Source organism: Phacochoerus africanus, chromosome 6, assembly GCF_016906955.1.
Source record: "Phacochoerus africanus isolate WHEZ1 chromosome 6, ROS_Pafr_v1, whole genome shotgun sequence".
NCBI lineage: Eukaryota > Metazoa > Chordata > Mammalia > Artiodactyla > Suidae > Phacochoerus > Phacochoerus africanus.
In genome coordinates this window covers 29146121-29273104 of record NC_062549.1, presented here as the reverse complement: position 1 = coordinate 29273104, position 126984 = coordinate 29146121, and the positions used below count along the sequence as shown (strand labels likewise).

Genomic DNA, 126984 nt, shown 5'->3' with positions numbered 1-126984 from the left:
AATGCTACAGGAAAGCCAGGGAGCCCCAGGGCAATGCTGCCTTGGCAGCTGGCTCTTTGATTTGGCAAAGACAGGCAAGAGTACCAAAGAACACAAATATTCCCATATTTCTTTTGGGAAGAATTAATGGATAAGTGCTTTAACAAAGACAGTAATACGATGAAAAGAGGCTGAGAAGAAAGAGGTAAGGCAAAGAGACTTTTGACTCCATGAGAAGCCGGCACTGGAGCTCATCTCCTCGGCTGGGAAGATGACTTGTCTACTTTACACTCACTCAGACAAGAGTCTTATCGCCTATGTTCTTATCTGTTGCTGCTGCACTGTCAGAGCTCCACACATTTTGGTTTTCTGGGGTGGGAACAAAAACCATTTTTTTCCCCAAAGCTAACTATGACAATAGTGAGGATGATCATGATGGTGATGATAGCTATCATGCACATAAGACACCATGCTAACCATTTTAGAGGATAGTGATGATTAATGACAATTTCATAGTTTATTATTACCAGGCAAATGTTCTAGCTGATATACATATATTTATAAGCTCATCTCATAGGCTGGGTGAATGAATATATACGTTACATATATATAACATATATATTCAAATAATAATACATTAGTTAATGGATGTATTAATATTAATGTTTACAGCAAAAGTATGAGGTAGGTACTATTATTATCCCACTTTACAGATGAAGAAACTGAAGAACAAAGAGTTTAACTGACTTGCTCAAGGTCATGACTCTGAAAGGTAGGTAATTTATCCCCCAGGAAACTAAGGTTCAGAGGGAGTTAGTAACCTGTTCAAGGTCACACACAGTGAGAAAGTGGTGAAACTGAGTTTCAAACCAAATCTAGGCTCCAAAGCATATGCTATTAGCCACCGTGCTTAACTCTCTAATTCTCTCTATAGATATAGATATATGCACAGACACATACATATACATACACACATAGGTATGCAAACAAACATACACATCCTTACAACCTAGAAAACCAGAGGTTTGATGGAGTCAAATGGCCATCCTGCGTTTTTCTCCAAGCAATTGGGACTTTTAGGTTCTAAGATAGCATTTCTTAGTGCCTCTGAAAATGTCATATCTCACTATATACAATGAAAAGGACTATATTTGAAAGTCACCTGAGATACATGGAAAAGGAAACTTGAGGCCCTTCTAGGCCTTGTCCTTCCACCTGTGAGTTGAAAGGATCAATATTTTGGAACCTGAAATCCACCTTATTTAAGAAGTTCTGCCTGAGAGAAATGTTCCAGGCATGTAAGTAAGAAGTAAACTGAGAACCTACCCCATCTTCTCTCCTCCTTATCTCTTCTGTTTCTCTATTCCTGTACTTGCTCTGAATTTCAGTGTCTCCAGGAATAAAAATATATATGCTAAAAACTTAGGTTTACCACTGCAAACAAATAAATAGGCCCTATCATCTGAAAGATCCCAGTTACAGCTTTCCTTTCTTTCTTCTTCCTCCAGGATAAGAGAACAATAGTAATTAAAATGGAAGCATTAGGAAACCCACAGCATACTGTGAACACCACTTGCCTAGGAGATTGCCCAGCTGCAGATTCCACTTTTTCTCCCAAATGAACAGCAACTCCTGTCTTGCAATGCCAAGGCCATAATCAAAACCTACCTGCTGGATGAGCAGCACAGGACTGTGAGGGTGCTGGGTCCCCTCTGAGCCAAAGCTGTGGGAGCTGCACCACTTGGGGCTTTGCCAGAACAGAATAAACACTGGCACCCATAGCATTAGGGGCAGGCTTGCCCTAGCAGAAGGGCACAATTGTGACTGGAAGCCAGGCCCCTGTGGCTTTTAGTTTTATGTATCTCAAATTCTAATTGATTTGCAACCACATCAGGAAGGGTTCTGCTGCATGTCTGCTACATCAGGCTAGACGGCCCTACAGCACTAGAGCTGTGGAGTTCTCCGGAGCTTGGGCTTGGAATGACTGAGTCCATTCCCAAAGGTGACTCCATGCATGAGTCAGAGAGAAAAGAAGACGGTAACTGTGAGCCTTCATTTCTTTTCTGCATTTTCCCCTTGGAAGCCACACAGCGATAGATGCTGGGTAAACCCTGTTGCTATCAATGCCAGATGCAAAGTACATGTGTTGTCAAACTAGGATTAATTTGTTATTTTGCCTTTAAGTAGGTTAAGCTTTTTTAAGCAGGGTAATTAAGATTATGACTAGACAACAAATGAAAGAAATCACAGTGCTTAATGAGGGTATGGTAGTTACCCTTGCATAGAAAGGATAACAAGTTTGCTTTTATTGGTAGGATAAAAGATTTTTTTTTTAAAAAAAGGAAAGACTACAATAAAAGATACATAGGTACACAGCTCCATCCTCAATCTTCTGGTAGAAATGGGAGCACGTCTGACCACTAAAGTAACTGGACTGTCCCTTTTGGAACTCCTTTTAAAGAAAGGTTTCCCCCTTCTCCCACTGCTTGTTGGTTCCTTAAATTATCTGTGGTTACTGACTTCAAAATACTAAAATCATAGTCCTTTACCTTAAAAAATAAAGGAGGTGATGTTGGCACAAATACTTTCTGATCCAGGTACCAGATAAAAACTGAAAAGAACTTGGTGAGAAATAGAAAGGCCTAAAGGAAGCCATCAGAAAGGGGGTGGAAACTCTCTCTCTGTCAATAAATTGTTTCTCAGTCTGTCCTCCACTCCCAGGACTCCTTGCCAGTGGCTGTCCATAGCTCCCACTGTCTCTCCCAAATAAATGCACGAGACTGTTGACCAAGTATCTTGGTTCTAATTGCCCCTCCCACCACTCCATCCTCCACACCACGGACAGATTGATGGCTCTAAGAGGCTAGCTTGTTCATACCACATCCCCGTTTAAATTTTGTCCTAGGACATAGAAATTCCACCTTGAGGAGTGTCTCCTATAAGTAATACTTGCATGTCTTTAAAGATAAGAATATTCAAATCAGCATTGTGTATCAACTGGAAACCTATTTAATGTCTATCATTAGTGGATTGCTTAAATAAACCATGGTTCAACCACATAATGGGAAATCACAGAGCTGTGGAAAAGAATGAAATAGATCTAAATTTTCCAGATGTGTTGATATAAAACAATCTCAAGATTCACAGCAAGGTTGGAGTTCCCGTCGTGGTGCAGTGGTTGACGAATTCGACTAGGGGCCATGAGGTTGCAGGTTCGATCCCTGCCCTTGCTTAGTGGGTTGACAGTCTGGCATTGCAGTGAGCTGTGGTGTGGGTTGCAGACGTGGCTCGGATTCCACGTTGCTGTGGCTCTGGCGTATGCTGGCAGCTGCAGCTCCGATTGGACCCCTAGCCTGGGAACCTCCATGTACCGCAGGAGCGGCCTAAGAAATGGCAAAAAGACAAAAAAAAAAAAAAGAGAGAGAGATTCACAGCAAGGTCTGTATGGTATGCTCCTGTGTATGCAAACAAGGGTGAAGAAAAGAGATGTTTATACATAAACTATTCCTACAAAAAATACACAAGAAGTTAGTGATCATTATTGCTTCCCAAGAGGGAGGCTGTGGAACTGAGAATCTAGGGTGCCAAAGATTCTTTTCATTGTATTTGCTCTTTGTAGATTTTAAAATAACATGTAGATATCACATTTGTAATTAGAAACACTAATTTAAAAAGCAAAAACAAAACCCTCCATATAATGAAAGCACTTCATCAGCATCTAACAAAGGCACTTCATTACCAGGCCCCAGCCTACCTTTGAGTCCTCTTCTATTGGCTCAGGTCACACCATGCCATTTGCCAGTACCTGACCTGTTCCTCCTAGCCAAGGCTGGGTCTCCTCATCTACATATGGAAGATAATAATAGTGCCCATTATACAGAGTTTTTTGAGAATTAAATGAGATAAAACATAAGTACTCAGAACAGGGTCCAGCAAATAATAAGTTCTCCATAAATGTTAGTTGCTATTATTTTGTTTTATTCCAAGGCCATCCTCTTCTGAGGGAAGGCCCTTGCTCCATTCTCTGCCTGATGAAAGGCTGCTTGCACTCCATGCTCTAGCTCAAAGGTCATCCTCTCCATGTTCTTTATAACCTCTGAGCTCTGAGCACTTTGTTAATACCCTTGGTACAGTGCTCTTCATATTCTATCATTATTAATAATGTATAGGTCTTCTTCTCTCCTTATCTTATGGGTATATAGAACAAAAAACAGTGATGTAGATAATTTTATAGAATCTAATTTAAGTTTTCCATAATTATTTAGAGAAATTAATATAATGAAAGCAGTACAAATCCCCAGAAGATGCAGCATGTATGAATCATGGCAATCAAAATCCTCTCACAGTGTGTCTGCTAATGGTTTCCCCACTGTGTGACACTAGAGGAACCTTCTGGGAAATAGAGATTAGCATTAGTGCCAAGATTCCCCCCAAGGTGATCCAAGCACTTCACACCATTTTTGTTGTCAGGTCTCACTGTTCACAGTTCATCTTTCTTGCCAGAACACGGGGCCAGCTTTTAGTACTTAGTAATATAGATTGTGAGCTAACGCTTGGCTGATGTCTAATTTAAAAGATTGCATTAAAAGCCTTACAAGACCAAAAAAAAAAAAAAATGACTTGAATAAATCATTACAAGAGCATTCTTTTGGCTGATTATCATTTTGGATTTGAGTCTCTAATATTAACACAATAGCATATTCATTTGTCCTCCATGCTCATGTGAAAAATAATATATTATTCAGAGACACAAAGAACAATTCCAGACTTTAAATATCTGAGAGAAGGAAAGGTTTTTCTAGAGTGATATATCTCTGTGGATAATGTGTTATCAGAATCATCTGGAGGTACTTGTTTAAGACTCAGGTTCTCAAGCTCACCCAAGGCCAACTAAATTAGAATCTCAGGCAATAAGGACCCCGGAATCTGCTTTTTCACAAGGATGCTTTGGTGATCCTTGTACATGAAAACTTGAGAGCCACTGATTTATGATAACATTCAGGAAATTCAGCTTGAATAAGAAAGTAAAGCAAATGTAAAGACCTCATGAAACATCAAGTTCACCAAATCACCAAATAACTAATGTGTGTCACTCTCCTCTTTTGTGTTCTTTGGGCACAGGCTTTTGGTTTTGCTAAGCACCTCGCTCAATGTCATGTTTGCAGAAATGCCAAGGATATAGCAAACTTTGGACAAATGTGGAGAACTGAAACATGGTCAGCTAGTGACTGATTCTCTTTCTCTTAGGCTGTGCAGTAAGTTCCCCAGTTCTAATTAGAACTATTTTCCTGTGTATCTCAGGCCTGATCAGGAATAATGGTCACAGGAAGGAAAAGGGAAAGCAACATAGTTTGTCTTGAAGCTCAAGTAATAAGGAACCCAAATAATAGACTGGATCAAAACTGTCCTTTATCCTTCACGCCCATTTGTTTTGCATTTTAAATGCTTTTCTTTTGAGTAGGTCCAGTTGCCTTTCCAGTATTTCTTTATACAACTCTGTAAGCACATGGCATAAAGGTAATAATCAAGAGCAACACACTCGACTCTTCTTCCTCACCCACAGGAGACAAGTCAGGTCAGTATGATTTGGGAGTCATTGTGCCTTATGAATGAATCTATATATCAACAGAGATTTACTGAAAAGCCATGGTCTCTAGTGAAAAGAGCATTTGTTTTCAAGTCAATATCTATGTTTAAGACCCACCTAACTTTTCTTAGGTAGAAAATCTTAATGAAGCATTTCACATCTCCTTTCTGAACCACAGTTTCATCTGCAAGATAATAAGAATTCCCACTTTCAGATTGTTATCATAAGGATAAAAGAAATAATATTGGAAAAGCACTACAATATTGTCTTGGAGGGATTTAATAACATGCCATCAATTCAATCATCAAATCCAAAGCATCTATGATTTCCTACTATGTTGTAGCAATAGCTGTGTTGCTCTGAGAAATACAAATAGTAGTACAATTATCCTTAAGCTACTGCGGTGCTTATCAAGAGGAAAACTGAAACAGCTTTTCTCTAACAGTATTGTGTAGACATTATTTAAATAATAGTATAAAATGTGTCATAAGGCAGTAGATGAAAAAGTGCTAGAGTAAGGGTTTAACTAAAAAATGAAATAGGGAGTTCCCATTGTGGCTCAGTGGTAACAAACAGGACTAGTATCCATGAGGATTTAGGTTCGATCCCTGGCCTTGTTCAATGAGTTAAAGACCTGTCATTGCCATGAGCTGCAGTGTAGGTCACAGATGTGGCTCAGATCTGGCACTGCTGTGGCTGTGGCATAGGTCAGCAGCTGCAACTCTGATTAGACCCCCTAGCCAGAGAACTTCCATGTGGTGGAGGTGCGGCCCTAAAAAGACAAAAAAGACAGAAAGACAGAGAAAGAAAGAAAGAAAGAAAGAAAGCAAGCAAGGAAGGAAGGAAGGAAGGAAGGAGGAAAAGAAAGAAAGAAAGAGGAAAAGAAAAGAAAAGAAGAAAGAAAGAAAGAAAGAAAGAAAGAAAGAAAGAAAGAAAGAAAGAAAGAAAGAAAGAAAGAAAGAAAAGAAAGAAAGAAAGAAAGAAAGAAAGAAAGAAAGAAAGAAAGAAAGAAAGAAAGAAAGAGAAAGAAAGAAAGAAAGAAAGAAAGGACAAAGGAGCTTAAGCTGTAGGAGATGGGAAATAAACTAAAAATACAGTCTTAAAAGAGGACTTTAAAGAGATTATCAAAAGGAGAAATAATGAAAAAATGTAACAAGCTGGTAGACAAAATAGGAAAAGATGATAAAGAAGAAATGAATTAGAGTCAGGGTGAGAAATAGGGAATTCAGAAAGAGATTATTATTTGGAGAATAAAGTATAAAGATCTAGAACCTGGAGCCCACACACTTGAATTTGAATCCCCCATCTACCACTTACTATCCACGAGTTTTTAGAAATGAGAATACATATATGTATGTGTGACTGGGTCACCTTGCTGTGTAGTAGAAAATGGACAGAACACTGTAAACCAGCTATAATGGAAAAAAATAAAAATCATTTTTAAAAAAGAAATGTTACTTAACATCACTAGCCAGTTTTCTCATTTGCAAAATATTAATAATAATATGTATATCACAGGATTGAAAAAGTCAAATGAGAAAATACATAAATTTTCCAACACATAGTAGGTCCTCTAAAAGATGTTTTTTATGTTACATCCCCCACTGAATTTAAACTTTATTGATCCCCTTTTAATAATGAGAAACCTCTAAATACCATTATTTAGAAACAAGGTTTCTCTATGAAAACTATTGTAGTGAATCAACAACTACAGTTTACTTTTGTTAATTACTATATTCTTCAATAATTCAAGGAGAATTCTCAAAACTGGCCTAGCTTTATGGCAATTCAAGAGGAGATTTCTAGGCAAACTCTGTGGCATGGTCAGATCATTTTAAGGGGAGTCTCTGTGCCAAGCCCTATTTACCAGATGGTTCAGTCTTGGGTCCACTGAAATTGTGAATGTTAGCAGGCACATTGTGGGGTGATTTTGATTGTCTGGGACACTGTATAAGGGGAGGCGTGCTTTAAGGTAATCAAAGCATAAACTCTATAGGGCTTTATGGATTAAGGTCACAGCTCCTCGATGAATACATAATGCCCTAACGATGATTCCCATTTGCTCATCCAAAGGAGAAATGGAACAACAGAAGGGAGGTGGCTTTTATTGCCATTATGCTGTACTAAATGACTCCAGGAAGCATGGCAATTTCCCATCAGGGCCTCTCCCTTTTACTACAGTTTCCTATTCACGCAGTATGTAGGAAAATTGAACAGTTTTATAAAAATTAAGATGAACTTCATTAAAGAGTTAAAGATGAAATGTTGAGTCAGAGTCCCCAAGAATAAGATAAAGCTCAAGGCTTGGTCTTTCACATTGTTAGAAGTATTATTTTATTAAATTCTGGACACAAGGCCAAATCAAATACAATTGATACAATATTGGTGTGACATGCAAAAGAGAATTTGGGTTGGGCATGGTGGAGAAGGCGAGAGAAAAGTACATATGAAGATTAAATCTCACAAGTTAGGAATGAAACAGGAAAGTACTTCCAAGTCAATCAAGTGTTTTTTTCATCTTCTTCCAAAGACACCAATGCTCATTTGAAAATATTGGCCATTGAATTATCTTAGATACACCACATAAAAACATGTTATCTATCACTTGCTTAGTTGCTTTATGATGTTGGGTAAAGCTGTATCTTCTGATTCAGAAGTCCCAACTAAAAGGTCCTGTGGCCCAAACAAAAGGGAGAATTTTGATAACAGATGTGCTGGCCTCTCAGAGCTGATTATGTCAGATCTTACAAATGACCATACTTTCTGTAGTATAAGTGATAAATTGAATCATGGCAAGAAAAAGAAAAAGGCTCCCTCTGGCTCTTAGGTATTTTGATTTGAAAAATGGAGTTTCAATCATCCTTTTCATTTCTATGAAAATTTTAATCAAACTACAGAAAATACAAAAGATTGTTGATATCTTGTTAAAATGGAAGTAGACTTTGCTCATCTATCTGCTTATTCAGAAGACGTACAATACAAATGTAAATTTTGGAAACTTCCGATCTAGAAACTTCTTGTCAAAGTAAATAAAAAGATCTTACATGCCATATTCTACACACCTGTATGCAATGTTACTGACAAAAAAAAAAGGAGTATGATTTGCTTGCCTATAATACTAAGGTTTTCATAATAAAAACATAGGTCACTTTTTAATTTCTTTAAAATGTGCAGAAACAATAACATTATTAACTTTATAGAAGTGGAAGGATGTTGCCTCCTTAGACATGCACTCACAAGATGTATCATTGTTGCTGGCCACAGAAAAGATGTTAAATCATATTTTCAAAGTGTGGGACAATAAGAATGTCCTTCTCTAATATGAAAATATATTGAGAGTGAGGGTGGAAAAAAGATTACAGTAAAACAGAAACGCACACACTGTTTTTCTGAAACTGTTCAATGATAAGGAACCTAGAAAAGGATGGACTGGCTGCATGTGAATTGTTCAATGTTATTTGTAGGTTTCAACAAAACTCATACAGTGGGAAAAAATGACTCTTTTTTTGGAGAAGTAAGTCTGTTTTAAAACACAAAATAGCGGCCAAGTTAAATAGGACTTTCTCATTTCTTTACTAAAACTGTACCTTACTTGGAATTCAACTTCAATTTCACAAGTTCAGATTACCTCTATGCTTTAAAACCATTTTCTCTGAGAAAGAGTGTTTAATTTACGATGACATCCAATGTACTTAAGATGTTTAAAAATGATGAACAGATTAGGTATGGATAACCTACATGACTGACTTCTACGTGCAAAGGATCTGAATGTTAAGCAGCTGGTCTACCAAAACAAGCGTGTAGATACAAAATGAATGGACATTTTGGGAGACCTAGAGACTAATACCTGCAAGTCTAAAAAGCTGCTGTTATTACTCATTAAAATCCCAAGTATTCAATGCCCAGATTGTTGAGAAGATATTTGAATCAATGAAAGAACCAATCTCATTGTTATTTTTTTGTCCTTAGATACAGGTACTATCTGTTTAATTAGTATGGATTTTAAAAATACTATAGCCTGAAATTATTCAATATCCAATCAAGAGATATTATCTTATTGAAAATAACAATCAAGACATGAGTTAAATCATTGCATTAGAGGAAAGAAATATTATCAAAATACTATTATATCTTCCTCACACATGTAATTAATTTGTCCTACTATTAATTACTACTAATTGCCACTATTAACTAGTTTTATTGCTTTGGTTTAAACAATAGCATTTATATAACAGAAAAGTGAATAATATAGAACTTACTATAATTTTAAATAAAACATCCATTTTTCATCTTTATGTTAAAGTATTAATAACACAGAAAGTATTTTTTATATACTATAGATAGGTATCTCCCAGGTGGGAGCGTTGTTAATAAGGTTTTCACTCTAATTCTCTCCCAGACCAATCCTGCTCCCTCACCCACCTGATGCTCCCCAAAGCACTCTTCAGTAATCTTCACATAACTCTCAGTCAGTGAGTCTGATTCTGGGGAACCCAGTAACAATGAACAGCACAGAAATGGCTCCTTCCTTCATGAACTTATAATCTAGCAGGAAAGAAAAACATCAAACATGTAACCCTCCCCTCCTCAAAAAAAAGTATGTGGCAAGGAAGGCTAGGGAATCTACAGGGGATGAGAGAAGGTCAAACTGGAAGAGCTAACCTGGCCAGGGAAGGCTGCCCCAAGGAAGAGATAGCTAGTTAATTTTCTGGAGGCTAGAAACGACACCATCTGCAAGCCCAGGTTTGCACTGGCCTACGTCACAGCCATAGCAACTCAAGATCCCAGCCATATCTGCGACCTACACCCCAGCTCATGGCATCACCAGATCCTTAACCCAATGAGTGAGGCCAGGGATCGAACCTGCGTCCTCATGGTTACTAGTCATATTCATTTCCACTGAGCCACAACAGGAATTACTCCGCCATCTTTTTTACTGCCTTTCATTACAGGATGTGATGGGAAATAAAACCTATCAAGATCAACCTTCCAATGTGCAATGGTGTTGAGGGTAGAGAGGTCATCACTGGTTGGAGTAATAGTACTAGACACTCCAAAAACCTTTTTTACCAATGCTATTCCATGTTTGTACCATAAAGGATTGGGTATACTACAGGAAGGAAAAGTGATCCAGGGTGACCATCAACTGCTCACCTGGTTAACTCTAGTGACTAATATTGCTAAGACTAATATCAAAGATTATACTGCCATTTTTTTTCTGGGAGTTTTATGGTTTCAAGTCGTAACAATTAAGTCTTTAATCCATTCCGAGTTTATTTTTGCATATGCTATGCGGAATTCATCCAGTTTGATTCTTTTGAATGTAGCTTCTCAGTGTTCCCAATTGTATATTCTTACCTAATTTGTCATAGATTAATTGACCAAATAAGTGTGGGTTTATTTCTGAACAATCCACTCTGTTCCATTGATCTATGTGTGTCTGTTTTTGTGCCAGTAGCATATAATTTTAATTACTGTAGCTTTGTATTATAGTTTGAAATCTGGGAGTGCGATACCTCCAGCTCTGTTCTCCTTTCTCAAGATTGTTTTGGCTACTCAGGGTCTTTTGTTTTTCCATAAAGTTTAGAAATATTTGTTCTAGTTTTGTAAAAAATTCCATTGGTAATTCAATAGGGATTGCATTGAATCTGTAGATTGTTGTGGTACTATGGTCATTTTAACAATATTAATTCTTTTTTTTTTTTTTTTCACTTTAGGGCCATACCCATGGCATATGGAGGTTCCCAGCCTAGGGGTCTAATTGGAGCTACAGTTGCCAGCATATGCCACAGCCACAGCAATACAGGATCCAGGCTTCATCTTCAACCTACACCACAGCTCATGGCAAGATCCTTAACCCAGGGATTGAACCTGCAACCTCATGGTTCCTAGTTGGATTGGTTTCTGCTGCACCACAATGAGAACTCCCCTAACAACATTAATTATTGCAATTCATTAACACAATGTATCTTTTCACTTGTTTGTGTCACCTGCCATTTCTTTCATCAGTGCCTTACCGTTTTTGAGTATAAGTCTTTTCCCTCTTTGGTTAGATATATTTCTAAATATGTTATCCTTTTGGATGCAATTACAAATATGATTTTCTAACTTCTCTTCTTGATAGTTCATTGTTAGTATATAAAAATGAACAGATTTCTGTATCCTACAATTTTATCAAATTTCTTTATTAGTCTAATAGGTTTTTTGGTGGCATCTTCAGGATTTTCTATATATAGCATCATGCCATCTACCAACAGTAATGGTTTTACTCTTCCTTTCCAATTTGGATTCCTTTTATTTTTTTTTCTTGTATGATTATTATGGATAGGATTTCTAATACCATGTTGAATAAAAATGGTAAGAGTGGGCATTCTTGTCTTGTGCCTAATCTTAGATTAAATGCTTTCAGTTTTTCACCACTAAATATGATTTTTAAAAATTTTTTATTATGGTTGATTTACAATGTTGTCAATTTCTGCTGAACAGAAATATGATATTGATTGCAAGTCTCTCATACATAACCTTTGTTATGTGAGTTATGTTCCCTCCATACCTCTTTTGTTGAGAGTTTTTAATCACAAATGGATGTTGAATTTTGTCAAAAGGTTTTTCTGCATCTATTGAGATGATATATGATTTTTATTATTCAGTATTTAATGTGGTATTTGAGATTTTTCTTGTTTTCTGTGGTCGGCTTTTATCACTATAAACTTCTCTCTTAGAAATGCTTTTACTGAGTCCCATAGATTTTGGACCATCGTGTCCATTTTCATTTGTCTCTAGATATTTTTTATTTCCTTTTTGACTTTTTCAGTGACCCGTTGATTGTTTAGCAGCATATTGTTTAGTATCCATATGTTTGTGGTTTTTGCAGTATTTTTTCTTGTAGTTGATTTCAACTCTCATAATGTTGTGCTCAGAAAATATGCCTGATATGATTACAATCTTAAATTTACTGAGATTTTTGGGGGCCTAGGACATGCTCTATGCTGGAGAATATTCTATCTACACTTGAAAATAATATGTATTCTGCTGCTTTTGGATGGAATGTTCTATATACATCCATTAAGTTCATCTGGTTTAATAAGTCATTTAAGGCCAGTTTTTCCTTACCAATTCTCTGTCCGTTGATGTAAGTAGGGTGTTAAAATTCCCTACTATTATTGTGTTACTGTTCATTTCTCCCTTTATGTCTGTTAATATTTGCTTTATGTACTTAAGTGATCCAACGTTGGGTAAATATTTTTTTAAAATTGTTATATCTCGTTGGATCAATCCCTTTACCATTATGTAACATCCTTGTTTCTTGCTACAGTCATTGTTTTAAAGTTTATTTTGTCTGATACAAGTACTGCTACTTGAGTTCTTTGTTTTTTTTTTTTTTTGACTTCCATTTGCATGACATATTTTTTTCCATCCCCTCACTTTTAGTCTGTCTTGAAATCTGAAGTGAGTTTCTTGTAGGTGGCATATACACGGGTCTTATTTTTCAACCCAGTTGGCCACTCTTAATCTTTTGATTGGAGCATTTACATTTAAAATAATTAATGATAGGTATGTACTTGTTGACATTCTGTTCATTGTTTTCTGGTTGTTTTTGTAGTTCTTTTTTAGTCTCTTTTTTCCCTTTTGCTCTGTTCCCTTGAGTTGATGACCATCTTTAGTGTTATTTCTGGATTCCTTTCTCTTTTGTGTATGTATCTCTTATAGGTTTTTGGCTTGTGGTTACCATGAGGTTTATATGTAGCTGTCTGACTTTATCTATCTATCTATCTATCTATCTATCTATCTATCTATCTATCTATCTATCTATCTATCTATCTATCTATCATCTGATTATTTTAAGTTGCTGAATTTTTTTTTGTCTTTTTGCCATTTCTTGGGCCACTCCAGCGGCATATGGAGCTTCCCAGGCTAGGGGTCAAATCGGAGCTGTAGCCACCAGCCTACGCCAGAGCCACAGCAACGCGGGATCCCAGCCGCGTCTGCAACCTACACCACAGCTCAGGGCAACGCCGGATCGTTAACCCACTGAGCAAGGGCAGGGACCGAACCCGCAACCTCATGGTTCCTAGTCGGATTCGTTAACCACTGTGCCACGACGGGAACTCCATGTTGCTGAATTCTTAATGTCAAATGCATTTGAGCAACACTGCACTTTTATTACCCTCCCCCCATGATTACTATCTTTAACATATTTTACATTTTTTGTTTGGTGTATTCTTTAACTACTTATTGTGGTTACAGATGACTTTACTACTTTTGTCTTTTAACTATCCTACTACCTTTATAAGTGATTGATTTTATAAATTTTGCTGTATGCTTGCCTTTACCAATGAGATTTTTTTCTTTCATAATTTTCATACTTCTAGTTGTGGTCTTTTCTTTGAATATATCATGCCACTCCCTTCTGGCCTGAAAATTTCTGCTGAAAAATCAGCTGACAGCCTTATTGGGATTCCCTTTTTTCTCTTGCTGCCTTTATTATTTTGTCTTTTAGGGCCATACCCACAGCATATGTAGGTTCCCAGGCTAGGGGTCCAATCAGAACTGCAGCTGCTGGCCTATGCCAGAGCCATAGCAACTTGGGATCCAAGCTACGTCTGTAACTTACACCACAGCTCATGGCAATGCCAGATCCTTAACCCACTGAGCAAGGCCAGGGATCAAACCCACATCCTCATGGATCCTAGTCAGGTTCGCTAACTGCTGAGTCATGTCGGGAACTCCTCTTGCTGCCTTTAAAATTCTTTGTTTTTGACTTTTGCCATTTTAATTATGGTGCGCCTCAGTGTGGATCTTTTTGAATTCATTTTCTTTGGGACTCTCTGTGATTCCTGGACCTGGCTCTTGTTTCTTTTTCTACATTTGGGAAGTTTTTGACTATTATTTATTCAAATAATTTCTCTTCCACTTTCTCTCTCTCTTTTCTCCTACTGGGACCCCTATAAGGACAATGTCAGTATGCTTGATGTTGTCCTAGAGGTCACTTAAACCAAACTCATTACTTAAATTTTTCTTTTTTTTGTTCAGCTTGGTAATTTCCACTACTCTTTCAGCTCACTGATCCAGTCCTCTGTGTCATCTAATTGACCAGATTCCTTCTAGTGTATTTTGAATTCCAGTTATTGTATGCTCCAGCTCTATTTGGTTCTCCATTTTATCTTCTCTTTGTTAAACTTCTCATTGTGTTCATCAATTATTTTCCTAAGTTCATCGAGCATCTTTATAATCTTTACATTGAACTCTTTATCAGGATATTGCTTAGCTCTACTTCATTTTGCTCTTCTAGGGTTTTGTTTTGTTCTTTTGTTAGGAACATATTCCTCTGTCTCCTCATTTTGCTTAATTCTCTGTGTTTATTTCCATGTACAAGGAAGGTCAGTTATGTTTCCCAATCCTGGAGAAGTGGCCTTATATAGGAGATATCCTATGGATCCCAGAAGCACACTCACTCTGGTCACCTGTGTTAATACTCTAAAGTGCCCTCTTTGTGAGCTACATGGGCCCTTCTGTTCTGGTGGGACTAACTACTGTGGGTATGTTAGAAGGCAGGGCTGGTTTCTGGCCTAGTTGGCTGCCAGGTCCTAATTTGTGTAGTAGCTGCTGATGGGGGCGTTGAGTCCCAGCACAGCTAGCTACATGGCCTCAGGTGACTCAGGGCTAGTGCCAGCTTGCTGGTGGTTGGGGACATGTACCAGGGCAGCCCATGGCTTGTGCCACTCTATGGCTGGTGCCATCAGCTAGTGGTAGTGGCTGGATTTCAGGGTGGCTATCTAGATAGTCCATGAAGGCTGGTGCTGGTCCACTCATGAAAGGGGTCAGATTCTGCAGTGGCTAGCTGCAGGGCTAGAGATGCCCAGGGTTAATCGGTTAGAGGGAGGGCTCCAAAATGGTGCTTCCCAACACTAGTGTCCTTGCGGTAGAAAGAGTTCCCCAAAATGACTACTGATGGCAACTATGGCCCAGGAGGATCCCAGATGTCTCCTTTCTATGAGGCGCTACAAGATCAGTAAGTAAGCAAAATAAGCCTCTTTTCAAATCATTTCCTCTATGCTGGGACTTGAAGCATGAGGTTTTGCACATGTTCTTTTAGGGAAAAATCTTTGTTCCCTACAGCTCTCTAGCTCTCCCATGTCATATTTGGAGGGGGGCAGGTGCTCATCTTTACAGTACAGGACCCCTGAACTGGGGAGTCTGATGTGGCATGCAGAACCCTTGCTCCTTGGGGAGAACCTCTGCAATTGTGATTATCCTCTTGTTGGTGGATCACCTACCTAGGAGTGTAGGCCTTGACTATATGTCTCCTTCCTCCTACCCATTTGCTGTGGTTCCTTCTTTACACCTTTAGTGTGGAAAATATTTTCTGCTAGTTCACATCATTTTCATCAATAGTTTCTCTGTAAATAGTTGTGCTTTTGCTCCGCCCATGGGAAGAGGTGAGTTTCCTATTTTATCATCTTAGCCACACCTTCTGGCATATAGTCATTTGAATCTAGCTTCTTCCACTCAGCATAATGCACTTGAGATTAATCCATGTTGTCGCATGTATCAATAGTTTCTTCCTTTTTATTGATGAGTAATATTCCATTGTATGTTTGAGGGACATTTGGATTATTTATAGGTTTTGGCAATTAGAAATAAAGTTGTTATAACATTCACATACAAGTTTTTTTGTTTTATTTTGCTTTGTTTTTGTCTTTTGTCCTTTTAGGGCCTCACCCGTGGCACATGGAGGTTCCCAAGCTGGGGGTCTAATCAGAGCTGTAGCCACCGGCCTATGCCAGAGCCACCACAACACCAGATCCGAACTGCATCTGCGATCTACATCACAGCTCACAGCAACACCTGATTCTTAACCCACTGAGTGAGTCCAGGGATCAAACCTGCAACCTCATGGTTCCTAGTTGGATTCGTTTCCACTGCACCACGACGTAAACTCCCACATGTAGGTTTTAATGTAAAAGGTTTTATTTCATTTAGTAAATGTCTGTGAGTGGAATTGCAGGGTTGTATTTTAACTCTATACGTATGTGTTGAACTGACCTTATATTTATGGGATAAACTCCACTTTATTGTGATATATTAATCTTTCATATGTTGCTGATTTGATATCACACTCTTGAGGATTTTGTCATTGTGTTTATGAGGTTTAGTGGTCTGTCGTGTTCTTTTCTTGTAATGTCTTTGTTTAGTTTGGGGATTGGAATAATGCTGACCTGTTATAAAGAGTAGGGGAATGTTTCTTCCTCTTCTATCTTCTGAAACAGTTTATGTAGAATTCATATTACTTCTTTCTTAAGTGTTTTGTATAAGTTTCCAGTGGGACCAGTTTTCTTTGTGGGAAGGCATGTAACATATAAGTTCAATTTCTTTAATAGATATAGAACAATTCAGGTTATCCGTTTCTGACTGAATTTTGGTAATTTGTGTGTCCTTTGAGGAATTTGCCAATTTAATTTGTTATGGAATTTATAAGCATAGAGATGGTCATAGTATTTTTATCCTCTTAATTTCTTTAGGGTCTGTAGAAATATCCCCTTTCTCATACCTGATACTATTAAATTGAGTTTTGTCTCCATTTTTCCTTAGTCAGGCTTCCTAAAGATTGCTCAATCAGAATGATGCTTTCTAACTGTGTGCATTTTTAAACAAGAATCCTCAAAGCTTCTGATACTAATGGTTCTAGATGGGTCTTTAGGAGATCCCAATCTATGACATACGAAGTACTCACTATTAGTAAGAAGAAGCAAATCCAAAATAAGATTTATGTTCAAATAGATCTTTTATGATTTAGCTAACTCTAACCTGTCTCATCACCTATGGCATCATTTTACTATGTTAATTTAAAAGTCGCTTAATTATTAGAACCAACTTTATCTAGGAAACTCACCAGCCACTTCAAATGAGTAAATGATGGGTTTTCATCTTCCTAAAACACATATTCCTAAATCTCTATTTATATTTCAGAGAGTTACTGCCATTTTTCAGAGTAATATATTAAATATCTTAATGACTATTTTTTCTTAGTCAAAAGAAGTTACAATGGTTTGTGTAACCCTGAATTAAAAATAAAATTATGGGAATTGTAGAAGGTGATATCAAATGCTTTTCAGATGTCCTTTAAAATAGATGATTGCTTCATATATTCTTGCTGACTTGAGAAAAACAAAACAGCTCAAGAAATGATTCAAGCATCTAAGCTATTAAAATTCGGATGTTTTTTGACCCTACATGCTAAATGCCAAGAGAAATGAGTTGGAAAATGCCCAATGCCCATCTTATTTCTGAAGGTTCCAAAATTTATGACTAAGTTTTTTTCTAGAACCAATCACTGCTGTTTCCATAATGGTTAAAGCAATTCGGTACTGGATTCAAAAGGATTAATCATATTTTAAGCTATGGTTGTAATTTTCAAAATATGTCTTAATAAAATTTAAATGTTGGAATAAAAGAGGGCCTAAAAAATATTTATCAAATTTCTGCTTCTTATTTTAATGAAGTTTTTTTTCACAGAAGAAATTTACCTTTAAATCCTCTGAAATCAGATTCATTTTTCTATCCTCTTAGCACATTTGGAAACTCCTCCAAGCATCTGTCTGCCACCCTGTAAAACCTCTTCTCTAATATACTACATAAAGTTAGGGGAATTATTATTATTATTATTATTATTTTGCTTTTTGGGGCTATACCCACGGCAGATGGAGGTTCCCAGACTAAGGATTGAATTGGAACTGCAGCTGCCAGCCTATGCCACAGCCACAGCAAGGCCAGATCCGAACCATGTCTGCGACCTACACCACAACTCATGGGAACACCAGATCCTTAACCCACCAAACGAGGCCAGGGATCAAACCCGCAACCTCATGGTTCCTAGTCGGATTCATTTCTGCTGTGCCATGATGGGAACTCCCAAGTTAGGCGAATTATATACTACACTTAGATGATAAATTATAATGTCACTCTACCTAAAATGAGTTTTAGTCAAACCTATCAATATACAATCAGACATTCATTAGAGTAAATACTAACTGACCAATACTAAATGTATAGCAATTGAGAGAAAAAGAATTAATGCCTCTGCTTTTAAAGAAATAACATTATCAAAGCTGGTGTATACAAACACTACTTATCAATTAACAAAACAGAGTTTTTAAAATGCTTAAAAAGAGTATAACATTTATATGCTTAAAAGAGTATGACTGAAAGAAGAAAGCTGAGTATAAAGTAAATTGGTAGCAGCATAAGAGCAAAAGTGTGTCTGTTACAGTCCCTACCCTACTTTTGGCACCTAGCACAGTACCTAGAATAATATGAGTACTCAATAAATATTTGTCTGCTGACTGGAATTCTTGTTAAGTACATGGGCTTAGAAGTCAAATAGACTTGGTTTAAAATCCTGCCTTATACAGGTATCTATATATTAAGACTCTCTATGAAGGATTTATTCTTCCTTCTAATTCATAAGAATTTGAAAGACTTCCATTTCAAAAAAATAAAATTTATCCTCAAAAATTAAGATTATCACAGGAAAATCATGAAAAAAACTTGTGTGATAAGCTTTGAGGGCAAGCCATAAAGAGGACTTTCAGTATTTGTAGCACATTATATAAGAACTTATCTAGGCAGAATGTCCATTTTAAGAGGAATGATACTTTGAGATATATAAGCTCTAGTATATTTGCTTTAGTTCAGTCTCAGTTATTGATAGGAAAAGAATAAATTTATTTTAATAAGGAACTAGATATTAAAACCCTTATTATAAGGGTTTGTGCATTTTGACTCATTCAACTTCTGAGAATCTATCCTAAATCAAAATATAGAGTTCATTAAAACAGTACTTGAAACAATTACAAAAACAAAAGGAACAACCAAACACACAATAATAGAAAAATTATGGAAAAATTACTGTACCCTAACATCATTCACTATAATTAGGAGAAGATTCTTGACGAGGAAAACTATTTTATCACATTGTAAAATCAGAAATATAAAATAAAAATTACATATACAATATGCATTCAACTACATAAAAACATACATAGAACTACTAGCACTGGAACTGCCTCAACTTAAAGACTATCAGAGTAGATAAAAATAAAAGGCAAATTCTTTAGTCAAAAGACTCCACTAAAAAATAACAGACCAATTTAAAATTAACAGATACCTTAAAATATATTAGGCAAACACAAATAAAATAGGTGTCAAAAGATTACTTTCATAAAAAGGAGAATTCAACGAAGAAAATATTAAGTGGGAAAAAAAGCAAACATATATGTATAATAATACATTATAAAAATCAGTAACAATTATATAAAAGTCTGTATATCAAGTTATACAACACTAAAATGTAAAAAGAATCACTAAAATATGTGAAATATTTAGAAATATACTTTGAATACAAAATTTCAACATGCCACTATAAATTCTGTCATATCAGAAAAAAAAAAGAACACAGATTTGAAAAATTAATTAAAAATCAAATTAATGATTCACTCTAAAAACACTTTACATAATATTTATTTATTTATTTATTTTCGTCTTTCTTCTGCCATTTCTAGGGCCTCTCCTGTGGCACATGGAGGTTCCCAGGGTAGGGGTCAAATCGAGCTGCAGCCGCTGACATACGCCAGAGCCGCAGCAACACAGGATCTGAGCTGCGTCTGCAACCTACACCACAGCTCACAGCAACACCGGATCCCCAAACCACTGAGCAAGGCCAGGGATTGAACCCTCAACCTTATGGTTCCCAGTCGGACCCATCAACCACAGAGCCACGACAGGAACTCCCACTTTACATAATATTTAAAGCATCTAAGTAAAATTAACATAGTAATCTCCACTAGACCAAAAAGAAAATATAAATAAGCTCTGCAAAATTAAATTATAGCAGCTCATAAATTGCAAAGTAATAAAATTATAAATAATGGAAGTTTCAACAAAAAAAAACAAACTCCCTCAAAATTAGACGTGTTCCTCCTACTTGATCACATGTTATGGAATATAGTCAAAGTTGTCCAAAGGTAAAAAATTATAATCACTGTTTTTTTAAAAAATAACAAATGAAAGTAAATAAATTAACATTTAATAATTTATAAAAATGGTATGCTTTTTTCCTCTACCTTTTAAATGTTGGAGTTTCCCAGGGCTAGATTCTCTTCTCCTTCTGTTGTGAGGCAATTTCAATTTCATCCATTCCACAGTCCCACAGTTTCAGCTGTCATTTATATGGCAAGTGAAATAAAGTTAAAAAACAAAACAAAACACAGAAGACTGGAAATTACCTCCCCCCAAAAGAGACAAAACAAAGAGAAGTAGAAATTTTTAAAAGAAAAAAAAAGTTATAAAGAACTTGTTCAGATGGAAAGATAAGAAAATTACGGTAGTTATGAAACTACAGTATGCTAGAAAATATGATAAAGATTTTATAATAGAAAACAGCATAGAATAAAAATTTCAAATGGAAGTTCAAAAGACAAAATCAGCACTTCCAGTTCCTGCTGACATAAAAAGAGTTTGCAAGTCATCTCTCCTATCTTCATAATGAGAAAAAACCTGAACAAATATGACTGTCATAACATGAGGACTCGCCAGCAGCCTTGTGGAGTAATCCAGGCAGAGAAAAAATAAGACCCCTATTTGCCACCTTGGAAATTCTCCACCAGGAACACTTAAGCCTTCAGACAACTTCAGTCTCAGCCAACATAGGGGTGTAATTGTATGAGTGACGCCAATAAGAACTAATTGACTGAGCATACCCTGAATGTAACCACCTGAAACTGTGAGATAATAAATTATTATTGTTGTTTTAGGCTAACTTATTATAAAGCATAGGTTACTAATGCACTATTTTGATAGGCATGTGAAAGAGATGTAGGAACACTTAGGAAAAAATCACATTATCATTATCAACAATGATATTGACAGAGAACTTTTCCAGAACTGATGAAAGCCATCTTTGATCACCTTCTACTGACACAAAGAGTTCCATGAATTCTAAGTAAAATTTAAAAAACAAAAACAAAAAAGCCCTTGGACTTCCCTGGGATTGTCACTTCTGGAATCTGGGATTCTCAGGTCCCGGATCTAGGATTGTCATTTCTGTGGCTCAGGCTGCAGCTGTGGTGCCAGTTTGATCCCTGGCCTGGGAACTTCTGCATGCCACAGGCACAACCAAAAAAAAAAACCAAAACAAAGCAAAACAAAAATACCTAGATATCATACTGAAACTATATAACTTCAAAGTCAGAGAGAACTTCAAGGAAACCCAAAAGGAAAAGGTAAATGATTTTCAAAGAATCAAAATTTAGACTGACAGCAGATTTTCAATAGCAGCAATGGAACCCAGAGGTCTATTGAAATGAAGTGCTTGAATTTTGCTAAAAGAAAGAATTGTACACCCAGAAAGACTGTAACCAGAAAGTCATTAAAGTAAAGGTGAAATGAAAATGTCTTCAGAAAAAGATAGTGAGTTTACTATCAATAAAATGTTACTAAAGGAAATTCCAAAGTATGTGTTTCAGACACATAGGATCTGTAATGAAAAGTTTAAAGTTCTAGAAGGAAAGGATTATGTGGATAAATTCAGTCAAATACTAATGGTATATAGCAACAATACCAATGTCTTTCTGGATTGAAACAAAAACAAGAATAAGTTAGAATTAAAATACATGACAACGATAGGACTCTCAAATCTGGAAGTTTCATGGCCCTGCTCTTATCAGCATTGGAACTGATTACTGGAACACCTGCTTCTTTGTGATAGTAATTTCAAAATGAAACTACTCACAAGAGAAAAAAATGGGAATAGTATTTTCAAGTCAGAATAGTGATTAGCTTTGTAGGAATTTTGACTAGGGTGTTGGAAATTATATATCTGAATTTAGGTGGTGGTTGTGGAGATGTGTATCTGTGTGTGTGTGTGTGTGTGTCTAAAATTTCTTTAGGCTGTATGCACTTTACCATATGTATGTTTTACCTCAAATAAAAAGCTTATTTTTAAAAACTACCACGAAAACGTTTGGCACCAGTTTTACTGTCCAGGTCTTTCATATCTTCAAAGACTACATATTCTCAGGCTATACAAACTGCCACAGAGTTTATAAGTAAAGCTTCAGAATTTTAGGAAATTAAGATAACTCTGAAACTGAGTGGTTCAGAATGCTGAACTGAGCCACTTTCACTTAGAAATGCAGATTAAAAAAATAAATTATTAGCAACACATTTCAATAGTACATTAAAAAATAAATCTTTCACCGGGACAATGCAGGATTTATTCTAGGAATGCAGATAGTCCACTTAAGAAGTTTATTAATGTATCCTACCACATATATCAGTAGATGTCAAATAGCATTCCACACAGATTCCTGATTTTAGTAATGAACAAACAAGTAAAAATAGAAGTAGCTCTTCAAAGTTTGTAAAATATCTGGTAAAATCAGGAAACTGAATGGATACCAACAATCATCATTATTGGCTAACACTGCACCAATTAGAAATTTCAGGACAATGAGACACAATAAAAAGTTAGCATTAAATGTTATTGCTTGTAGATAATACAATTACATGCTTAGAAAACTAGTGAAAATCAACTTTACAAAGCTCTAAAATAGGTTTTCAGCAAAGTAGCAAAATAGAAGTATGCTAAAAACAATATCCTTCTTTTCAATTAACTTTAAAAAAATTAGAATGATTCTATTTGTTTCAGAAAAAGAAATATAAAATGATTCTAATAGAAATTATGTAGTGTTCACATGACATTTACAGCACTTTCCTTAAGTAAAATTAGATTTAAATGTAGAAACGTGCCTAGTCCTGAATTGACAGGCTAATTTTGCAAAGATGTTTCTTCCCAAGTTAATAAAACTAGGAAAGATGTAGGTGTGGTGTGACTTTGTAATGTGTCAAATCTCCTTTCTATTACTCTCTTTCTCATAAGAGTGAACAAGAGATATTTTTATGGGAAAGTTGGACAGTGGGAGTGACAGAGCAGCCGTTTTGTAGCTTGTACACAAAGATCGTGGTTTCATTTCTTAGTGTGATGTAGCAGGCAGGCCTGCAATCCTCTGCCTTCTCCTAGATCCTCTTTCAGTGCTCTGACTCCTGGGCCAGGTGTGTGTTCAGACTCATGATCAAAGACAGACATCTACACCATAACACCATGGGCAGATGCAACAACAGACACTGGTGTCACTCTGTTCCTATGGGGCCCAGCTCATGCTTGTGGTTCTACCTTGCCCATGCTCTTCCCACTCTACCTCCATCTTTCCTTCCTAACCTCTTGCCTTTTGAACTTCAAGCTACAGCATCAGATGCAAAGACACACAGTCTTGCAGACACAGGTTAACCAGCTCCTATAATTGCATAAGCTCAAACCTGTGTGTATACATATGTGCGTGTGTGTGTCTGTCTGTCTCCTGGTGGTTCTGTTTCTGATTTAACTGTGAATGATACAAGGTGTCTAATTAAGGAAAGACTGAGGTAAAGGACTTTTTAAAGAATAATAGTAATGGAAGAAATCACAAAAACTGAGAAGTATGATTACATACAACTTAAAACTTCTGAGTGTTAAAAATATATAAATACATTTAAGGAAAAACAAAAACCATGATAGATAAAGGTTTAGGTTTGTGATATATATAAAGCATTCCTATGAATAAATTCTATTTTTTTTTTTTTTGGCCGTACTTGTAACATATGGATGTTCCTGGGCCAAGGATCAAACCTGCACCATAGCAGCAACCCAAGCCACTGCAGTGACAATGTTGGATCTTTAACCGACTGAACCACAAGGAAACTCCCAAATAAATTCTTAAAATACTAATAATACAGCTAAAAAATGGGGGGAAATATAAATAGGTATTTTATTATTATATTTTTCTTTTAGGGCTGCACCCACAGCATATGGAGGTTCCAGGCTAGGGGTTGAATCAGAGCTGTAGCTGGCCTACACCATAGCAATGCCAGATTCTGCTGTCCTTCCTTTTTCTTAAAGTGTGAGCTAAAAAATGAATAGAAGTAGTTAAACTGTGATTGGTAAAGGTCTTACCACTATATTTCCGAATGGGGTTTTCAATGGTGCAAAAGCTAATTGTTAGAAAGCTCTCATCTAATTGCACCCAACAAATAGTTATAATTCTATTCTCTTGGGCCACAGAGAGTATATCTAATCCTTCCTTCACATGCAAACTCTTCAAATATTTGAAGTTTTCATTCCCCCCTGGGTCTTCTTGAGGCTAAATATCTACAGAGTCTTCAACTATTTCTCATAGGTCATGATTTTGTCTCTTCAAACTCAGATGCCATCCTTCAGACAAATTCCCTTTTTCAGACAATTACTGTTAAATGAGAAAACCTATTGACTAGCCATGAAAGATAAAAGGTTTATTTTCAGATTTATTTTTCAGCACTATTTATTAGAAAAAAATTTTTTTCCTTTTTAAAGTTAATTTCCAGGAAGCGTTGTTCATTATAACTCATGGACTTAGAAAATACTTGCTTAAGGATGTACTTTATTACTTAATTGCATCTGGAAGCAGGGGGGCAGTATAGACTAGTACTTTGGAGCACAGGCTCAAATTAGAGCATCTGGGTTCAAATCCTCTCTACTATTTACAGCTGTATGAACTTTAGCATGACTCTTGTTTATTTCCTTCTCTATAAAATGGATGGCAATAATATGAAACATCTCATGGGTTACTGAGAATTAAATAGGTTACTGTACGTAAAGCACTTACTTAAGTCACAGTGGTTGGCACATGGTAAAGTCCTTTTAAGTAAAAGTTTATATACATTCTCAAAGTCATTTAAAAATCTTCAGAATAAGTCTACATGAAGACACCAGTTATATGCAGCATCTACATGAAGATATGATCAGAAAGCAAGAACATGACAGTTGTTAACAGTGGTTTCTGCAACATTTCATTTTGTAATCCTAAATGTATAATTTTATTTAAAAACTGAGTGTGAGAAACTCAAGTCAATGGATACAAAATTTTATTGTGAAGGACACAGATAAATAGGGCATATGAGCCAATTAACTAAATTCAGTGTTCCAGGAGGGAAATGATGAGAGCTTGATTCCTAGAGAGGGGGCAGTTTCATAACAGTGAAAACTACCATTTTATTGAGTGGTTACCTTGTACCAAACACTCACTCAGAGCGGAGGAGGAGAAAGATCAGGGAGAGGAAGAGAAAGGCAAATGGGCAGAGCAGGCGAGGGAGGCAAGGAGGAAACGACAGAGAGGGAAATAGTGCTAACACGTATTATTGAGAGTAGACACTGTGTTAATTGCTGCACAAGAACTTCTTCATTTAATCCCATAAACTGACAAAATAGGTATTGGAAAAAGTCTTTAGAGAGGTTAAGTAACTTGCCCAGGCCAAGTTATAACAATTTATAATTGGCAAAGAAGAATTCAAACCTAGTTCTCAACCACTAAGTTATAACAAGGGGAAAAGCTGTTAGATAGGGAAAGCAAAAGGACCTGGAAGAAAGGATGAAAATTTGATGTCTAAACGACAGGATCAGTAGTGATAAGAAGTGTGGATCTGAGTAGAGTGGGAGGTGGAATAAAAAGAATAATTCTTTGGTTCTTGCATTTCTGAAGGCATAGTCCAAGACACTAAAAGTAAAAAATAATTGGGATATTTAGATTACACTAAATCAATTTTGCATTACAAAGAAATTGAATACTGAAAGTCAACAACATTTAAAAGACTAGTAACATTTCTCAATCCTTTCTTTTACCTAAATCTAATTTCTGGAAAAGTAAATGAAATATGGAAGACAACAAAACACTTTCCTTTTTTTTTTCCCCCAGTCAAGGTGATTTTTAAATTTGGTAACTTTAGAAAGATCCAATGTTTCCCTCAGTTTGATAAACAAAAGCTCAACAATGGGAAATAGCTTTAACCACTATTTTCTTAAGTTCATTCACCAAAGGAAATCTTTCAGGACCCAGCAGCCTGTTTCAGTCATTCTATGTTCACTTTCAGAGAGATGCAGAGTCTGATGGGTTGATATTGCTATGCCAATGCTTTCTTCTCGATATACACCTGATTAAAGGCTACAGATCAAAGAGCAAACCACTTACAGCAAAGTGCTGCCGACCCAAAAGCTCATCTGTGAATGGAATCACTTAAAGTTACTTTAAAGGGTCATCACAAAGAGGGTGCTTATTTTTAGAAATGAGTTTTCCTTTGATACAAAGAAAAATGTTGGCCATTTCCCTTATGTTTATAACAACATTCCAATTTAATCTTCAGTTTAAAAATTCTTTAATTATTGCACAACAGTGTTTTGTCGATTGCACAACACCCACATCTCTGTTTTACAAGTGTGTGTGTGTGTGTTGCGTGTGTACAGATTCCTTTTCTTTATGGTAGTAACATATGTCCAACTAAGATTTACAATTTTAATTCTGCTCTCTGGGGAAAGCTTTAAACATGAATGATAAGGAGAAAAAGTCTGAGAGAAAAAAAGCCTGTTATGAAAACATTATATTTTTACTACTTTATTACTTACCCAAATCTTTTCCTGTAACAGCAGTGTAGCTGGAAAGGAGCATGGTATTGTGCATGTGTCTGTTCCAAAAAGTTATCCACATCCCTATCTTCACCACTTAAAGTCATTGACTTTATGTCATGTATATATACTGAAGGCCTTCAAGTAAAATTAACCAGTAGGTGTTAGAATTATTCTTAGGGTGATGATTAGAATCTTGTACACAAAGAGGCCTTCCAATCTAAATTTCCTCTGTTGGTTATCATGACTATCACTGAAAAATCTGGAAGAGCATTTGCCAAAACACACATCCGCATGTTTTTTTGTTCAGTTGTACATAAGAACCCAATATAATTATTCTTGAATTAAAATCAAGTTTATAAGAGTTATGTTCTTTTAAATACTAAGATTCCATCTAGTAGTATTCAACTGATAAATTCAGTGAACTATATTTACTTCACTTTTGTTTACAGTGAAATTAAAAGTTGAAAGACAAAAAGATGTCTTACCAATATAAATAAATTTTGTGGAAAAAAACACTGCACCACTTTATACATTTAATGTCTGGCATTTCTATTTTCGGCAAATATATTATTCTAACATAGTACAACTTTTTTACTTTCCTTTCTTTTATATTGTTTTATAAAATTTGAGTGAACTTTTAAAAACAAGCAAACAAAAAACAAAAGAAGTTTGTCTGCTCCTAGAAGACAGAACCAAAAAAACATTGGGTAAATTTAAAAACACACACACACATTAGTTTTGCTTCTCTACAATTTAGTCATTATAGTAGAATATAAGTTTCAAACACACAAAACCTCGAGTCTCCTGGTGCATCTTGTGTTACCATCTCTTATTCCACTGGCATTCCTATGTTGGAGCAGAGTGTTCTTAGGATAATTTAGCTGAAAAAAAAAAAAAAGAGCTACAATTCTTCCTTGTCTATTATAAATATCCAGAGATGCCAAAGGGAATTCTCTCACTTTTTTCTTAGATGCTCTAGAAGGGAGCACAAGATTTCAGTATTTTTCAAAACTTTGATAGAGATGAATCTAAATATTTATCCTGTTTACTAGTAAGAGAATGTAGTATCTTATAAAAGAAATAATTTTGTCAGTATGGGGCTTTTTTTTTTCTTTTAAAGTATGTAGTCAATTACTCTTCCCAGAGTTCCTTAGGTCATTAATGCTCAGATAAGGAAATGTGGCCAGATGATCAAATGGTAAACCTGAAGAATAATGTCCAACTTACAAGGCTGTTACATCTTTTAAAATGACGGAATGTTAACTAAAAGTGAAAATGAATCAAATAAGAGGCACTACTATTAAATGTCAGTGAAACCTCATTTGAGTCTTAAAAATCTTCCAAAAAACAAGGCCTCGAGTCCCTAGACAAGGGAGTTACAAGGCTAGACAACTAAGAATATTCTCTAATTATGTCATCTATTAAACATCTATTAAAACATAGAACTCGGGATGATTTCTGAATCAATGAGACTATTCACATTCTGCCTAGTATTTCTTAGGATTGGTTATACTAACTCACTAGCATAAATTTAAATTTTTAAGTAAAAATGATAATAAAAGTCCCAATGCTTGTTTGTCACACTTAAGTTTTGTCCCTGTCAGAGTAGTGTTTACACTGACAGCTGCACATATGGCACCAAAGTACTGACCTTTGAATATACAAAGATAAAGCTTCCAACCTGCCATTATGGGATGCATATTTTAGGTTTTGTTTTTAAAAGTTATAATGATTTTAAGTGGATCTACATGCACTCTTTCCAGGTCTCCCTCGCATCCAATGGTATGCACTTAGGAAACAGCTGGCAAAGGTTCAGGGTGCAAATCTGTGGCTAGAGTGAAGAAACATTAACTGGCTTATGCACAGATGGACCAACAGCACCATCCTAATTAGCCAAGTGAACAAAGACACAACTAATCAGTGCTTCTTCTCTATGCAGACCATTTGTCTTTAAAATAAAAAGAAAAGCTGTATGCTCCCTAAATTGAGGAAACCAGAGGGAATCACAGAAATGAGCTCTTTGCTAGACTGCTATTTTAATATCTACCAATCAACTGCGTACCTACATAAATAAATAGGCAGTGGAGTAACTATCTACCAGTTACCTATTATTAGGATGGGGAGTGTAAAAGATGAAAAAAATCATGGTTACCGTACTTATTAAAGAGCATGTAGAAGTCAAAAAAAAAAAAAAATGTCCACAAATAAATGCAATCCAATACTATTTTATTCCTTTAGGAAAGTGCCAGATTTCAAGTCCTGATTAAATAAGAGTGTCTGTGATCCAATTGTTTTTTTCCATGCCATTAGCATACAAGCTGTGCCTCCTGTCCTCAAACCACCGCTGTCTAGGACTGTTCCATATGGAATCTTAAGATGCCTACTATTTAAGCCATCAGACTTATATACATGTTAAGTATACTTTGTTTATTTACCTGGAATTGTGCCTAAGTATCCAAGCTGTTTTCCAGTTCAAAATGTGAACCTCTTAACTGTCTTCACAATACTTAAAAACAGAATTAATCAATCTGGCATTATTCTTCCCACCTCATTAGACTAAATGGAAGTCAGCACAAGAGTCACAGTTTTAGAACCAAAATAGGAGATGCCTTAGATTAATGTTATTTCTTGCAGATTCTAACAGTCAAACAGTTTATTAAAGACATGAGACGAAAAATTAACAAAACTTAAAGTGTTTGTGCTACCTCTCCAGTAAGTTAACACTTTTCCAGAGGAGTGGCTTGATCTCTGAGTGAACGCATGGGAGTAAATTATGCATGGAAAACACATAAAACAATTTAACAGCAGACTATTTTCTAAGGATCTAATTAAAGACTCATTGGATGTTTTAAACATTTCACTCTAGCAGATAGTTTGGCTCTGACCTTGGTTATTTCTTACTGATGATCTTTACTGCTCAGTATTTTACTAGTGACTTTTACTGCCAAGGCAAATCTGATTTAGGGTCTCAACTGCTCATGTGTTAGCAGTGGCACTAGACCCAAATGACTTCTGCAGGATGCTTGAGCATATATGAGGATACCCATACCTCTTCCCTGTCCACACATCCAACAGCTGGAAAACAAAACAGTGGCCAGATGTGGGTATCAACAGAGGTCTGACAAATAGAATTCTGAGTTCACAATGTTGTAATTTTGGAAGTCAATAGTTTAATGCTGTTCGACTGTTTTCCTTACCACTGGGAAGTACAGAGGATGGAAAACATCCGAAGTCATTAGAATATATGCCTCTATTTTTACTTTTACCATTAGCAAGAAAGAGCTAATACCAAGGGAAAAAAAATGTTTTGAAATCTTTCATAAATTGTGCATTGTGTTGATTTTAACAAGTTTTCAACTAGCCCTAACCATAAAAAAAGTATCCTATAACAACACTTCATAAGTCTAAGTGTCTTCACATACACTAATACTTAACAAATTATATTGTTGTGTTTGTGTCTTAGACATCAACTATGAACTTATGGAGAAGGGCTATGGAAGACTTAATTTTGAAACAGGTTCTTTTATTAAACTTTCTCCTTCCAAGTGCACAATTTTTTATATTGTACCATTCTGAAAAAGATTCATTCATTTGTTCACTAATTTATCAAGGGCCTAATATAAGCCAGGCATCACATTCAGCAATGAACAAGATAGATACATCCATTAAAAAAAAAAATGAAAATGGCAGTCTAGAGTGGATATTAACCAACTAATTATGAAATTAGTGTAACTAGAAGTGGGATAAATAATACAAGAGACTAAGAGAAGAATCTAGCCTAGTCTGAGACTCATGGAAACTTTCCTTGAAAAAGAAAATGTACTTTGATATATGAGTTGAGTTCTGGAGGAAAAATAAACACTGAAGTACATGTGTGCTTCTGGCACATAATGATAGAAAAGACTGCTTCTCTTTAGAGGAGTATTTTTCAAATATGAATTGATACCAACTAGATGTATGAAACAAAAAAAAGAATAGAAAAAAATAGGGATTACATATTGAAAGGGTATATAGTTTTATAAAATATTTGCATCATATATTTACTCTTTATAGTATTAGGTCATGATGTAAAATGTTTTTCTTAGTCTGCAGCAGTCAAAATAGCTTGCAGCTACTTTTTAAAGGACTGAGAGGCCAGTGGGGCTTGAGGCTGGGATATAATGGGGCTGATGCAGCAAGCAGATAATGAGGGCCAGGTAAAGGATTCTGTCTCTAGGCTAAGAACAATGGGGAGCCACTGTATAATTATAATCAGGGACGGAAAACAATCGGATTTAAATTGAAAATGGTTACTCTAAAATATAGAAAACAGGTGAGACTGAAAGGGGGGTCTACATCAGTTACAGGGAAAGTGATTCAGAAGCTACTGTTTTGATTTAAGTGATGGATATTGGACAAGAATAGTGGCAGAGAAGTAGGTAGATTCAAAACACAAAATATGAAATAAATTTAAAGAATACAAGTGGGCATTGAGAGTATAAGAAGTCAGTCACTACCAAAGATGAAGAAAATCATTGAAAAAAGAAACTGAATGTATTTAACAGCAAATTAGACACAGTTGGAGAGATCATTAATGAATTATAAGACAGAGCTGAAGAAATTATCCAAACCCCAATGCAGCACAGATGATAGAGATAAAAAATATGAAAGGGAAGGAGGTTTTTCTGGAGTGAGAACTCAAAACCTCAAGGAATCAAGAAAAAAATATCCACAGAGATAATTTTCACACAAGACAAAAGGCATTTTCAGAATCAGGAGGTCCAATGAGTAACTACCAGTAAATAAAATTCACACTGAGACACATCACTGCAAAACTATAGTACACCAATGAAAAGGAGATCCTAAAAGCAACTTACAAAAAAAGTCTAATTACAAAGAGAATAAACAAGAGAAAGGGTATTATTGTCTAAAATAATATCTAATTTATAAAAGTAAAAGATATATATTAGGAAAGATGATGAACACAACTGAGAAAGATAACTACAGTAAAAGCTTTCTTCATATTGTTGGCAGGGGCCAAAGATACTAATTTTAAGGCATTAAGTTCCAAAATACATGTTTTTTTGTTTTGCTTTTTAGGGCCACACGTGCAGCATATGGAAGTTCCCAGGCTAGGGGGTTGAACTGGAGTTACAGCAGCCGGCCACAGCCATGCAGGATCCAAGCCAGGTCTGCAAACTACACCAGATCCTCACCCCACTGAGCCAGGCCAGGGATTGAACCCCACGTCCTTATGGATACTAGTTGGGTTCGTTACCGCTCAGTCGTAACTGGAACGCCCTAAAATACACAGGGCTAAAGTTTCCAGGGTGACCACTATAAAAAGAGAACGTTCAGTTGCTCAACTAGCAGAAGAAAGAAAAAAAAAAAAAACCAAAAAACAGAAGGCAAAAAATAGGGTGGAAAAGAGCCAAAGCGGTACATACAGAAAGCTCATACGATGTAGAAATAAGTCCATATACATTCGTAATCACAATAAAAGGAAATGAATTTAACCTTCCAGTTAGGCAACACATGATCGTCAGGCTGGTTCCAAAAACACCAGATAACAAGCTGGAAAACACCTTGTGTTTATCAATGCTTGAATGAATTACGTACGTTCAGAAAATGGGGTACTAGAAAGCAGTTAAAAACAAATAGACTAGAACTGAATATACCAATAAGAATAAATCAATATGGGTAAATTTCAGTGTTGACAAAGTAAGCCACAGAATACAAAGTATTATCAATTAACTACACATGTTGAAATACATAAAACCAGACATTTTTGCTAGGAATGTGTTAATATCCTTACTTTTCTTAATGGTGTGTGTTCCTTACCAAGAAATTTAAGGAAATACATATATATATATGTACTATATATATATATACTATATCATATACTATAAAAATCATGGTAATGGTAATGGTTACTTCTCAGGGGCAAAGAGGAAAATACAATCAGAGAGGGCCCCACGAACTCTTCAGAGTTACTTGGAACATTCAATTTCTTAAGCTGAGGAGATTTTGGTAAGTAGGTATGTTTAAAATCTTTATACAGGAGTTTTATATATATATATACATACATACATATATATATACACACACACACACACACACACACACACACACACACACACACACACACACACATATATGAAAACACCCTTTCCTCTCATTTGAAGATAATGGTGCCAAGGGACTTGAACAGTTTTCTGGATCAAGATCCTCATTTATAATCTACTAAACATATATTCTTTAAACCCTTTGTAAATTTAGTCTGGACTGATTTATAAGGCAATAATGATCTAAGGAGACATGGTGTAACTGAAAAGGTCTGTTTTCAATTCCTTGCTTTAACATTTACTAGGTATGACCCTGAGTAATCACCTGTGCGTTTCCTAATCAATATACAAATATCAGCACAAAAATTACAGTGGCACTCAAATGTTGCATTCCTTTTCTTTTCCTTAGGGTTGTTCAGATATATAGATGTATTTGGAGTGGATAAGCTATGACATCCTGCTGTAAGGCACAGGGAACTATATCTAGTCACTTGTGATGGAACATGATGGAGGATAATGTGAGAAAAAGAATGTCTATATCTATGCATGACTGGGTTACCTTGCTGTACAGCAGAAATTGACAGAACATTGCAAATCAACTATAAAAGAAAAAATAAAAATAATAAAAAAATTAAAAAGTGATGTAAAAATGCCTGACACATAGTAAATGCTTAGAATTAGCATCCTATCTTTTTTCCCTGCAGATTTTACTCATCCTCTAAGACACATTTAGTAACTGCCAGACTTGCTTTTAACTGCTGGTGATATAATCACCTAGAAATCTTTGCTATTAACATGGCTTGGTTGAGCAAAAGTCTTAAGATAAAAAGTGACTATTAATGATGCCTTTAAGAACATTTTCCCCTTGGGTCATTGGTAGACAGAAACACTGGCATTTTAACATTCTTCCCACTTTAACACAGCCTGAGTAATATATACAATTTTATACAGTTTTATGTAACTATTGCTCCATTTCTTATAGATCTGTACTTTTGACCCAGGGAATTAGCTCCTACAATGAGCCAAAGCGTCTGTTTTATGCTCGCTTCGGCAGCACATATACTAAAATTGGAATGATACAGAGAAGATTAGCATGGCCCCTGAGCAAGAATGACACGCAAATTCATGAAATTTTCCTTATTTAAAAAAAAAAAAAAAAAGAAGGGTATGTTTCTATCTATGCCACATTTTGGTACATTTTCTCTATGAATCTTGATCATTTTGTAATACAAGTCATCCTCTAGATTTGACATTTTCACAACACTAGCTATAGATGAATCAAAAATTAGCATTTGGCATACCTTGATCAGCAGTCTCCCCCCTAGCTTCAGCATCTTTGTCTTATAGTTTGGAAGAACCAATGCTACAGACTAGAGGTCTGAAACCTCAGCACAAAGCCCAAATCTGGCCTGCCTTCTTCAAACTTAACTGTATATTGAGGGTGGCCTAATCAGGTACAATACGCAAATATCTTTTTATCTTTGTACCATTCCTTGAGAGCAGAAACAGAAAATTCTCTTATGTGACTGAGTTTTAGTTTAACAATTGAAGTGAAAATCAAATCACTTATAAGTAAAGCAGAGCCAACCAGGGCTTTATGTACTTCTTAAATATCTTAGGTGGCCAGTTAACTGTGTGTGTGTGTGTGTGTGTGTGTGTGTGTATGTGTGTGTGTGTGTGTATGATATTCAAGGAGAGGTATTTCTAAAATTCAACTTATAATCCTATTTAAGTCTCTGTAGCTGTCTAGAGAGTGACTGCAGAAGCCACTTCAACTAACAGCACTTTATCAGCAGGCTTATTTGTTATTAGCTCCAAACTGCAAACAACCAAAATATCCCAAAATAGGTACATGGATTTAAACAATGTGTTACATCAATACCATGGAATACAACTTAGCAATAAAAAGGAACAAACTATTGATACATATACAACTTGAATAGTTATATAACTTGATATATATATAACTTGAATAGTTTTATATATATATAAATAACTTGAATACATATATATCTAACTTGAACAGATCTCAAGAGTATCATGAGCAGAAAAAGCTAATCTCAAAGAAGTTACATTTTGTATGGTTCCATTGCTATTAACATCTACATAATGACAAAATTATTGAGACAGAAAACAGACTGATGGTTGCCAGAGGTTAGAGCTGGAGGGAGTGGATGTGACTCCAAAGGGGTAGTAGCATAAGGGAGACCTTTATGAGGATGATACCTCTATATCTTGACTGCAGTGATGGTTACACAAAAAGTGCTCAAATGGCACAGAGCTATTCACACCACTGTACCAATGTCAATATCCTAGTTTTGACATTAAAAATGAGGAACTAGGTTTAGGTTGCATAGGACCTCTCTGTACTATTTTTGTAACTTCCTGTGAATCTATAATTATTCCAAAATGAAAAGGTAAAAAAAGCACACACTGAGGAGTTCCCTAGTGGGCTAGTGGTCAGGATTCTGTACTTTCACCACTGTGGCTGGGGTTTAATCCATATCAAACTGCTGCATGCAGGACCAAAAAAATTAAAAAAATTAAAAATAAAAAGCAAACACTTACATACACAAGGAAATAAAATGAAACACAGCCAATTTTATTTAAAGTCTCCAAAATTTATAATCATTATGTTGTTTCTAAAATGTTTCACCTTTATATAATGGCTTTATTATTTCATCTTTCTTTTACAGTTTTTTTCTTCATTTTTCTTTACAGATCTTCAATAAAAGCCAGAGTCCTGAGTTGCCCAGTTAGGAGCCTAAAATACAAAGAGAAACAGACAGAGTGAAAAATATTTTCTGAAAAGCTATCTTAGAAAAAAGTGACACTAGCATTTTTTCAGCATTACTTCTACAACATTCTTTAAGATTTTAACAAACCCTGGAATTACTAAATGTGAGGTGTCTCAGAGCAAAACAAACACATCAAAATACCATCTGATTAGGTATATAACAGAATATTATTCACCCATAAAAAAGAATGAAATAATGCTATTTGAAGCAACATGGGTGGACCTACAGATAATCATACCAAGTAAGTCAGAAAGAGAAAGACAAATACCACATGATATCTCTTATTGTGGAATCTAAAATATGACACAAACGAACTTATCTACGAAACAAAAAGAGACTCACAGACATAGAGAACAGACTTGTGGTTGCCAAGGGCAGAGGAGTGGGGAGGAATAGATTAGGAGTTTGGAATTAGCAGATGCAAATTATTACATAAGAATAAACAATAAGGTCCTACTGTATAGCAAAGGGGACTATATTCAATATACTGTAACAAACCATAATGGAAAAGAATATGGAAAAGAGTATGTATGTACATATACACATACATACACATGTATATCCATAAAGAACTGAATTACTTTGTTGTACATCAGAAACTAACACAAGATTGTAAATCAACTATATTTCAATAAAATAAATTAAAAAAAACCCTGGAACAGTTTTTGACCAATTATAAAGTATAACAATGACAATATCATCAATACCATAACGAAAATCAATATAGACTGATCCATAAGCATGTAGGAAAAAAACCCATCGTATAAAAGTTATTTTTCAGGTTCAATCATTCTAGACTTGGTTGTAATAGGCAAGGACAATTTCTTAATTCTTCCGTCTTTTTAACAAGGCCATTCAAATTCCTTTAATATCTAATATGCAAAATTTCTATCAAAAAGGGGGATATATTTTTCTGACAGTTAAATATGAATATCAGATAAAAATCAAATTCTATAAGATCAATGTTAACAGATATAATAAGGTCAACACTTCCAAAGAAGTTCTTTAGATTTAAAAGGACCACAAATTTCAAGTACTTGAGAGAGATCAACACATGTAAATTACCATTTGCCAGTATCAAAACAATGTGCTGAAAACACCGAGGAAATGAGTTAATGAAGGCACACAGAGTAAAGGAAAAAACTATAATAAACTACGAACACTTTTTTTACTTTCCTTGATTAATGCATAATATATCTAAGAGAAATTCTTTTCAGTTTAGTAATTTCTTAAACAAAATGTTCATACCCCCAATAAACAAATACAAAATCAGATACAACCAATATTAATTTGTTTTCAAGTGAAGCCCCTTTGACAATTATGTTACATTATTGCTAAATCCCAGAGAGAATAGGTGTGGTTCTTACCTCTGACCTACTATTTTGATTCAGTTTCTTCTCAATATTCATGGCCAACATCTGGCTTCTAAATGAAAGGCTTTTGGTCTTTTCAATCACTTGCTGATAGGGTGAGACTGCATTGTTACCCATAACCACATGACCCTAAAATGAGACAGAGGGAAATTGATCCTGTAATGTTAACAACTGAGTTTCCCACATAAGTCATGAGTATGACACCATAACACTACCTGCCTGCTGCACATATTTTTATGAACGGTAGAGAGATGACAATATTCAACTAACAACACAAAACAGGAGGTAGCTGTTGCCTTCAAGGAACTACTACACATGAATAAATTCTTAATAGCAAAGAATAGATGTCCTAATGAAAGCCCCCCTCCAAAATATAAAATAATCTCTCTAGTATGTAGCAAAGCTATCATAATACTCACTAATTTAGAATCAATCTTGGCATCCAGTCTTGCGTTTCTAATCAAATTTACAATCCACCTTTCAGCTTCTTCTGGAGTCATATTCAGTTTATCTGCCAACATGCTAATTAAAAAACAAACAAAAAAGACATTAACTGAGTCTAAAAGCTTTATTTTATATACATAGTCTTTGATCTATACTCTGTATAGAAACTTTTAGGTATTTAAGAGCCACTTTATCTTAAATATTATGACTTTTAAAACTACTGTTCATATGTTTGTGCTATTACTATCTTGTACTGTTCACAGTCCATCTCATTTCACCAGATTGTAAGATCTTTTAGGGAAGTGTCCCATATTCTGCATTTACAGAAATTCTTTTAGCTTCCAGAAAAGTATCTTACACTTACCAGGTGCTTAACTAGTAATGATCTAAAGAAGAAAAATATCTTCTGATGTAGAGTATCAGTTTAATATTTAATATTAAATATTTGAGTATACAAATTAAACCAATTACAGGGAGCATCAGTAACAATTATAATAAAATGAAAAGCATAACTAAAACTCAGGGCCCGCTATGTATGTTTGTGTTATAAATTTTGAAGACACTCCCTAGAATTGTATAGTATATAACCTAACAGCCACTGAATTTAAGGGAAAAGAGACAGACAAACGTACAAAGAAAAACGTGAGAAAAGGAAAGGGGAGGAAAAAATATGAGACACACCAAGACCCAAATCTATGAACTAATGTCTTTGATGTCATCTGCATTTTCTAATTTATGATCAGGCAGAAAAAGAGGCTGCTGCAGGGCTTAATTTATCAGGACTAACACAGGCACAAGCCTAGTAGGTCAGTCAGTCAGCTAATTAAAGAGTATCTATGTAAGCATGTATAGTATTTAAGAAGCTAATATATATATGTATATGCATATACAAATGTTTAAACAGAAACATTAACTGTCCCCTTTTGCTTGTCTTCGTTAGGTTTACAAACTTGCCAGGCTTTCTAATGCTAATACTAGTTTAATGAAAAGAGCCAGAATACCAATAACAAAATAATTCCTTAGAATATTACGAGCTAAAATTTCCTAATCTGATAGCATTCCCAATTTTAAAATATAAATATTCAAGACACTGCAATCATATAATTATGTAATTCCAGAGCAACGAACACAAAAATAACCAATTAAGTTAATAAAAATACCTTTATGGGAATAATATAGACCTTTGCCATCCTTATTTTATGTATTTATTGACAAAGAGGTAGGAGAATTTCATTCAAAATGTAAAAAATTAGTTAATGCTAACAATAAAATTATTACAAACTAAATCTATGAAGACATAATCATTTCAATTTTATCTCTAAAATATGCCTGAAGTTAAAAACATGATGATGAGTATGAGCCAACTCAACCATAAGACTCCCTGGATTTACATATCAAATTTTGTTCTTTGGATTTTTATGATCAATTTTGCTGTAAGTACACAGTCTTAGCAAACATAAAGAAAAATGAATCCCTGACTATGCAATTTCTGAACTGATTTCACTTTATTCTCTTTATCACTGTTCTCTAACCAAATCTCACTTCACTTTAACAACTAAAAGTAGGGAAATGTTAAGTCATTTTACTTAAACAATCAGGCATTTTTTTGATTAGTAAAAAATTCTTGCAGCTGGTGTTTCCTGTGACTTCTCAATAAACTCCTTATGTTTCTTGCTGGTGCATGACTTATTTTAGAGATGTGTATGTTTCCTTCTCTTCTGTGATGCTAACCCTCCAAGAGCAGCAGAACAGGAAGATAATTTTGATCTCAGAACATTAAAACAAATGTTAATGCTGAAGTGCATGACCTTCTTAAGGGAGAAAAGGATCTCAAAGGAGCTGGCATCAGGTTTTCAAGAGCCTGAAACCTGCTCCATAATTATCTCTGCTCACATACCCTTCCAACATGGGCTTGATGCAGCCCCCATATCCTCCCCAATTCCCTCAACACCAGAAGATTTGGGAAAATATGATGCTGCAGAATGACACTGCCGAACAATTTCAATAAGGCAGAAGTGGTGGAGGGATAAAAAGTGTGGACAGAAGGTGGAATTCTCCTGGCCAGAGCTGTTCAACCAGAAAAGCGTGTTCCTCAGATTTCCTGAACCCTAGCACCAGCCTACATTAGGACCTGCAAAGCCCTTAGAACGATTCTCCATCCCGAGCTTCCCTGTGGGCTTGAGAGACCATAAGAAAAAGTGTGGAAGACAAAAGCGAACCTAGACGTTGGAAGAAACAACATTTAAGCCACTGCAGCAACCTTGGTTTTAGGAAAAGCCTAAAGGACTGAGGTGAAATTAAAATAAGAAGGGAAAGGAGAAGGAAAAGAAAAAAACAAAGTTGGCACCACTGGACAAGGAGCAGGACTAAAGCATACAGCCACTGTAAGTTCTCAGGATTTGAGGACAGCATTCCAAGTTGTAGGATGTGCCCTTCAAGTAGCAGATAAGTGACAATGAGGAACTTTATTACCACTAAAAAAAATTTTTAACAAAATAAAGTGGGGCCAAGACCATTTTACTCTGAAAAGATAAATGAAATAATTTGTACTAAATATATTAAAACTTCAACCTTCAATATCTCTATATACTTTTAAAAAACAGAAACATTATTCCTAGTGGCTACTGTATATAGCTGGTTTTATGAAGATTTAAAAAAATTACAACATAAAACTTACTTATGGAGGTTGTTTACATAATTAAAATTATAATGAAATACTTAGTCTTAAGCCTAAGTTATCAGACTCCTCTTCTTGATAACTATATCCAACTATTAAGTCCTATAATTATCTCTTTAACTAGATCTGAGATCCAAGCTACTCTCCTCTTGAAAGACTCTCCTCTGGCCAGACTGAACCTCTACATTCACTAAACATGCCAGGTTTTGAAGCACCTCAGGGCTTTTGCACATGCTGTGCCTTCTGCTTAAAAGGTTCATCCACCTTTCTCTTCACTTAGCTATGTGTTACATGGGTCTCATATAAAACAGCACCCTCATCAGTCTTCCAAGATACCTCTCTCAACCATGACACATCTGATGCTTTCACAGCCTGCTATTTTTTCAGAGCATTCATAAAGCTGTAGTTGTTTTGTTAAATATCTGCTTTCATGATGGACTGTATATGTGACCCAACAGCACGCACCATAGCTTCCTTGTTCACAGCTAAATATCCAGAATTAGCACAATGCCCAGGACACAGGAAGTAATTAATAAATACTGTCTGATTCCTACCCTAGTCACTACCCTAGTTCAGGTTCCATTACTGTCTCCTAGTTTTCTAATTAACCTGCCTCTTGAGTCTCTTCTTAAATCAATTTTACATAGCTGCCAGCTTAATCCTAAAACCCAACTATCAGTTTATTCCTAAATTTCATTCAAAACTATAATAGAGGAGGAGCTCCCATCATGGCTCAGTGGAAAAGAAATCTGACTAGCATCCATGAGGATGCAATTTCAACCCCTGGCCTTCTCAGTGGGTTAAGGATCCAGCATTGCCATGAGCTGTGGTGTAGGTCAGCAGCTACAGCTCAGATTCAACTCCTAGCCTGGGAACCTCCATATGCCATGGGTGTGGCCCTAAAAAGACAAAAAACCCCACAGAAATTTTTAAAAAATTTTAATAGAGCCGTTCTACCAAAATAATAAATTCAAATTGTGAAGTTTATCTTTCATAGTTCTCTACAATTGAGCTACAATCTAACTTTCTAGCCTTCTCCTAGTCCTCCTCATGACCACACACTAACCAAACCAAATCAATTCTCTTTCTTCCTTGTCATTCATTCAACAAAATACGAACTGTGTTAGATGCCAGTGAAAACATATAATCTATTTCCCACTTTACAGACTTTAGAGCTGGGGGTTGAGGAGTAGGGGACAATTACCTAATCCCCCCAATACATAAGCTATGTTAAGTGTAATGATGAAAAAAATGGAAGGAGCTATGTGAATGCAAAAGGGTTTAACCAGCTCTAATCTGGAGGTTTGGAGACAGTTTATCTTAGGAAATATTTAAAATCAAATTTTAAGATTAAAAAAGAAAAGAAAAGAAAAGAAAATTGTATATAATTCCAACTAGAATTCTCCATCCCTCTTCTTTCTTTACATCCATATTCTAAGTCTCATATTCCAACATGGCTGGAATAATGTGGTAACAATGCATCAAGAACCATAAATAAATGTCTGCATGCTGACCCATAACCCCACTTTGGGGATTTATTGTTTTGCACTATGATTGTTGATCCTTTACTTACTAAATCATGTCAAAGAAAAACTTGAAATAGGGTCCAAGAAATATTAGTAAATTACTGATGGCATCTCAGGTTACCTAGGCTACCAATCACTCCAAGAATAATTTAGAGAATATGGCAATAATCCAGTTTCTTTTAAGTAACAGGAAAATATACACAGCAAAAGAAATTAAATGATTAACAGAAACCCTCAAACTCCACAATTATCTTACATTTTGCTGATTTTATAAAAAATTAGATTTCAAAATAAAATTTAATATCCTTAATATTAAAGCTTAAATAAATAAGACACTGGCTTAAGCTATCCTACATCATGCTTATTTTATTTAAAATAATTCAGTCTATCAATAAACTAACGAAAACATAAAAATGTATCAAAATGCAGAATTTCTGAGAAAAAAACCTTAATCTAGACTTTAAACTCAAAAATAATTTCTAGATAATTTAGATTACAATAACAATCTCAATCCTATCAGTAGGCCACTTAAAGACATTTTAAATATTCTGTGTAAATCCCTTATACACATCGTTTAGTTAATGAGTGCTCCTGATAAGTGATATTGAATTATCTTCAATAAGAAATATATAAACCCCCAAATAATCAAAACAAAGCTAGAGGCATCACATTCCTTATTTCAAACTATATCACAAGGCTACAGTAACAAAAACAGTATGCTGTCGGCATAAAAATAGACATATAGAGACATAGAGAACAGAGTCCACAAATAAACCCAATCATATATGGTCAATTAATTTATGACAAAGGAGCCAAGCATACACAACAGGGAAAGAAAAGTCTCAACAAACAGTGGTGGGAAAACTGGACAGCTAAATGCAAAAAAAATGAAACTGGACTATTATCTTATACCATATATACAATTTAACTCAAAGTGAATTAAAGACTTGATCATTAAGACCCGAAGCCATAAAACTCCCTAAAAAAACAAAAAACAAAAAAAAACAAAAACAGGTGGTAAATTCCTTAATATTAGTCTTTGTGATTTTTTTTGGATCAAAAATAAAAGCAACAAAAGCAGAAATAAACGAGCGGGACTACATCAAACTAAAAAAGCTCCTGCACAGCAAAGGAAACCATCAACAAGATGAAAGGCAACCTATCAAATGGGAGAGATTGCAAACCATATCTTAAGGGGTTAGTGACTAAAATACAGAAGTAACGTATATCTCAATATCAAAAAACCACATAATTTGATTAAAAATGGGCAGAAGATCTGAGTAAGCATTTTTCCAAAGATGCCATACAGATGGCCAAGAGGTACATGAAAAGGTGCTCAACATCGCTACTCATCAAAGAAATGCAAATCAAAAATACAATGAGTGAAGTTAAGCTTATGGTTCAATGGGTTAAGAACCCGACAAAGCGTCCATGAGGATGTGGGTTTGATCCCCGGCCTTGCTCAGTGGGAGCGAATCCAAATGTCACCACAAGCTGCAGAGTGGGTCACAGATGCAGCTCAGTTTCCATGTTGCTGTGGCTGTGGCACTGGCCGGCAGCCATAGCTCTGATTTGACCCCTAGCCCAGGAATTTCCTTATGTCACAGGTGTGGCCATTAAAAAAAATAAATAAATACAATAAAATAGCACCTGTTAGAATGGCTGTTATCAAAAAGACAAAAAAAAAAATCAGCATTAGCAAGAATGTGGAGAAAAGTGAACCCCTGCCTTATCGATGATAAGGTAAACTGGTATAGTTACTATGGAAAACAGTATGGAGGTTCCTCAAACAATTAAAAATAGAACTACTGGGAGTTCCCTTCGTGGCTCAGTGGTTAACGAACCTGACTAAGATCCACTAGGATGCAGGCTCGATCCCCGGCCTTGCTCATTAAGAATCCGGCGTTGCTGTGAGCTGTGGTATATAGGTCACAAACATGGCTCAGATCCCATGTTGCTGTGGCATAGGCCGGCAGCTGTAGTTCCAATTGGACTCCTAGCCTGGGAACTTCCACATGCAGCAAGTGCAGCCCTAAAAAGCAAAAAACAAAAAACAAAAAAAAAACTATCACATGACTCAGCAATTCCACTTATCCAAAAGAAATGAAAATACTAACTTGAAAAGATATATGAAAACCCATGTTTACTGCAGCATTATTTACAATAGCCAAGACACAGAAACAACCTAAGTGTTCACCAATGAATGAATGAAGAAATGAGACAGAGAGATGAACACATGAATATTATTCAACCATTAAAAGAATGAAATCATGCCATTTGCAGCAACATGGAAAGACCCTGAAGGCATTAAGCCAAGTGAATTAAGTCAGACAGAAAAAGACAAAATACCATATGTCCCTTATAATGTGGAATCTAAAACAAATAAAAAGAGCACTAAGCTCAGCAGATACAGAGAACAGACGGTGTTTGAGGGGCGAGTGTGTGTTGGGAGAAGGGGCAAAATATCCAAAGTTCCAGTTACAAAATAAATTAAGTCTCAGGAGTTCCCCTGTGGCTTAATGGGTTAAGGATCCCACAGTGTCACTACAGCAGCTCAGGCAGATGCTGAGGCTCAAGTTATCCCTGGCCTGGGAACTTCTGCATTGCTACAGGTAAGGCCCCCCAGAAAAAGAAAGAAAGAAAATAAATAAGTCTAGGGATATAATGTATAGCATGATGACTACAGTTAGTAATACTATACTGTATATTTGAGAGTTGCCAAAAGATTAAATCTTATCACAAGAAAAAAAAATACAACTATGTGCGGTGATGAATGTTAAATAACTACTTATTATGACAATCATTCCACCTTATAAACAAATATCAAATTATGTTATGCACTTGAAACTAATGTTTTGCTATGTTAATTATGTCATTAAAAAAAAGAAACCTAAAACAAAAACTATCATTAATATCCTTAGTAAAATTAAAAACTATTGTGGTATTCTTTCACAAAATAAGAACAGAATGCTATAAAGAAAAAACATTCAAAGAAAAAAGAGTGATAGAGGGCTCATGGAAATTAAATAATAGAGATTTGTTTTTCCTCTACAAAAGATCTGAAAGATACTGAGAAAATCAGAGTATTGAAAACAAAGACAAAGAGACGGAAAATTTGAGGAAATGATAAGAAAATTGGAAGCCTGGTCCATGAAGTCTAATATCTAAACAATGGAAGTTTCAGAAGGGACAAACAGTGAACATAAGAAATTGCTGAACTCCTTTTTTATTTTTTATTGAGGCAAAAATATGGAACACTTCACAAATTCGCATGTCATCCTTGTGTAGGGGACATGCTAATCTCTGTATCGTTCTAATTTTAGTATATTTGCTGCCTAAGACAGCATCAAATAGACAATTTTAGATGTGAAAAAATTTACCTCCAAAGTCCCCTTCCTTATAAAACTATTGAAGAATATGCTTTACCAAATATGACAGTAAGCCAAGAAAAAGAAAAGCATCCTGTCCAAGGAACTGGAGCTCTATCATAGGCTAAGGGAACCACTAGGACAAGTGACAGAAAGAGACATATATGCACCTGGCACAAAGAGCAACCAGTCTAGATTTTTTGAGAAAGATAAAACTGATAAAATAATCAATTTTGACAAGAGATTTCTAAACTGGCATTGAGTCTGAAGTAGAACTAATGAAAAAGACATTAAGTAGAAGCAGCAAGTAAATGGGGGGAAAATGGCAATTAGTTCCTGGGAAAATAAATACTGAATACTAAAACATACTACAAATTTAACTTTTTTGAAAGAAATCAGTGCTAGTTTGAAAATCAACACTCAATTATATATATTTATATATATATAAAAGAGTTCAGAAAGAGTCCCACATACAAATGAGAATTTAAAATGTGGTGTAGGAGTTCCCGTCATGGCTCAATGGTAAAGAACACAACTAGTATCCATGAGGATGGGAGTTTAATCCCTGGCCTCACTCAGTGGGTTAAAGATCCAGGGTTGCTGTGAGCTGTGGTTAAGGTCACAAATGCGGCTAGGATCCCACGTTGCTGTGGCTCTGGCGTAGGATGGCAGCTATAGCTTCCATCCTTAGCCTGAGAACTTCCACCTGCCGTGGGTAGAGCCCTAAAAAGACAAAAAAAAAAAAAAAAAGTGGTGTGGGGGCCTTTAAATCAGTAGGGGCATATTGTTTTGCTAGCTACTTTCTATTCCCCAGCAAATCCTAGATGGATTCAAGAAGAAATAAAGCCATAAAAATCCTAGAAAAAAACAGATAAATCATATATAAACCTATTATGAGAAAGAACTTTTAAATAAAATATAAAATCCAGTACCATAAAGGAAAAGCTTATTAACTTTGACTAAATAAAAATGTAAATCACTCCTTCGGAAGGGAAAAATACAAAGTCCTGTTATTTCAAGGAAGAGTAAAAGTATTTCATCCTCTATTCAATTTCATTAATTAAACATGCTCATGACAGCACAAAATCAGATACTTTTCTTGTTTCTGTAATTAGGATCAGTGGTCCCACTTAAGAACATAAGATATATAAATCTAAATCTGGAGAACCAATTCTGCTTTCATCAACTACAGGCTGACTGTCTATCAGGTTTTCAATGACTAATCTGTAGATAGTCTCTCCTTTCCAAATCCTTCTATGGCCCTTGCCCTAATGTATCTTATATCTTAACAAATAAGGATTTGGGGTCCAGCATTTCACAGGCTTATTAATTACCTGTTTAAATAACCTGGCTTTCCAAATTTAATTTGATAAGCACAATATACTTCAAATGGTATTGACTTAAGCACTAAGCTATGGAAACCTTTAGCTTGCTTTTCACTGAAGACCGTGGCTAACTTTTCAGCATACCCAAAGAACTCCAGTCTTTTACAGGGATATGCTATGGCAACTAATTAAATAAGCGTTAAGTATAAACTGTATTAACTGTCAGGAGGAAATAGGAGAAACAGAAAAAAGAAAACAGAAGAAAATTGAGAAATGCTAAACGCTGTGTGTGACAAGTGAAAATTCTCATTGAATTTTCCATCTCATTAGTATATTACTTGATGGTTAACAGAGAAATACAAAGATAATGGCTGCTGAAACTATTTTATCTCCATCTGGAAATGCACTTCTTTTATTTCTCTCTAATATCAGGAAGTATAATTAAGAATATAAATTGCTATGTGGTAATAAAAACTTAAAAATATTAAGATCTAAAATGTTACTTAATAGAATAAGCAAAACAGAATGACTTTGTAACTTAAATGCAGGAGCAGTTGGCAAATACATACTTTTGTTAAAAGCCAAAACTAACCCCCATAGGGAAATTATATTAATGTATGCTCCAATATGTTTATCACACACAGTCAAAATATTACTTCCATACTTTGTTTCTTTCTACAATTGAAAGCTGGTCCAAAAGTTATCCTAGAACAGCTTTTAAGTTTCAGACACACACACCATATCTGATAAACTATTCAGTTATACTAAATTAAATCCCACCACAGTAATCTTTTTTGACAGATGTTACAAACTTTATGGTAAGCAAATTTGTAACTTATCCTACAAATCTATAGCGCTGTATATAAACTGATAAAACATTCTTAATACGCATTTTTAGAAAGATAAGACTATCACATGCGCTTACAGCCATTTAATGAAGAATCCTATCAATGGATGATGTTCCAAATCACAAATGCAAAGAGTTATTTAATAAACAACCATGGTTTTGTAATATCGAATAGCATTTAAAATGTGCCCACTAGGCAAAGAGACATATCCTTTCCCTCCACCCTCCAAAAAAGATCAACTATCAAATAACTTTAAATAAACTGGAAGCAGAGATGGGCCAGCATAAACTAGTGAATGGGGGTAATTTGTCATAATTAGTATACAGTGGGAAAGAGTCTATTAAAGATATTTCATTTAGAGTTATCAGGGTTCATTGAACCTTCAATCCAAATTAGTTTCTGGTTTCTTAATACACAAATTATCTCCATGACATTCTACCTTCTCTGTATTTTTCTTCAAAATGCTTATAATAATTTGTAATTTTCTCTTCACTTAATGTTTGTTTCTTCCTTTGGATTTTAAGTTCTGAGGCTGTGCTCCCTACTTTGTACCAAATGCCTGGCCAGAAGAGACACTCATTCCCATTTGTAGTATTTTCTTTAGACAACTGTATTAGTTATACTGTTCATAACTATATCATAATGTATATCATATGTATTTATTCTCTTTAGAAAATTAAACACTACCTTTTATAAGTTTTGCACATTCTTGAAATGACAAAATTATAGAAATGGAGAACAGATGAGTGGCTTCCAGGGGTTAATGCAAGGTGGGAGGGAAATGAATATGGCTATAAAAGCAGTTTGAGGAATCTTTGTGGTGAGAAAAATGTTCTATATCTGAATATATCAACATCAATATGATGGTTGTGATATTCTACTATGGTTTGTTAAGATGTTACCATTGAGGGAAACAAATATTTTATTATTTCTTACAAATGAAGGCTAATCTATTATCATCTCAGTAAGTGTAAGTTTAAAAAAGAGGCTGTGCATCATTAATTACTTACAGGAGCTTTCCTAAGATCCCCCCAACCCTGAGAATGTTTTAGCTTTTTAGGAGTTGGGCTCAGTCATCCATTATTTTTCTTTCTTTTGAACGCTTCCCACTTGATTCTAATGTAGAGTTAGGACTACAAATCACTAATTTAGAGCAATAATTCCCTACGGCTGACTGCAAAAGAAACACCTGGGAAGTTTTAAGCCAGATTCTCAAGCCTTGATCCCAAAGATTTTATTCAGCAAGTCTGGGGTAAAGCCAGAAAATTCTATTCTTCTTAAGTTTAAGTTGGTTTTTTAAGTTCTCCAGATGATTGTGATGTAAAACTATGTTTTAAAACCTCTAGATTAGAGTACAATAATTTTTTCTATGTATTGTCTGAAGGTAAATATTAGCTATTGTTGATCATTACTGTGGATTCCAAGTCCTTGGGATCTGAATTAAGACATCTGCTGTATCTATAAAAGCCCAACTTGGATGCTTAATATTGTTTTCAGCCATATTCCTAAACCATTAAAGCAGCTTTAAATACATGAAGAAGCCTACCCCCATGGACTGGGTCCTACAGACACTCCCCACTATCACCCCCCTAAACTTTACAACCTGAGAGCTCACTGCTGCTCTCAGAATCATTTTTTTACTTCATGCCCTACCTTAATTCATTTTATACTAAAACTATTAAAGCACTGATTTTTCACTCCATTACTCTAGCAAGCTATAATTATGTGCCTAAAAAAACTGGCAACCTGATACATTGGTTCTCAATCCTGGATATGTTTTGGAATTATCATCCTAAATGGAATAGCATAGTAGCCCTATTTATTATAAAGCACAGCACAGAATAGCATAGCATAGCATAGCATAGAGAGAAAACCTGATTCAGAAAGTTTAGGGTGGTTTCAGGGAATCTGTATTTGTAAAATAAAAAACAAAACTGTACAAATTTTGGACACAGAATTAAACACTGACATAGTTTCCATCTTGATCCTCTGGCTCAAGTGATAACACCAACAACACATCAGTTTAAATCTGCTATTTCTAAAAATATCAATTATTCACAATGAAAAAGAATGACTTTTAATGAGGGACAATACATGAATGTCAGAGACCTATTAGCTCAGGTTCTTTCACTAAATAGGACCTAAGCAGCCTAATGTCTCTAAGCCTTCAGTTTCTCAGTTATAGATGGGCAACTACAAAACAAAGGAGTTGTACTGAGTCAATGTCTTGTAAAACTGGGTTTCCAGAAGTCGGAGTCATGTGGTTCAAAGAGTTAAGAGAGAAACTAAAGAGAGGTACAGGCTAAACAAGATGAAGGGGCTCTGACTTGATGTGTTTATATGCACACACATTCATCTTCATAATACTGTAAGTCCTACACACAAAATTTAAAAACCATGGTTCTAGAACCTGAAACCTGAGCCACATTTAAAGTGCTCAAAAAACCTATGGTTATTGGATACTATACTGAGAAATGTACACACTTCCATCACTGCAGAAAGTTCTACTGAGAAGTCCTATTGTCAATGATTCCATAGCTGTGTCTTGTTGGATTAAAAACACACTAAAATTTCTTCCAGCTCTAAAATTCTTCCCCAGCATCTGAAGGAAATTCATTAATTAATGTATTCAAAAATCACCTAATTAAGTAAAACATTCCACAGGTAGCCAAAAACATTTAAACAACCTAAGTGATAAGGCAACACTATCAACAGAAGAGAGAAAAGATATCTGGACTTTAAAAAAGTCTAAATGCTTTAGACTTTATCTAAAACCGCACACACAAACTCACAAATACAGTAATCAAAGAACTACAGCAATCAAAAAAAAAAAAAAGTCATACACTACACTGAGATGTCTAAGAAATTCCTTAGAGAATGATAATGTCACATGAAAATTTACAGACGCAGTCCCACTCTATTACCTTCCTTGAGCTGTACGTCACTCTTGAGTGTACATCTTATTAGAGAAACATTTTATATATTTTACTGTTAAAAATATTAAGCTGGATCTCCAAAGGCAAAATAATGAATACAAGGTCCCAGAGTTAATAAAGGATAACTGGAACAAACCTTCCTATTCATGGTAGCTCTGAAGCAAACATCAAAGTAAAAAAAAACATTGTCATAAAAACCAACAAAAACCATACAAACAAAAAAAGCATTATCACAGACAAAAATAATGGGCAGATGCCTTAATACAAAGGAAAAACATTTATTTAACAAGTATTTATTGAGCATCTATACAAAGTTAGTAAGCCAGGTGCTAAAGATGTTTTTAAAATCTGCCCTCAAAAGGCTCACAGCAAGGATAGTTAAATGAGTTATGAACAAAAAGGCCACTCAAGTGATCAGTTTCTCATGAGAAATGGGGAAAAGTCTAAAAGGGAAACCAAAATATTAACATCCTTCCTCCTTAAGCCTGAAAAATAAATCTTAAAAAAAAAAAAGCAATGTAAAAATTCAGTTACCTATTGTCCCAACCAATGGCGTATTAGGACTATTTCCATGTATTCTTTAAGAGAATCGAATTTTTTAAAATTATATGTCTGTTAGCTACAGTAAAGTACTAATAAAATAGAAGTCATGGCTTCAACTCCCATAGGAAAAGCCCCACAATTACAATATTTCTAACTCTGAATAACCACTTCAATGACAACCCACTACAATGAGGCAAGCAAGTATGGATGCCTTAGCAAAAACAAATGGCACTCAAGTAAAACTTTGGTCTACATATAATTCCTAAGGGGTAAGCATTTAAGTAGTAAGTCCTTAAACATTTATGGATCATTTACTGTTTGACTTCATCCGTGGCCAAAAGCCACTGTTATTTTTCAAATTCTAATATGTAAAACTAGTTTCTCATAAGTTTCACAATTTTTTCACAGTAATTTTCTCAAACAACAAAGAAACTTTCAACTGAAATTCGCCATAATTTTTCCATGTTTCAACACTTTAGGATGTTACAGTTTACTATAAGAGAATTCAAATATATAATTAAATAACAAATTAACTAAAATGATTACCAAATGTGGTCTTTTCAACAGTATTTCTGATTTACTAGAGGACTAACTCCTTACTTGAACTCCTGTCGAAGACCATTCTAAAACTGGTTGCTGTCCTTTTCTCCCTAAGTAATGGTATAATAGTATTCTTTTTAAAGGGTAACATTTTTTTTTTTTTTTGTGCCACCTGTGGCATATGGCCTTCCTGAGCCAAGGATCAGATCTTAGCCTCAGTTGTGACCTACAGCGCAGCAGCTACAGCAATGCTACATCCTTAACCTTCTGTGTCAGGCCAGGGATTCAATTCAGTGTTCCAGGGCTCCAGAGACACTGTTGATTCTTTGGCACCACAATAGGAACTCCTAAAGGGTACCCCTTTAAAATGGTCACTGACTATTATAATACTACCTTGAAGTTATCACATTCAAAAATCATGCTGTCCCCTTTAACACATGGAAACTAAAGAAGTAGGATCTGTACCATTCCAGAATTCAAACAGAAGTTAAGATTTTAATAAATCACTATAAGATTGTTTCTTTTTTCTTCTAAAGCAAAGAGAGATAAAATAAAAATCCAATTAACTGGAATCCTATTAAGTCTAACTTTATAATAAATGAAAGTTTCCAGAAATCTGAAAGTAGAAAATACAAATCAAATCAGGGTGTTCTTACTTAATGCTGATACACTGATGGATGCGACAAAAAGTCTCAAATATGAAAAGACGAGCATTTTCAATGAAATCCTCAAGACAAGCCACCAAAAAGAAATCATTCACTAGCACCTATGTGTATAAAATATAAAAGAAAAAAATTAATGGTGTTGACAAGCAATTTTTAAAAATTAGTCTCAAATATTTTATGCTTTACTCATTACTCCATTCACTACAATTCTCTCATCTAATAACACAAGTTGTACACTATAGCACTATCTAGAACATTATGTTCAAGTCTCCAGTAATTTAAACAAGTAAATGAAAGCTACAAGAACAAGAACTAAGAACTGCAATGTTCTCCTTGTTTCACTGACAACTTAAGCAATCTTGTAACAAAGCTTTGTCCTGTCATTATCCTACATAAATGCTCTTAGATAACATACCTTTTCCATCTATTTAAAATAGTTATGAGTGGACTCAATATAAGCATATTTCTGTGATAGTAAGCAGACTTAAAAATCTAAAAGAGAAAAGGGGTGGCACCTATTCCACAGATAGTATCATAATTAAAAGAATATTTCAACTTTGAAAATAGCAACCAAGTGCCCCACTGCCTTGGCAAGACCTAGATACTCAGCATTACAAATATATATCAATATTTAATAACATGACATTTGACTTCATATACATAAATGGATTCTAATTTTGTCCAGTGTTTGAAAACCACCTCTAAAGGTATACTTACATAATTTCCTTTTCTTAGACAAATTAAGATCTTAGTCCTTCAAAAAATTCTTCCCATTTCTGTGTGCTAACATTTGGGTTCAGAAATGAAACTGACAGCTAGTAATTTGTTTGGTAAATGCATTCAACAGGTAAAAATTCTTAGTTTCTCAAAAGTTGCAAACCAACTTATTCAAAAAGAAACCATAAATCTAACTCTTTCAGTTGTTCTCAAAGTATTTTAGTTTCTACCAACCAACATAACACACTGTAGTTAAATTCAGTCTCAGCTTGACTGATTTATATCGAATGTTAAATATAATCACGTGAAAAATTGTAAAGAAAGGCCTGGTTCTGTAACAAAGTGGAAACACAGTTGTGATCTAAAAGTCCATATGACCTTTCCTATATATATAAAATATATCACATACTTACTCATTCAGGATAAGATATGAAATTATATGTGAATTTCATAATGCCCCTGATATTTTAACAACTGTGCTAACAAAAGGGATACACGTGTAGCAATAACATTAAAAATTTCTTCACCCCAGCACATTTTAAAACAATCTGCCTGCCTTTTTTTTTTTTTTGCGTTTCTAGGGCCGCATGCGCAGCACATGGAGACTCCCAGGCTAGGGGTCTAATAGGAGCTGTAGCTGCCAGGCTACACCACAGCCACAGCAACACAGGATCGGAATTGCATCTGCAACCTACACCACAGCTCACGGCAATGCCGGATCCTTAACCCACTGAGCAAGGCCAAGGATCAAACCTGCGTCTTCATGGATGCTAGTCAGACTCCTTAACTGCTGAGCCACAAGAGGAACTCCAAAACAATCTGCCATTTTAAGATTATGAACATTTCCAATATAATTACTTTAATAGAACTGCAAAGTTAATTCTTACATCTCCGCATTTAAGAATGTTATAAGTAAAAATTTATACTTACTGATTCACATTCCCTCAGCTTTTTCTGAGCCCCATCAAAGTCAAAATTAACATACAAGCATTCAACAAACTCTGTAATTGGGTCTTTATATGTGTAAGACTCCTGTAAAATTAAATCAAAGGTCATGTTGGATCTGATTCAACATTATTTAGTACATTGACCCAAGAATAGCTCCATTTTATTTTCTCCTGCCTTACCATTAATTTCTAACAAATTTATAACAAAGTACTTTCTTCTAAAAGCAATTGCTCATATACTAATTCCATACCACACCTTGGCCTTCCAGACTAAGTTCTCGAAATTCTCATCCTAGAACCATTCCAAAAGCTTTCAAATTCCTCTACTGCCAAAAGTTTCCCTTAGCCAATAAACAGTGATGAACTTGTCCAAGTAAAAGGGTACCCATATCTTGCAGAATAAAATTGTCTTTTTGTACTTAAATTATTCTTAGATCAAATAAATATTTAAGTGTGTGTGTGTGTTTTTAAGTTATTGCTGAGAAATTTACTAAAAAATCAGCCAGTAGGGCTATAGCTTTTGTACAACTTGGGAACTAGCATAATTACACTCCATGTAAAAGTCACTACTCTGGAATTACGTAGGTGGTGGCCTTCCAAAAGACTTCCAGGCTCCAGATCTTTCTGACTCTTTGCAGTAAGACCAACACTAGTAACAATGTGTATTAGGTATCCAACTAGCAGAGGGCAGTATTCATTCATACCACATCTACCCTAAGTATATCTTGAACTTAAAGATCTCTTCATGTATACTTTAGGTAGCCTTTCCTTAAGAACAAATACTTTAGAAAAAGAGGTTAGACTGAAAAGTATAGGTATATTTTAATTATCAGTGAAGACTTTAGTTTTTACCTGTTGAATAACTTTGACCAGATCTTTTAGTACCTGCCGGCGTTTTCGAACATCTTTGTTTGTTATGACTGCTGTGGTCAAATAGCGGAGTATGTGTGGACACATCGTCTGAATTGCATTCAGATACCTGTGGTAAAAATAAAAAAGTTACTTAAGTTACCCAGTTTTTCTAGATCTATAATCTCTGTGATTTAAAGAAAACACTAGAGCAGCCCACTAAACTGCACTGTTCTAGGATGTAAAAACTTAAGAATAAATGTTATAAGGGACATCTCCAAGAAAAATCTACATGATGAGAACACTAGCTGGTATTTTCCAATTTGGAGTGAGATGAGAGACTCACTTAAGAGGTAAATAATCCTATTACCATTGGTGAGTAAAAGGATTTTAGAAGGCCCTTACACATGCTGTTAGTCTGTTTCAAAAGATTGCATTTACCTGCAAATCAAAACTACCATGAGATACCACCTCACACCAGTCAGAATGGCCACCATTACTAAGTCCAAAAATAACAAGTGCTGGAGGGGCTGTGGAGAAAAGGGAACCCTCCTGCACTGCTGGTGGGAATGTAAACTGGTACAACCTCTATGGAGAACAATTTGGAGATACCTTAGAAGTCTATCCATAGAATTTTCACAAGACCCTGCAATCCCACTCTTGGACATATATCCGGACAAAACTCTACTTAAAAGAGACACATGCACCCGCATGTTCATTGCAGCACTATTCACAATAGCCAAGACATGGAAACAACTGATATGTCCATCAACAGATGATTGGATCAGGAAGATGTGGTATACATACAACAATGGAATACTACTCAGCCATAAAAAAGAACTACCTTTACAGCAACATGGATGAAACTAGAGACTCTCATACTGAGTGAAATAAGTCAGAAAGACAAAGACAAATACCATGTATCACTTATAACTGGAATCTAATACACTGCACAAATGAACATTTCCACAAAAAAAGAAAATCCTGGACTTGGTGAATAGACTTGTGGCTGCCTGGGGGGAAAGGGAGGGAGTGGGAGAGATCAGGAGCTTGGGGTTATCGGATACAACTTAGAATGGATTTACAATGAGATCCTGCTGAGTAGCATTGAGAACTATGTCTAGATACTTACATTTCAACAGAACAAAAGGTGGAAAAAAAATGTATACATGTAAGTGTAACTTGGCCCCCATGCTGTACATGGGGAGGGGGGGGGGGGGAAAGATTGCATTTACCTATCAGAACAATGTATAAAAGACTATGTGCAAAACACTTCGTATTTAGAAAATAAGGCACTTAAAGCATTCAATTCAGGGTATGAAAGACTGCAAATTATTCTGATGATCCGCATCTGGCTATCCTCTGTCATTCTGTGTTTATCTTGTATTTCTCCTGCTCAAAGTTCTTATATAGGGCCCCAATTTTTATCTCTGAGCACCAAACACTATATGCCAAGTTTGGAAATACCTGTCAATAAAGTCCATTTCTCTTAATCAAATCTCCAAGCCTCAAAGTACTCATCTACCTCCATCTCCCACCACACCACCACTGACTGCCTCCTGTTTTCCTCTTTTTTTTTTTTTTTGGTAACACCCGCAGCAAGCAGAAGTTCCCAGACCAGGGATCAAACCCCAGCCATAGCAATGTGAACGCAGATCTTTAACCTGGTGGGCCAGATACTTTATCTTCCAAGTTCTCCCAGACTATGTTGTTAATAAAATAAATCTTTATACCGTGTCACACTGTAGATTCCCCATAAGTCTTCTCTGAACTCTTTAGAGGACCCTAGAATCTGATAATAATCTAACACTTAATAAAATCTAGTCCCACTTAGCCCTCCTTAAATTCCCTCTAAACAAGGCAGAGTATAAAAAGAATCAATATTCACTCAAGAAAAAAACAATTTCTAGGAAAAGATAACTAAACAAATCATCTTAAAGTTTCAAAGTTTCATCATCTGAAAAACTAAACCTGAGTTTCGGGCAGTTTTTTTTTTTTTTTTAAGGCCACACCCATGGCATGTGGAAGTTTCCAGTCCAGGGGTTGAATTGGATCTAAGGCTGCCAGCCTACACCACAGCCATAGCAACACAAGATCAGAGTCACATCCTCAACCAACACCACAGCTCACGGCAATGCCAGATCCCCGATCCACTGAGCAACGCCAGGGATTGAACCAGCATCTTCATGGATACCAGTCAGATTTGTTTCTGCTGCGCCATGACAGGAACTCCCCAGGCAAAAAATTTTAAATGAAATATTTGCTAGGCAAAAGTGATTGCCTTGGTACTCTCTTATCAGAAATATATACAAGCACTGGAGAGCATGATTGTTTCTTAATCACGTTTGAAGTAGGTAATTTTAGCAGGCATTTTATGAACCTCATTCATGAATTTATCATAAAAGATAAATAACTATAAGCTTATTTTGTATGATGTTAAACATATTTATTTTTACTTATCCTTTCTTTATATCATTGCACCATGAACAATTTCATTGCTTTTACTGAAGAATAACTTCCTCAGGCAATTATCTCTTGTGTGAGTACATGGCAAGTATTAGCAAAATTTTTGTAGAGGGCCAGATAATGAATATTTTAGGTTTTGTAGGTTGTGAGGTGAGACTGAGACTATTAATCAGGGACTTAAATAAAAAGAAATTCTGAAAACATTTTATTGACAGGACTCAAAATGTAATAGTTGAGTACAATTTTTTATCATTTGAATCCACTAATGAGAAGTCTAGAATTCCTTTAATAGGGTAACTTTGCTTAAGTGGGTTCAAAGTTTGAGATCACTGTCACTAAAATTTACTGCAAATATTTATCTGTTAATGCTGACCAATGATGAGATTTTACAGACTTAACCTATGAAAATGATTTTCTACATGTACAGGTACTACCAAATACTGATATCAATCAACAGGCATAAGATTTTAATTCAGCATATTTTCACTTAGAGGTCTTTCATAAAATTCTATTAAATTCTTTTTTTTCATTTAGGGCCTCATCTGTGGCATATAGAAGCTCCCAGGCTAGGGATCAAATTAGAGCTGCCACTGCCAGCTTACATCACAGCCACAGCAACACCAGATTCGAGCCACATCTACAACCTAGCATCTGTAACCTATACCACAGCTTGTGGCAATGCCAGATCCTTTAACCCACCAAGTGATGCCAGGGACGAACCGCACCCTCACAGACACTATGCTGTGTTCCTAACCCACTGAGCCACAACAGGAACTCCAAAATTCTTCTTTTGACATCACATTTTAGCATATCATCACACTGCAGATAAATCACTTTCATTTCAATTGCGGTGAAATTTATTTTTAAATATAAGAATTTCCTTTGTACTTGTATTGAGGTCTAAAACTTTCTGAAGTTACAATTTGAATTAAAAAATGTATCTGCTGGAGTTCCCGTCGTGGCGCAGTGGTAAACGAATCTGACTAGGAATCATGAGGTTGCGGGTTCAGTCCCTGCCCTTGCTCAGTGAGTTAACGATCCGGTGTTGCCCTGAGCTGTGGTGTAGGTTGCAGACGCAGCTCGGATCCCGCGTTGCTGTGGCTCTGGCGTAGGCCGGTGGCTACAGCTCTGATTCAACCCCTAGCCTGGGAACCTCCATATGCTGCAAGAGCGGCCCAAGAAATAGCAAAAAGACAACAACAACAACAACAAAAAAGTATCTGCTAAAAATCTGTATTGAAATGAAGCTGTAATTCACCCCCCCCCCCTTTTTTTTTTGCTTTTCAGGACCGCACCTGCAGCATATGGAAGTTCTGAGGCTAGAGGCTGAATCGCAGCTGTAGCTGCTAGCCTACACTACAGCCACAGCAACACAGGATCTGAGCCATGTCTGAAACTACATCACAGCTCATGGCAATGCCAGATCTTTAACCCACTGAGCGAGGCCAGGGATTGAACCCATATCCTCAGATAACTAGTTGAGTTTGTAACCCACTGAGCCAGAAAGGTAACTCCTCATTTCTTCCTTTAACTTTCAAAAGAATGTAAAATGTATAAAGCAGCTGCATATTTCATTATATGTTAACTGTCATCAAAATGATTATTGGAATATAAGTTTTGCATATAAGTCCTGTTTTGATTTGTAATTTTAAGTCAAATTAATTAAGAAACATTATCGAGTCTAGAGCCATTCAGGGCTTTGTGACAGTGGTTAAGGGCAAATTTTTTTGTTGAAAATTTCAATCTTGCCTAAGCTCAAAAAAGTCACAGTAAAACTTTTGTCACTGCTAAGCCATCTCACCAGTGTACCAGTAGGTAAAGTCAAGATACTCTATTTGTCTGACAAAAATGCATGGATTGACAACAATTAAGTCCACGATAGCAAATGAGGTTCACTGCTGACAATAACGGTTCAATAATACACCACACATTCAAGTATTTTCCACAAAGTATCTGGAAATGAGTAATGCCATCAATAATTATAAGGCCTTGAATATCTCACATTTTCACAAGCCTTGTAAATTTGTCCAAATGAGCATTTTTCTCCTCCACAATATATTTGCCACCAGAAGTTTTAAAACATCTCAGCAGATTCTACTTCAGGTTATATTAAATTAGTGTCTTCTCAACTTTAGAGACTTTTTCACCTGTAGTTGTTCCACATAAACTTTTCATAAAGCAGGTTCTTCAGTCATTTCAAAGCTAGCACCAACCAACAACTAGCCATACTGGTAAACATCTGTCGACTCATCAAGAGTCAAGGAAAACCACTAAAAATCATATGCTTTACTCCATATGCCATGAGTGTGGCCCTAAAAAGCAAAAAAAAAAAAAAAAAAGCTTTTTTTTTTAATTGATTACTAATGTTGCTCTCAATATCTTCAATTCTGAGTAACTATTCTCACCAAAAGGCAAATAGTTTTAAACAAATTCATTTTTTGGGGCGTATTTCTTTGGCTGCTGCAACTGAACATAATTTAACAGAATCGCCACTGATAAATGGCTTTCCTTACTTGGCTAACAAAAGAGCTGCTCAGGAACTTACTTTGTTTGAAGCCCCATTTCATTATTTTTGCAAGGAAAATTCTGCTGTGGTGTGATGTTCTGTTTTAAATTTCCTAATTTTTCTGATAGTTGCTTTGCAATCTGTTGGAGCTACTGTAATGAGTGATTACACTCTGATAATGTGGATGTGCACTATATTCTTTCAACATATCTACAGTTCAGTACTTTGCTTTCTAATTTGAAACAAAATTAATTTCTACTCCACACTCCACTGTGCCTTAAAATTTAAGCACACCTGAAGTCCACTTTTCTCTTCTTGTTTTGAAATAATAAGTATACATTGGTAATAAAGGTTGCAGTACAGTGACACCCATGGCACTTAAAACTTCATCTAGTTACCACCTGCAGCATCACTGGGATTCATCCACTAAGTAGCACAGTGAGGCAAGAAGAGTTCATAACATACAATCTCTGCCACAACAATTCAACTCTTGCCATTATAGTTCAAAAGCAGCCAAAGACAATCAATAGATCAATGACTGTGTGTTTCAGTGAAAATTTATGGACACTAAAATTGCAACTTCATGTAATTTTTATATCACAAAATATTATTCTTTTCATTTTTTTTTTAACCACTTAAAATGTAAAAGCCATTCTTAGATTACAGGCCATATAAAAAAAAGGCAGTGGGCCACAAGGTTAGCCCATTTTTTTTTAATAATTTTTTTTTTCTTTTTTGGCCACCACTGCAGCATGTCTGAAGCCAGGGACTGAGCCTGAGCCACAAAAGTGAAACTCCAGATCCTTAACCACGAGGCCACCATGGAACTCCTATTAGCTCATAATTTTAGTCCCTAGTTTGCAGATCCTGGTATACAGCATTATTGTAGCTGACTTCTAAACGTAGCAGGGAATCGCTACCTGCTAGGGTGGAAGTGATCTTTTCTACGTAATATGTATGTAAGTATGTATGTCCGTATGTATGTATATATGCATGGATGTTATACTGATCCATACATAAAGGAAGAAAGTGGGGATTAAGGGTGATTCTGGAGAAGTTATCTTAGTTCACATGCTTGTAGGATCAGTAATTATATATTTAGTTCAAATATAAACAAAACCATAGATTTGGTTAACAGCCTATATCCACAACTATTGTGCTCTTTTGTTCTACTACTTTTTTATATCATCTTTCTTTTCTAAATCAAAATTTAAAGGTCAAATCAATTTTCATCTTCACTGGACTGTTCTAACTTTTAAGGTCTCAATGATAGCTGTTATATATTTACACTGTGTTTAGCATGCACAATGTATCTGCATATAATTATGTTCTTAAGCCACTTCTTTTGAATTATACACTACGTAAGAAAGGCTATACCTCCTTAAATTATTTTTAAGTTATTATTAAAATTATTTTTCCTTTAAATAAGAGCTTCGGTATTTACTGAGCTCTGAAGTATAATTTTATTTTGTGATTTTTATTTTTTCCATTATAGTTGATTTACAGTGTTCTGTCAACTTCTAATATACAGCAAAGTGACCCTGTCATACACATATATAAATTTTTCTTTTTTCTCACATTATTCTCCATCATTTTCCATCACAAGTGACTAGATATAGTTACCACTGCTACAGAGCAGGATCTCGCTGCTTATCTGAAGTAATTTTATTTTATTTTTTTGTCTTTTTGCCATTTCTTGGGCCACTCCCGTGGCACATGGAGGTTCCCAGGCCAGGGGTTGAATGGGAGCTGCAGCCATGGGCCTACGTCAGAGCCATAGCAACGCGGGATCCAAGCCACATCTGCAACCTACACCACAGCTCACAGCAATGCCAGATCCTTAAATGAGTAAGGTCAGGGATCGAACCCGTAACCTCATGGTTCCTAGTTAGATTCGCTAACCACTGAGCCATGATGGGAACTCCTGAAGTAATTTTATGATGGTTAAGTAAAAATGTTTATTTTCTCCCTAATACAACACTGCTCCAATTGCACTTTCATGAAAGTTTTTTTACAGTATTTTCTAATTATAAGCCAGAACATTTAGCAATCAAAGGATAAGGTAGAATATGCCACTAAATTTAAAAAATATTTAAATATCTATTACATGGGGGATGCTACAAGGACATGAAGAACAAAATTTTGCTCTTACATATACATATAATCTAGTTGGGGAATAAAGCATTATTAAGTTTCTTAAAAAGAGACATTAAATAATTTAAAAAGACATAATTAAATTCCAAATATAAGGTGGGCACAATGGTCAGGATCTCATGAAGGAAGTAAACCTGAGCTGGAGTTTGAAAAACAGGCAGGCTTTGAATTCATATAAAAAAGAAAGGTACTTCCAGAAAGACAGGGTGAAAAAATTTTTAAAAGCATGACTTAGTAGAACTTTAAAGGATGGATTTTTAAATGTGGAATTTAGAGATCATCCTGAGCTAATGCAGGTAAAATATCTACATGAAAAAGTTTTCTTACCGGGAAGAATAAAGGCAGAAGGGTAAATCAGGACAAACTCTGGACACCATCTAGTTGACTACGAATAGTAAAAAATTAAATTTCTTAGGACATTTATGTTACTTTTATTTAGAAAACAAATATTCCTTAGCTAACTGAACTTTGAATTTTTTTTTTTTTTTTTACAACTGGAGAGTAACTAGGGCATTGTATTACAAATGCATTCTTTTCTCTAATAGCATCTACATTTGGTGGCAAAGCCTCATCTCTAATAGCCTACACTGTTCTAGCTTATACCTGATACCATATCTTATATATTATGTTACATTTAAAAGTTCAACATTTTTCAAATGTGTAAATCATCTCCATTTTAGATTCAGAATAAATTATGGCAGAAATGGCAATATATACGATGTAAGAGACTTTAACCTGCACTGTCATCTAGACTTTCACTTCAAGGACAAAAGTATAAATTATCTCCAAAGTACTTTCTTATTTTAAAAAAGTCTGAAATCACAATCCATACAAACTATCAATTTAACATACACAATAAACCATATTAAACTGTACTCCTATGCTATTAGAAATTAAAAAACAGAAAAATGTGATACATTCTCTATTATTACCTACTACCCACCAGAGACAACTGAAAACGATACTAATTGTAGACATACAAATACAAACGACATACTACTTCCTGGAAGCTATTCTACTTAATATGCAACCTAGGAAAATGGCTAAAACAATGATCTGTCAAGTCAACTGAGTGTATTCTAAAGTTAGACTCAAACATCAAAATAAGTCACAATAAGGAAGAAAACATGATGGTAATCTGATCCTATAGCAAGTGAAAAAGATGAGCATAGTACTTTACTGAGAACTGAAAATTGTAATAATACTAAACGGTTTTCTTCTTCTTCTTCTTGTTTTTTTTTGTCTTTTGTCTTTTTAGGGCTGCACCCACAGCATATGGAGGTTCCCAGGCTAGGTGTCTTATCGGAGCTACAGCTGTGGGCCTATGTCACAGCCACACCAACGCCAGATCTGAGCCATATCTGCGAACTACACCACAGCTCACAGCAACGCTGGATCCATAACCCAATGAGCAAGGCCAGGGATTGAACCCACAACCTCATGGATCCTAGTCGGATTTGTTTCTGCTACACCACGACAGGAACTCCTAAACAGTTTTTTCTTTTTAACATTTTGCTAACAGGCTATTTCTGTTTAAAAAAAAAAAAAAAAAAGTCCAAATGGCATGCAGGTTCTTACTGGGAGGATGAAAATGTTAAAAAACCAATTTATGGTAATGGCTGCACCACTTGGTAAAGATACTAAAAATCAATGAATTGTAAATGAAAAATGAAATCGCCTGCTACCTAAGAACAAATCACAGTAGTAGCATCACACTATACTAGTCACTGTTATGTTTTAACAACCACATTCTTGCAGTTAAAAAAAAAGTTCTCTTTTGGCTCAGTGGGTTAAGGATCCTGCACTGTCACTGCAGCGGCTTAGGTTGCAGCTGTGGAGAAGGTTTGATTTGTCCTAAGAACTTCCAAATGCTACAGGTGTAGTCAAAAGAGAGAAAAAAGAAGCTAACTTCGATTATGTCCTTGATAAGGTAATAAAATTCTTAATTTTCAAAAATTTCAACCCTTGAGTACTAATCTTTTTAATATTCTATATGACTAAAATGGGAAGTGTGTAGAAGATCTTCTGCTGAACACTTCAGTGTTATGGTTGTCTTAAGAAAAAGTACTTGTATGACTGAGCTGCAAGGTGAACCAGCAGCTCAGTCTTACAAAAAAGCTGCTTTATTCACAGAACTATTTATACGTGAAAGAACGACAGTCAAAGGAGTTCCCTGGTGGTTCAGCAGGTTAAGGATCAGCATTGTCACCACTGTGGTTTGGGCCACTGCTGTGATGTGGGTTTGATCCCTGGCCTAGGAACTTCCACATGTCACAGACATGGCCACAACAAACAAGCAAACAAATAAAAACAACAACCACAAAGAAGACAGTCAAACCAAAGCTATTCTTGGGTACTGGGCAGATTATTTTCCAGAAAATGAAGTATAGCCTATTCTTCAATAAAAACAAATGATAAAATTAGCACTTTCAAAAAAAAGGTAATATTTTGGAAAATATGTTAACTGTCATCAAGAGTTTGATGACTTCCCAATACTTTAAGACTGTTCTAATGGGTTTAGTAGTGAAATTAAAAACGTGATTTGTTTGGTATTATATTTAACTCCCTGAACCTGTACTTTCCAAACAACAAATACATAGTATTAAAAAATCATGCATGGGGCAGTTTCCTGGTGAGCTAGCAGTTAAGGATTTGGTACAGTCACTGATGTGGGTGGGGTCTGATCCCTGGCCCAGGAACTTCCGCAAGCTGCAGGTGCAGGCAAAAAAAAAAAAAAAAAAAATCATGCATAGGTAAAAGATCCATTTAAAGTGCAAGATCAACCAATATAGTTTAAGAATTCTAGTGTGATTTGGAATCCAAAAAAATCAAATGCTACAGCTTCAAATCCCACATTACGATAACTTTTAAGAAATTACTACTTGTCGAATTCTGGTGTATTATCAAAAAAAAAAAAAAAGGTAACTCACAACTATCTGAAAAGGCTATTAAAACACCTCTCTTTCCCAACTACATGCACCTGTGAGGCTAGATTTTCTTTATATCCTTCAAACAAAATAACATATCTCAAGAGACTAATGGAAAATCAGGTATGAAAGTGGACATGAAAATCTAGCTGTCAATTAAGCCATAAATGTAAGGGTCTGCAAAAATGTAAAACAATGCCACTCTTACCACTAAACTGATTTTTTAAAAGTTACTTTTCATAAAAATACATGTCAACTATAACAAATTTACTATTTGTCAATTAATATATTTTAAAATTTCTCGGTCTTAATTTCTAATACAGTATAAACAGATTTAGCCAACACAAATAAAATTATACTCAACAATTCTTAATAGTGTAAAAGGGTTTCAAGACCAAGAAGTTTAAGAACTGTTCACCAGTAACAACAGGTTTCCCAAAGGTAATTCTGATGTATCTTTTTCTTCTAAACGTCTGAATTTTTTTTTTCTCCGCAGTGTGTATACCTTAATTTGGGTCCTGGAAGGGGTAAGAGGCTCTTACTGGATATTAGGGTTGGTCCTATTTGCTTACAAAGAGAGTAACTCCCCATGTATACCTAGTTCATTTAATCTTCCAAAATTAGTAACTTCAACATTTACTTATATACTGCAAGTTTTATTTTCAGTGCCTTTGTTCTGTTTTTCAGTACTTTTAATCAAGGTTTTAAAAGTCAAACGAATACTCAAAGCTAGGAATTAATTTCTGAGTGCTGCCTTGGCAGATATTTCACAATTGTTAATATCTAATTTCTTCTCTGATGCAGTTATTTATAAAACTTTTAATAATTTCTAGTTTTACTGTTCTGTCCAGAAATCAAAATACGTAAAATTTCTACTTTTTAAAATTTTACCAAGAGATTTTTAACAGCATACGGTACTGTCTTTTTTGGTATACGAACTACTGAAATACGAATGAAGGTATTAAGCAGAATTGTAGAATACAGCTTGATAATTAACTGTCTTAACTCTAAATAGTTATTTTAATTTCTATGATCATGAATCTTTATCTTAAATTTTTTTTAAAAAAATCTACCTTTTTGCATTGTTTCCCTTTATAAAAGTTTGATTTTTTCTTTAACAAAACTTGCTTCAATCTCAATTCAACTACCCTTTTATTTCTATTATCTATGTAATAAATGGTTCTTAAATATATTGTTTTAATTTTATAAAAGCAAGGTTGTCAGGAATAAATCCACACCATTTCCCCCTCATTTGTAGATAATTTTCACAGTAGGTTTGAACATTTTACTTTTCTTGTTTTACACTTCATTACTTACAAAAATTTTTTAAAAGCTGAATTTAATGTTCCTTTCTATGTACATACGTAACTGCAAAAACTACAGGAGGGTGGATCTACCTGTAAGTAGTTGCAAGGAAAGCCAATTCCTAGTGATTCCTCTGGCTGAGTTCAAGAAGAGTTGTACTTATCCTTAACCCATCTACTAGATGTTAAGATTAGAGCTAGTTACTATAGGATCCAAAGTTTGGGTCAAATCTGCCTATTCACGGAAGGGTCATAACCCACCTGTGATTTCAGGGATAGCAATCAACTCATAAGACAATCTTAGATGTTTTACTATTTAGGAGGGAGGCAAAATAGTACATGATAATGTTACTTTTAACCTCTTAACATTTGAATGCATGGTTAATCTCCATAAATAATGAGAAATATATCCTTAATTCTTGAGTTTGAAATTCTTTTGTTTTTTGGGTTTTTTGTCTTGTCTTTTTAGGGCCATACCAATGGCATATGAAGGTTCCTAGGCTAGGGGTCTAATCCAACCGTAGCTGCTGGCCTATGCCACAGCCACAGCCATGTGGGATTTGAGCCATGTCTGGGACCTACACCACAGCTAATGGCAACAGTGAATCCTTAACCCACTCAGCAAGGCCAGGGATTGAACCTGCATCCTCATGGGTACTAGTTGGGTTAATTAACCACAGAGCCACAACGAGAACTCCAAGTTTAAAATTCTTATAAAATATTTTAGTAAGATGCATAGATAGTTTAGCATTAAAAATAAATATGCAACTATTTTATACTCACCAACAATCCCAAAGTTCTCACAACAATTTACCAATCATTTTCTAGATACTCCAGATTCATCCAATAATGGCATGTCTCAACTACTGCATGAAATTGCAACTGCCAATATCACAAATAAAAAAGCCTCTTCTAAAATGTAACAGCTGCCCAAAGGGTGCAGAAAAAAGTATCTCTCAAGAATCAGAGTAGAACATGGAGTTCCCACTGTGGTGCAACACAAATGAATTCGACTAGTATCCACGAGGATGTGGGTTTTGATCCCTGGCCTAGCTCAGTGGGTCAGGGATCCAGTGCTGCTGTGAGCTGTCATGTGGGCCCCAGATGTAGCTTGGATCCGGCATTGCTGTGGCTGTGGTACAGGCTGGCAGCTATAGCTCAGATTTGACCCCTAGAGTGGAAACTTCCATATATCATGGGTGTGGCCCTAAAAAGAAACCTTAAAAAAAAAATAATAATCAGAGTATAACAAAAATAAGACTGTCCTCAGAGGATTAAGTAAACAATGCACCAGAGCAGAGATTCATCAGTTTGCTAATACAAAGCTACCAGGTCAGGAAGACTTAAGAACATGATAAAAGACAGTAACATTTAAATCAATACAGAAGGACAAGGGAGAAAGACAAGGGAGATGGGAGAAAGAGTAGAGTGAGAGGTACTGATCTGAAAGGGAGCCATAAAAAGAGAAGTAAAAAGCAAATCTTGGAAATGCCCATCCAATGTTTAGGGTGACTTGCATGCCAAAAACGTTCATGAGCTGGTCCTAGTGGTAAGAATATTCCTATTGTGAAAAATGTACATGTTAACATGATGCTTAACTGGATGGTGCCACTGAACATTCTAGTCACGTAAGTTAATTTTCTATTCTGACTCCAGGAAATCACAAAGGGATCTTCTGTATTCTACAGCTTCCTATGTATTAAACCTGTAAGGTCAGAATCTGGTCAATGTTTCAAGTACTTAGTCCTCTGAGCACTTCTCAAGGCAAATAATGACGGCATTTTTGTTTTATGTATCAGTCTTTTAGAGGTTAATTCAGCTTTGTTCTTTGCAAACCTACCCTTAGGATCCTGCCAAAGTTGTGAGTTTGCTAAATCAAAGTCCAGAACAAAATAGGAAAATAGGAAAAATCTTTGTAGGATCTTACTTTAGTACACAGTGGTTTTTCTTTCTTTTTTTTATGGCCACATCAGAGGCATATGGAGTTCCTGAGCCAGGGATTGAATCTGAGCCTCAACTACGACCTATGCTACAGCTGGCAACTCTGGATCCTTTAACCCACAGCCCAGGCAGGGGATTGAACCAGAGCCTCTGCAGTCAGATTCTTAACCCACTGTGCAACAACAGCAACTTTTTGGCTTTTCTTTTTTTAACCCTTACCAAAAGCTTTTTACTTAATGTAACAATATGGACTATAACTTATCTAACTTTCCAGATTACAAATAACTTATCACAGCAAAAGTAAAATATGTATATAACTTTAAAAAGTGTAAATTCCCCACAAGTAGAATTTCAAGAACAAACAACAGCTTAGACAGAATAAAGCATAATTATGTCCACATTTGTGAATAATTTGAATCTATAAGGGATACTTGAATGCTAAAAAGTATCTCTAATTAAAAAAAGAAATTACTATAATGCTACGTAAATTATAAAATTTTCTCTTGTAATTTACAATTAAAATTTACTGCTGGAATGCAGGCAAATATCACATACTGTCTTCTTTCCCAGTTAATACTGTGGACATTTTGCTTCTCTTTTTTCAAGGAAAAACAAAAATAATTTCCTGTTACAAAAACTTCTTTGCCCATGTTCAGTTTTTTGTTTTAGGGGGCAGGGGACACATCCACAGCACATGGAAGTTCCCTGGCTAGGAGCCAGACCTATGCTGCAGCTGTGACTCGCGCCACAGGTGGGGCAATGCTGGATACCTTATCCTGCTGTGCCACAAGGGAACTTCCTACTCATGCTCAGTTTTAACAAACTGGACCAGTATGCCATGCAAATACTGACTAAATACATTAGTACTAAACTTCAGTTATAATGTTATTTCAAAAATAAACTTCTAATGAAAGTGCTTGTATTTGCCAGACTGAGGAGAACATTTAGCATTTAGTGCAGAGAACACAATTTACACCATTTAAGAATAAGAATGGCTCCCTGTTTCTACATTAAAGAATTACTGGCACTTCTTGGTTGGCAAGTATTTTTCCTTTGTATCATCACCAATAACTTAATTTCTCTTAAATTCAAAGTCTTCATGGTTATGCTAACAACTTACCTGAACAGGTCAAATATTTTAGTCTTAAAAATCTTACTAAAATGAGCACTTAAAGACCGCTTATTAAGGTGACTTGGTTTAAATGATTACATTTCATCAACTTATGTAAAAATATTGCTAAAGTATTATTACCTTATTTTCAAGACTTAAAAAATTACTAAAAAATTTAAAAATAAGCTATTCCATCTATTCCTAAACTTTACTTTTGTAAATATATATGCATTTTAGGAAAAGATGTTAAAATCAAATCTTAATTTGACAAATAGCAATAAACAAAATCAAGTGAAATGTAATAGGATCTCTGTCTTCATTTGGGTTAAAAAGAACAAAAATATGGCTCTAAGTGTTTATGTGAAATTTAGTCAATGATATATTCAATAAGTCCTATTAAGAACCAATTGTTAAACTATATTACTGCAAGCCTGGGCTATATAATGTAAGTGTATGTACTGGACACAGGAGGAAAAATCCTAGAAGAAGCTTTCAATTTTAAAGATCCAGATTTTAAGAAGGCTGTGGGTAAAGTGGCGTGGCAATTATCTAGAACAGCAGCCAAAATATTAAAGAATTTGAAAAACTACATTACTATACAACTTGATAAAACCAGAGATATTTAGCCTGAAGGAAAGGTAAGTAAAATTATCCTCACATATCTCAATTATTTTCATAGAGCAGTCTTGTTTTCCATTGTTGCAACCAAAGAAATAAGAAATAATGGGCAGAAGATTCAGAGGCACTGACCTTCCTCAGCTGAAAGAATACATTTTTAAAAATGATTTCTAGTTAACAGAACAGTCTAGTTCATAAAGCAGTGAATTTCTTATCAACAAAAGCTGAATGATGGAGTAAAGATGATATAAAGGGGATTCTTTTGGAACATAAATCTTCCTTTCAAATAATATGCCATAGAGCCTTAATTCTAAAGCTTTAATGTATATGAGTTACCTGGGTTCTTGTTACATTGCAGATTCTGATTTAGTTTCTCTAATATAAGGCCTGAGATTCTGCATGATACCGATGCTGCTGGCCCATGGACAATACTTAAATAGCACTTTCAAGGGCTTAGAGTATACTTTTGTCAAGTAATTTACTTAAGAGTTACATGTAAGCTTTTTCAATTAACAAGCAAATCTACCACATGAAGAGGGGAAAAAATGTGACAATAAATTCAAATGCTGGACAAAAGTTTATCTTAAAAGTTTTTCAAAAATGCATTTGATTTCATATAATTAAAGCCAAAATTATACAATGAAATAACTTACTGTGGCTGGTAAAGGAAGAGATCGATAATGTTATCACGTCCTTTGGGGTGATTGAAGAAAACAAACAGAGACCAGTGAATGAGCCATGTTCGCTGCTGAAGAGACTGAAGTGGAGAACTCACAGACTAAAGGGTTAAAAATATACATACACAGGAAATATTATTATATGAGAAAGAGGAAAGGGAATAAACATTGCTGACCTCAGAATTTCTGTTAAAATGAGAACCTTCTAAGGTTATGATTGAATTCCAATCCCTTAGACCATTCTACTTTCTGCATGACCCTTGACATTCAAAATTTCTCTGCCCCTCAAACACGAGATTCAATAATGTCCACGAAGCCATTTTTTATTTATTTTTTGCCCCCCTCCCTTTTTTTAGGGCCACATCTGCAGCATATGGAGGTTCCTAGGCTAGGGGTCTAATTGGAGCTACAGCTGCTGGCCTACGCCACAACCACAGCAATGCCAGATCTGAGCCACATCTGCGACCTACACCACAGCTCACGGCAATGCAGGATCCTTAACCCACTGAGCGAGGCCAGGGATTGAACCCGAAACCTCATGGTTCCTAGTCGGATTTGCTTCTGCTGCGCCACAACTGGAATTCTCTCCCACATGGGATTTTCACTAACGAGTGACACTAACCAGTATTGTCTCATCTTCACTGGCACAGGTTAAAAAAAAGGCACTATAGCTCTAACAAAAAAGGAAAATTAAGTTACTTTTTCTAAGAGCCAAAAGAAGTTTGACAGCTTCCTTCAAGGAGATTCAGTGAAACTTATCAACTCACTAACCTATGATGATTTTTACGTCAGGTCAACATTTTTAGTTTAGTCTCTCTCCCTTCCTTTTTAAAGTACACAGTGTTTTCCTTAAAAAAAAAAAAAAAATGAAGGATACAAAGAAATTTCAGAAAACTACTCTGAAAATGTGTAACTCACATTATTATCTATGGTCTCTTTTAGTCGGGTAAGGTCTTCCATGGCTGCATCCCAATTTTGCATTAAGATTTCAGAGGCCAGTTTTCCCCAGAGTGAACTCAAAGCATTTCTATCCGTTGCTGGAACCTGTGTAAGCAATCATAATTAGTTATATTCTGAATACTCTGGAGAAAAAAAGACAATGCATATTTTATACCCTACCTATTCATCTAGCCCACTGTAAGACCTGTAGTTCTCTTCCTCAAACTCAATATATAAGTCCTTATCTGGATCATCCTGATGAAACGGATTCAAACAGCTTTCATTTAACTTAATGTACTAAAAATTCTCAGGTCTTTGATATTCAGTCTAGATAAGAAAATAAGGAGTAACTTAAAAGGATACAGCACCAGTGTTTCAGTGTAACCCATTTCAGATAATCTATATATACAACTAATCAAATTTTAGGAACCCAAAACAAACAAAGTTAGATTCAGAGGCGATTTGTTACTAAAAATTCCTGGAGTGAAGATGTAGAAATCAAGTCTTGTGGGTCTCAATTACAATTCAGAAAAGTTAGTTATTTTCAGAACAAAAAAATTTCTAAATTATGACACAAATGGAGGAGTTCATGGAAAGAAAGAAAAAAAGGGCAGGTCTAACAATTAATTATCAAAGGTATATGTACTGAGCAAGAGAAATTCATTTTCTCATATAATCCTAAAAACCTGAAAGATAAATAATAATTTTTATCCCCATTTTAAAGAGGGGGAATTGATGCATAGAGAGTGTAATTTGCCCAAAATTATATTTCTAATCATGAAAGCTATTTCATACTAAAGTCTTAAACTATGAAAAAGGAAGAATGAGGGCCACCCTATCTCTTCTGGCCACTGGTGGAAAAATGTTATAAACCCAAACACCTACAAGAACTGGGTTAATAACAAAACTGAGAAAAGCAGAACTTTCGAAACAAGGCAAAAAAAAAAAATGTGGACATAATAACTGAACTGTGCTAAAGCCGCAGAAGCAAATGAGGGTACTGGAGAGAGAATACATTTCTGCACTCAAGTTAAAATTTTGAATTTGATTTTCCACTGAAGCGCTTACATGGTGATACAGTTGTAAAGCCCTATTAGTACATATTGTAATTATAAGTTAAATAAAATTGTACAGGCAAGACTGAAAATACAACCACCAAAAATTCCGGTTCTACCACTTAAAAATAGCTAAACTATCTGTGCTTTAGCTCCCTCATCTATAAAATGGGGAAAGTATGACAATCTACCTCAGTTATACAATTTAAATGACATAAAACATGTAAAAAGATTACAAAATCAACTGATACATAATGAAAACTTAGGAAATGTGACAAAATGATAATGAGAATAGAAATGATAATATCAGAATACTGCAGGCTGCCTAAACTACGAGGACCAAAACCATACCTAATTCAGACTCTGCCTATATGGAGATTCTTCCTTTGATGGCAGTAATTAACTCAAATGTACTAAAAAAACGTTTAGGAAACTCAGAACAAGCAAATGGCAGAGACTAAATTTGCAAATTAAAATTTGAAACATAATCATGAAACTACTGGTTCTTATTATATGTTGACAAAAACTTGTACATGAATACTCACAACTTTATTTCAAATAGACAAACCCAGAAGTAATCTAAATGTTCATCAATAGATGAATATATAAACAAACTGTAGTATATTCATAGAATGGAATACTAGTCAGTAATGGAAAGAATCAAAATTCTGGTACATATAATAACACAAATCAATCTCAAAACCTGCTAGTCAACATAAGCCAGGCACAAGCTTACACTTATCATTCCACTTATGTGAAATTCTAGAACAGACAAAACTACTCTACAAGGATGGAAAGTAGATCAATGGATGAACCAGGAATAAAGTATAACTGCAAAGAGGAACAAGGGGACTTTCTGGGGTAACAGAAATATTCCCCTTTTTAAAAAAAATTTAATGGCCGCACCTATGGCACATGGAAGTTCCTAGGTTAGGGGTCAAATTGGAGCTGCAGCTGCCAGCCTATCCCACAGTCAAGCAATGTGGGAGCCAAGCTGCATCTGTGACCCACAGCTTACGGCAACACTGAATCCTTAAACCACTGAGCAAGGCCAGGAATCAAACCTGCCTACTAATGGAGACTAGCTAGTCAGTTTCCTAACCCACTAAGCCACAATGAGAAATCCCAGAAATATTCTTTATCTTGATTTGGTGGTAGCTGCACCAGCATATGTATATATCAAAACTCACCGAAATTAAAAACTTAATATAAAAATCCACACACTATTGTTCAAATTACAAAGGATAAAATATTTGATTGTTACAAAGAAATTTGAGCATGAATATTTCATTGAATCTTAGACACCATCAATCTTAAGATATATTATTTTGAGTTCCCAAAGCCAAAACCACAACCAATTCAGGACATACCCCAATTCTGGATGTTAAAATGGAACAAACTATCCTAAGAATCAATACAAAACATTTTTTACAGTGACATTATCAAATCATACATCAGATCCAAATCTTCAGTTAAGATCTAAAACTTCCCCAAATCATCCTTACTCAAGCTTTCTTAAGTCCAGAAAAAGTAACTTTAAATTGAATGACAAGCATTTACAGCAGATAAACTAAACTGAGTGAAACACATGCACGTGCACACACACACACACACACACAAATATGATCACCAACAATCCTGGCATTTTTTTTTTTTTTGCCACCCCCATAACATAGCACTAATAACTTTTAAAACAAAAATGTACAAAAACTCCTACCAAATCTGCCCCACCATTTCAACTCAAATTAATGCAGTTCTTTTTTATTTTTTGGCCACACCCACCACATATAGAAGTTCCTGAGCCAGAGACCAAACCCATGCCACAGCTGTAAACAGAGCCATAGCAGTGACAATATCAGATCCCCAACCCACTGAGCCATGAGGGAACTCCTTAATGCATTCTTAGAGCATAATCCAAAGAAGTTTCACAAACAAATAGGGTGCATTTAAGCACTCCTCATTGTATTCTAAAAGCCACCAAGTCTTTTTAAAATAAAGGTAGATTCTAGGGTCACATAGCTTTAATTTATACAACACTGACCTACAATAGGTCACTCAGAGAGTCAAATTCTAATCTCAGATCATAGGTACAATGGTTCTTTCATAGCTTATGTTTCCCTAAGCATAGATTTAAAAGAATAATCAACCACAAGAAAAGAATTTAGAAATGAAAAATGGCCATGGCAAAAAAATAAAATTAAAATCACTAATAAGCAAAAACACTGACATTGTTTATCCCAAATCCAAAACAGGATTTTTATCTTTGCTCTTAATAAGATTTCAAACACAAAGATTTTTGTAGCGGTGCCTATCTAAATCAAAAAAGTAAAACAATCCATTTTTAAACTTGGCTTGGTTAGCCTTTATCAATATGCCAACATGAAGTAACCAATTCCCATATATAAACTCAAATGTTCTGTGCCACGAGATGGGACAAAAACTTTAAAATGAATTAAACCTAATTTCTGAAGCCCTATCCAATCACTATATTTGTAAAACATTAATTTTGTACCCAGACCATTGTATTCAATCACTTAAATGTCATTTTGAGATCTCAAGATTTGGTAGGCAATGCAAAAGCTTAAAATCAACTCAGAATTTCTTTTAAGCTAGAGAACTAATTAGATCTTCATATTTTAGAAAAGTAAATATAAAAACTTTAGCATATACTTACACATGCAGAAATTTCCAGACTAATTATAAAACCATACTACAGAAACAGAGTAATACTTTTAAAACTAGAATATGTTAAATGCCTTAGGATAAAAGCTTTTGCAGCAGGATAACAAGTTTTTTTTAATTCCCAGAAGGTTCATGCCTACTACTCTGGCTCAAGTCCATGTCATTACAGTTGGCTCTTCATACCAACTTGCTTTCAAGGGTGGATATGCTAGAAGAGTTTCAATATCTGGATTTCCAGCAGTTACCTTAAGTTTCCATGTCTTAGCAAAATGGCACATTCACTCGCTGACCAGCAACAATAAATTTACTGTGCCAGAACCCTAACATGACACTAAATCTTCATTCTCAAAATTCACTAGCAGCACTAACAAATGATATGAATAACCAACTCTTTTCATGTACCTGTAATCATATCAGGCTTCTGATTTTACAATCCTGGTTTAAACTGTTTACATTTCCAAAGTAATCAACTTTTGCTTTCCTAAATCCTTCATAATATTCAAAGTAAAACTGATGGAATTTTCTGATAAGCCACTACAAATTTAGCATCACCCATTACCTTCAATATACTTGCAAACTAACCACAGCTAAACTATAAATTAAGAATTCATTTACAAATAGGAGTAAAAGAAAATGATTTTTAAAATCAAACTTGGAAATAAACAAATTTTTATTTCTTTGAAGGAAGAACAATACTTTTAAAAAACAAAGCTGTATGACACTAAATTAACTATACTTCAATAAAAAAATTGTTTTACTTAAAAATAAAGTTGTCTGAGTACTTTCTTTAGTGTAGGATTAGTTGATTTAATAATACCAAACTCTTCCTTTTCTTGAAAAAAAGGGAAAATTTAATTTCCTAGAAAACAATGAAAGATAGCAGCCACGAGTTTTTTCTTTGTGACATATGAGGCTAAAAGAAGAAAGGCAGAAAATAAAGACAGAAAAAACAGACTCTTCCAAGGTTTGAAGACAAATAGTCTCTGTCTTAAGAGGTCATTTCCAACTTCTAGATTTAACTAGAGATATCAGAGACTTAGGTACTTACTTGATAACCCAAAGTAACAAATTATAATTTCACATATAAGAGGCTAGATAAAACAAGAGCATTTCAGTAACTTTAGAGGGGATTTATCAATATGATTACCTAAACAGAAGGCAGAATGAGAAAGAAATCCATCAATGCGAAAGCCTGATTTTCCCTTTAGCTTCATACAACTCTCCTTCCCTGACAAAAGCAATGAATCTAGGAACTTGTCAAACAGACAAATGAAAACAAAAGTGTACTTGCTGTTAGGGATTTGCTTCCCCAGCAGTACCACTGAAACTCATCTACTCCCTAAATTAAAAAAAAAAAAAAAAAAATACTAAGCTTTATATTCTAATACCTGACAGCAGAAGCAAACAGAAAAAAGCTACTATTAAGACATAAAATCTTTTCAAATATCATTAGAATTTCACAGCTTTTAGAACAAGTTCAAGGAATATATATACAGCATAAAAACACTGAACTAAAATTAGGAATACTGGGAGTTCCCGCTGTGGCTCAGTGGGTTAAGAATCCAACTGCAGTGCCTTGGGTCTCTGAAGAGGCTTGGGGGTTCAATCCCCAGCCTGGGAATTTCCATTTGCTGTGAGTGCAGCTGTTTAAGCAAAACAAACAAAAAAAATGGGTTTCTTCAATAAATATTTATTAAGTATCTGTAATGTGCCACTCACTGTGCTGTACAGTAATATAACAAATTACAGGACAGAATTCTACTAAAATCATACAATTATACATAAAGTGACTAATTAGTGGTTCCTACTTTTGGATTCCAAGGATAAGTTAAATCTCCCTCCAGATTTTAAGGCCCTGATATTAAGCTTCCTCTTCCTATTTGGGTTTTGTTGAAAATTCCCTTATTTTTTTCCTCCTTTTGCCAATGCTTGTTGAAAACTTAATGGACAGAACCAAATCTATAGTCATGTTTTGAGGAATCAAGGTAATCCTACAAGACAGGGGAAAAAAAAAATTACTTACCAACACTCTAAAGAAGTAAAGATATTCCGCTGCTCCAGAGTAATTTCCACATTCATACTGGAATTTTGCATACCTATAGAGTGTATCTAAATATTCCTGCCTAAACTAAAAGAAAAAAAAAAGGAAAAAGGCTTAAGTTCTATTTCTTAATCTTGAGTTTTAAAATTCAAACCATTTACTCTTTCAGGTCGTTCTTTCGAAAGTTATACTCCCCTGACAAAAATCAGAAACCCACACGACTGTTAAAATATATATTAGGAATTATTGGATTTAACATTCATAATTCTGGCCTCAAAGAGTTACAACTTGTAACAACACCTACGTTTTTGTGATACAAATTAAACTGCAGCTGAAGGTCTGACGTATGAGTCCCTTAGCTGGTGAATGAGCTTAGACCACTGTCAAGCATATGCTGTAAGATTGTGTTATTCTATACAAATAATGTATATAGTAAACTTCAGTTCTCTGCAAAAACTGGCTCCCAAATTATACCAACTTTTCAAGTTAATGATGCAAGCAAAGTGAAAGAGAAGAAATCTAAGAGAAGGGGTCTGAACTAGAACATTAACAAATACATCAAACTTTCTAAATGGAAACCAGAAAGAGTAATTCCCCACAGTGGTCAGCATGCCTCTTGCTAAAATAACTGCTATATGAGAGCTAAAACTTGAATGCAAGTTAAAGAATTATATACAAAGCCTCAAAATGAGTTAGCATAAGCAGAGGGAGATTGGGAGAGGACTATGAAAGCCTGTAACAACATTTTTGGGGATTTATGAAGGTCTTGATAATATCAAGGACTAGTGTACTACACAGGGCAGCTAACACATTACTTAATTCTACTGCTCAAGGCATTCTAATTCAAATTCAGTTCTGTCTTTACCTACTTGTTAATCTATCAGAAGTATATTTTATGATCATTCTGGAAAAAATGTTTTGAGAACTTCTGTTATCTAAAAGGAGGATATTATTTTCCATCAAGACCCATTTTTAAAAACTAAAGTTTCAAAAATGTACCAGGTATTATGTCTAACAAATTAATCTAGAAATTATATTTTTGATATAATAGAGCCATGAATCTATCTATACAGCATTATTTCATAATTAGCCTTATTACAACATGACAACTAAACAATTTTTTAAAAGACTAATACTTACACCATGCTTGTCTGCCAGATAATCAAACAGCATCCGACCATCCCTTAGTAATAAAAAACAAAAATTACTGTTATTTTATAGGTCACAGAAAGCAAAATAAGCATAACCAACTTCTATCTTATTACTCACATAAAGCCATTAATTACCTTAATACTTAAAACACTAAAAAGAAGATTCCAGAATGAAATAAACAGAACATTACATGTTTTGGACATAAGGAACAGGAACTAAAGGAGAACCGTAAACTTTAAAATTTCGCTTTCAGATTTCTTTAGCCCTAACTGAAAATTGTGTGTTCTGATCCACATGATCTAAATTTTTTAGATAATAAAACCAGAACTTCGGACCATTACTTTTTTGTTGGGGGCCAGGCCTGTGGCATGTTTAATTTCCTGGGCCAGAGGATCAAACCCATGCCACAGCAATGATCGTAACCACAGCTGTGACAATGCTGAGTGATAATGCCCTTAACCCACTGAGCCACCAGTGAATCCCTATTCTGAGTACTCTTACCGTGAGATCATAGTCTACTTAGGTGAAAACCTACTGAGAATGGTATTTGCTCTACTGAAAATACATTCCTAATGGATAAATACATTCTTAAAATATAACAGAGATTGATATAAATGTACTATACAAGCAGGAATTAATCCTATATATAAATTTTGTCCTCCTCCACAATGTTAATATTTTGCATAAGGACAATGACTTGGCAATTTAAAAGATTAATAAAGCACGCCTAACTTACATGCTATCTATGTTATGCAACCTATATAATTATTATCTACAAAAGTGTCAATTTAACTTTTCTAAAACTAGCTTGAGATGTGGGCAGGCTGGTAAAAGACAAACTGATGACAAAGACACCAAGGAAAAAGTGAAAGGTCACAGAGCTGTCCACCTTCTGGACATTTTCAAAAACAAAATCATTCTCTCTCATGCTTACTGCAAGAAGGAACATTATGGTGTGTCTTCTGGGAACATAATTTCACTGGCGAGGTGATGTGTTATTACTAAAATTAACAAGAGCACATTACAATACTGAACAGAAACACATGAAATTTTAACATAAAAAGGTTTCAGGAGTTCCCATTGTGGCTCAGTAGTAACGAACCCAACTAGTATCCATGAGGATGTATGTGGGTTTGATTCCTGGCCTTGCTCAGCGGGTAAAGGATCTAGCGTTGCCGTGAGCTATGGTGTCGGTCACAGATGCAGCTTGGATCCCAACTTGCTGTGGCTGTGGCACAGGCCAGCAGGTGCAGCTCCAATTCAATCCCTAGCCAGGGAACTTCAATATTCAGCAAGTGCAGCCCTAAAAAGCAAACAAACAAACAAAAAAGATCTTGCTATAGATCATGATGAATAACTTTGTTTGGCATCTCTTATATACCTCAGGTATATAATCATTGTCCTCTGGCTGATTGAGTATTTCTGGGAAAGCATGAGGACAACACTATATATTCAATGAAATTTTATTTTATTTTATTTTATTTTGCTTCTTAGGGCCACGCCCACAGCATATGGAAGCTCCCAGGCTAGGGGTCAAAGAGGAGCTACAGCTGCTGACCTACACCACAGCCACAGCAATGTGGGATTTGAGCCACATCTGCGACCTACACCACAGCTCACGGCAATGCTGGATCCTTAACCCACTGAGCGAGGCCAGGTATTGAACTTGCATCCTCATGGATCCCAGTCGGGTTCGTTAACCACTGAGCCACAAATGGAACTCCTATACAATGAAATTTTAAAATGGGGAATCGGCAGGGAGAGGTTACTATTTCAAAAAATGATCAGTTTATAAATTAAATTAGATTACAACTTTTTAACCTGCAATCTACCCTTTCATTTATCTCCAACTCAGTACCTATTAAGCTACAAGGAGTTCTAATATTTGGTGAACAAATCTACATTCATCTTATTCATACCCTAATCCTATTACTTCCTAGTGTTTTAGTGACTAAACTTAAAATTTAAACCCTAAATTTTCTGCTGTACCCTAACATCTAGATTATTTCAGCTGTCCCTTTGTGGGCACTTACATGTGACTTAAAGGCCTATAATTACTCATTATATTCTAAGTGTATACAAGCATACGTAGACACACAAGAGATAACTATATACAAGCTATATACATATATATGAAAATATATATAATAGCTTTGTAAGATATAGCTATCTCTGTATATATATGTAGTATATTATAGAATAGTATAGAAAGAGTACAGTTATTTGCTACTTTTCTAAAAAATATCTATTAACACTTTCCCAAATCACGAATGAAAACTTAAGAGTCAATCACTCTAAAAATGTGATTCAGGAGTTCTCTTGTGGTATAGCAGGTTAAGGATCCAGTGTCATCACTGCAGCTGCTTGGGTTGCTGCTGTGGTGTGGGTTTGATCCCTGGCCAGAGGACTTCCACGTGCTGTGGTCACAGCCATAAATAAATAGGTGGATAGATAGACGGGTAGATAGACAGATAGGTAGGTAGGTAGGTAGGAAGATAGGGAGGTAGCTAGAGAAAGAAAGAAATTTTAAAAATTTGGTTCAATGATTTATCAAGGTGCAATATGGTAAATCTGAACAATTCCTCAAGTGACAATACTGACAGATAAGATTTACTACAATGGCAACATTAAATTTTAGTAGATGATTTTATTTTCCTTTATTTATTTGTCTTTTTAGGGCCAACCTGCAGCAAATGGAGGTTCCCAGGCTAGGGGTCAAATTGGAGCTGTAGCCGCTGGCCTACACCACAGCCATAGCAATGCCAGATCCGAGCCACATCTGCAATCTACACCACAGTTCACGGCAACACCAGATCCTTAACCTATTAAGCGAGGCCAGGGATAGAACCTGTGTCCTCATGGTTACCAGTCAGGTTCATTTCCATTAAGCCACAATGGGAACTCTCTATTTTACTTCAATTTTATTTTTAAACATTTTTAAACAACCCAAAGGGCTTCAATTAGTGATATATATTTCCAGAGTAAGGTAACATGCTTTCTTTAGAAACCAAACAGTAAGTATATTTCTAGTTAAGAAGAAGTCAAGAATAAAATACAACCGTATCTGTATGTATGGTAGCTCTATACTACCCTCCTTGGGCTAGGCAGGGAAGGATATGAGAGAACATAGCATAGTGATAAAGTGAGTTCAGGTTTCTCTTACAGTGAACAACCCATGTGCTTAGGGCAATACACTCAAATATAGCATTTTTCAACCTTAGCACTACCGATATTCTGGGTTGGGTCATTCTTTTGGGGGAGGTGGGGTACAGGCAGATGAACTCTAGAATGTGCAGCAGTATCCCTGGACTCTCCTGGTTGGATGCCAGTAGCACCTCTCCAGTTGTGACAACTAAAAATGTCCCCAGACACTGGCAAATGGCCCCTGGGAAGGAGGAAGGAGGGTGGAGCTGTTCAACATAATCCAGTTTGCATTAACTGGGTAAAGAAGTTATAAAGAATAGCACTCACATTTATAATTAGGAACTTCCTGGTCCCTACACAATAAGGATAAATGAAAATAAAAGATAAAGCCATTCTTTAAAGCTTGAACTTTTAGGCCACAATAACATAGCACTAATGAATTAACATTTGTATTATTCCAGAAAAAAGGATTTTTAGAATTCAAATAAAGGAGACATTACCTGGTTGATTGCATTTGCCTGGTAGTTTCTGGATCTTCGAACATCTTCACAATTGGTTCTGTTTCTGCCTGTAGCTGTTTCAGTTGTGCAACAACAGTAGTTCTTTTTTCTCTCAAAGCTAATTAGAAACACAAATGAGTACTACAGTGTTAAACCATACTGCTCACTTTGAGGGTACCGCTGGAAAATTTTCAACCTATCTAAATTGTGCATATATTTATTCATTTCTCCCCAACATATTTACAGGCCAGGAATCACCCACTCAGTAACTACCCCAAATCCAATTTCCTCTACCTAACACTACAAAGGCACATAAAGGAAAAGAGAATCCTTTTTTTTTTTTTTTAATTCTTTAAGAAAAGTGAGGAATATACACTGGGGAAGAAACTGTCACAGGAACAATTATTTAACTCTATATTTCAGAGACTTCATTCCTAGTGTTTTTAAATTCACTGTCACTGAATTCTCTCACTGAATTTGTTGTCACTGAATATTATCCTAGAATTTTTTTTTTTTTTCGGTCACACCCACAGCATAGAAGTTTCTGGGCCAGGGACTGAACCCTACAACTGGAACACCTGAGCCACAGCGGTGACAAGGCCAGATGAGCCTTAAGGGAACTCTCGTAATTCTCTAATTTGAGTGCTAGTTTTCAGCCAACAGTTTTTGATTAAGTAGACCTGGGATATGGCCTTAGAATCTGCATTCCTAACAAGCTCTTCCAGGTGAGCAGGTAATGCTGGTTCTGGGGCCACACGTTTTAGAATCAGGACTAATACCAATGCCCTTTTTTTTCTTTTTCTTTTTTGGCCACACCCAAGGCATATGGAAGTTCCTGAGCCAGGGATCAAATCCGAATCACAGCTGCAACCTACACTACAGCAATATCAAATCCTTAACTTTTATACCCAGATGCTTTAAGACAAAATAAAAGAGGGATCTCTAAGGCATACAAGATACTAACTAAGAGTTAGCAAGCCAAACACCTGCAACATTCTCAGATAATTCTAAGGAAACAATCTGATCCATAAGCACAACTTCGATGATGCATACTATGAACTGAAGGCATTTGATGACCATGTTTCAAAGTAGTTTCACACCTTTTATGGTGAGAAAATAATACTTTCAAAGACCTGTAATCTTCATATTACCTTTCATCCAAAGAACCTTTAAATCATTCAAATAATTACTAAGACTTTTGGCTAAAACACTTAGAAATCACAAAACTTTTTTTTTGGCCTCCGTCCCCTGTGTCATGCCCAAGTTCTTGGGTCAGGAATCAAACCTGTGCCACAGCAGCAACAACATCAGATTCTTACCCCATTGGGCTAACAGGGAACTTCCATAAATCACAAAACTTTTAATACACATGCCCTCAGTTCACAAGCCAAGCTTCAATTGTAATGACAAAACTTACCATGAGGAATATCATCAGAATAAAGGTTTTTGTATACATCCATAGCAAAATCCACCATGTTGGTATCACTAAGAAGATCCAATTTCCCCTGTAATAATTCTTTTTCATTATATATCTGCAAGAAAAAATTACTTTCTAATGAGTAAGTTGAAATTCCCCCAAATAAACTGGTTAATACTAAACTAGTATCAGTGTATCTGGCAACATGTCCTAAACTACACTTTTTTTAATAAAATATTATATACTATTAATTCACTCTCCTGTAAGAATAAAGGTGAGGGACCAAACTTCAGAGACATAAAATATCTTGTTTACCTAGTAACTTTAAAATAAAGGCTACACTGCAAAGCCATTCCCACCAACTTCTGACTTAAACTATCTGATTTTTTTATGTGTCCTGATTGATGTCATCTTTTATAGAACAAGGCTCTGTATAAACAAACAACCACACCAACTGCATTGATAGTTGACTCCTCTCCACATTCAGGTAATTTGGAATCAATTCTTAAATGTTCTTACTGTCTCAGTTATCTCTCACATCCACATGGTGCCTACCCATTTCTCCTTGAGGTGGCCTCTCTTTAAGCCCCACATTATTTTTTTCACTAAATAGTAAAAATTATTTATATGCTTCCCCATCCACACCCTGGAACAAAACTAGCATCCATTCTATAAGTCAACTTTGTCTTGCTGGTTTTGGCTTTTGCAAAGAGTTCAAAAAAAAATAATTTAACCCACTGTACAACAACCAAATTAGATACATACACAAACCCAAATAAACATGAAGTATATTAAGCAATATACAAGGATTCTATACAACAGCATTCAGGGAGATAGAAGGTGAATTCAAAAAATGTCTTAATCAAATAGTTTAGTCAAGACAAGGTTTCCAGATTTTCGTACTAAATTTAAATTTGAAGGAAAGAAAAATGCAAGAAGATTCTACAACATTTTACAGCCCATGAAAAGATAAAAGTGGTCAAAGGGTAGAGCCACAAAACCAAACCTGAACCTTCCAAACTACATAAAGAACTCCTACAAAATAGTAAGAAAAAGACGGCACTCCACAAGAGTATAACGAAATGGCCAACAAGCACCAGAAAAGGTCCTCAACCTCTCTAATTATAAAGGAAATGTAAATTAAAACCACACTGAAAACTAAAAAACTGACAATACCAGTGTTGGTAAGGATGTAGAGTAAATGAACACTTACTCTGCTGGCAAAACTATAACCAATTTGGAAAGTTGTTTTTACCTTCTAAAGCTAAAATACCCTTTAACCCAGCAACTCTACTCTTAGGTATTCAAGAGAAACGGGTGCATATATTCAAAGGACCTTTCCAAGAATGTTCCTAGCAGCACTATTTTTAACAGCCGGGTCTGTAAACATTAAAACAGTTAAACTATAGCATAACTTATACAATGGATTAACATTCCATTTCAAAAATGAATAAACCCCTGCCATTCAAACAACTTAGATGAATCTCCCAATGAAAGAAGTCATACAAAGCAGTACAAGGTGGTGAATGCTTAATTCCATTTATATAAAATCTTTTAAAGGCCAATCTATCATCAAACTAGTCTTTGGGAAGTGTGAGTAATGACTAGGAAGGGTCAGAAGAAAGGTTTTTAAGATGTCTGCAATGATTTATCTACTGATTTGGATGGTGGTCACACATAAGTGTGCTTCCTTAAAAAAAAAATTTATATTTGCATACTTTTCTGTATTCAGGCATGTTATATTTGATAAAAAAGTTCACTTGACAAAAAATAAAGTTTCCTTTCAATTTGCCCTATGGAAACTCTAATCTTAGGTGGAAACATCCTTTTCCTGGCATTCCACCTCTCCTTACCACTGCATTAATAGCTTTTAATTTGTAATTATTTCTGCCAACAGTAAATCCAAAGCATTTCTCCTCTGCCATCAGAACTCACTGGCCTCTTCTTGTACATCGCATTATATCAGCCTCTCTAAATTTTATCTCATAGGCACACTTACTCTGTAAAGGGAAGATGGTAAATATTTTAGATCTTGTGAGTCAAAAAGCAAAAGTCAATGATTCGATCAATACATAAGTACCACAAGAAGGAAACAAATTCCCACAATTTCTTTTTGAAATAAAAAAATGTAATAACATGGAATAAAATTTTTTGTAATACAGTTCTACTAATGAGAAAAATGGAGTTCATTTTTGGCAGGAAATATTTCGCTTAATTGGTGCAGTTAGTGCTCTATAATTGAAATGGCTGTACAAGTTCATCATTTAAAAAAAATTTTTTTTTAGGGAGTTCCCATCGTGGCGCAGTGGTTAACGAATCCGACTAGGAACCATGAGGTTGTGGGTTCGGTCCCTGCCCTTGCTCAGTGGGTTCACGATCCGACGTTGCCATGAGCTGTGGTGTAGGTTGCAGACGCGGCTTGGATCCCGCGTTGATGTGGCTCTGGCGTAGGCCAGTGGCTACAGCTCCGATTTGACCCCTAGCCTGTGAAGCTCCACATGCCGCTGGAGTGGCCCAAGAAATGGCAAAAAGACAAAAAAAAAAAAATTAAGCTCAGACCACACAACACAGGCAGAAAGAACAGTGCTCGGTTCACAGGCTACAGTTTGCTAACTCAGTCTATCAACCTCTTGAAAACAGCTCCTACTTTTCAGTAGATTAAAAATCTTCTTTTGACATCTCTTTCTGCTGTACTCCTCCACAAATCCAATATCTACATACTGATGATTCTTTAGAAACTAAAACCTTAAAGTTCCTTTATCCCACAAATTATAACAACTTTCATCCAGTACCTCACCTCAAAGACTTCTAACTTAAATTCATGACCTCTACCACTATTACCTCTAAAATGCTTCACCATCCTAAACATATCCTTTGCTCTAATTTTTCTATCATCCTATTTGGCTATCACTTTAGACATTACTTTGGATATTGTTTTTAGCTATTGCAAAGATTCTCCTCTTTAGCAATTATCATTTATTCCATTCATTTTCTCCAACCAAATACAATTCAATGTCAATCTCTAGCTCTGAAAAAAAAGTCAACTCTTTTCTATGTTCTCGCTAAGATTGACAATAAAATATTTCCAAGCTAGGCAATAGTGGAGTTCCCATTGTGGCTCAGTGGAAACAAATCTGACTAGTATCCATGAGGACACAGGTTTGATTCCTGGCCTTACTCAGTGGGTTAAGGATCTGGTGTTGCTGTGAGCTGGGGTGTAGGTCGCAGATGCGGCTTGGATTTGGCATTGCTGTGGCCATGGTGTAGGCTAGTGGCTGTAGCTCCAATTCGACCCCTAGCCTGGGAACTGCGATATGCCGTGGGTGCCCTAAAAAACAAACAAAACTAGGCAATAATGTTATTCAGTCATATCTGTGCCTTTCTCTTATCAGTAATCCTTTTCATCAATCTCTAAATGGCATTCATCCACCAGCCTACCTCCACTCATTTCTATACTACTCCAGTAACTTTCTACTGTTTCTCACTTCAAGAATGACCAGTCTGTTGGGCCCTCCAAGCACTTACCAATCTTTGCACTGCCTTGGACAGTTTCTTCAGTCACCCCTTCCAGTATTTACTTCACTTTCAAAACCCTGAGTCTTCCCCTCTCATATATGATGGCCTAGCCTCCTAACTGAAAACATTTAGGAGTACCTACTCTATCCCAGAAAAACTCAAAGTCCTTTTTGCCCACTGAATAGTACCTCTTCAATTTTGATAGCACTCTGCCAGAATTTCTCTGACATTTATTACACTGTATTATAACTGCAGATCTCTATTCCCTCCAAAGGATAAGATATTTTTTAGTGATGAAATGTATGGATTTTATCTTCAATTTCTCACCATTCCAGGGCAGTCCTATACTTAGTAACTGATAAATACTCTAGCATCTGTCTTCCCCTTGGTGTATTACAGCCATCTTACCAACATTCTCTCCAAGGAAACAGGTAAGGGGCATTTACATCCCACGGATTCTCAGTTGTTCATAGTTTTGGTCTTACCCTAGGAAAAACCAATTTACACTTACATAGTCCTCCCTTTCCTCTGTCTGCTCTGAAAATCAAGTGTAAAGACACTACGAAAATGCCAAGTTTGGCTAATTTAGAAGCATTTTTACAAGGAGCTGGTAAAGGATTTCAGAGGAGGATTTTTTCTTATTCCTTGATCTCTGGTGAATTATCCTTGATTATCCAAAAAAGGAAACAAGGCAGATTGGGCTGTTTTATCTAAACTCCATAACATAGATGTAAGTATGTCCTATAAAAGAAACATCAAGACAAAAATATATCCTTTCAAGATAAAGCTTTATATTGCAAGACATTCTTGTACATTTATTGAAAATAAACTTTGCGGTTCCCTAATATCAACAACTTTATAGAGTTGTCTGTATTCCGAAAAGGTTCCTATAAATTTGAGGATCATGCCTGTCCAATGATACATAACCATCAGGAAGATTTGCAAAGTTATCTGAACAATTTAATGTTTATTTGTAGGGCTTTTTTGTTTTATTGCTCTTGAGACACACAAAATCTATTCCCCAAATCCAGTAGACTTAGGTTTTAATCTGCTTCCAGAAACAGAACGCACTTACTTTTTATCCAATATTCTAACTGCTTCATCACAATATTACTTTATTATAACTATTACAATGGACCAATTTCCAAAAAAAAAAAAAAAACCCCTAAGATGTTACTAAACCTCACATTTCAAAACTTTTAGGACTGAGACATTTTAAAATGAGTTACCAGAACCACATACTTTTTCAAGATACCTTGAGTAGCCAAGTGAAGGTTAATGACCAATATAAGTCATTCGAAGTCTGTACGTCTATACACCGAAGAACAACTTGATTTAAAAATTATCAGGTTGTTATTTTTGAGCTCACCTCCCCATCCGACGAAATATAAGCTTCTAGATGTGACTGGCTACCGAAACTCAATGCAAAGAACTCAGAACTTTGCGGAAACTAGGCGTCTACATATCTAAGGTTAAGAAAATCATTCCAAACCGTCTTCCAAGCAAAACCACAAAGCGAAGGCCACCCTTTCTACAGAGCCCAAAAGAAAAATTAAAATCTCTAACAGTCCAATTTGCTTTTAGAAAACGGCCTGAATTTAAATTAAGCTCAGGCATTACTACAGCGAAGCCAGCCAATCGTCAACTTCCGAGAATGACGCGGAAGTCCTGAGGCAATGGCACCTCCAGAAGTGAAGTAGAAACCCCTCCCTTTCTCCCCTAAGCTTCAAACTGTCACCACACCCCTACTCACGGACGAACTCCGCAGTGCTAATCAACCGGGACGACGCTAAACTACCAGTAAGGCAGGGTCCTTACTGCTCCACTCGGGACCAAACTCGGGGCCGCCTCACACGTGTGTCAGGCCTAAGGCTACCGCCGCCGCCTGTCGGCCTTACTCCGCATCTCACGGGCTCCCAAGACTTCCTCGCTCTCAAGGCCCACTTACCTCCTTTACGGAGAGAAACTCAAGCAACGGAAAGACTAGATGCCGATCCAAAAAGTGCGCGATACGAGTAGTCAAGTCGTACTCGGCCATCTTGGCAAGAAAAAAGAAAGTGTGCGCTCGCTAAAACTTTATTGATAGCGCCGACAAACGAACAGACAAGCCCCGAACTGCGCAAATGCACTGGTTAACCGACCCACGGGAAAGGGGCGGGATTCAGAGAGGCCTGGTACTACGCATGTGCTTTGGTTAAAGCAGCCAAAGGAAAGGGGCGGGGTTCAACCGCCGGCGCTCAGAGAACATTGGGCATGCGCGAGGTCTTAGCTTCCCTCCCGCCTTCCCCTCCTCCCTCTGGGCGGTTCCGGACGGATCAGAGCGCGAAAAGACTGCTTCTTGAAAGTTTGTCAAACTCCTGCAATCTGTTCAGCTAACCGGTACTGAAGACTTAGAATTGACTGCTGAGGCAATGTCTTTGTATTGGAGATGTGGCACGGGATAAGATAATGAGGTCTCTGCTCTTCTGAAAGTTACATACAGGGAGGAATAGCTGAACTTGTATTTGGCATATAGTTACGGTTTTGTGTGTTAAATTAAAGCGGGACGGGTTTCTGGACAAAAAACAAATGAAGTAATTACAGATTATAGTAAGATCCATAACTTGTCGTAGGTGGAGGATGCTGGTTGGGACTTTTTTATTAGGAAATTTAGAATGTGAAATAAAATGCACTGTTTTATGGCAAGATAAAAATTTAAACATTAAAAAGTTCTCTGACCTTTGGCCTTCTTTCTCCTGCTACTGTGCATTGTATGCCTGCATTATGCATCAACTAAACCTCTCCCATCGGCAGGATGCCAGCCCAAGCATAAAAAACAATATTTTCCTAGCATCAATAGGACAATTCCTTAAAAGATAACATTCCTTCTCAATTTTGTAAGGGGTCACATGGCCCACTAGAATGATGCTTAGATCTGGATTATATAAACTGTCAATAATACATCATTTGATGTTACAGCCCTGTCTCAAAATATTTACATAACTGTGCCTTGATTTCTAACCAGTGAAACAGTTCTCAGAGCTTTCTGGGTTATAATCCCCAAATTTGGCTCGGATAAAGTTTTCCACTTCTTTCTTAGGTCAACTGATTAATTTTCAACAAGAGAAAATTCAGGTATATAATTTAGCTGTAAGTTGTGGTAAGAGAAGCAGGTGACCAAAATTAGAGCCTGGAAAACATGCCTGGTGAAAGGCACAGCAAAGACAAAGGCCATAAGACAGAAAAGGACTTGGTGTGTTTCAAAAACTGAGTATCCTACTGGACTGAAGAGTGGGTTAAAGACTTTGAGATGGGTCAGGTCATAATAAGGTAAGGTTTACAGGTTTTATTCTGAGTACTCATCTCCTTTGCTAGTTCCTTGTCATCTCTCAGGCCTCTTCATTTTGGACTGCCTTGGGATCTTGGACCTCTTTGCTATCTAGGCAAATGTCCCAAGTGACCTCATTCAACCTAATGGCTTTAGGTGCAGTCTTCACATTGACAACACCCAAACACAGACTATTGGTCAATAGCAGGTGCCCATATATGCAACATCCTAAACATTAACATGTCCAAATAATGCTCCTTTTTGCACTCTTCTCCACCTCAGTGAATGTCACCTCCATCCATCTGGTTGTTCAGACCCAAAATCTTCAAATCATCTTTGGTTTTTCTCTTTCTCATACTTTACATTGACTCTACCAGCAAATCATCTGGTTCTACCTTTGAAGCAAATCGATGATCCGGCGTTGCCATATGCCATGGTGTAGGTCGCAGACACGGTTTGGAGCTGATGTTGCTCTGACTGTGGTTGTGGCCAGAAGCTACAGCTCTGGTTCAACACCTAGCCTGGGAACCTCCATATGCTGCAGGCATGGCCCTAAAAAGACAAAAAAAAAAAAAAGCAAATCCAGAGCCAATCAATTCATACCACCCACAAAGTTAATTCTTATGCCAAACCACCATTATCTCTTGCTTTGATTTTTGGGATAGCCTCTCCACTAATCACCTTGTTTCCCCTCTTTTCTTCCTGTGGTTTATTCTCCATGCAACAGCCAGAGTGTCTTATAAAAGCCAAATTATGCTCAAAACCGTCCACACCTTGTTACCTCACTTAGGGCAAAATGTATAAGTTTTAAAATAGTCTAAAAAGTCCTAGGTCATCTGGACGCATAATCTCTCATACCTCATCTTCTCCATCTTCTCTTTCTCATTCCACCACAGCCCTAAGCAACCACTAATCTACTTTATGCCTCGGTCAGTTTTCCTATTCAGGACTTTCATATGAATGGAATAAGAAAATATATGGCCTTTTGTGTCTGAATTTTTTCACTTTACATAATGTTTTCAAGGTCGATCCAAGTTGTAGCATGTATCAGGATGTCATTCATTTTTATGTTTGAATAATATTCTGTTATAAGGATATAGAACATATGACTTATGCATCCATCCACTGATGGACATTTGGATTGTTTCCACTTGCTGGCTGCTATAAATAATGCTGTTAATAAACGTTAATGTACTCATTTTTATGTAAAAATATATTTTCAGTTCTCTTGCATCTATATTCAGAGGTAGAAGTGCTGAGTTATATGGTAACTGTGTTTAATCATTTGAGGAACTCCCAGAGTATGCTATAATTTTGCAAGATGTTACCACTGGAGGAAACTGAATAAAGTTACCTTTATTCAGATACATGGAATCTTCCTGTACTATTTCTTACAACAGCAAGTGAACCTATAATCTCAGAATAAAACTGTAATTTAAAAAATGATTCTTAGACACAACTTAGAATAAATTTACAAGGAGATCCTGCTGAATAGCATTGAGAACTTTGTCTAGAGACTCATGTTGCAACAGAAGAAAGGCTGGGGGAAAAATGTAATTGTAATGTATACATGTAAGGATAACCTGACCCCCTTGCTGTACAGTGGGAAAAAAATAATAATAAATAATTAAAAAAAATGATTCTTAGACTTTTGAGCTTAACAAAATTGGTTACCTACTGGTGACTAGTAAAAGGGGTGTGTGTGTGAGAGAATGGCAAAGGAATATTTATGAGTCCTAAAATCAGAAATTCTGCTTCAGACAGAATAAGATCCATATTACATATCTAAGTGATGCTATCTGGTATGCAAATGGAGATATTATTCTGGATCAGTTGATAATATTATTAAAAACTTTCTGTGTGCGTAACCTTGTACCAGCTTTTTTTAAGGATTTGGGAGTATGATCTTCGCCATACTGCCATTACAGTATTATTAGGAAAGCAAAGCTGAATTTCCATGAAGCAGAGAATAAATGTAGTATAAGCTGCTATATTATAGGGGATAGTCTTCGTACCTTCTAAGTGTTGAGAAATAATAGTTGTAATATGAAGTTTCCTGGAATCCCAGAGACTAAAGTTGTAAAAGAATATAGACAGGAAAAGAGGATCTTAGAGAAACAGCAGGCACTGAGGCTTCCAGCAGAAATAAGCTGCAGCAAAGGAAGGAAGCAGCTGGAAGTATGGAAACATGCCAAAAAGGAACAGAGAGCATCTTTGATAAACAGAAATAAGATGAAGTTCAATTTGATTAACATTTGAACTTTTACCATATGTAAGGTACTAAACTAAGTGTTAATGGAGTATGTAATCTCTGAGAGCTAATCTCAGGCCACAGGAGTTTCACTCTAATATGTAGCAATTATTCCTTCATTCATTCAATATAAATTGAATACTTACAAAGTGCTGGGCATTGTTCTAGGTCCTAGGAATACAGCAGAGAAGAAAACACAGTGGCTTCTCTAAAGCAGCTTATACTGGAGTTCCCTCATGGCTCAGTGGGTTGAGTATACAGCATTGTCACTACTGTGGCTCAGGCCACTACTATGGTGTGGGTTCAGCCCCTGGCCCAGGAACTTCCACGTGCCATGGGCATAAAGAAGAAGAAGCTTATATTCAAGCGGTGGGAAGAGACAGATAAAAACATATTAACAAATACATAATTTATCCAGTGGTGATAAGTGCTATGAAGAACAAAACACAAGGTAGAAGTTAGAGAATGATGGTGAAAAGTTGCTAATTTATATAAGGTGGTCAGGAAAGACCTCTCTGATACAGTAGAATTTGGAAAGAGATCTGAAGAAAGCGAAGATGCCTGTGGCTGGCTGCCTAGAGGAGAAAAACTGCAGGTGAATACTAAGTATAAAGGTACAGAAGCAAAAGTGTATTTGAATAGCAAGGAGACCTGAAATTTGGTAGTTGGTTGAACAAGAGGAAGTGTGGCAGAAGATGAATTCAGAGCGGGATGAGGGGGACAGAGAGGCCACAGTAAAGACTTTGGGTTCTATTCTGAAAGTGGTGGGAATCTATTGGAGGGCTTTGAGCACATAAAGCATATAGTTAGAGTTAGGCTTTTATTTTTTTATTTTATTTTATTGTCTTTCTGTATTTTTAGGACCACACCCATGGCATGTGGAGGTTCCCAGGCTAGGGGTCTAATCGAAGCTGTAGCCACCAGCCTACACCACAGCCACAGCAATGCCAGATCCTTAACCCACTGAGCAAGGCCAGGAATCGAACCCACAACCTCATGGTTCCTAGTCGGGTTCTTTTCTGCTGTGCCATGGTGGGAACTCCCCTAGAGTTAGGCTTTTAAAAGGTCATTTTGAAGAAGGGGGTGGGGGAACTTGCATATACACAGAGAGACCAGTTAAGGGACTATTGAAATGATTCAAACAAAAGATAATGATGTCTTAGACCAGAGTGGTAGCATTGAAAGAGTTTGGAAATGTATTCCAAATATAGAGCTAGCAATTTTTCTTTTCTGTCTTTTTAGGGCTGCACCCACAGCATATGGAGGTTCCCAGGCTAGGGGATGAATTGGAGCTGTCGCTCCCATCCTACACCACAGCTCACAGCAATGCCAGATCCTTAACCCACTGAGCAAGGCCAGTGATTGAACCTGCATCCTCGTGGATGCTAGTCAGATTCATTTCTGCTGAGCCACAATGGGAACTCCCATAGATTTTAATATATTCTGAATACAGAGCTAGCAAAATTTTCTAATGGATTAGATGAGAAGGAAAAGGGTCAAAGATGATTCTAATGTCTAGAACTGAGAGGGAACTGAGAGACCATTTACTAAGATGAGGAAGGGTGTGATATATTCATGCTTCACAGGAGAGAAATCAAGAGTTAAGTTTTGGACATATTATGTTTGGGACGCCTATTAGACAGACATCTAAGTTAATATACTGTTTAGACAGTGGTGCATATAAATTTGATAGGTAAGACCTGGAGATAGAAAACTAGATCTTATCAACCTTTTGATGAAATTTAGAACCATGAGACTGGATGAGATCAGAGTATGAGTATATTTGGAAAAGAGAGGAGGAAGGCTAAATCTTAGGCACTTCAACTTGTAGCAGTTGGAACAATTCAAATCAAGTAAAGAAGCCAGAGAATGGCTGGCGAGGAGGTGGAAAAGAGATGAGGAGGAACCAAGGAAGTGGTGCTCCAGGCACCAAAGGAGGAGATTGGTCCAAGAAGCAAGGAGGAATGAACTAGGTTAAATGATGCAATTAGTTCAAGATGAGAACTGAATATTGCTCTTTGGCTTTGTAAAATATGCAGGTTATTGTTGACTTTGATAAGAGCAATCTCAGTGAGCAATATATTAAAAACCTTTTGGTGTGAGCACAAAAGAAAGGAGGCGAGAAAGAGAAACAAGTGAAATATATAAACAGATATTTTGAGGAATTTTACTCAAAAGGGAAGCAGTGAAAATGGAATGATAGATATGGGGTCTAGGAGAGTGTTTTAAAAGATGTGTGCATGCTGATAGACATGATACAACATTTATGTTAATAATGGAAGGTTAGCATATTATGACAGGCTGTAGGGGATAAGAAGAGCATGGGCTCCCAGTTAACTGGCTCTAAACAGAGACTGACTCTCCATGGGGGTAGAGAAAATGGAGAAAGCTTGGTGGATTGGATGTCTTTTGTATTAAAATTGATGACTTTTACAACAGATGCGGGAGACAGCATTACAGGTGGTTCAGGAGCAATTTGAACACTATAGAGACACAAAAATAGAAGAATATAAGAAATATTTGGGAACAACAACTTGGGAAGTTAACCGAAGACTGAAGACCATAGGAGAGATATGCCAGAAAAGAAAAGACCAGAGCCAAATATTAGAAGTCTTATATGAGGAATTTGAAATCTATCTGAGGTCATAAGGAGCCTTAAAGTATTTCTGAGTGTGAGAGTGAATAATCCTGTCTTTCAGAAAGGTAATTCTGACAGTTGTGTGGACAGCGGATTGGATAGGTGAAAAACAGCCAGGCTGTGGAAGATCTTTAAAACCAGACTGGGAAACTTGGATTTGATCAGATAGGCAATGGGAGCCACTCATTAAGTTCTTAAATAGAAAAAGACACGAAGACAGTGGTGTGGCGTTTAGTCCTTTAAAATTAAACTGGAAGTGATTTACAAGATGGATTAAAGTGGTGACAGATTGGAAACTCTGCTGATTTGCCTGGCTTTTCCCCTGGAATTTTCCTTGCTGGTTTGTGAAAATATCTTGTTTCTTTTTATATGAGAGATTTAGCCCCAAAAATGGAAAATCTGACTTTCTTGCTTTAGTCTCTTCCTAGTGTTTTAGTTAAAAGAGATAATACAGGAGTTCCCCTTGTGGCACAGCAGGTTCAGAACCCAACATAGTGTCCATGAGGAAGCAGGTTCCATGCCCGTCCTCCGCTCAGTGGGTTAAGGATCTAGTATTACTGCAAGCTGTGGCATAGTTCGGAGATGTGGCTCGGATCTGGTGCTGCTTTGGCTGTGGTATAGGCTGGCAGCTGCAGCTCCAATTTGACCCCTAGCCTGGGAACTTCCATCTGCTGCAGGTATGGCCATAAAAAGAAAAAATGAATAAAAATAAATGATATATAAAAAGAGATATTACAGAGGAAGAGCAGGCAAGAGCTCACCTGGTAGGATCTAGGTGGTATCAGGTAAAGACTTTGATTCTCATAGATTCATCAGCTATTCAACATTTTCCATTTGCTGATCACCATGTCAGACTCTGGGGAACCAAAGGAAACCAATCCCAGCCCAAAAAGAGTTTACAGTTTAGTGAAGATGGCAAGCAAGTAAAATGTAAAATAATCATAGTGCCATGTGACAAAGTCTACACACAGAATGTCTAGGGGAGGAAGTGATGCACTGCCAGAGAAAGCTGGAGTTTCATGGGGAAGGTAACATTGGATTACCTCTACCTGAATAAATGTTTAACTGGCTAAGAAAAGGGAAAAGAATGTTTCAAGCAGAGGGAAGAGCAGGCACACAGGATTGGCCTTGAGAAAAAACATACTGATTGGAGAGTTTGAGAAGGTCTTTAAGCCTAGGACATGAGTGGGGCAGGACATGAGTCTGCATTGAGGGGTCAGAGCCTAATTGTCAAGGGCTATGTAAACTATGCTGAGGACTTTGCATTCTATCCTGCTGGACCTTTTTCCTGATAACTCTTTTAGAATCTCTCTTGACACACCTTCTAGTTCAGGCTCTGATTATTCGTCACACAGACTATTGCAATAGTTTTCCAAAGGGTCTCCTTGTCCCTAGTCCTGCTCCCATCCATCTGGCCTGTCCACCCTGCTGTCTGGGTGACCTAAATATGTACCTAAATGTGTACCTAACATTGTTATGAAAGAATTGTGCCCCTCTCCTGAAATTCCAAGATATTATATACAGAAAACTCTAAGGACTCAACACAAAAACTACTTGAACTGATCAATGAATTCAGCAAAGTAGCAGGATACAAGATTAACATTTAGAAATCTGTCACATTTCTGTACACTAACAATGAAATATTAGAAAAGGAATAAAAAAATACAATACCTTTTAAAATCATACCCCCCAAAATTAAATACCTAGGAATAAACCTGACCAAGGATGAAGAAGATTTATATGCTGAGAACTATAAAACATTAACCAAGGAAATTAAAGAAGATTCAAAGAAATGGAAAGATATTCCACGCTCCTGGGATGGAAAAATTAATATTGTAAAAATGGCCATACTACCCAAAGCAATCTACAGATTCAATGCAATCCCTATCAAATTACCCATGACATTTTTCACAGAACTAGAACAAACAATAGTTTGGAACCATAAAAAACCTAGGATTGCCAAAACAATACTGAGGGGAAAAAAACAAGAGGCATAGCAAAGCTCTCCCAGATTTCAGACAATATTACAAAGCGACAATAATCAGTGTGGTACTGGTACAAAAACAGACTTACAGACCAATGGAACAGAATAGAGAATCCGGAAATAAACCCATACACCTATGGTCAATTAATCTTTGACAAAGGAGGCAAGAATATAAAATGGGAAAAAGACAGTCTCTTTAGTAAGCAATGCTGGCAAAACTCAACAGTTGCATGTAAATCAATGAAACTGGAATACACCCTCACACCATGCACAAAAATAAACTCAAAATGGCTTGAAGACTTAATCATAAGACACAAAACTCCTAGAAGAGAACATAGGCAAAACATTCTCTGTCATCAACCAAATATTTTCTTAGTTCAATCTCCCAAGGCAACAGAAATAAAAACAAAAATAAACCAATGGAACCTAATCAAACTTACAAGCTTTTGCACAGCAAAAGAAACAAAACAAAAACAAAACTCAAAAAGACAACCTACAGAAAGGGAGAAAATAGTTTCAAACAATGCAACCCATAAGAGCTTAACCTCCAAAATACACAAATAACACTTATAACTCAACAGCAAACAAGCAAACAACCCAATTGAAAAATGGGCAGAAGACCTGAGTAGACATTTCTCCAAAGAAGACAAATGGATGGTCAACAGGCACATTAAAAAAAAATGCTCAACATCAATAATAATTAGAAAAATGCAAATCAAAACTACAATGAGGTACCACCTCACACCAGTCAAAACGGCCCTTGTTAGTAAATCTACAAATAAATGCTGGAGAGTGTGTGGAGAAAAGGGAACCCTCCTATCCTGTTGGTGGGAATGTAAACTGGTACAACCACTATGAAAAACAGTATGGAGGTACCTCAGAAAACTAAATACAGGACTACCATATTATCCAGAAATCCTGCTCATGGACATGTATCCAGACAAAAATATAATTCAAAAAGTTACACATACCCCTATGTTCACTGCAGCACTATTCACAATAGCCAAGATATGGAAACAACCTAAATGTCCATTGACAGATGAATGGATTAAGAAGATGTGACACATACACACAATGGAATACTACTCAGCCGTGAAAAAGAACAAAATAATGCCATTTGTGGCAACATGGATGCAACTAAAGATTCTCATACTGAGTGAAGTAAGTCAAAAAGAGAAAGACAAATACTATATGATATCACTTATATCTGGAATCTAATATATGGCACAAAAGGACCTATCTACAGAAAAGAAACAAACTCATGGACTTGGAGAACAGACTTGTGGTTGCCAAGGTAGAGGGGGAGGGAGAATAATATGAGAGAAAAAAAGTATGTATATGTGTAACTTAGTCACTTTGCTATACAGCAGAAATTGACAGAACATTGTAAATTAAGTATAATAAACAATTTTTTAAAAATATATAAAATAAAAAACCAAAGTTTGTCCAATGACACAGAAGCAAAAAAAAATCTCCCAACAAAGAAAAGCTCAGGACTATATGGCTTCACTGGTGAATTTTAGCAAATATTTTAAAAAGAATTAATATCGGAGTTCCCATTGTGGCACAGCAGAAACAAATCTATAGAAATGAATAAATGTGCATGGAGTCTAGATATCCAGACCTAAATAGTCTTGAAGAAACTTTATATTTTGGAACAGTCTAATGACTACCTGTCAGTACTGTAGTGGACACATTTTCAGAATGCTCATATCTTCTGAATCAATAGCTCCCTTAGATATTTCTAAATAACACCGAGGTCCCATTGTGGCTCAGAGAGTGAAGAATATAACTCGTATCCAAGAGGATGTGGATTTGATCCCTAACCTTGCTCAGCAGATTAAGGATTTGGCATTGCTGTGGCTGTGGTATATGCCACAGGTGTGGACCTAAAAGTAAATAAATCCAATTACTGTTTTTATATACTGCTTGTTGGTGCCTATTACATTTTAAAATGTCTGCCTTCTTTAGTCATGCTTCTAGCTCATTTACTCAGCACACATTTATTCAGTCCCTATTCTGGCCAGATAGTACTGGATTCTGAGGGCAAGAAAATGACAAAAATGCTCTTCTTACATAAAGGAACTCATAGTTAGGCAGAAAGGACAGGTACATAAACCAACAATTACATTTCAGCATGGTAAATTTCAATAATGACGGAGGTGTGCACGAGGTATTAATATAGTGATTTAATTGAAAGCACTTGAGTAGATTGAAAGCACAGACACATTTTACATATGCGTTTTCTAAGTCTTTTTTTTTTACACAAAATAAGTGTTGCTTCTTGGACTATGTATCTTCAGAAGCTGACTTTTTCCTGACCTTATTCCTTTGCTCTGGGGAACTTTATTGGAACTCCTTATGTATTGATTCCATCTAATGCCTGTGTGAGAATTTCCAGAAGCCTCTAGTCCTGCTGTCATCCTCATTAAAGAATCACACAGAGAGGAGTTGCCTTCAGAGAACTTAAATCCTCTTCTTTCTTCACTTACCACCTCATATAAAGCTAGGATTGACAGCTAAATCTGCCTTATTCAGAGACCTTGTAATATGTGAAGTGAAGGAAATTGGGCAAAGGAAACCATCACTGCTCTTTCTCATCTGTCCCCAGTGCTAGGACCTGGAATGTGACTACCCTATTCTTTGAGGGAAGTAGCAATTTCCAGTAGTTGGAAGTATCTCAGAGCAATCTGAAAGAGTTGTGATGAAACTAAGAGTTGACAAGGTAATTTAAATCACTAGCCAGTTCAGAACTTAATTAAAATACCTATGTATCTGTTCAAACACTCTAACTCTGTGTGTCCTTTGTAGAATATTCTGTGTCTGTGTTATCTGTCTTTAAAAATTCTTGCAGAGCAAATAAACATTCACTGCCTGATTACCAGACTAACATGGTTACTGACAGAAATTTGGTGATACTGAAATGCAGTACAGACGTCTAATCATGACAATTATCACTTGAACACATTCTCTTTTGTTATAACTGCCAGCTTCAGTTATCTGGCTGGAAATCTTATCTAGCATTTATCTGAAAAATTCAATATGAAAAAATGTGGGCCCTTAAAAAAAGTAATTTATAAAGAATTTTCCATGTTACTTTATATATCTTGTGCCAATGCTAGTATCTACTGCCTATAAGGGAATTACACTAGTAGCGCATGCAAGTCAAGTTACTCCTGTATAGCCAAAAACTTAAAATATTAAGATCATGTGGGGAGCCAGGCAGAATTTTCATCCTGCAGCCCAAAGAGGAAAACAGGGTTTTCCAGGGATTCCAGAAGCCCAGGGCAGAAGAGTTACCTCAGAAGAACAGTAATCTTGTACATGCATGTGGTATACCATATGCCATGTTTACTTAACCATTTACATGGCTGTCCCTTCTATTAAACAGAGTTCTCAATGTCAGCAATGAGGCATATTCATGTCTATACCGTGTACCTTTTGGAGGAAATGAAGTAATGGGAAAGAAGGCCTGCAGGTAGCCCCAAAGGAGAATAATAACTGGGATTCATGGGAAATCATTTAAATATTATCCAACTAACCAGATAATTTGAGACTATAGATGTGGTTAGAGAGGTCTTCCTCAACTTTCCTATTTACAGTAGCTTCCCCTAACATTATCTCACCTTGTTAATTTACCTCCCAGTACTTATCACAACCTATAATGACCTTGTTTATTTGGTTACTGATTTACATTCTTCTCAGCTCAAAGGAATTCCATGAAGGCAGGAACCTAATCTGTGGTCTTGTTCATTACTACCCAATAACTATTTGCTGCTTAATAACTACTTGCTGAATGAAGTTTCAAATTAATCAGCATACATGATTTAGGCAAATGAATATGTTTGTTTTCCTGAAAATTTCTTGCATATAGGAAAAGCTTACTTACATTCCAGGATGCAGTGGGAGTAAGAAGTAAAACTGTTGGAAAGAACATGACAAATGCCTTGATTACTGGTATTTGATCTCTGAAAGGGAAGTCTCCCATTTTTCTTTTTCCTTTTCATTTTTCCCCTCCCGTTTTTATACTAAGTACAATAGGAAACTAACTCAGTGTCATGGAGGAAGGGAGCTTGGTTCGAAGGCTCTTCTGTGTCCTAGAGACTGGGAATAAGGGAGTTGTCACAGTATTTAAGCACTATTAATTAATTTATTAATTAAGGCCATGTCCACGGCATATGGAAGTTCCAAGGGCCAGGGATCAAACCTATGCCACAGCAGCAACCCAGGCTGCTGCAGTGACAATACCAGATCCTTAACCCGCTGTGCCACAAGAGAACTTCTATAGGACCACCATTTATTTAACAAAGGTATTCTGTTCTTGCCTTGTGACAAGAGCTGAGCCATAAGATACAAAGACGCCTAGGAGGAATACCATAAAGAAGCAACAGGTAAAAAGGTGAACTCCCATTCTGTAGCTGTTAGAAAAGATCTGTGTACCAGATTCACAGTTTTTAATCTTTCTTCATTTCTTTTAGATTTTTAAAATGATTCATTTTTTAAAATTGAATACTTTTTCACTTTCTATTTCTTTTAAGGCATTCATTAACTAAATTAATTCTTTTTATAAATCAATTAATCAAATTCTGCTGTTTAATTACTATTAAATTATTTTAAATTAATAAATCAATTAATTGAATTCTCTGAGTTTTATCACCTCAATGCTGAGTTTTGTTTTGTTTTGTTTTGTTTTCCCGTCTTTTTGTCTTTTAGGGCTGCAGCCACGGCATATGGAGGTTCTCAGACTAGGGGTTCAATCAGGACTGTAGCCTCCGAACTGCACCAGAGCCATAGCAAGGCAGGCTGAGAGGCCAGAGCCAGGATAGGAATTCTGAGCTTTTTAAATTCTGATTCAGGATGTTCTTTCACATCTTGAACCACTGTCATAATGTCTTTTAGGTTTGCTCTGAAATGGTAGGTTACAGTTTTGGAGCTGTTTCGTGCACACATCTTCCTGGCCTGCTTTCTTTGTCTGTAAGGATGTTAGTTTGCTCCTTTTTCTTTTCTCTTACAATAATTTTGTATGGGAGTTTTCCTTGATATTCTCCTCCTGCTCATTTCTATGGGAAATCGGAAAGGGGGCGGGGAGCCTCCCCTGAACTTTCACCGTGAGGTTGGAGAAAAGCTTTTCTGACTCGAGCATGCTCCCTCTTCTGTTGTTTTTGTGTGGTGGTCTAAACCTTGGTGGCTTGCTCTCTAGAATTCCCTGGCCCTGTTCCCTGCCCCATGGAATTTCCTTTACTTTGTCCCACTTGTCCAGGTGCTGTTGAGATTTATTCTACTCTCAGCGGCTTCTCCTTGCTCAATGTAGGGCCGTTTCTCAGATCGGAACACCTTGAGTCATAGGTTTTGGAGTCACAGGGTGACTCTGACGCTCAGTCCCCTGCACTCCTGTGGGCGGAGCGCACAAAGCGCTTGCTTCCAAGTGAGATGCTCATTGCCTGCTGCTGAGCGCAGAGCCCGGCGCACCTGCCCGCCAGTACCTGACAGCACCTGAACTTTGTTGCTTTGCAGTTATCGCCCGCTAGCTTCCTCCCACACAGACCCAGAGAATCTGTGATTGTTGGGAGTTTAGCCCCACCAGCTTGTATTTTGGGGTCACCCATCTTTGTGGTAAATGATGCCCAAGTGTTTTGGCTTCGCTATGTAGTTGCTCTGTTTAGGTAGTGGTTGTTTGCTTGTTTTACCTTTCTGTTTTGTAGAAATTCAGAGATTTAAAACCTAGGTTTCTACCGCTTCCACCAAATAACCTGTCAACAGCATTTAAAGCTGGTAAACATGGGACTAGGCAGATAGATTTAACATAGACTCTTTGAATTAAAGAGGAATCTTAAATATTTGTCAAATGTGTTGCCCCCTTTATCATCACTTTCCATACATGTAGCAGCTTATTTCTTTCCTAGCTAGTTTTGCTATGTTTGGCTTTGCTCTAAGTTTCCATACTTGGTTTTCCATGTTGATAATCTACCTATTATACAAACATACACTCCTCTTTCCTACCTAATAAATCCTAAACTGTCTGTTTCCTCCACTTCACAGTAGACTAGGGAAGAGGATCTTACTTAGTGATCCTATATCATGTGTAGTGCCTTGCACATAGGTAATATTAACATTTTCACTGTTTATTCCTGCTATATGTCCTCACTCATTTATCTGCTCTTGGTACTTCAGCTATACACTATATCATTTACTACCATGGTACATTAAAAGAAAAAACATCAAATTTCTTTCTCTAGCTCAGTGTATCTTCTGAGCTCCAGACCATTTATTTAACTGTTCGGGTAACATCTGCACTTGGATGTCTCCTAGGAATCCAAAATCAAGATTCAGCTCCCACTTTCTTTTTCTTTTTCTTTCTTTCTCTTTTTTTTTTTTTTTTTTTTGGAGGTGGGGGCACATCTGCAGCATGTGGAAGTTCCTGGGCCTCAGACTGAATTTGTACCATGGCATGATGACGCCAAATCCTTAACCACTAGGCTACCAGGGAACTCCTAGTGTTCCCTTTCCTGATCAATGGCACCTTGCTGATTATGCAAGAAAATAGGAATCACCGTAACTTACTCTGTTTTCTAAATTCCCTAATCATCAAGTCTTCTGTTTTTTAATTTAATCTTATTGGAGTATTGTTGACTTACAATGTTGTATTAGTTTCAGGTCTATAGCAAAGTGGATCAGTCATTCGTATAAGTATATCCAATCTTTTTTCCCCATATAGAATATTTTACAAACTATTGAGTAGATTTTCCTATGCTATACAGTAGGTTCTCGTTAATCATCTGTATTATACAGTAGTGTGTATATGTTATTCCCATCCTCCCAATTCCTCCCTATCCACAACAGTTTCACTGATGGTTTCTATAAGATTGGTTTTGAAATCTGTGAATTTGTTTCTATTTCATAAATAATTCTCTTATATCATTTTTTATTAGATTCCACATATAAGTGATATGATATTTGTATTTCTCTGTCTTACTTCACTAGGTTTGATAATCTCTAGGTCCATCCATGTTGCTGCAAATGGCATTATTTCATTCTTTTTTAAGGCTGAATAATATTCCATTGTATATATGTACCACATCTTCTTTATGCATTCCTCCGTTGATGGACATTTAGTTTGCATGTCTGGACTATTGTAAATAGTGCTGCAATGAACACTGGGGTGCATGTATCTTTCCAGATTATGGTTTTCTCCAGATGGATACTTAGGTGTGGGATTGCTGGATCATATGGTAGTTCTATATTTAGTTTTTTTAAGGAGCCTCCATACTGTCCTCCATCATGGTTGCACCAATTTACATTCCCACCAACAGTGTAGGAGGGTTCCTTTTTCTTCACACCCTCTCCAGCATTTATTATTTGTAGACTCTTTCTTTTTTCTTTCTTTCTTTTTTTTTGGGGGGGGGGGAAGGTTGCTTTTTAAAGGGCTACAGTGTGGTATATGGCAGTTCCCATGCTAGGAGTTGAATCAGAGCTGCAGCTGCCAGCCTATGCCACAGCCACAGCAACTCAGGATCCAAGCCATGTCTGTGACCTACACTACAGGTCACGGCAATGCTGGATACTTAACCCACTGAGAGAGGCCAGGGATTGAACCTGCATCCTCATGGATACCAGTTAGGTTTGTTACCACTGAGCCATGACAGGAACACCTGTCTGTAGATTTTTGAGGATGGCCAATCTGAAAGGTATGAGATGATACCTCACTGTAGTTTTGGCTTGCTTTTCTCTAATAATTACTGATGTTGAGCATCTTTTTAATCTGTTTTTTGGCCATCTGTCTGTCTTCTTTGGAGAAAGGTCTACTTAGATCTTCTGCCCATTTTTGGATTGGGTTTTTTGATATAAAGCTCCATGAGATGTTGTATATTTTGGAGATTTAGCCCTTGTCAGTTGCTTTGTTTACAAAGATTTTCTTCCTTTCTATGGGTTGTTTTTTCATTTGGTTTATCATTTTCCTTTGCTGTGAAAAAGCTTTTAAGTTTATTTAGGTCCCATTGGTTTATTTTGGTTTTTATTTTCATTATTCTAGGAGATGGATCAAATAAGATATTGCTGTGATTTATGTCAAAGGGTGCTCTGCCTATGTTTTTCTCTAGGAGTTTTATAGTATCTGGTCTTATATTTATTTAGTTTTAGTTTTAGTTTTTTGGCTTTTAGGGCTGCAGTCGCAGCATATAGAAGTTCCCAAGCTAGGGGTCCAATCAGAGCTATAGCTGCTGGCCTGCACCATAGCTCCTTAACCCACTGAGCAAGGCCAGGGATTGAACCTGCAAGCTCATGGTTCCTAGTCAGATTTGTTTCTGTTGTTCCATGACAGACACTCCTGGCCTTACATTTAGATCTTTAATCCACTTCAAGTTTATTTTTGTGTATAGTGTTAGAGAATGCTTTGATTTTATTCTTTTACATGGAGCTGTCTAGTTTTCTTAGCACCACTTATTAAAGAGACTGTTTTTCTTCCACAGTATGTTCTTGCCTTTGTCATGAATTAGTTGATCACAAGTGAATGGGTTTATTTCTGGGCTTTCTATGCTGTCCCACTGATCTGCATTTCTGTTTTTATGCCCATGCCATACTGTTTTGATGATTGTAGCTTTGTACTATAGACTTAAGTCTGAATTCCTCCAGTTCCATTTTTCTTTTTCAAGTTTGCTTTGGCTATTGGAGGTCTTTTGTGTTTCCGTAAAAATTTTAAAAGTTTGTGTTCTAGTTCTGTGAAGAATATCACGGTAACTACATAGAGATTGCATTGAATCTGTAGATTGCCTTGGGTAGTATAGTCGTTTTGACAATAGCGGTTCTTCCAATCCAAGAGCACGGTACATAATCTTTCCATCTATTTATGTCATCTTTGATTTCTTTCATTAGTGTCTTATAGTTTTCAGAGTATAATTCTTTCATCTCTTTAGGTAGTTTTATTCCTAGGTATTTTATTCTTTTTGATGCAATGGTAAATGGGATTGTTTCCCTAATTTCTCTTTCTGATCTTTCATTGTTAGTATGCAGAACTGCAATAGATTTCTGTGTATTAATTTTGTATTCTACAACTTTACCAAGTTCATTGATGAGCTCTAACAGTCTTCTGGTAGTGCCTTTTAGATCTTCTATGTCATCTGCAAACAGTGATAGTTTTACTTCTTCTTTTCCAATTTGGCTTCCTTTTATTTCTTTTTCTTCTCTGATTGCCATGGCTAGGAATTCCAAAACTAGTACGTTGAATAACAGTGGTGAAAGTGGACATCATTGTCTTGTTCCTGATCTTAGCAGAAATATTTTTCTGTTTTTCACCATTGAGAATGATGTTAGAGTTCCCATTGTGGTTCAGTGGGTTAAGAAACTGACTAGTATCCATGAGGATGCGAGTTTGATCCCTGGCCTCGCTCAGTGGGTTAAGGATCTGGCATTGCCACAAGCTGTGGTATAGGTCAAAGATGAGGCTTGGATCTGGTGCTGCTATTCCTGTGGTATGGACTACAGCTCCAATATGACCCCTAGCCTGGGAACTTCCATTTGCTACAGGTGCAGCCCTAAAAAGAGAGAAAGAGAGAGAGAGAGAGAGAGAGAGAGAGAGAGAGAGAGAGAAGGTTTATTTTTAAAAAAGAAGAGAATGATGTTAGCTGTGGGTTTGTCATGTATGGCTTTTGTTATGTTAAGGTAGGTTACCTCTATACCCACTTTCTGGAGAGTTTTTTTTTAATCAGAAATGGGTGTTGGATTTTGTCAAAAGCATTTTCTGCATCTACTGAGATCCTAATCATCAAATTTTACTGATTCCACCACCTTCCAAGGCTATCTCAGGTCCCTCCTTTTCTTTTTCTTTCTTTTTTTTAAAGACTCTCTTCTCCCCATTAGAGGCGGGTGGGTGGGAAGTGAGGGTGCACACCAGAAGCATGTGGAAGTTCACAGGCCAGGGATCCAGTCTGCACCACATCTGAACCCTGTAACCAATGCCAGATCCTTGCTAGGAAGTAACAGATTCCTTCTGTTTTTTATCCACTCTCACTGTTCCTCTTGAAACTTGAAGCCCTGTTATCTCCAACCTGAAGCCTCTTTTTTTTTTTTTGTCTTTTTGCCTTTTCTAGGGTCACTCCCATGGCCTATGGAGGTTCCCAGGCTAGGGGTCTAATCCGAGCTGTAGCTGCCGGTCTACGCCAGAGCCACAGCAACGCAGGATTTGAGCCGCATCGGCAACCTACACCACAGCTCACGGCAACGCCGGATCCTTAACCCACTGAGCAAGACCAGGGATCGAACCTGCAACCTCATGGTTGCTAGTCGGATTCATTAACCACTGTGCCACAATGGGAACTCCCCAAACTGAAGCCATTTTTAAAAGAGATTCCTAAATATATTCCTGTACTCAGTCTTGACTTCGTCTAGTCTGTTTTACATATGACAGACAAAATTACTTTTCAAATGAAAATATGATCATGTTGCTCAAAACCAATCAGTGGCTTTTCACTGCTCTTAGCCTGAAGTTGGAAAATCCTTACTCTGGCCTCTAAGTTCCTTTCCTTCCTTCTGCTGACTGGCTTCCTTTTAATTCCTCAAATTTAGTCAACTCCTTTTTATCACCCAGGTATTCTTTCTTCTCTGCCTGGATGTTTCTTTCCATCCTCCTTCCCCCTTACCAGTCCAAACTCATTCTTTGGCTTTAACATAGGGAACATTTCTCTACTCAGCAAATATCCCTAAATAACATAGTTTACTTGTTGAACTTTTCGTCAATGAAAGCAAATTCTATGTCATTTTTATGACTTGTGTTTTATATGCAACATTACATTTAAAGGATTCATCTATATTGCTGAGTATATTGTTCTTTCATTTTCATTGCCCTATAAGATTCCACATTTTCTTAAAATCTGTTCTAGAGTCAATGAATTGTTTTCAGTTTGGGGCTATAATGAGCTGTGAATGATGATGCTCTGAACCTTATCATACATATATCCTAGTCCCTTCCTGTGCACCTATTTCATCAGGGTATATACTGATGCCCTTTGGCAATTAACACTAAATTGTTTTGTAAATTGAGCATCAAGATTACACCCACATCAGGAGTCTATGCGAGTTATTGTTGCTACACATTCTTGCTGACACTTTTTAACTTGTGCCAATCTGATGGAAGTATATTTTGTACATAGTTTTTACAATAAATTGATGCTTTATAAAATAATAAAATGGCAATATGTGGTCATTTGCTTTCAAAGATAGCCACAGAAATACCTCCAACCCCACATGCCCTTCTGCAATGTGACTCTGTAGCTCTTTTATTAAAAAGTGGAGTCTATTTCTCTTCCCCCTAAATCTGGGCTCGCCCATAATTTGCTTTGGCTTCTAGGTCTAGGTCTTAAGAAACCTGGGAGTTTCTATTTTTACTTTCATGGGATCCACCTACATAAGCTTAGGCTAGACTACTGAATGACCAGAAACTATGTAGAAAGAGGTCAAGCTAGCCCCCAGCTATTCTGACTACCCCAATTAAGGTCCCAGACACATGAGTAAAGCCAAGTTAGACAGTCCAGCCTCAGTCAAGCTTTCAGCTGAATGTAGCTGCATAAGTGAACCCAGCCAATACTATGTATCAAAATAATAAATGGTTATTTTAAGCCTAGACTAAATTGTGGATTTTTTGTTATACAGCAATAGACAACTGAATCACAATATATAACACAAGGCTTAGAAATGCTTATGCCATCCATATCAATTTCTTTTAACAATCTATCTTAAAGAAATATTTTAAAAATAAGTTTTAAATTGTGTACAAAAATGTTCATTATAGTGTTCTTTACATTTTTTTAAAGTGGAAACAACCTCTACGTTTAAAATTTTAAGTATAGAGTAATAAAATAAATTATGATGCTTTCATAAGATAGATTACAGACAAAACTACATTGAAAGGATTTTTAATGACATTGGAAAATGAAGAAAAACCAAGTGGTAATGGCAGGATCAATATATGTTTATATATATATATATATTCTTGTTTTGAAAAAATCATAAATAGGAAAATACTGCAAAAATAATTCAGTATATTGACAATGGTTTGAGGGTCTTGATTTCAGTTTTCCTATTCTTTGAAAGTTTTCTACCGAAAAGATATCTTACTAGGATATATTCACTAGGGACTTAAAATTTTTCATTTTGCCGTGGACTGTTAGAAACTTCATTTGGGAGACTCTGCCTCAAAAAAAGAAAAAATAACACTAAAACTTAAAATTACACAAGGACATCAAATGTCCAGTATAAGCTCTTCCTGGGTAGAAAGTCACCTAAGTTTCCAATAAAATTATCTTTAAATTTGAGAGTAATGGAAATTATAGAGTCAAAAGTCAAGTCAGGCCTCCTTTGAGGGCAGAGTTTCTCCAAGTGGAGGTGTTTATTTAATATTCAGTCTCAGGGACCCTATCCCAGATATACTGATATTGAGAATGTGCCCTGGAATCTACATTTTAAACTTCATCCTCAGGGAGAGACTTATACATCTAAAATTGAAGGAAAGGTGATCTTTTAATTGTTCTCTGTCTTGACCTGGTAGGTGGATCATGGCTATAGCATATGTAAAATTTCATCAAAATGTACACTTAACTGTTAAACTTCATGTAAGTTACATCTCAATAAAAAGTTAAAAAAAAACCATCTAAATACTAGTAACTACATATTGCTTTGGCAAAATAAGTAAATCTAATATTTAGTCAATTTTACTTAACACTAGTAGTCATAATTTATACATTTCCATTGTTCTGAGGCAGATTATGTTGCATTTTTGTTAGAAGGATAAAGCACTGGTCATTTTAGAAACAAATTTTCCCATAATTTTGATTAAAATATTAATTTATTTATTTTGAGAAAATAGTTCTATTTTTCATGGAAAAATCATTCTAGTTTATAGCCAAATCTGTTTGAAAAACATGCCATCACTTTGTTTTCTCTGATGCAGATAAAACTCATTTAGATTTTAAAAATTCTGTATTTCTTTAAAAAATTGCTATTTCAAGTTAATGCTACATTTAAACCCCTGTAGTTTTTGTTTTCTAAACATGAAGGAATGAAAACTTCTGTAAGATTGAAGGGAATAAGGAAGGAAGGGAGGAAAAGAAGGGAAAGAAAGAAAGAAAAAAACCAGTGCTCTACAGACAAACTATTTCTGCTCATCCTCTCAAAATAAATTGCCTCAAAGAGCTTAAGAATATCATGTATTTTGATTGTTAGTTAAATCTCTATTTATTCTCTGATTCCCATCTAGAACAGCCTTCTTAATGGCATAAGTTACTGTAACAATTTATTTTAATGTATTTTATAATTGCTTCTACTGATGTGTACTTGCAAGCTTTATTATTATTTTTTAAAATATATGACTGTTTCTGCATTGGAAAGAGAGGAGCAGGGACTACTATAAGGGGCAAAGCACCTTTAAGCATTTGTGGCCTCTCATTTTGATGCCTGATTTATCACACACCTTCACAATTTTACTAGTGTCAAAAGGAGGCCTGTTTTCTCTTGGAATGCTACATTCTTTGGGGATGAAGTGTTCAGAGTCTTTAACACTGTATTGGAGTGTCTCTTGAGTATTTAGCATCTGGATAGGGCCGTCATCACAGTAATGAGAGATAGAGCAGGCCAGAATTGACTCTGTCCAGGAGAAAAGCAGGATCAAAACCAAATCTGCCATGGCTTTTCCCAGTGCTGCAAACCTTATGGGTCAGTGAGGCGTCTGTATGAAATACTTCTACAGTCTTGTGTTTAATTTGTGTTATTGTCACCCAGCCTGCAGTTAGGAGATTACTCTAATAGTTAATAATATAAAATTTTAGAGGATTATAGACCATAATTTTCGTAACAGTTACAGGCTGTTATTGTAGACTCTTTTTCTCATACACATATAATAATATCTTTCTCCTTTTTTCAATAATAGCGTTAAAAATATTAGAAGGGTTTTTGAAATATAATAAATAACCCAATAATTATTTCCTTAGTATTACCAAGAGAGACAAACTTCTAAACTAGATGGAGGTTCTCAGGCTAGGGGTTGAATCGGAGCTGTAGCCGCTGGCCTACACCACAGCCACAGCAACACAGAATTTGAGCTGCATCTGCAACCTACACCACAGCTCATTGCAATGTGGGATCCTTAACCCACTGAGTGAGGCCAGGGATTGAACCTGTGTCCTCATAGATGGATGCTAGTCAGATTCATTTCTACTGAGCCACTATGGGAACTCCTGACTTACTTTGTATTTACTAAAAAAAAAAAAAAAAAAAACCTTTTATTGCTTTTGCTATAAAAATAATACATATGTAATAAAGATTTAAAAGTTCAGATAAGCTGAGAAGAAAAGGATTAAAACCTCTGATAGAACAACCACTTAGAAATAATCTCTGTTAATATTTGTACATAGAGATACATGAGGAGTGAGATTAATAAAGTCACCACATTTATTTAGCACAATGTACTAGACCATACTGTATGAATCTTAGCTAATCTAATTTAAAAAACAATTCTATAAGGTGGTGCTATTATAAACTCTATTTTTCAGAGAAAGCTGAGGAACAGAGTTATTAAATGACTTGCTCCAGATCATACCACTGGTAGATGGCAGAGCTGAGATTTGAGACCAACTAGTCTGACTTTGGAGTCTGTATTCTTGGCCACTTGCTAAAATGACTTGCCAATATAAATAAACAGCTTTATTTATACTTTCAATAAACTGTAACTATTCAAAGTATACCATTTGATTTAACCATCTTAACTATTTCTAAGTATACAGTTCAGTAGTGTTCAGTATATTCACAATGTTGTGTGACCAATCTCCAGAACTTTTTTATCTTACAAAACCAAAACTCTATAGCCATTAAACATCATGTCCCCATTTCCCCTACTCCTCAGCCTTTGGCAACCATCATTCTACTTTCTGTTTCCATGAATTTGACTACCTTAGGTGCTTTAATTGAATGGAATCATACAGCATTTGCTTTTCTGCACCCAGCTTATTTCACATAGCCTAATGTCCTCAAGGTTTATCCATGTCACAGCACATGGCAAGTACTCCTTCCTTCCCTTCCTTTTTCAGCTTAAATAATATTCCGTTGTGTGCGTGAACAAAATTTTGTTTATCTACTCATCTGTCAATGACATATGACCTGCTTTTACCTCTTAGCTGTTGTGAATAATACTGTTAAGAACATGGCTATGCAAATATCTCTGAGATCCTACTTCCAGATCTACTTCTGTGTTTAGATTACTGGATTATATGGTAACTATATTTTTAATTTCTTGAGAAACTGTTGTACTGTTTTCCATGGCAGCTGAACCATTTTATATTCCCATCAATAGTTCACAAAGATTCCAATTTCTCCATGTCCTTGCTAACATTTGTTATTTTCTTTTGTCTTTTTTTTTTTTTTTTTTTTTTGTCTTCTTAGGGCCTTACCTGTAGCATATGGAAGTTCCCAGGCTAGGGGTCTAATCAGAGCTGTAGCTGCTGGTCTATGTCACAGCCACGCAAACACTGGATCTGAGTTGCGTCTGTGACAACTCAATGCAATGCCAGATTCTTAACCCACTGAGTGAGGCCACGGATCAAACCCACGTCCTCATGGATACTAGTTGGATTCGTTACTCCCGATTTTCTGTTGTTTTTTGATAGGAGACATTCTAATGGGTATGAGGTGATATCTCATTGTGGTTTTGATTTGCATTTCTCTAACGATTAGTGATGTTGAGTAACTTTTCACATGTTTTTTTGGTGTAACATCTTTAGGAAAATATCTAGTCGAGAACTTTGTCCGTTTTAAAATCAAGCTTTTTGAGGTTTTTCGCTGTTGACTTGAAGGAGTTTTTAATACAGAGTACTGATACTCAATATATATTTTTAAATAACCATGGAATAATACTTATTATTATAATTATATTAATATATTATTATTATAATTATAATAATAATTGCAGGCTGTTTTGTAAAGTGTTTTTTTAATTTATATACTTTGAATATATGATTTAGTATTATTTTGCTATAAGATTTATATTTGGTCATATGTCCATAGTATAATTTTTAATGATCCCTCTATTGTAGACATCTTGTGCTATTTCCATTTTTTGTTATTATATATATTAAACTACACTGACCATATTTATTTATTTTATGATTGTTTCTTTATTAGTTTCTGGAGTTCACTGTAACAAATTACCACAGACTGGTGGGTATAAACAACGGAAATTATTCTCTCGTAGATCTAGGGGCTAAAAATCAGAAATCTGGCAGGGTCACACTGATCCTAGGCTTCTAAGGGAGATAATGTTCCTTGTATTTTCTGGCTTCTGGTGGCTATTGGGATTGCTTGACTGTTACTGTATCATAACAGTACCTGCCTCTGCATTCACTTTGCCTCCTGCTTATCTGTCTTTGTAACCTACCTCTGCCTTTATTTTACAAGGATACTTGTCACTGGATTTAGGGCCTACTTAAATAATGCGGAATTTTTATCATCACAGGATCCTTAACTAAGTTATAACTGCAAAGATCCTTTTTACTTATAAAGTAATATCAACAAGTTCTGGGCATTAGGACATAGACATATCTTCATATTTTTGGGGGGAGGCCACAATTCATGAAATCCACTACATTTTCATTAAGATAAATTCCTAAAATTAGAATTATTAATCAGTGCAGGCTATGTAAAATTTAAATGTTTTTAGATAGGGAGTGCCTTGTGGCTAAGATGTCACTATAGTGGCTCCGGTCATGCTGTATTGCAGGTTCAATCCCTGGCCTGGGAACTTCCACATGCCACAGGTGCAGCCCCCCTCAAAAAAAAAGAAGGAAAGAAAGAAAGAAAGAAAGTTTTTAGATAGGTATTTCCAAATTGTGCACTAGAGTGTCTTGGAATTGTGTTTTTAATGTTCAGAAATATACATATGCTACACGTGTGTCTGTATACACACCTTGCAAAAATATATGTGTACTTCATAAAAATTAAAAAAAGAAAGAGAAAATTGGAGGTGGTAGAATATAGAAAAAGAATCGTGGATTCTCTCAGCTGTAATCTTTTATAATTTAAATTTGTCCATAGTTATATAAATAAAACATACCTTATTTGTCAGTTTAGAGATATGGCCAAACATGTGTAGTTTTGATTTATTCATTTGATTATCCCTGTTTTTCTATTTTCCATCTAGAAATATGTTTTGTTTTTAAATCTTTGCATTTTAGGTAAAACAATCTTCAATTGTGATAAGTTTTCCTTTTGAGAGAAGCACTTTTTCTATTATCTTCCATTGCACATAATCTTTACAATATAGAGTATAAATTTTGGGAGTTGCTTTTTTTTTTTTTAGCCATGCCCACAGCATGTGGATGTTCCCGGGCCAGGGACAGAACACAAGCCACGGCAGTTACCCAAATCACAGCAGTGACAATGCCAAGTCCTACCACTAGACCACCAGGCAACTCCTGGACTTTTAAAATCATTTGATGAATAAGCTAAGAAAAGCTTTGTATGTATATATGTATGTATGTGTTCTGTTGGGAGGTGGAAAATCATCAAGATTGGGTATTTCCTTTCTTTTTACTTTCTAATATATTTTTTCCATTTTTATAGTTTTATTGAAATATAGTTGATTTACAATGTTGTGATGATTTCTGCTGTATAACAAAGTGATTCAGTTATACATAAACACGTATCCATTCTTTTTCAGATTCTTTTCCCAGGTAGGTTATCACAGAATATTGGATAGCATTCCCTGTGCTATACAACAGGTCCCTTTTGACCATCCATTCCCTATACAATAGTGTGCATATACGAATCCCAAATTCCCAACCCATCCCTCCCCCTCACCTGTCCCCTTTGGTAACACATGGATACATCTTTTCCTAAATATAGTTGAAAAGTTCACCAAAAAGGAACTATGGCTCAGAATAAAAGAGCATTTGGGTAATAAATCATGAGGAATTGTATTTTCAATACTTTATCATGAAGAGCAATAAATCACTAGCTTCTTGATAGAGGGTGACTTTTTTTGTAACCAGCTGGCAGAACTTAACATACCCCATTGAGAGTGAGCCCCTCAAAATTGGAGGCAATACACTTATTCCAGGATGCAACTGTTGCTCAAAACTGGGTTTTAAACTTCTCTTATAACTGCTTTAAACTAGTGGCTTAAGACTCTCAAAAAAAAAAAAATCAGTTTCATTTATTTGACAAAACCATCTCATATTTTCTTTAAAATTTCCATATATTTTTAAGTTTTACCATCCATTGGTCTTGGCTCTGAATAACTTTTGGTCAGATTCCAAAAATCAAATCCACTTTCATGGAAAAATAATTTGCTACCAGAGAGGATATCAGTATGTTGCTATATTCTTCAAAAATGATATAAGCAACAGTATTAACATTAAGATAAGTATATGGCCTCTTGAGAAGCATATTTTGAGAGAGAGAGAGAATGCTTAGAAATGTTATTTGCGGCATTTTTTTTTTATTAGTAGTCTGACACCTTGCTACAGAGAAACAAACAGAGTTATAGGGTATCAGATTTTAGGAGGAAGAAGGCACTCTTAGGGTCTTCTAGTCTAACCTATTAACTTTATAATTAAGGAAAGTTGAGATTCGGGCAAATTTCTCTAAAGCTGGCTACATCCTTAGTTGGCAATGGAGTTTACATACATCCAAGTTTTAAAATCTGATTTCAGAGCTTTTTTTTTTTTTTTTCTTTTTTTGAAACCATAATATGGTATAGCTGAAGTTGTGAATTGGCAAGTGGCTAGCAAATTTCAACCAGCTGATGTGTTTGCACTGGCTAGAAATTTTTTTTTTTTTTTTTTGTCTTTTTGCTATTCTTGGGCCGCTCCCGCGGCATATGGAGGTTCCCAGGCTAGGGGTCTAATCGGAGCTGTAGCTGCCGGCCTACACCAGAGCCACAGCAACGCAGGATCCGAGCCGCGTCTGCAACCTACACCACAGCTCACGGCAACACCGGATCATTAACCCACTGAGCAAGGGCAGGGACCGAACCTGCAACCTCATGGTTCCTAGTCGGATTCGTTAACCACTGCGCCACGACGGGAACTCCCTAGAAATTTTTAAATAACTTTAGGTGGGGGAGTGCTCTACTTGAATTTAACAAGTTTTGTAGTAAATGAAACATCCTTTGGGTAAGGTTACAAGATTTAACAATTAAAATTCAAATTTCAGGTTAAAAATGGTTAATTCTTTTGTTATAAGTATGTCACAAACATTGCATGGCATATACTCATACTCAAAAATATTCTAAAAAGTTTTTTTTTTGATGGCACCTGCATGGCACATGGAAGTTCCTGGGTCAGGGTTTGAATCTACACCACAGCAGTGACCCAAGCCACTGCAGTCACAATGCCAGACCCTTAACCCACTGTGTCACAAGATAACTACAAAAACAGTCAAATTTAACTGAAATTCAAATTTCAGCTTTTTTATTAAAGTGTATTTGATTTAAATGTTGTGCCAATTTTCCAATTTAACAGTTCAAATTTAACTGTGTGTTTTGTACTTTATGAAATTTGGTGTCTTGTATTTTATCTTAGAAATCTAGCTTTGGGGAATATAAAGCATATATACCATCATTTTGAATCTGGCCTACCAGCCAGGTATGGCAGATATAGCCTTACGTTCCCGCACATTTTGCAGATTACTTTAAGTTAGATAGAGCTACATGAGTAGTTCTGGCCCATGTGCTGTTGTTAGAAATGATGTGTGTCAACTGATTGATATACTTAAAGCCAACATGCAACCAACTCCCCGGGTCAATTTTTCCCTGCAGCAGTGAATTAGAACCCATGTGTTCAAAATGGTATAGATGTAACACAGTAATCTTGTTTTCCTGAAGAAAAGTTGAAAAGTATCCAGGAGAACCACTGGACCCACAGCATGTGTTGCATGTGTAACAATAAAACTTCATCTCTTAATCCATTGAAATATGAGGGTTGGTTTGTTACCGTAGCTTGGCATAGCCTATCCTAATAAATATGCTGTGTTTTATTACATAAATTAAATAAAATCTGTGAGTCTAAGTTTGCTGTTTTTGTGTGTGTGTGCGTCTTTTTAGGGCTACACCTATGTCACACGGAAGCTCCCAGGCTAGAGGTTGAATTGGAGGTGTAGCCACAGGCCAACACCACAGCCACAGCAACACCAGATCCAAGCCAGCATCTGCAACCTACACCACAGATCACAGCAATGCCAGATCCTTAACCCACTGAGCAAGGTCAGATTTATTTCTGCTGAGCTATGATGGGAACTCCCTGCTGTTGTTTTTCAATGTTCATGGAGTTGCCATCAACTTTGTAGATTTGTTTGGAAGATAGCATGAAAATTACATGTGAAAGGCTTTAGCATTCCATCTGCTACATGGTAGGCTGCAACAAATGAGAATGATATTTAATAAAATATTATGCCCATTATGATTATTGTTTTGATTCTTATAAGAATCTTATAAAATTAGCGTTATTTTTATTTCCACTTTATAACTAAGGGAAATGAGATTTGGAGTGGGTAAGCAATTTGCTCAAGGTTATTTCTCAAAGCTATGATTAAATATAGAGCTAGGTCTCCAAGACAGTCTGGCTTCAAAATCTCTATTTTCAAATCTATATTGCAGAAACATTTGCTTGTGACATAGAGAAACCTATATCTATTCCAGTCATTCATTTAAAAAACATTTATTATTATTGCCTATCATATCAGATACCCTACGCTAGTATTAGAATACAAAGATGATGAAAGACCAGACAAATCTTGTCCTTAAGGAAGTCTCAGTCTTGCTCAGGCAAATAAATACATATTTACAGATTGGTACAGTAAATTACGTGGTGGAGGTAGGCACAGACTTCTGAAAGAACACATGTTTGGAATAGGGGTGGAGTAGAGGAGCCTTCAAGGAGGTGGTGAAACTGAGTCTTGGAGGATGAATCTAAGTTGGCTTGACAAAAACAGCCTGGGTATTCGAGGCAGGGAGAATGTGTACTAAGCATGCCCAGACCCTTTGGTACATTCAGGAATTGTGGTTAGTTTATGCTTACTTACAATCACATAGTGAGTTCAGGATACTGGAGACAATTGGGTTTCCCCAGAAGTAGACCTTGAGATGGAGATTAGTGTGAGATGCTTAATGGGGAGTGCTTTCAGGATCAACACTGGAGGAAGAGAAGAAGATGAAGTAGGATTGGGCAGAGGTAGAAGCTGAGAATCCAGGCAGCCCTTCAGAGCTGTCTCGAGTTGGAGTACTGGATTCAGATCTTCATACTCCCATGCTGATGGGTCACTGGAGACCAACTTTCCCAGAAAGGAGTCATGACCTGGGGCAAAGCAGTTTTCCTCAGCTGAGGAAATCCATCTGGAAGGCTGATAGCTGAGAATCATCTTCCAGAAGCTGGGGGAATGAGTCGCAATGTCTACCATGATCCACACCTTGTGTCCCTCAATCTTTGCAGTTTTCAGAAGCAGCTCCCCAGGAGCCTTTCTTCCTGAAGGACATTTGCAAAAGGAGGGTTAGTGAGACCAGCTCGAGTTCTCACTGCTGCAGCTGGTCAATGAGGCCACAACAAACACTGGCTGTCTCTTCTTCTACTGTGCATTCTAGATTTCTTCACCCTCAGCTAACAACTCAGCTAGTCTCCATGGTTAACCTGACCCAAAGATCCTTTCCTCTGAGGTATCTGAGCCCAGCTCACCATGCCCTTTACTGACTGGCGTTATCACAATTGGTAAATTCAATTTACCATCAGAATTGGTCGAGGGAGTACCAAGGGTCGCCCAAGTGTATCACCTGGGCTCTATACATATTCCAACTGGCCCTACCTCCTCTTGATGATCAGGGTCATTTTCCCCTGCAAAAATGGTGACTCCTTAAATTGCTGATTGGACTCTGGCAACTAGGAACTAGAAGTGCCCAAACAGCAGCCATAGTCTGTAGTTCAATTGGACTCTTGCTATGTCACCTGTTTGAAATGTGCTCCCTTTGGGAACCAGTATCTCTATACTCATAGAGCCCAGAACTCTATGCAAGCAGTAACAAAGAAACCTTACCATCTTAGTGAATATCAGCTTTGGGGCTCTTAAAAATTTAGAGGCCAGGAAGAGTAGTAAAAGCTAGAAAAAAGACTAGTTGCATGGAAGGGAAAACAGGTATATGATATCTCTGAAGCCAAAATTTGTTCAAAAAGTAGGTTTGATAAATTATTGTGAAATGCTGCTCTAGGAAAAGTGCAATAAGATAAAGACTGAAGATAGACCACTGGATTCAGAAAGAATTAGTGACCTTGAAGAGTGTGTTTTCAATGGAGTGGAGGAATGAAAGCCTGACTAGAGGGGACTAAAAATAGGACTAGGAGGAGAGAAAGTGAAGATGGTGAGTATAGATGCTTTTAAGGTGTTTTTAGGGAAGTAGAGGAAAAGAACATAGCTTGAGGGAAAAAGCACAAATGATGTTTTTTAAGGAGACAGAAATTAGAGCATATTGATGAAAATGACCCAATAGAGAGAGAACGATTGAAAAGGCCTATTACTATTTGTCACAGATGCCTAAAAAGAAATGCTTAGTAAGTGCTAGCTACTTTGATTACTTTGTACTCCTTTTAAAATCAGCCCTTGATAATAATAAAATCATCTGCCTACTTTCCTGAATTTTTAACTGAATTTTTGATGTCTAGGAAGTTTCTTGGTAATGTCATCATTATACCCAAAGTGCAAAGTCCATGAATGATGCTGTGAAAAATAATAAACAAGAAGTTTGCTGTTACTAATGACCATGTGAAAATAAAATCACATACATTTTTGGAGAGGGAGAGGTTTATGTAGGCTGGTCTATGCATCTTGAATGTAAACCTGTCATTTCCACAAAACAATTTACATTTATGATAGGGTTTATTATTTGAGAAAATTTTTGTAAGTAATCAATAACAGAGTGCCCTATGGATGTGTAGGATCTCAAAAACAAAGAAATAAAAGCAACAAACTAACACAGAGAGCAAAGAATAAGGTCGATGAATAGTTCAAAGCATGAAGCACATTCTGAGTGAGTGTTCAGATTAAAACTCTCCCTTTTTAAAAGTAACTATGGTGACTGCATAACTAACTAATCAGGGTGTCTGGGATTAGACCTAATGCTTTAGTGAATCTAGGACAGAGACAAAGGATATTATGATATATAGTTTAGTTTCTGTTATTTTGGACAAAAGAAAAAAGTGAAATTTTTTTACTTGTGGAATTGTTCAATTTGTGTGTGAGGAAAAGCCATGACATTAACCAACCAGAGCCTTTGTCCAAGTAAAAGATTACAGAGAATTATTGTCAGATGCTGGGTTTTTCTTTCCAGATGAAAAACAACCCTATACCTTGAAAATTTCAAGAGCAGTCTTCCAAAACCCCTATAAAATATTAAACTAATATACTTGTAATTTTAGTACAAATCAGGAAATGCAGAAATTACGGTACTCATAGTTATATTAACTAGGTTCACAGGGCACACATGTAGGGCTTTTTATTCCAAAGCAGCCCAGTTTGATGAGTTAATATTTCTTTAGGGACTAAATACTTGTATTTTCCATCTTCTCTGAATTAAGATTAGAAATTGAAAATAAGTGTTTGCATACCTCATTTAAAGTATAATTTCTTAGCATTGCCAAGATGTTTGGCTGACCTCCGATTTTGTATCAATATTTGAGGTAAGGTATTAAATGGGAAATCATTTTGATTCATATTCAAAGACCATTTCATGTACTAGGATTTTTGTACTTTTTGTATTTATAATGCAGAAATTGGTGGTTTTTTTTTTTTTTTGTCTTTTCTAGGGCCGCACCTGCAGTATATGGAGGTTCCCAGGCTAGGGGTCGAATCAGAGCTATAGCTGCTGGCCTACACCACAGCCACAGCAATGCTGGATCCGAGCTGCGTCTGTGACCTACACTAAGCTCACAGCAACACAGGATCCTCAACCCACTGAGCGAGGCCAGGGATCGAACCCACAACCTCGTGGTTCCTAGTCGGGTTTGTTAACCAGTGCGCCACGACAGGAACTCCCCAGAAATTGTATTTTGTTACTAGTTTCCAAAACATGTTTCCATGATTTACAAAGAGAAAAATAATATATTTCTAAGGGCAAATCTCCCATTTTTCACTTTTTTATGCTGAAATGTCAAACAGAGAGAATCACAAAATTTAACATTTGATTTACTTACATTTCTCATTAAAAATTTTCTCATGCTGTTTATTTTTTAATTGTCCAAATATTTTAATTGGTTTAAATATGCTAGAAAATATGCATATTGATTTGGGAGCTCACAAAATACTTCCTAAAGTCATGATTGCATATCTACTTGCCAGTGTAAAGATGTGCATAACTAAAATATTCCTAAATCTTATATTTGTCAATTAAGGGGGAAAAGACATTCCTTTTTAAGAAACATGGCAAATAAACCTATGTGATCTTATCATATGGGAATAATCTGAGGAGCTGTGTGGAACATACCTTGGAATTGTCCACCCAAGGGGTGGAAGGGGGATTATTTCTCTACCAATTCTTGTTCTGCATTGTGTTAATTCCTTTACACTTCTAGGTTTGTATGTGAGTAAAAATTTAGCTGAGCAGTTCCCACAAATGCTACAGCAATAATTTCCTGATGCAGAAAGCAAGAAATTGCAGTGGAGGTAAGGGGTGCTGTCATAGCTGTGCACAGCTGGTTGTTATAATAACACCTGGGCTAGCAGTACTTTAAAAGACTGTGAAGTGGATCTCTAAGCACCCTCTCGTGATAAATTTTGGGAAAATAACATGGCATAATCACCAATATATGTGGTTACTTGCAAATGCATGGTTAAGGTGATATAGGAATACCCAAGATTTATCAAAGTAACTATAAGTAGGAATGCCTGAGACCAAATAATTATATTGTGTTTAAGTAAAGATAGATAGGCTATAGTCGGGGAATTATGTCCCATGTTTTCAAGTTTGCATGGGACCTATTAAGAGGAAGGCAAAAAATACTATGAAGCTTTGCATGTCTTCAATATAGTTACAAATCTTTGTCTCCTGTGAATTGGTCAAGTATCTAGTTCATTTAGTGGCATGGTCTTCAGCGAAGAGGGGCATCAGGCAATCATAGCTTAAAGACATTAACTAGGAATATCATCTAACTTTATCTGCTCTGCTTCCACATTCAATAAACAGCCTCTAATTTTACCAAGGCTTCCTTATACATTGGTTTACAAGGGTAAAAAGGACTCAATTCCAACACGAGTAACTGTATTCTCTTTGGAGTCACATTTATCATTATATTTTTAAAAATTGAGCCATGGTTTATATATCAGTCCTTTGTGAATTTGGGTAGTGTGAGATAAAAAGACTGAGCATGGAGGGGATATTGTTCAAAAATATATCAAGCATAAATATGACAAGGAAACCAAGATGATATGACAATAAGATGGTTGATCATATTAAGAAAGCAGTTGCTGGAGTTCCCTGGTGGCCCCCTAGCAGGTTATGGAGCTGGCATTGTCATTGCTGTGGCTTGGGTTACTGCTGTGGCGTGAGTTTGATCCCTGGCCAAGGAACTTTCATATACCTGCAGGCATGGTCAAAAAATTTAAAAACAAATTAAAAAAAGAAAAGAAAAGCAGTTGAGTAAAAGTTTCTAGTGGAAATAAATGGTGCAAAGAGTGTGCTAACTCTTCTTTCTGGCTCTGTGGGTAAAGTGAACGGTGTTTGGGATACAATACGGTTTTCAATGAATGAGATAGTGTATTTGAGAAAAGGTTTGAGACTATAGTTTCGCTATTTTTAAGTAGTAGGGGATTTGCAAAATATCATAGACCAAATTATCCTAAATTTTCCATTGATGTGTGGTACAATGATGCCTTCTATCTCAGCAAAGTCATTTCTCCATGGTTTGATTTGATCCATTATCAAAAGTCTTTGGATATGGGAAATAAAGATGATTGCAAGGCACTTAGTAAACATAAATTAATATAAAACTCAACATTAGTAACTTTCCAGCAAATGTCTCTGAACTATATGGTGCATTTTGTGTAAAATTTCATAGAGTGTTTTTTTTTGATTCAGTAAAATGTTTTTCTCTTGTTAGTGATGCTTTCATGCTTGACTCACTTGATATCGATGATCTACACTATAATAAAATTTAAGCAGAGAAACTTAATACAGTCTGAATTAGGAACCACAGCTTCATTGGGACTTAACGTATCATGTTGCAGCATAACATCCTAATATACATAATTTCCTAAATCATGCATTGACTTCAGGGAGTACTTAAACATTCAGCTCAATTCTCCCTTAAGTCTCCAGAATATAGTTAACAATATAATGTCTTTCATGCAGAAGGTATAGAGATGCTTCCCCACCACCCCATACCAGATTCACCAGCAGAACCAGAAAATGAGTCAACAGCTATATGAAAAATCTCCCATGCAGAGTTATTTCCAGCACACTTTGCTAGGACACAAAGGGAACAAGAATCAGCATTTCTTGAATGCCTACTAGTATTCTGGCACATTTTGTCCTCAAAACAAATCTGCCAGTATATTTATTCATCATTCTCATTTCACTTTAAAGGAAACAAAGTTTGGAGATACTGCTGAAGTTAACACAGCTGTGGTAGAACTAAAATTGGAATGCAACCCTGTCTTCTGTTCATACACTGGACCAAGGATCTATGTCCAAATTCATGAATGCAAATGACTTCTGCTTGATTTAGCATTATTCCTTTTCAGACAATCATTTCAGTGCTGTCCAAGTAGGCATGCATTTCAGAAAAGAAAATCTCCACTGCTTAAAAATCTCCTTAAACAAGAAAGGGGTTATTAGACTAGTCTTTGCTTTCTTAGTGACAATAGGTATGGTTTCAGAAACCAAGCTCTGACATGTTCACCAGCTGTAAGTTCCTAAATGTCAGAGGTCATGACCTTGACTTCCAATTTCCAATTTATACCTGGCTTAAAAGAATCTTGCCCAGAGTCAGGCCATGGTAACAGTAGGTTATGTTTTAGTTGCTGAATTCTTGCTTCCTCTAAACATTGAAGAGTCAAACCCTGATTATTTCAAATATTTACAAAATAAACAAATGCTCACATTAATATAGTTCTTTATTTGTTACATATAAGTAAACAAAGAAAACGTTTGGCAAATTCTCATTTTCTCAGTGAATTAGGTTTGGCCTGTTGATTGGGTGATGAAGGATTTGGATAGGAATATTTTCAGTTGGCAGTAAGGAGGACAAAGAATTCTGTTTGCTTCTTGACATTGTGAGTTTAAGGAGTGTTTTGTGCTGGTATCCTGACAGACTTACAAATCAAAATAAGCAAGAAATAGTAACTTACAGCTTTCAGTGGAAGACAATAATGGAGGAAAAGAATATGTTTTCTGCTTTCATTCTCAAAAAGGTAAATAAAAGCTGTCAGCAGGGGGAAGGGGGACTCTTATTTTTGAGGCTACCATATAAAATGTTAGCTTCATTTAGATTCATAGGCAAACAGAGTAGAATTTGCTTTAATTTCATGAGGAAGTTAATAAACACATGAGAAAACTAAAGTAACTACTTCAAATGAAGAATGAATAAGTCACCTTATAAAGAGGTGACTCTAGGAATTCCCTTGTGTCATAGTAGGTTAAGTATCCACTGCAGTGACCCGGGAACTTCTGCATGCTCCAGAGTGGAGGAAAAAAAAAAGAGGTGACTTTATAAAACAACCTCTTATGGTCTTTGCATCTTGGTATTCACATTTTTGTGTAATCCTCTCCCACTGAGTATTGGCTAGACTTAGTGACTTACTTTTAATGAACAGAGTAAGGTGGAACTAACATTATATGTCATAAGACGCAATATTTCTCTCTCTCTCTTTCTTTCTCTCTCCCCTGCTCCCACCTTAGATCATTCACTCTGGGGGAATCTAGCTGCACTATATGAGCTACCAGAACCTGAGGTCGCTTGCCAGCACTCACTCCTATAAGTGAGCTGGAAAGTGAATCCTCTGGCTCCATATAGCCTTTCGAAGATAACAGCCCCAGCTGACAGTTTGATTTCAGTTTCATGAGAAACTGAATCAGAAACACTCAGCTAAGCTAGTCCCAGATTCCTGATCCTGAGAAACGGTGTAAGATAATAAATGTTCATTGTTTTAAGCTATTAAATGTTGGGGATAATTCAGAAGAAGTTACAACATACATTCTACCCTGAAAAGGACAGGCCAGGACTTCATTTTAGCAGGAGGACTAAACAGAAATACATGACTTTTAAGCAGGTTAGTTCAGAGAAACAAATATATGCCACAGGTCTTAACCGTCACCATGTCAAGGCTGGAGGATTGGAGCACCAGCAAAATTGGCACATTTTGGAAAAGTTGGCACCCAAGAGTCTAAACCCAAACATTAGTAGAGGACACAGGTGAATGGCCTAAAGGAGTCAGTTACAGAGAAGCTAGAATTACCTCATAGTCTAGGAGACTCTGTAATACAGATATTTGCTGTGAAAGTTGTCCTAGTTATCAGAGTTATCAATATACCCTCATACATTGCTCATGGAAATGTAAAATGAAACAGCTCTTTTGGAAAACAATTTGGCATTTCCTTAAATAGTTAAATATAGCATTATCATTTGATGTAATTACTCCTAAATATTTACTCAAGAAAAATTAAAAGATACATTCCCATAAAAAGTTGTATACAAATGTTCAAAGCATCATTACTTTTTAAAAATTATGTATGTATGTACGTATGTATGTATATATTTATTTATTTATTTATTTTGGCTATACATACAGCATGTGAAAATTCCCAGGCCAGGGATTAAACATGAGCCACAGCAGTGACCCAAACCACTACAGTGACAATGCTGGATCCTTAACCTGCTGTACCACCAAGGAACTCCTAGGAACTTATAATTTTTAAATGGACAAATTGACGCAGGCAACCGTATAAAAGGGTGTAACACTAAATTCCAAATGCCCATTCTTCTTCCTCCTCCTTATTCTCTCTGCCTCTGTCAGAGTTCAGGCTCTCAGCACCTCATGCCTAGCACTTAATTGCTACCAGGTTGTTTCTTGTTCTTGAGCCTTGTCTCTTCAGCTAGACTGCAGGCTGCTTAAGGAAAAGATCATGTCTCATTCAATAATCCTGCTTTAACCACAAGTTCTTCTCATTTGAAATGTGAGTATATGTGGACTTATTTCTGTATACCTTCTCTGAAACCACAAGAATTTTGGATCGCCATGCATGAATGATTTCAAGTTGCCACTATTTTATCTCTAAAGATTCAAAGCCCTTGGGTTATTTGTTTCTACCCTCTTCTGCCTCTATATTCTGTTGATTATATTCTCTTCAATTTATATGAAGGTGTAATCTTATTTTCTTTATATCATGGGCATTATGATGTGGTATAAGAAATGGTGCTAGGTTTTGGGAGGACATGCTGCTATAGATAAGATAGACATGGACCCTGTCCTTCTGTTATTTGCTTCTTAGGTAGTCTATATAGTATCAGGACAAAAGTAACTGAACAAAAATACAAATAAACTGCAGCAGCTCCCGGGAATGTCTGAAGGCAATACTCACGATATGTCATGGTATTCTCCCTTCGAGGGATCTATTTTTTGATCTTACATTATGCCTGAAGTTATAGTTCTTACCAAGTTTTATTATAGGGGAAAAAAAACAATGATTCAGTCTTCATAAGATCTTTCCCCCCACCCCCCAGGATATTTCAACACAGAGCATTTTTCAAGACAGAAAGATGCACCCACATAATAGGATACAGACAAAACACAAATGTTGGAGAGACAGAAAAATGAAGAATCTAAAAAGATGGCAGGTAGCAACTGTCAGAACATATTAAAGGGAGGTAAGTTCTTAGAAAATAACTTCTTAATCCTTGGCATCTAAAACTTTTTATTTGAGCAAGTGGATATAAAGTGTATTTTTAAAAAT

At 36.1% G+C, this 126984-nt stretch overlaps 1 protein-coding gene, 1 long non-coding RNA gene and 2 other non-coding genes across 4 annotated transcripts; 1 reads left to right on the top strand and 3 right to left on the bottom strand.

Moving 5' to 3' along the window:
- Positions 1 to 5699: 5699 nt before the first annotated feature.
- Positions 5700 to 25427, bottom strand: LOC125128773 (uncharacterized). Its single transcript, XR_007135311.1, has 3 exons — positions 25303 to 25427; positions 20689 to 20783; positions 5700 to 5750 (listed from the first exon to the last, which is right to left on the bottom strand). It is a non-coding gene; the product is annotated as an uncharacterized LOC125128773 (long non-coding RNA).
- Positions 25428 to 34177: 8750 nt separating this feature from the next.
- On the top strand, positions 34178 to 34284 carry LOC125130192 (U6 spliceosomal RNA). The gene has a single exon (XR_007135688.1). It is a non-coding gene; the product is annotated as a U6 spliceosomal RNA (small nuclear RNA).
- Positions 34285 to 35720: 1436 nt separating this feature from the next.
- On the bottom strand, positions 35721 to 88976 carry EIF3E (eukaryotic translation initiation factor 3 subunit E). The gene is made up of 13 exons (XM_047783416.1): positions 88794 to 88976; positions 83330 to 83444; positions 81913 to 82030; positions 78257 to 78299; positions 77099 to 77203; positions 71318 to 71443; positions 70376 to 70500; positions 54699 to 54825; positions 53830 to 53931; positions 52174 to 52283; positions 37730 to 37832; positions 37305 to 37439; positions 35721 to 35903 (listed from the first exon to the last, which is right to left on the bottom strand). The coding sequence occupies exons 1-13, from the start codon at positions 88881 to 88883 to the stop codon at positions 35865 to 35867; spliced, it is 1338 nt and encodes a 445-aa protein (XP_047639372.1). The 5' UTR covers positions 88884 to 88976; the 3' UTR covers positions 35721 to 35864.
- Positions 45201 to 45303, bottom strand: LOC125130205 (U6 spliceosomal RNA). Its single transcript, XR_007135700.1, has one exon. It is a non-coding gene; the product is annotated as a U6 spliceosomal RNA (small nuclear RNA).
- Positions 88977 to 126984: the final 38008 nt, after the last annotated feature.

What these genes read in the sequence shown, in the direction of transcription:
- EIF3E (XM_047783416.1), bottom strand. Translation starts at nt 88,883, where the DNA reads ATGGCCGAGTACGACTTGACTACTCGTATCGCGCACTTTTTGGATCGG. An exon ending in AAGAGACCATAGATAATAAT is followed by an intron (nt 70,501 to 71,317) that starts GTGAGTTACACA and finishes TTAACCCTTTAG; the next exon opens with TCTGTGAGTTCTCCACTTCA. An exon ending in ATCAAAATAGTAGGTCAGAG is followed by an intron (nt 35,904 to 37,304) that starts GTAAGAACCACA and finishes TTTGTATTTTAG; the next exon opens with GCTCCTAACTGGGCAACTCA.